Raw genomic sequence first — 144179 nt, 5'->3', positions numbered from 1 at the left:
GGCAACTGCTCGGCCCAAGATCGCAAGAAACTGCAGAGTGTGGTGAACTCAGCCCAACACATCACACAAGCTCGCCACCCTCACATTGATTCTGTCTACACCTCCCGCTGCCTCAGGAAGGCAGACAGCATTATCAGAGCCCCTCCCACCCAGGCATTGCCTTCTTCCAGACCCTTCCATCAGGCAGAAGGTACAGAAGTCTGAAGACTCGCACATCCAGACATAGAAACAGCTTCTTCCCCACAGCTACAAGACTCCTCAACGACTCTCCCCTTAGACTGATCTGTTCCCTGTAAGAACACTATTCACGACGCCCTATGCTGCTCTTGCTCATGTATTTGCTTTGTTTGCCCCTTGTTCCGCACTGTAACCAATCATTGTTTATCAATGTACTCTGTTGATTATTTTTTTTGTCTATTGTGTACGTACTGTGTACATTCCCTCGGCCGCAGAAAAATGCTTTTCATTGTACTTCGGTACATGTGACAATAAATCAATCAATCAATCAGAAGTTGTTAAAGTTTATTAAGATGCTGTTGAGCAGGTAATTGAAGTGTCAGTTGGCTGAACAGATGGTTTGTGCCGCACAGCGAGGCCAGCAGCGCGGGTTCAATTCCCGGACCGGCTGAGGTTATTCATGAAGGCCCCGCCTTCTCAACCTTGCCCCTCGTCTGAGGTGTGGTGACCCTCGGGTTAAACCACCACCGGTCAGCTCTCCCCCTCGAAGGGGGAAGCAGCCTGGGTTGTCCCCTTTACTTTCGTGGTTTGATATGCTTGGAAATATCTTCAAAGATTGTGTGATTGTGGAGTCAGACCTCCAGATCCAATCAGCCTCTGCCAACTCAGCCAGCTCCAGTCTCTGACTAGAGGCACAGTCTTATCTGATTGGATCGCCCTCACATTTACTCTACCGTGATGGCAGGGAATTTATTCTGACAGATTTCCACAGATGCTTTTTTTTCTTTGTGGTTCACTTGCTCAGGTGTGGTAGACTCACACAGTGTGGTACACTCGCTCAGGTGTGGTACACTCGCTCAGGTGCGGTACACTCAATCAGGTGTGGTACACTCACACAGTGTGGTACACTCACTCAGGTGTGGTACACTCAATCAGGTGTGGTACACTCGCTCAGGTGTGGTACACTCAATCAGGTGTGGTACACTCGCTCAGGTGTGGTACACTCAATCAGGTGTGGTACACTCGCTCAGGTGTGGTACACTCGCTCAGGTGTGGTACACTCAATCAGGTGTGGTACACTCACACAGTGTGGTACACTCGCTCAGGTGTGGTATATGCGCTCAGGTGTGGTACACTCGCTCAGGTGTGGTACACTCACTCAGGTGTGGTACACTCACTGAAGTATGGTACACTCGCTCAGGTGTGGTACACTCACTCAGGTGTGGTACACTCCCTCCCTCAGATTAGAACAGTCGCTCAGGTGTGGTACACTCACTCAGGTGTGGTACACTCACTGAAGTATGGTACACTTGCTCAGGTGTGGTACACTCACTCAGGTGTGGTACACTCGCTCAGGTGTGGTACACTCACTCAGGTGTGGTACACTCACAGTGTGGTACACTCACTGAGGTGTGGTACACTCGCTCAGGTATGGTACGCTCACTCAGGTGTGGTACACTCACACAGTGTGGTACACTCACACAGTGTGGTACACTCGCTCAGGTGTGGTACACTCGCTCAGGTGTGGTACACTCAATTAGGTGTGGTACACTCACACAGTGTGGTACACTCACACAGTGTGGTACACTCACTCAGGTGTGGTATATGCACTCAGGTGTGGTACACTCGCTCAGGTGTGGTACACTCACTCAGGTTTGGTAGACTCACACAGTGTGGTACACTCACTCAGGTGTGGTACACTCACTCAGGTGTGGTACACTCGCTCAGGTGTGGTACACTCAATCAGGTGTGGTACACTCGCTCAGGTGTGGTACACTCACTCAGGTGTGGTACACTCGCTCAGGTGTGGTATATGCACTCAGGTGTGGTACACTCGCTCAGGTGTGGTACACTCACTCAGGTGTGGTATATGCACTCAGGTGTGGTACACTCGCTCAGGTGTGGTACACTCACTCAGGTGTGGTACACTCACTGAAGTATGGTACACTCGCTCAGGTGTGGTACACTCACTCAGGTGTGGTACACTCACACAGTGTGGTACACTCACTCAGGTGTGGTATATGCACTCAGGTGTGGTACACTCGCTCAGGTGTGGTACACTCACTCAGGTGTGGTACACTCAATCAGGTGTGGTACACTCACACAGTGTGGTACACTCACTCAGGTGTGGTATATGCACTCAGGTGTGGTACACTCGCTCAGGTGTGGTACACTCACTCAGGTGTGGTACACTCACTGAAGTATGGTACACTCGCTCAGGTGTGGTACACTCACTCAGGTGTGGTACACTCACTGAAGTATGGTACACTCGCTCAGGTGTGGTACACTCACTCAGGTGTGGTACACTCACTCCCTCAGATTAGAACAGTCGCTCAGGTGTGGTACACTCACTCAGGTGTGGTACACTCACTGAAGTATGGTACACTCGCTCAGGTGTGGTACACTCACTCAGGTGTGGTACACTCGCTCAGGTATGGTACGCTCACTCAGGTGTGGTACACTCGCTCAGGTGTGGTACACTCACTGAGGTGTGGTACACTCACTCCCTCAGATTAGAACAGTCACTCAGGTGTGGTACACTCACTCAGGTGTGGTACACTCACTCCCTCAGATTAGAACAGTCGCTCAGGTGTGGTACACTCACTCAGGTGTGGTACACTCACTGAAGTATGGTACACTCGCTCAGGTGTGGTACACTCACTCAGGTGTGGTACACTCGCTCAGGTATGGTACGCTCACTCAGGTGTGGTACACTCACTCAGGTGTGGTACACTCACTGAGGTGTGGTACACTCACTCAGGTGTGGTACACTCACTGAGGTGTGGTGCACCTGCTCAGGTGTGGTACACTCACTCAGGTGTGGTACACTCACTGAGGTGTGGTACACTCACTGAGGTGTGGTACACTCACTCAGGTGTGGGACACTCACTGAGATGTGGTGCACTTGCTCAGGTATGGTAGACTTGCTCAGGTGTGGTGCACTCGCTCAGGTGTGGTTGTGGGGGTGGGACCCACGCAAACACGGGGAGAATGTGCAAACTCCACAGGGACAGTGAACTGGGGCCGGGATCAAACCCGAGTCCTTGGCGCCATGAAGCAGTAGTGCTAACCACTGTGCCACCGTGCTGGCCCTTTAGCGATCTATTTTAATCTGTGTGCTAAATGGGGCTTGTAAAAGAAAAATCAAGATCCTTATATAATGGAGCTCAGAAATGACTTGACAAGGGCATTGGCATTGTAATCTCAGTGAACTATGCACCCATTGCTTGTTGATGGTTGGTGATTTCAATCTACATACTGTTAACTCACCTGCACGTTGATTTAACTGTTGCGATCTGGCAAAAGGACACTCCCAGTCTAATCAGGACTGCATAAAAGTGATGCTAAAATACCCAGTTAAAGTTTGAACGATCCTTTGTTTTTTTGCTAACATTCTTTCACGGAATAATTGCCATTTAAGCACTTTTAGTGCGAGAAGCCCTACTGGGGAGCTTTGTAATTCCTCGCCACTGGCACAGTCCAAAGTCCAGGACTATGGGCTGAAGGACGCACTGTTGCTTGTGGCACTCACTGCACAGGATCAATGGGCAAATAATAGTATCCAACCTCCACCTGCCATTGTACACTGAGAACCTGGAATCCCACAAAGACAAACAATGGGGCTGTATATTTGACATGAAAGATATATTGTAAAGATAACGTGTAATTGGAACTGACTCACTCCACCCACCCAGAGTGCCACATACTGCTGTAAGATGAATTGAACTGTATTCCACTTCATGAAATGTCAAAGTTGGAATTTTCTTGAAATTCTTTTAAAACTCTGACGAACAAAGTATATTTTGGGGAAAAAGAAAGATTTGCTTTCAGGATAGAGAAGGAAGAGAGAATCGCTCCAAGCTCATCCTTTGTAGACCTGGGTGGATGTTATCAGATTGGCAAGGGTTGGGGAGCAAGTTTGCTGCCTTTCCCTCCCTGGTCCAAAGTTGATCATTCCTTTGCCATGTTCCGACAGTGTGGAATTCTCTCCCTGGAACCCTCCCCTTTCCGTCAAAAGGGACTCAGGCACACAATTCAAAAGGGAAACGAAACTGTGTGTCTGTGGGATGACGGAGCAGGAGAGTGGGGTTAAGAGTTGACACAGGCAAAATGGGACAAATGGCTTCCTTCTGAGCTTTATCCTTCGACAAACGCTTCTTTCATAGTATTACAACCCTCACGGGGGTCACGGGGGAGGGACTATAAGGTCCCCCGTGACCTCAACAGGGCTTCACCGTAACGACGACAGCCTGTCTCGTATAAAAACCCCAGCCTGAGTCAAGGTCAGGGCGGGAGAACTCTTCAGGGAGTGGAGTCGATTCATTGTTTGTTTCCTTTGTTTATGCCTCTCCTTCCCTTGTGGTCATTCTGCTCGGATCCAACACTGGCGACGAGAATCGCGTGAAGCTGCCGACGGTGCCAATTTCTAAGAACTCGGGCCACTTTTCAAAGGCCTCAGTAGGCCGTTTCTCAACCAGCGGACATGTCACATATCAGCAAACTGGAACCGTTCGATGCAGGCTCGGATGATTGGGGCCAATATGTGGAGCGTATGCAATACTTTTTTCGACCAAATGCCATAATTGGAGCCAAACAGCAGACGGTCATCCTACTAACGTCTAGTGGAGGTGCCACATTATCAAAAGCCTCACCTACCCCGATACCCCGGATATGCGGGCTTTCGTCGCCCTAGTAGCTTCTGTAGGTGAACCCTTCAACCCCAAGCCTCCCATAATAGTCTATCGTTTTCGATTCCACACTATTACCCAAAGTCAGGGCGAGTCCACAACTGAATTCCTGGCCCGTCTGTGGAAACCCGTGGAATTTTGCAAGTTCGGTGCAACATTGAACAAAGCCTTCTGGGACCGATTGGTTTGCGGGATCCGCAATGCATCAGAACCCCTGGCCGAAATGCATCTGGACCTGCAGAGTGCGCTCAAGATTGTCACATCCCACGAAAGCGCAGAGCAATGGATGCAGGAGCTCCAAGGGATAGCGGTCCTCAATTTGGGACCCCCGACCGCGCGCCACGCACCATTTCCGAGACCCAAGGATGCGGGTCCCCGACCTTTGGGCCACTACCACTGTAGAGCCGGACCACCGTCAGAGGGGCCCAGAGGTCCGACAGACAGTATCCCCAACCCAGATGACCAAGAGCGGGAACACTGGTAACTGTCCGGCTGCCGAGGCTGGGCCGTCAGATGCCCCTGTGAGGGACCACCCCCTGCCGTCCCCTCAGGCACAACTGACCTCCCCGTGACCGGACATATTACTTGGATGAAGAGGTCGATCACTACATCAGTTGAACTGCATTGTGGCTCCAAAAGTGGTTCGGATCCACATCACAATCCGAATAAACGGCCACCCCATCCAGATGGAATTGGATACCGGGGCCGCAGTCTCCGTGGTCAGCCACTGCACCTTTGACTAGGGTAGCTCGGGATTCCGGTGTTGTACCTGTCCAATTCAGATACTTCGACCAGTATGTTTCCCAGATGTCTTTATTAACGAGGAGAACAAAGGACAACACAAATATTTTTTTAAAACGCCTTTATTTAATAACAATAAAGTTAACCCTCCAGGGGGCATGGTAGCACAGTGGTTAGCACTGTTGCTTCACAGTGCCAGGGTCCCAGGTTCGATTCCCGGCTTGGGTCACTGTCTGTGCGGAGTCTGCGCGTTCTCCCCGTGTCTGCGTGGGTTTCCTCCGGGTGCTCCAGTTTCCTCCCACAAGTCCCGAAAGACGTGCTCGTTAGGTGAATTGGACATTCTGAATTTTCCCTGTGTACCTGAACAGGCGCCGGAATGTGGTGACTAGGGGCTTTTCACAGTAACTTCATTGCAGTGTTAATGTAAGCCTACTTGTGACACTAAAAGATTATTATTATTACTAGAGGCTGGCTTCTGTGAAATGGGAGGACAGGGTGGGGGTGGGGGGGGGGTCTCAGGAATGCTGGATGTAGCTTCCCAAAACATAGCGGGTTGGGTTTGAGGCTACTGTCACTGGAGCTGTGAAGCAACTGTGCTAACCACTGTGCTACTGTGCTGCCCCCAGGGAGAGCCAAGGACACTAAAGTCCTGAGGTGTGAGAATTGCCACCTAAGAGCGCCTTGGTTTAATATCTAAAAGACAGCTCCGCCTCCTCCAATGGTGCAGCATTCCTTCAGCACTCGTATCAGCCTCCATTACACCATAAGATGGAGGAGCAGAAGTAGGCCATTCGGCCCATCGACTCTGCTCTCTGCTGTCATTCCAGTGTTCAAGTCTCTTGCGGTGAGGCGAATGGTGCGGGGTTTGAACTCACAACCGTCCGAGATCCCTCATCGCCGATTTTCATCGCTGCATCACTGGTGGCTGAGTGTTCAGCCGACTGGGCCCTTCGATCTGGAATTCCCCCCCCTTGACACCCCCCCCCCCCCCCCCCCTCCGCAACCTCTCTGCCTCTATAAACCTCTAGGTCCTCCATTAAGATCGTTCCTTTTAATGAAAAATGTTCCAATAATATTTACTTTTAACATCTTGAGAAAGGGCAAGGATCGCTCCAAAGAAGAAAGAGACAAACTGCGCTTACTGAATATCATCTCACCCCAAACTGGACTGGAGCTGGGAAACTGCCCCTTTCTTCCTGTTTAAATTGGGATATCTGATTATAATGATGAAGAGGAGTCTGATGGTAAACGTTGGCAAGCTTTTCACAACTCACTCGATTTCCACATCAATACCCGACCACCAAACATAACACATAGCGCAGCCTCTCACTCCCAGTGCTACCCAGCTGGGAGGACGTATCTCCCCAGGCCCCAATCTGGGCCTGCTTTCAACCATTGCCTATAATAAGCCCCACCCAGGTGGTGGGCCTCTGTCCCCTGGGGAGCTCGTATTCCACGGGTCCCACGGGGAGATCAATGAAGGCTTCCCTCTGATCCTTTTGGGGGTTGTGACCCCCTTCCCCCCCCCCCAAGTCCAAAAGCTCCCCTTCAGCTGCCAACAGAGGGGAACCTCTCTGCCACTTCTCCGGCGGCTGCGTCTCCGCCTGCGACGGCTCAGGCTCGGGTGGGGTGTGACGAGTCGCCGAATGCCATTCCTGGCTGACCGCTGAAGCTGGGACCTCGGAGCTGCGCACGCTGTCGCCCGCCAGAGACGACACGTCCGTGTCCATGTTGGGACGCGAGTCATCGTCCTCATGCTGCGTCGGGCGCGGCGTCCCGGACAGCTGGGCTCTCAACTCGACAGGTGGCTCCTGACGCGTCAATGGCAGAACCACCATCGGTTGGGCGTCCTGATTGGCGGACTCATGCCTGGCTTCTTGAGGGTCTTCCCCTGCACCCAGATTTTATAAGAAACCGGCCCCATCATTTCTAGGACTACCCCTGGAATTCACATGGCTCCATCACCATTGTTGCACACGTATATGACGTCCCTGGTGCGAAATGCCCTTCGAACGCCCTCGAACCACGGTGTCGCCTCTGCAGCTCTTGTTGCCACTCGACTTTAGTAACGAGGCAGGAAAGGGCAGACTTAGCCGATCCAGAGCCGTCAAACCATCAAAGCTCTGCAGGTGGGATCCCAGTAATCACACACAGTGTACGATAAGTGAACAGGAAAGCTGTGTCCATGGACTCTGCCCACTGCTTCTTCAAACCCCATTTGAAAGTCTGGACTGCCCTCGCTGCTGGTCCATTGGAGGAAGGATGATAGGGAGCGATCCGAACGTGCTGAATACCGTTCCGCTGCATCAACACGGCAAGCAACTCGCTGGTGAGAGGCACGTCGTTGTCCATCAGCAGGACTTCCGGGATCCCATTGGTACTGAAGATCTCCCGATTCTCAATCGCGGCCCTGGATGTCGCCAAGTACAGCCTGCAGCCTCTTCGAGTGGGCGTCCACGAGCACCAGAAACATGGAGCCCCTGAATGATCTCGCAAAGTCTGCACGGAGGCGAAACCAAGGGTGACCCGGCTATTCCCACAGCCGCGGAAAGGTCGCTGGCGGGAGTCTCAGAAGGCCCCGGCACGCCGGGAAACTTCTCACAACGCTCTCGATGTTCCCGTCGATACCCGACCACCAAACATAATTCCGGGCCAACATTTTCATCTCCGATGCCCCCGGATGGCCACTGTGTCCTGCAACAGAGCCTCCCGACCCTGCAGCGGGCTGACCACCCGAGTGCCCCACAATATAACCCCAGCCTCCAAACTGAGTTCCGAGAATGTCTGCCGCTCAGCAGCATGAGGCAAAGCTTCACCAACTCCACGCACGCGATACAGAGGAGTGTGGGATACAGAAGAGTGTGGGATACGGAGGAGTGTGAGATATGGAGGAGTGTGGGATATGGAGGAGTGTGGGATATGGAGGAGTGTGGGATATGGAGGTGTGTGTGATATGGAGGAGTGTGGGACATGGAGGTGTGTGGGATATGGAGGAGTGTGGGATATGGAGGAGTGTGAGATATGGAGGAGTGTGGGAAATGGAGGTGTGTGGGATATGGAGGAGTGTGGGATATGGAGGAGTGTGGGATATGGAGGTGCGTGGGATATGGAGGAGTGTGGGATATGGAGGAGTGTGAGATATGGAGGAGTGTGGGATATGGAGGTGTGTGGGATATGGAGGAGTGTGGGATACAGAGGAGTGTGGGATACGGAGGAGTGTGGGTTATGGAGGAGTGTAGGATATGGAGGTGTGTGGGATATGGAGGAGTGTGGGTTATGGAGGAGTGTAGGATATGGAGGTGTGTGGGATATGGAGGCGTGTGGGATACAGAGGAGTGTGGGATACAGAGGAGTGTGGGATATGGAGGAGTGTGAGATATGGAGGAGTGTGGGATATGGAGGTGTGTGTGATATGGAGGAGTGTGGGACATGAAGGTGCATGGGATATGGAGGAGTGTGGGATATGGAGGTGTGTGGGATATGGAGGAGTGTGGGATATGGAGGAGTGTGAGATATGGAGGAGTGTGGGATATGGAGGTGTGTGGAATATGGAGGAGTGTGGGATACAGAGGAGCGTGGGATACGGAGGAGTGTGAGATATGAAGGAGTGTGGGATATGGAGGAGTGTGGGATATGGAGGAGTGTGAGATATGGAGGAGTGTGGGATATGGAGGTGTGTGGGATATGGAGGAGTGTGGGATACAGAGGAGTGTGGGATATGGAGGTGTGTGTATGATCTGGAGGTGTGTGGGATATGGAGGTTTGTGGGATATGGAGGAGTGTGGAATATGGAGGTGTCTGGAATATGGCGGAGTGTGGGATATGGAGGTATGTGGGGTATGGAGGTGTGTGGGATATGGAGGTGTGAGGGACATGGAGGTGTGTGGGATATGGAGGTGTGTGGGAATGGAGGTGCGTGGGAATGGAGGTGCATGGGATATGGAGGTGTGTGGGATATGGAGGTGTGAGGGATGTGTAGGTGAGTGGGATATGGAGGTGTGTGGGATATGGAGGATGTGTGGGATATGGAGGTGTGTGGGGTATGGAGGTGTGTGGGATATGGAGGTGTGGAGGATATGGAGTTGTGAGTGATATGGAGGTGTGAGGGATATGGAGGTGTGTGGGATATGGAGGTGTGTGGGATATGGAGGTGTGTGGGATATGGAGGTGTGAGGGATATGGAGTTGTGAGGGATATGGAGGTGTGTGGGATATGGAGTTGTGAGGGATATGGAGGTGTGAGGGCTATGGAGGTGTGTGGGATATGGAGGTGTGGAGGATATGGAGGTGTGAGTGATAGGGAGGTGTGAGGGATATGGAGGTGTGTGGGATATGGAGGTGTGAGGGATATGGAGGTGTGAGGGATATGGAGGTGTGTGGGATATGGAGGTGTGTGGGATATGGAGGTGAGTGCGATATGGAGGTGTGTGGGATATGGAGGTGTGAGGGATATGGAGGTGTGTGGGAAATGGAGGTGTGTGGGATATGGAGGTGTGTGGGATATGGAGGTGTGAGGGATATGGAGGTGTGCGGGATATGGAGGTGTGTGGGATACAGAGGAGTGTGGGATATGGAGGTGAGTGGGATATGGAGGTGTGAGGGATATGGAGGTGTGTGGGATATGGAGGTGTGTGGGATATGGAGGTGTGTGGGATATGGAGGTGTGTGGGATATGGAGGTATGAGGGATATGGAGGTGTGTGGGATATGGAGGTGTGTGGGATATGGAGGTATGAGGGATATGGAGGTGTGTGGGATATGGAGGTGTGTGGGATATGGAGGTGTGTGGGATATGGAGGTGTGAGGGATATGGAGGTGTGTGGGTTATGGAGGTGTGTGGGATATGGAGGTGTGTGGGATATGGAGGTGTGAGGGATATGGAGGTGTGTGGGATATGGAGGTGTGTGGGATATGGAGGTGTGTGGGATATGGAGGTGTGTGGGATATGGAGGTGGGTGGGATATGGAGGTGAGTGGGATATGGAGGTGTGAGGGATATGGAGGTGTGTGGGATATGGAAGTCTGTGGGATATGGAGGTGTGTGGGATATGGAGGTGTGTGGGATATGGAGGTGTGTGGGATATGGAGGTGTGAGGGATATGGAGGTGTGTGGGATATGGAGGTGTGTGGGATATGGAGGTGTGTGGGATATGGAGGTGTGTGGGATATGGAGGTGTGTGGGATATGGAGGTGAGTTGGATATGGAGGTGTGAGGGATATGGAGGTGTGTGGGATATGGAGGTGTGTGGGATATGGAGGTGAGTGGGATATGGAGGTGTGTGGGATATGGAGGTGTGAGGGATATGGAGGTGCGAGGGATATAGAGGTATGTGGGATATGGAGGTGTGAAGGATATGGAGGTGCGAGGGATATGGAGGTGCGAGGGATATGGAGGTGCATGGGATATGGAGGTGTGCGGGATATGGAGGTGTGAGGGATATGGAGGTGTGAGGGATATGGAGGTGTGAGGGATATGGAGGTGTGTGGGATATGGAGGTGTGTGGGATGTGGAGGTGCGTGGGATATGGAGGTGTGTGGGATATGGAGGTGTGTGGGATATGGAGGTGTGTGGGATGTGGAGGTGTGAGGGATATGGAGGTGCGTGGGATATGGAGGTGAGTGGGATATGGAGGTGCATGGGATATGGAGGTGTGAGGGATATGGAGGTGAGTGGGATATGGAGGTGTGCAGGAGTTGGAGATTTCTGGGATGTGGAGGTGCGAGTGATATGGAGGTGTGTGGGATATGGAGGTGTGCAGGAGTTGGAGATTTCTGGGATATGGAGGTGCGTGGGATATGGAGGTGTGTGGGATGTGGAGGTGAGTGGGATATGGAGGTGAGTGGGATGTGGAGGTGTGTGGGATATGGAGGTGCGTGGGATATGGAGGTGTGTGGGATATGGAGGTGTGCAGGAGTTGGAGATTTCTGGGATGTGGAGGCGTGGACATATTCTGACATTTAGATATCAATAATGTTAATATTTCTTTTTTGTATTTTGTATTTTGCTGTATAACGTTGATTATACTAACATAACTGCAAAATTACAGAGTGATTAGTAACATTTTTAAAATAACTTTTGTGGGTAAAAATATTGACGTTAAAAATAGGACTTGAAGAAACTGCACCTTTCTGATCTATCTTTAGCTGCCTACGTCCCTGAGGAACTGTCTTCTGATTCCTTCTGCGTCTCTTGTGTAAACTAACAGCTGTGATGAAGACAGTGTGTGCCTCACAGCTATCCACCTGTGATATAATTTGCCGAGAAATCATCCGACGTTTATCCTGGCTATGTTTTCCATGTCTCAATTTTCTTGTTATCCTTTGATCGAGGACCTGAATTAACCAGTTACCAATCAGCAAGGCTGATACAATTGAGCCGGGTCGATACGGCTGGCTGGCATTATTCAAGCCACTCTGCTGGGGTCCTTCTACTGTGCTAGAAATACAGCCAATGAGGAGATTCAGAGGCTTGGGGACAGCAACTCTCAGAAAGCATTACTAGGAGGCTGAGTATATGAGAACATTCACTCATATATCCAAAGCTCATAGCATCATTGGATTAGAACGTTAATAAATATGAGCGGGGATTGATCATATGGTCTTGTATGCTTTGCCATTCAATAAGATCATGGATGGTCGACGACATAAGCTCCTGTTTCTTGCCTGCTGCCTTGATTACCTCAGTGTCCAAGAATCTATGGACCTCAGTCTGAAATGCACTCAATGACAGAGCATCCGCAGCCCTCTGACGAGAGAATTCCAAAGATTTACAAATCAGGTTTCAGAGGCACCGCAACCCCTCCCCGAAGCTGTGCTCCTCCAGGTCGTTGGGCATATTGCTAAGGTTTTGGTGTGTGTGCTTCTGTCCTCTGGTTGATCAGATGGGGGCCATGATTTCATGTGTTTTATGGCGAGTTATGCTTGTCATCTCCCTGTTTATGAGGATCTCCGAGTACCTGCCCTTGCCAATCATCAGACAAGCAACTCTTGCTGGGGGTCCCTGTGGAATGAATGTACATAGGGGTTGTAGCGCAACAATTACTCACAAGTCGAGAAGTGATGAAGTCAATCGAGGCTTTATTAAGCAAGACTTGTTCCCCAGCAGCTCAGTTACAGAATGCGACTGCTGGGAGAACCCGGGCTCTTATACTCCGCCTTGCTGGGTGGAGCCAGCAGGCGGCAGATCCAACCAGGACCCAGTATCCGTCAGCCAATAGCCTCTCGGCTTCACAGGTACCGTACTACCCCTAATACATACCACCACATTCACCCCTTGTTAAAAAGGAACCCGGCGGGGTGGTGGGTCGCATGGTGGTAGGGGTTTACAAAGCTGGTCCTGGAACTAATTTCATACAGTGGCTATGCATTTAGCTCAACAGTTAACTATTTACAGGTTTTGTCAGAATTATTTACAGATTTTAGTCACGCGCATTCCACGAGTCGAGCGGGTGCCCTGGTCGTCCTTGTCGATCGCCTCAGCCCCGGTGGTGGTGCAGGTGCTGGCTCGGGCACTGTCATCTCTGGGAGTGTTGCGCTGTTCGTCCCTGTTTCTTTACTCCTGGGCGGGCACGGGAGGAGGACTGATCCACCCGGGAAGGGGGCAGCCGTGGGGTGCGCCGGTGGGAGGGAGGGGGTGATTGGTTTTGGGGGTGTGTGTGTGGTTCCGGCGGGCGCCAGGTCCCGCAGGGAGACCGTGTCCTGTCGGCCGTCGGGGTACGCCACGTAGGCGTACTGAGGGTTTGCGTGGAGAAGGTGAACCCTCTCGACCAACGGGTCCGATTTGTGCGCCCGCACATGCTTTCGGAGCAAGATGGGTCCTGGGTCTGCCAGCCAGGTCGGCAGCGACGTTCCGGAGGAGGACTTCCTGGGGAAGACAAGGAGGCGCTCGTGAGGCGTTTGATTAGTGGTGGTACACAGCAGCGATCGGATGGAGTGGAGGGCATCCGGGAGGACTTCCTGCCAATGGGAAACTGGGAGATTTCTGGACCGTAGGGCCAGTAGGACGGTCTTCCAGTCCATACCGTTCTCCCTCTCTACCTGACCGTTCCCCCGGGGGTTGTAACTGGTCCTGCTCGAGGCAATGCCCTTGCTGAGCAGGAACTGATGCAGTTCGTCGCTCATGAAGGAGGACCCCCTGTCGCTATGGATGTACGCGGGGAAACTGAACAGTGTAAAGGTGGTGCCGAGAGCTTTAATAACTGTGGCCGCGGTCATGTCGGGGCAGGGGATGGCGAAAGGGAAACGGGAGTATTCGTCCACCACGTTTAAGAAGTACGCGTTGCGGTCGGTGGAGGGGAGGGGGCCTTTGAAATCCAAACTGAGGCGTTCAAAGGGACGGGAAGCCTTTATCAGGTGCACTCTATCTGGCCTGAAAAAATGCGGTTTGCACTCTGCGCAGATTTGGCAGTTCCTGGTGGCTGTTCGGACTTCCTCAACCGAGTAGGGGAGGTTGCGGGACTTCACAAAATGGTAGAATCGAGTGACCCCCGGGTGGCAGAGGTCCTCGTGCAGGGCTTGGAGGCGGTCTACTTGTGCGTTGGCACATGTGCCGCGGGATAGGGCATCGGACGACTCGTTCAGCTTTCCGGGACGATACAAGATCTCATAGATATAGGTGGAGAGCTCAATCCTTCACCTTAAGATCTTGTCGTTTTTTATCTTGCCCCGCTGTGCATTATCGAACATAAAGGCTACCGACCGTTGGTCAGTGAGGAGAGTGAATCTCCTGCCGGCCAGGTAATGCCTCCAATGTCGCACAGCTTCCACTATGGCTTGGGCTTCCTTTTCCACTGAGGAATGGCGGATTTCTGAGGCGTGGAGGGTCTGGGAGAAAAAGGCCACGGGTCTGCCCGCTTGGTTGAGGGTGGCCGCCAGAGCTACGTCGGATGCGTCGCTCTCGAGTTGGAAGGGGAGGGACTCGTCGATTGCGTGCATCGTGGCCTTTGCGATATCCGCTTTGATGCGGCTGAAGGCCTGGCGGGCCTCTGTCGACAGGGGGAAGGTAGTGGATTGGATTAACGGGCGGGCCTTGTCTGCGTATTGGGGAACCCACTGGGCGTAGTACGAGAAGAAACCCAGGCAGTGTTTCAGGGCTTTGGAGCAGTGGGGGAGGGGACATTCCATAAGGGGGTGCATGCGTTCGGGGTCGGGGCCTATCACTCCATTACGCACCACGTAGCCAAGGATGGCCAGACGGTTAGTGCTAAAAACGCATTTTTCCTCGTTATAGGTGAGGTTCAGGGCGCCAGCGATCTGGAGGAATTTGCGGAGGTTGGCGTTGTGGTCCTGCTGGTCATGGCCGCAGATGGTTACATTGTCGAGGTATGGGAACGTGGCCCGCAAACCGTGCTGGTCAACCATTCGGTCCATCTCCCGTTGGAAGACCGAGACACCGTTCGTGTCGCCAAATGGGACCCTTAAAAAATGGTAGAGCCGCCCGTCTGCCTCGAAGGCTGTGTACTTGCCGTCACTCGGGCGGATGGGGAGCTGGTGGTATGCGGACTTGAGGTCCACGGTGGAAAAGACTTTGTACTGTGCAATCCGATTGACCATGTCGGATATGCAGGGGAGAGGGTACGCATCTAGCTGCGTGTACCTGTTGATGGTCTGACTATAGTCTACGACCATCCTCTGCTTCTCCCCGGTCTTCACAACTACCACCTGGGCTGGGACTTCCGGTGACGGAGGTCGGGAGGCGGCCGCACAATGGAGGGCTCCCGTTCGGGAACGGCATTTCCGGGGCTTTAAGCCCGGTCCCAGGGCCCACGGAGGCGGCAGAAGCAGGGAGAAGGCACGGAGGAAGCACAGTGAAGACACAGGAGGAAAAAAAAAACAAAGAAAAATGTCGAGGGTGAGCAAGAAAAGGCAGAAAAAAAAACAGCTGAAGGTCCGTCGGGGAGTGGAAAGGTCACCGCGGGGTCACCAGGAAAAATGAAGGCTGGAGCACCAGGGGAGGCCGCATTGCTTACGGCTGAAGAAATAACTAAGGTGATGGCTGCGGAATTTGAAAAGCAGTTGGCGCAGATTGCGAAATGCATGGAGACGGTGAGGAAGGAGATGAGGGAGGCTTTTGAGTGTGCTGGTGGAGGAGGCGGTTTCCCCGGTGAGGACGGAGGTGGCGAGCGCAGTGGCGGAGGTGCGAGAGCAAGGGGAGGCGCTGAAGGAAGTGGAGGAGACGTTATTGCAGCACGGTGATCAACTTACCTCGATGGGGAAGGAGATGCGGAAGGTGATGGATACTAACAAGGATCTGCGAGGAAAAATGGAAGACCTGGAAAACAGATCTAGGAGACAGAACTTGAGGATTGTGGGGCTGCCCGAAGGAGTTGAAGGACCGAAGCCGACTGAGTATTTTGCCGCGATGCTGGCAAAACTATTGGGGGAGGGGGGAGGATCCCTCCCGATATGAACTGGATCGGGCTCATCGGTCGTGGAGGCCTGTACCAAAGGCGAGTGAGCCGCCAAGGGCAGTGACTCTGTGCTTCCGTAGGTACAGTGTGAAGGAGAAGGTCCTGAGCTGGGCCAAGCAGAAGCGGGTGGTGCAGTGGGCTGGAGCTGGTATACGTGTATACCAGGACTTTACGGTGGAGCTGGCGAGGAGGCGGGCTGCCTTCAACCGGGTGAAGAGGGCACTGTACATTAGCATGGTGCGGTGCGGCATTGTATATCCAGCGAAGCTAAGGGTGACTTACAAGCTCAGGGACTTTTATTTTGGAACAGCGGAAGCAGCGGAGGAGTTTGTGAAAGCAGGACTGTGGCAGAACTGACAAACTGAGGAATGGCCATGTGCCGATGTAACCTCATGACTGTATTTCCTTCTTTTTTGTATCACTGCGCGCGGGTGTAGAGATTAAAGGAGCCAATGTGGTATATATTTGGACAAGGGAAGGGACGGGACTTTCACTCGAAATGAGGGTTCTTTGGGGTGTAGGTGGATATGCGGGGTTTGTGTGCTAAAAGGGGATCTTTGGGCTTTCCTGGGGCCGGGCAAGTGGGAAAGGGACCCGGGCGGGGGCCTCCACGCTGGCCAGTTTAAGCCGGCCAGTGAACGGGACTGAGGTGGGGGGAGGGGCTGCGGCCATCGGAGCCTGGCAGAACAGGGTCCGAGTGGTCTAGCCGGGGTGGAAAGTTGGGGGGGAAGGAACCGAGGGTAGGGGGAGGAGTTTTACACGAGGCAGTGGACGGGAGGAGCTGGAGACCTGGGGTGGGGTGGGGGGTGGGAGCTGTGTAAGATTAAGGGTGACTACGGGTAATCCCTGATTCCTTTTTGACATTTGTTTATGTAAACATGCGGGCTGAGGTTTGGGGGTTGGCGGGTAGATGGGATCGTTGTTGTTATTATGGGGACTGACAAATCTTGCTGATTATTGTTTATTGTTTTTTCTTTGTTTTTAAATATATTCATTAAAGTTTTTTAACACAATTTTTCTCCCTTACAAACAAACTCCCCCCCGTAACAAAAAAAAACGAGAAATCGCGCAGAGCAAGATATATACATGGTAAAATGATATGTTACATAGCTTTGTACACTGGCCCTCACCCGTACGTGCCAGTTTCCCCAATCCTTCATGTTATCTCTTGCTCATCCACCCTCCCAGGCAGTCCCCCCTCCCCCCCCCCTCCCAGGACGCCCCCCCCCCCCCCAAGGTTGCTGCTGCTGCTGACCGATCTTCCTCTAACGCTCCGCGAGATAGTCTAGGAACGGTTGCCACCGCCTGTAGAACCCCTGCGCAGACCCTCTCAAGGCGAACTTAATCCTCTCCAGCTTTATGAACCCAGCCATATCGTTTATCCAGGCCTCCACGCTGGGGGGGCTTTGCCTCCTTCCACATTAGCAAGATCCTTCGCCGGGCTACTAGGGACGCAAAGGCCAGAATGCCGGCCTCTTTCGCCTCCTGCACTCCCGGTTCGTCCACTACTCCAAATCTTGCTAGCCCCCAGCTTGGCTTGACCCGGACTTTCACCACCTGAGATATTGTTCCCGCCACTCCTCTCCAGAACCCCTCCAGTGCCGGGCATGACCAAAACATATGGACATGGTTCGCCGGGCTCCCTGAGCACCTTCCACATCTGTCCTCCACCCCAAAGAACCTACTCAACCTCGCCCCCGTCAAGTGCACTCTGTGAACCACCTTAAATTGTATCAGGCTGAGCCTGGCACAGGAGGAGGAGGAATTAACCCTACCTAGGGCATCAGCCCACAGACCTTCCTCGATCTCCACCCCCAGCTTCTCCTCCCATTTACCCTTCAACTCTTCTACCAGCGCTTCCCCCTCTTCTTTCAACTCCTGGTGTATTTCCGACACCTTGCCCTCCCCGACCCATACACCCGAGATGATTATTGTTTATTGTTGATGGATGTAAATGTGGGAGAAAATGTGAAAAAGGAGGAGAATAAAAAAATTTATTAAAATAAAAAAACGACCACCTGTGTTCTCCAGGGACTATTGCTGGCCTGGATTATGCCTTCCTTCAGCAGCCGCTGGGCTTCGACCGGATAAACGTTCGATCCTGGGCGCTGTACCGTCTGCTCCTAGTGGCGACGGGTTTGCAATCCGGGGTGAGGTTCGCAAACAAGGAAGGCGGTTCAACCCTGAGGGTCGCGAGGCTGCAGATAGTGAGGGGGTGGTATTGGGCCGCCGAATTGGAACGTTAGGCTCTGGAGGTTACATTGGAAAACTAACCCTAAGAGAGTGGGAGCGCAGAGTTGGGGAAGGACATAAAACCGATAATTCTTAAACTACCTCCCTTGCACCGTTAGGTTCGCGATGCAGAACCCTTTGATCTCTACGGAATGGGATCCCGCTGCCAGGAAAACCTTTTGGGTGCTCGGACGAATGGAAAGAAAACAACGTCTTCCCGTATTCAGGTTGATAAAACGTTCCGTGCTCCCAGAGTCGATCAGGCATGGCGTCTCGTACCTGTTGATCAGTACCGTTGTTGTTGCCGTTTGGAGCGTCCGGGGCCGCGACTGGTCCAGGGTCACCGAAGCCAGTCGTGGTTGTTGCATCGCGGCGTTTTCTTCAGACCCCGTGGAGCCGCCTATGCTGGGGTCCTTGGCTATCAGCCAAGATGGCGGCGTCCATGGATCGCACATGGTCGGGGGGGGGGGTCACAAGATGGCGGCGCCCATCCTCCCCGCGTGTTGTCCGGGACCCAAAATGGCGGTGCCCGCGGGCCGCACATGGATCGTTGGGGGGTTGAGTCTGCTGTCCCCGCTCTCCCCCGGAGATTGCGGCGACCCCCCAGGACTGGCCCACCGCTGAGTAATGCGCCTTTTTGCCGCAGCTCTTACAGATAGCTGAGCGGGCCGGGCAGCGTTGCCGGGGGTGTTTCGCCTGCCGGAAAAAATAGCAGCAGGGCCCACCAGGATGGTCTGGTGCCCTAGCCGTGCAGGCTTGCGGGGGGGTGGGGGGTGCCGGGGATTCGGTCGCAACGGGGGTCCACGGAGCCCAAGGGGCTGCCACGCGGTCGGGGCCGTAGGTGCGGACATTTTGTGAGGCCACATCAAGGGCCTGTGCCTCTGTGAGTCCTAACGAGTCTCTCTCTAACAGTCTCTGGCGAATTTGAAAAGAAGTCATACCTGCCACAAAAGCATCCCTGATTAGGAGCTCCGTGTGCTCGATCGCGCTCACCGACCGGCAGTTGCAGTTCCTTCCCAATATCAACAGTGCGCTGTAGAACTCGTCTAGCGATTCTCCGGGGATTTGCCGTCTCGTCGCGAGTTGGTGGCGTGCGTGGACCTGGTTTATGGGCCGAATGTAGACTCCTTTCAGCATGGTGAGCGCCGTCGGGAAATCCTCCGCGTCTTCGATGAGCGAGTAGATCTCCGGACTCACCCTGGAATGCAGGACCTGCATTTTCTGGTCTTCCGTGGTTCGGCCGGGGGCCGTGCGAAGGTAACCTTCGAAGCATGCTAGCCAATGTTTAAACACGGCCGCCGAGTTTGCTGCATGGGGGCTGATTTGCAGACACTCCGGGGCGATCCGGAGCTCCATAGTCTTTTTAAGTCTGCATAATAAATTGTAGCGCAACAATTACTCACAAGTCGAGAAGTGATGAAGTCAATCGAGGCTTTATTAAGCAAGACTTGTTCCCCAGCAGCTCAGTTACAGAGTGCGGCTGCTGGGAGAACCCGGGCTCTTATACTCCGCCTTGCAGGGTGGAGCCAGCAGGCGGCAGATCCAACCAGGACCCAGTATCCGTCAGCCAATAGCCTCTCGGCTTCACAGGTACCGTACTACCCCTAATACATACCACCACAGGGGTCACCTTGGGTCAAGATGGCTCTAAGATGAGGAAATAGGAACATAAGGAATATGAGCAGGAGTGGGTCATCCAGGTCCACCTTTCATGGCTGATCTATTTGTTGGCCTCAACTCCATTTTCCTGCCTCTCCCCCATACTCCTTTACTCCCTTGACAATCAAAAATCTATCCAACTCATCCTTGAATATATTTAACGACCCAGACTCCACTGCTGTCTGAGGGAGAGAATTCCAAACCCCGACAATCCACTGAGAGAGGAAATTACTCCACATCTCCACCAGAACTGGGAGACTCTAAACTGTTGCCTCTAGATCTAGGTTCCCCCACAAGAGGAAACATCTGCTCAGCGTCCACTCTATCAGGTGCATTCAGAATCTTATGTATTTCAATAAGGTCACCTCTCATTCATCTAAACTCCAATGGGTATAGGCCCAACCGTCTCAACCTTTCCTCATGAAACAACTCCCTCATCAGAAATCAGCCAATGTGCGGGATATGGAGGCATGTGAGATATGAAGGTGTGGGTGATATGGAGGTGTGGGAATATGGAGGTGTGGGAATATGGAGGTGTGGGGATATGGAGGTGTGGGGATATGGCGGTGTGTGCGATATGGAGGAGTGAGGGATATGGGGGGGTGGGATATGGAGGAGTGAGGCATATGGAGGAGTGAGGGATATGGAGGCCTGGGTTTATGAAGATGGGTGGAATATGGAAGTATGCAGGATATGGAGATGTGTGGGATATGGAGGTGTGGGTTACATGAAAGTGTGTAGAATATGGAGGTGTGAGGGATATGGAGGTGTGTGGGATATGGAGGCGTGGGGAATATGGAGGTGTGGGGATATGGAGGTATGTGGGATATGGAGGTGTGTGGGATATGGAGGAGTGATGGATATGGAAGTCTGGGGGATATGGAGGTGTGAGGGATATGGAGGTGTGGGAATATGGAGCTGTGGGGATATGGCGGTGTGTGATATGGAGGAGTGAGGGATATGGGGGGGTGTGGGAGATGGAGGAGTGAGGGATATGGAGGAGTGAGGGATATGGAGGCCTGGGTTTATGAAGATGGGTGGAATATGGAAGTATGCAGGATATGGAGATGTGTGGGATATGGAGGTGTGGGTTACATGAAAGTGTGTAGAATATGGAGGTGTGAGGGATATGGAGGTGTGAGGGATATGGAGGTGTGTGGGATATGGAGGTGTGAGGGATATGGAGGTGTGGGGGATATGGAGGTGTGAGGGATATAGAGGTGTGAGGGATATGGAGGTATGAGGGATATGGAGGTGCCTGGGATGTGGCGGTGAGTGGGATATGGAGGTGTGTGGGATGTGGAGGTGTGTGGGATATGGAGGTGTGAGGGATATGGAGATGTGTGGGATATGGAGGTCTGAGGGATATGGAGGTGTGGAGGATATGGAGGTGTGGGGAATATGGAGTTGTGAGGGATATGGAGGTGTGAGGGATATGGAGGTGTAGGGGATATGGAGGTGTGGGGGATATGGAGGTGTGAGGGACATGGAGCTGTGAGGGATATGGAGGTGTGAGGGATGTGGAGGTGTGGGGGATATGGAGGTGTGAGGGATATGGAGGTGTGAGGGATATGGAGGTGTGTGGGATATGGAGGTGTGAGGGATATGGAGGTGTGGGGGATACGGAGGTGTGAGGGATATGGAGGTGTGAGGGATACTGAGGTGTGAGGGATATGGAGGTGTGAGGGATATAGAGGTGTGAGGGATATGGAGGTGTGAGGGATATGGAGGTGTGAGGGATATGGAGGTGTGAGGGATAAGGAGGTGTGAGGGATATGGAGGTGTGAGGGATATGGAGGTGTGGGGGAAATGGAGATATAGATGATGTGGAGGAGTGGGGTATGGAGCTGTTTGGGGTATGAAATAAAAGTAAGATCATACTTAAGTAAGGTGACTATCTGGAGGCAGTTTCGCCAACACTTAAGGTTGGGGGCAGGGTCAAGGGAAATGCCGATTCGGGGGAACCACAGATTTGAGGCAGGGAGGTGGGATGGAAGTTTTCGGAAATGGGAACAGAAGGGGATTAAGACGCTAAAAGATTTGTTTATTAGAGGCCAGTTTGCAGGATTGAGGGAGCTGGAAGCGAATTATAGTCTGGAGCAGGGACAAATGTTTAGATACATGCAGGAAGGAGATACAGAGCTTCCCGCAGGAACCGGCCTCCACATTACTGGAGAAGGTGCTGACGACAAGGGGACTGGAGAAGGGGGCAGTGTCAGCGGTGTACGGAGCTATTCTGGAAGAGGATAAGACACCACTGGAAGGGATCAAAGCAAAGTGGGAGGAAGAGTTGGGAGAGGTTATAGAGGAGGGGGTCTGGTGTGAGGTGCTCCGGAGAGTAAATGCCTCTACCTCAACTGAAGGTGGTATACAGAGCACACCTCACGAGGGTGAGGATGAGCCGATTCTTTGAAGGAGTAGAAGATGTGTGTGAACGTTGCGGGGGAGGCCCCGCTAATCACGTTCATATGTTTTGGTCCTGTCCAAAGCTAGAGGATTACTGGAAGGAGGTTTTTAGGGTAATTTCGATGGTGGTGCACGTGAAACTGGACCCGGGTCCCCGGGAGGCCATATTTGGGGTGTCGGACCAGCCAGGGTTGGAGGCAGATATCATAGCCTTCGCCTCGCTGATCGCCCGAAGGCGGATCCTGCTGGGATGGAGAGCAGCCTCTCCACCCTGTGCCCTGGCGTGGCGGGGGGACCTGTTGGAATTCTTGACTCTTGAGAAGGTTAAGTTTGAACTGAGGGGAAGGACGGAGGGGTTCTACAATTCATGGGCGTTATTCATTATGCACTTTCAAGAACTGGATAACATCAAACATTAGTTGGGGGGGATGGGTGGGGGTGGGGGGAGGGGGGCTGTGTGTATTAAGGGTGACTACGGGTAATCCCTGATTCCTTTTTGTCATTTGTTTATGTAAACTTGCGGGCTGATGTTTGGGGGTTGGTGGGAGGATGGGATCGTTGTTATTGATATGGGGATTGACATATTTGTTGCTGATTATTGTTTATTGTTGGTGGGTGTAAATTTGGGAGAAAATGTGAAAAGGGAAGAGAATAAAAATATTTTTTTTTAAAAAAAGTAAGTTGACTAAAATTGTACCGAGAACCCGAGATTACGGGGCGTGATTCAGTGACTGTGTGGATCCGCGCACGCCGTGTGACTAGCAGGAGGGGGGAAAATTGAGATTTGCACAGGTGCGAACCATTTTGTAATTCACCCGGTCCACTCCAGGTGGCATGTTCCGCATCTCGCCCAAAAAGGGCAAGAATATAATTAACCCTCATTTGCATTCATTTCTTGGTCGGGGGGACCTGAAGCGTTCCAGGTAGGGCGTCGCCCCTGGGCCGGGGGGCGGGGGGGGGGGGGGGGGGGGTGAGGGACATTGTGGCTGTGAGACCTTCAAACCATCTTTAAATGTTGTGGAGACCAATAACAGGTGAAATTCAATTTCACTCCCTTTGACTGAGAGCAGCCTCCAGCTTCACAGCTGAAGGCCATTTCAAATGAGGGATTTGCCTTATTAGTTGTGATAGCACCTCACGCTCCTCAACTCTCAGGTGCCTCCTCGAGGGCGAACGTGCCGTGTCTCAGAGGATGATTAGTGCACTGCATGTCCAGCAAACGTTGATGCCTGAACAGTGTGCCTGTACTCGAGGAGCATCAGCACCATAGAGGCGGCTGCCAACAATCAAACACTGCAGAGCAAGACTTCAGCACTGAGCATCCTCTCGCGGCCAAAGGGTCAGTGTGTGGATGAGCAGAGGGTAGCTGAGCACGGCCTCCTTAATGTTCCCGGCAGAGGTTTGGGGTCTCGGGACTCCTGATGGGGCTGGGGGTGAGAGTGCAGAGTAAACTTTGCCAGCACAACTGGCTCGCTGGATTGCACGCTGAGAGAAGGTGGGACAGTCATGGTGATGGTGGGGGAGGCTTGGGGGATTTGAGGGTCCCGGGGTGGAAGCCCTAACTGATTGTCAGTCTCTCTCCTATTCCCATTCCTTCCAGGTATGACAATGTTTGCTGGAGTTGATCGCGTGGAGTTGGCCCTCGCGTTGCTTGTGGCAGCCGAGGAGGGCAGACACCGTAGAAGGCAGCAGCGACAACGCAGGCTGGAGGCGGCACCCCATGTGCAGAGGCCCAGCCCCCCCCCATCAGGCTGAGGAGGGACCCAGAAGGCGAGGCCAGCCAGGGCCCAAGGTGCTCAGGCGTCGTTGGCCATTCAATGAGCTGACGGACACCATGTGCTGCAGAAGACTTTGTCTCAACAGGGAGACAGTGCGGTGGCTGTGGCACGTCCTGGCGGATGTGGCACCCCGTGGAGGAGGAGGACACCCACTCCCGGTGGCCATGAAGGGCACTGCAGCCCTAAACCTTTATGCCACCAGGTCATTCCAGGACTCGAGCCGGGAAGTGTGTGGCATATCACAGTCATCCACCCACAGGTGCATGTGGGAGGTGACAGATGCTCTGTGTGCCCGGGTATACTTCGACCGGTACCAGGCTGCAGGGTTTGCTGGGATGCCCCAGGTCCAGGGGCGATCGACAGCACGCCTGTCACCCTGTGAGCGCCAAGACATCAGGGAGTGTCCTGTATAAACAGGAAGGGGTTTTGCACCCTGAATATTCAGATCACCTGCGACCATCACCTCCACACATGCATGTGCGTGCCCGCTACCCTGGGAGTTGTAGTGATCTCTGTATGTGCATGTACACAAGGGGTTAATGTGTAATCAGTAGCACCAGATGATCACTAGAGGGCCGGACCAACAGGGGTATAAAAGCAACCACATTGTGCCTCTCTCTCTCTTTTGGATGTACTGTGACCAGCACAGGAGTGTCAGATTAGCTCAGATGGTTAATGTAGTCAAGCATTGTTACTGTAGTTAGATCTTGTTAACCTTATCACTAATATCAATGTTAAAGTAAAGAACTCAATAAACCTTTTGTTACTACTGGACGAGTTCGAGTCTTCTTCATCGAGATTCAGAAGACCTCATCAGTAACCAAGGTTTGAGTAACACATATTACACTGCATTGTGTATCATAAGGTGCCTCACGGGAGACTGCTGAGTAAAATAAGGGCCCATGGTATTCGAGGCAAGGTACTAACATGGATTGATGATTGGCTGTCAGGCAGAAGGCAAAGAGTTGGGACAAAAGGTTCTTTTTCGGAATGGCAACCGGTGACGAGTGGCGTCCCGCAGGGTTCAGTGTTGGGGCCACAGCTGTTCTCTTTATATATTAACGATCTAGATGACGGGACTGAGGACATTCTGGCTAAGTTTGCCGATGATACAAAGGTAGTTTGAGGGGCAGGTAGTATGGACGAGGTGGGGAGGCTTCAGAAAGATTTAGACAGTTTGGGAGAGTGGTCCAAGAAATGGCTGATGAAATTCAACGTGGGCAAGTGCGAGGTCTTGCACTTTGGAAAAAAGAATAGAGGCATGGACTATTTTCTAAACGGTGACAAAATTCATAATGCTGAAGTGCAAAGGGACTTGGGAGTCCTAGTCCAGGATTCTCTAAAGGTAAACTTGCAGGTTGAGTCCGTAATTAAGAAAGCAAATGCAATGTTGTCATTCATCTCAAGAGGCTTGGAATATAAAAGCAGGGATGTACTTTTGAAGCTTTATAAAGCATTAGTTAGGCCCCATGTAGAATACTGTGAGCAATTTTGGGCCCCACACCTCAGGAAGGACATATTGGCACTGGAGCGGGTCCAGCGGAGATTCACACGGATGATCCCAGGAATGGTAGGCCTAACATACGATGAACGTCTGAGGATCCTGGGATTATATTCATTGGAGTTTAGGAGGTTGAGGGGAGATCTAATAGAAACTTACAAGATAATGAATGGCTTAGATAGGGTGGATGTAGGGAAGTTGTTTCCATTAGCAGGGGAGACTAGGACCCGGGGGCACAGCCTTAGAATAAAAGGGAGTCACTTTAGAACAGAGATGAGGAGACATTTCTTCAGCCAGAGAGTGGTGGGTCTGTGGAATTCATTGCCACAGAGGGCGGTGGAGGCCGGGACGTTGAGTGTCTTTAAGACAGAAGTTGATAAATTCTTGATTTCTTGAGGAATTAAGGGCTATGGAGAGAGAGCGGGTAAATGGAGTTGAAATCAGCCATGATTGAATGGTGGAGTGGACTCGATGGGCCGAATGGCCTTACTTCCGCTCCTATGTCTTATGGTCTAAAACACACAAAGAAGTGTAATAAAAGATGATACAGGAATGTAATAAAAGAGGAGTGGACATGGCAGCTACATCCTGCGGCACTCGGAGATCGCCGGTGTCTTCGAGGACCCAGGATGACAGATTGGCTTGTGGTGGGGCCAAGGATACCACTGAGGTCGTGGCTGATGATTGTAGTGCTGAGGTCTGAGACTGAGGCGGGGACCCAATATAATGAGGCCCGTGTTGCCACGCGTGCTGTTGTTGAGCGGTGCAAGGTCTGCTGAAAATGCGGTTCCCTTGCCTTGATCACACTGGGGGTGCCCTGCAGAAACCCCCCCCAGAGGGCCTCCCGCTTTGTAGGGGTCTGCTGTGCCCTCCGCAATCTGGCGCAGCAGCAGAGAGACATGCTGGAGGAGGAGGAGTAGGGGCAGGAGGAGGTGGAGGGACATGCAGCCTCGTCTGAGGAGGAGGATGAGGAGGAAGAGACGGTCCGGGAGGGGCTGGAGGATGAGCCCGAAGAGGAGCTGGAGCTGGAGGACTGGTGGTGGCAAGGGTCTGAAATGCCAGGGGAACAAGGAAAGCCCTCATCATCTCCAAACTCTCCCAGGATGAGGCTGCGTCCATCCACGCCCCCCCCCCCCCCCAAATTCACTCCCTCGCCCAGCAATCCTCACTCCCCCTATTTCCCTCCCTCTCCCCTAATCCCATGCCCTCCCCTATTTCCCGCTCTTGCCCCAATTCCCCTGCCCTCCCCTAATTCCCCCACCCTCCCACCTTTCCCCACCCTCCCCCCAAACTCCCCTCCCCCTCAGCCCCCCTTTCCCCCCATTCCCAGGCCTCCCCATCACACCAGCCGCTCCCTGACCACCCTGTTTCCCCCTTCAAGGCTCTGCGTAACATCACCCCAGGGAGGTGGGCCTGATGCTACTCTCTGCGGGTCACCATACGAGGCAGGAGAGTGATGATCACTCGCTGTGAGGTTGGCTCTGGTACTCCTCAGTTTCTGCTGCAGTCTGACTCCTGTCTATCCACTAACCGCGCTCACACCTGTCCTCTGAATGGCGTCTGTAACGGGGACCTTTGATCTTGGACCACTGACCACTGTGGCCGGGGGTGGGGGAGGGGGGGGGGGGTGACTGGATGACAACAAGGGTCGGGGGTGCGGGCAGGCCCACTGTGACAATTAACATGACAGAGGCTTCACATGTTTGGGGTGTGACATGTTTTAATGGTGAACATTTTACTGTGACAGACTTCCATTTCTCCTAGCTACAGATAGTGACCTCACCAGAGCCCACTCAGTGATCCACACTCTTTTTAATCTTTCGTGGTCCGCTGCTACGTCTAGGTGTGTCTGCAGGATGCACATCAGAGGTGGAGGCAGCCTGCTGCCTTCCCAGCCCTGTGGCCTTTGGCGGACGTCCTCTAGAGGGTCTGGAGCCGGGGCACCGGCTGACTTATCGATGTCACTGCCATCGCCGTGCCACCCTTTTCTGCCGGTTGCCCTTGAGATGCGCTGGTGTCAGGAGGGGTGATTCGGAAAAGCTCCAGACCACGGTAATCTCCATGGCCGCCGGCCCCAGGGTTGGCCTCCAGCATTTCCTCGTCCCCGATGGTGCCTGCAGGGTTTTGATGGTCTCCACGGGATGGAGGGGCAGCTGGAGTGAGCTCCAGAGGCCTCTGAGTCATTTGGCACTGCCAGTCCTGGAGGCTCACCATTGTCCACCATGGTGTTGAGGCCCTCAGCAGTAGTCCTCAGTGTCTGGGCCACGCTCTGCAGTGACTTGGCAATATCCACCTTCATCTGGGACATGTCCCTCAGTGACTGGGACATGATATTGAGGCCCTCAGCCATGGTCCTCACAGATTGAGCCATGCCTTGGACACCATCACTGAAGACCATGGACATCCTCTGGAATTTCGTGGGGCTCTTTTCTGGCACAAAGTGCTGTTGATTACGGGCCGCAATCTCGCCAACGCGGCCCGAACACCCCGCCAAACACACCCAAAACCGGACTTTGAAATGTTTCTATTGAATTGCGCCTATGGGCTGGGATTCTCTGAGCCCGCGCCGGGTCGGAGAATCGGCGGGTTGGGTGGGGCGGGCGCAAATCCGTTGAAAGCGGCCCCCACGGCGATCCTGCGCGCTCGACGTGCCGTGTTCCCGCCGAGTCCTGCCGGCATCGTTTGCGTGTGGTCCTACCCGGCGGGACCTCGGCGTTCTGGCTGCGGGGGCCGTCCTGGTTGGGTGGGGGTGGGGGGGCCTATGTTCCTCCGCGCCGGGCTCCTGTAGGGCTTCGCCATGTTGCCCGCGGGAGAATCCTGGCCAAGGTCTCACCAATGCCCTGTGCCATTTTAGCAAGGCATCCCTACTTTTACATTCCATCCCTTCTGTAGTAAAGGCCAACATTCCATTTGCCTTCCTCATTACGTGCTGTACCAATATGGTTGTTTTTTGTGATTCATGGACAGTCCCGATCCCTCTGTGCAGCAAAATTCTCCAGTCTCGCTCCATTGAAATTATTTTCTGCTTTTTTATTCTCCCTGCCAGATTGGGCAACCTGACATTTTCCCACATTGTTCTCTATCCACCACGTTTGTGCCCACTCATTTAACCTGTCTAAATCCCGTTGTAGACTCTTCACACCAGTGCTGGGCAGCCTGTAGCCTGGGGACCACATGTGACCCATCTGGGTTCTGAGTGCGGCCCACCAGGCCTTTTGTTGACCGTTGATTCTCAAGAGTATTGAAAGTCAAAGAGATCTAGGAGTACAGGTCCACAGGTCATTGAAAGGGGCAACACAGGTGGAGAAGGTAGTCAAGAAGGCATACGGCATGCTTGCCTTCATTGGCCGGGGCATTGAGTATAAGAATTGGCAATTCATGTTGCAGCTGTATAGAACCTTTGTTTGGCCACACTTGGAGTATAGTGTTCAATTCTGATCGCCACACTACCAGAAGGATGTGGAGGCATTAGAGAGGGTGCAGAAGAGATTTACCAGAATGTTGCCTGGTATGGAGGGCATTAGCTATGAGGAGCGGTTGAATAAACTCGGTTTGTTCTCACTGGAACGAAGGAGGTTGAGGGGAGACCTGATAGAGGTATACAAAATTATGAGGGGCATAGACAGAGTGGATAGTCAGAGGCTTTTCCCCAGGGTAGAGGGGTCAATTACTAGGGGGCATAGGTTTAAGGCGAGAGGCGCAAGGTTTAGAGTAGATGTACGAGGCAAGTTTTTTACGCAGAGGGTAGTGGGTGCCTGGAACTCGCTACCGGAGGAGGTGGTGGAAGCTGGGACGATAGTGACATTTAAGGGGCATCTTGACAAATACATGAATAGGATGGGAATAGAGGGATACGGACCCAGGAAGTGTAGAAGATTGTAGTTTAGTCGGGCAGAATGGTCGGCACGGGCTTGGAGGGCCGAAGGGCCTGTTCCTGTGCTGTACATTTCTTTGTTCTTTGTTCTTTGTTGCCCACGCTCAGGGTCGCCACATTCCGGTGATTTCCGTCCGTGTTGTTTTTTTTCCCACAGCTGTGACTCAAGTGATTCGCACGTAAAGCGAGGGCGAGTGAAGTGAGGAGTGTGCTGATTGCTCACAACATTGACCCGTGCCCGAGCCGTGCCCTCTGGGTCCAAAGTGTAAATATTGCCTTTGTTTTTACCATTTGAAGTTGATGACAGTTCTATTAATATATAAATGATTAAGCATTTTCTATAACTTATGAAATATTCGGTGTGTATTAAATGTATTTAATCTTATTCATCGGGTCGTGGTTAGTGAACAAGCTCGATTTCAATCTTGCGACCCCCTGAGATGAAGGAGGGTCACTCCTACAGCCCACCCACCAGCCGAGGCTGCCCTTCACTGGTTTACATCATCCTCAAAACTTGCTTCCCCACCTATCTTTGTATCACCTAGCTACAATGCAGTTGGTCCCTTCGTCCGAGTCATGAATGGACGTTGTAAATAGTTTTTTTAAAATTTAGAGTACCCAATTATTATTTTTTTCAATTAAGGGGCAATTTAGCGTGGCCAATCCACCTAACCTGCACATCTTTGGGGCTGTGGGGGTGAAACCCACACAGACACGGGGAGAATGTGCAAACTCCACACAGCCAGTGACCCAGGGCCGGGATTCGAACCCGGGTCCTCAGCGCCATAGGCAGCAGTGCTAACCACTGTGCCACGTGCCGCCCTAGGTTGTAAATAGTTAAGACCCCAGCACTAACCCCCATGACAGCCTGTCAGATACAGTTTGCAACCCGAAGCTATCCCATTTATCCTGACTCTCTGCTTCCTGTTAGTTAGCCAATCCTCAATCCATGCTAATGTCTCACTGCCAGAGCTCTTGGCCGGGATTCTCCAAAGTCCCGGCAAACTGTTGACGCCGGCGTAAATACCGGAGCGTTTCACGCCAGCGTAAACGGGCCTCTTGGCCCAGTGATTCAGTGGCCCGCGGGGGGCCAGCACAGTGCTGGTGTGCTGCGTGCAGCCCTGGCACCGATACGCGGCCCTGCACTGCCGGCGCGGGTCGGGGCATGCGCGCGGCAGCCATTTCCGCGCCGGCGCCGCACAACATGGCGGAGCCACACAGCGGGCCTGCGCGGAAGGAGGTAGGCCCCCTCCAGATCACGCGCGCCTGCCGATCAGCAGCCCCTGATCGCGGGCCTGGCCTGCCGGCGGGACAGGCATTTTAGCGGCGGGACTTCGGGCCGGAAAATCGCGGTGGGGGGGGGGGCCCCAACCGGCGCGGCGCGATTCCCGCCTCCGCTGAATATCCGGTGCCAGAGAATTCGGCAACCGGCGGGGGCGGGATTCACGCCAGCCCCCGGCGATTCTCCGACCCGGCGGGGGGTCGGAGAATCTCGCCCCATGTCTCCAGATGTAACATGAACACGTGACTTTATGACCCAAAGGCGGGAGTCTCCACGTCCCTCCATGTTGGACCGACAGAGACCCTCCAAACGGTCTTACATTTCTCAATCGGTTCATTTTCAAGTTCATAAAGCCAGTGATGGTTTCAGCGCATCGCACTCATCTACATGACCAGAAAAGGGAGTCGCGTGTGTGATATTATCTATTCCCTCTGCCGGAAAATGTATTGTAGATATTTATATTTAGACTATTAATATATCTAAACAATGAAATATCATCAAAATAGACCTTTTCACAGATGTTGCCTGATAGCCACGGTTCACTGGGTTACTCTGAGCCACAAAGATAATGAGTTCAAGTCTCACACCTGCTGCTCGAGTATATAATCTCAGCTGGGGACTTCCGGTGACGGCGGGCGGGAGGCAGCCCCACACTGGAGGGCTCCCGCTCGGGAATAGAAATTTCAGGGTTTTAATGCCCGGTCCCAGGGGCAACAGAGGCTGAAAAGGCTGTAAGAAGGCACAGGGAGGAGAAATGTCCAAGTTTGGGAGAAAAACGGCCGTGAAAAAGGGGGTTAACGAAAGTCCGCCGGTGAGGGGAAAAGTTAGCGCAGGAACTGTGAGGAAAGCGGAGGCTGGAGCACCAGGGGAGGCTGCATCGCTCACAGCAGAAGAAATGACCAAGGTGATGGCTGTGGAACTTGAAAAACAGTTCACAAAACACATGGAAGCGATGAAGAAGGAGATGGGGGCGGTATTGGAAGCGCTGGTGGAGGAGGCGATTGCCCCGGTGAGGGCGGCGGTATCAAGCGCAGCGGTGGAGGTGCGGGAGCAAGGTGAGACGCTGAAGGATGTGGAAGAGGCATAATCGCAGCACAGTGATCAACTCACCTCGATGGGGGAGGAGTTTGGAGGGTGATAGAGACCAACAAGGGTCTGCGAGCCAAAATGGAAGACTTGGAAAACAGATCCAGGCGACAGAATCTGAGGATTGTGGGTCTGCCCGAAGAGGTGGAAGGCCAGAGGCCGACGGAGTATTTTGCCACGATGTTGGCAAAGCTATTGGGGGAGGGGGGACGATCCCTCCCGATATGAACTGGATCGAGCTCATCGATCGTGGAGGCCTATACCAAAGGCGAGTGAGCCACCAAGAGTAGTAACTGTGTGTTTCCATAGGTACAGCGTGAAGGAGATGGTCTTGTGCTGGGCAAAGCAGAAGCGGGTGGTGCAGTGGGCTGGAGCTGGTATACGTGTATACCAGGACTTTACGGTGGAGCTGGCAAGGAGACGGGCTGCCTTCAGCCGGGTGAAGAAGGCACTGTACATTAGCAAGGTGCGGTGCAGCATAGTATATCCAGCTAAGTATGGGTGACCTACAAATCCAAGGACTTTTATTTTGGGACTGCGAAGAGTCTTGCGAAGGCAGAAGGACTCTGGCAGAATTGAGAAATGGGACTGAGAGCGGGTCGTGTACCGATGTAGCCTCATGTAACTTTATTTTTTTTCCCTGTGTGTTGGTGTACTAAATGAGTCGACGCTGTATATATTTGGACAAGGGAAGAGTTGGGACTTTCATTTGCAATGATGGTTCCTTGGGGCTTTGGTATGTATGTGGGGGTTGTGGGCTAAAGGGGATTTCTTGGTTTTCCTGGGACCAGATGTGGTGAATGTATTATGCCAATAATCCACCATTGTATTTGTATCTGTGCTAGACTGTTGCCCTTGTGGGCTCCTGCTATGGGCCATTATATGGCATTATCCATAGGGGAACATGTTGGGGCCTGTATGGGCTCCGCCCATGGTTCCTCCCCTTGAAGGGAGGTATAAAGAGCAGTCGACCTGTAGGCGGTTCTCAGTATTGGATCAGTCGCAGGCAGGCACTGTTCTAAGTTGATTAAAGCCACGGTTTACTTCTACTCTTGTCTCGAGTGCATTGATGGTCGCATCAATTTAATCAACTTAAACGCAACTATGGAATCAGCCCTCAAACCTGACCGACTGGAACTCGATCTGCAGGCCGCGGAGGCGAAATAAATATTTTTGGACTGGCACTGTTGCTTCAAGGCTTACCTTGCCGCCTCCTTCACGCCTTCCGTCACCGACGAACAGAAGCTGAGCCTCCTCCACGCACGGGTGAGCCATCGAATCTCTGTTCAACTCGACGAGGCCTCCTCCTCCGCAGACACCCTCGCGATGCTCGAACGCCTCTAAGTACGGCCCATGAATGAGGTTTACGCGCGTCACATCCTCACCACTCGCCGCCAGCGTCCCGGGGTATCACTAGAAGACTACCTACCCGACCTCAAAGCCCTCACACGCAGCTGCAACTACCAGGCCGTTACGGCCGCTCAACATATGGAACTCGCCGTCCGAGACGTCTACGTGGCGGGAGTCCGGTCCAACTACGTGAGACAGCGCCTACTCGAAAAGGGGGCCCTGGACCTGGATCAGACGGTAAAGTTAGCCTCCTCTCTGGATGTAGCATTCCAAAGCCTTAACGCGTTCCCGGCTGACCACGCGACCCCCTCGTGGACCCCCGACCAAAGACTACCCCAGGCCTGTGCCGCGCGGCCGCCCGCCCACCATGGGGGGGCTACCCTGCTATTTCTGCGGCCAGCCTCAACACCCCCGGCAGCACTGCCCGGCCTGTAACGCGAACTGCAGCAGCTGCGGGAGAAAAGGACATTTCGCCAAAGTTTGCCTGGCCAGGTCCAAGAATTCTAACTCACAGGCCCGATCGTCAGACTCACAGGCCCGCAGACCCCGCAGTGTGGCAGCGTGTCTGCCGACTCCGCCCCCTGTAGATGTATCATCAGCCTTGTGCTATCCGTGGGGGCAGCCATCTTCCAGCCCTCACAGCACGTGCGACTCACGGGGGCCGCCATCTTGGCCATCCTCGCCCACGCGGCCACCCACGTGCGATCCATGGGGGCCGGCATCTTGGACGCCATCTTCCTCACCGCCTGCCACGCTTGACCAACGGGGGCCGGCCACGTGCGATCCATGGGGGCCGCCATCTTGGACGCCATCTTCCTCACCGCCCACCCTGCTCGACCACGCTACCATCTGCTACGCCGCTCGGCGCGTACGATCAACAAGGGCAGCCATCGCGGAACCGCCCCAGCACCTCCGACCACACCGGCTACCCGCAACTCAGCGCGGTCACCCTGGACCAGTCGCGACCCAAGCACCTCCGGAGCTCCATGATGACTGTCTGGGTAATTGCGGGAGCACAGAGAGCTTCATTCACCTGGACATCGTAAGACGTTGCTCGCTCCCAATCTTCCCGGCGCACCAAACCATCTCCCTCGCCTCTGGGTCGCACTCGGTGCAAATCCGAGGGTGCACTACCACAACCCTAGCAATACAGGGCGGCGAGTACGGCAATTTTAAATTATATGTGCTCCCAGACCTCTGCGCTCCTCTCCTATTGGGACTAGATTTCCAATGCAACCTCAGGAGCCTAACCCTGAAGTTCGGGGGGGCCCCCACCCCCACTCACCATATGCAGCCTCGCGACCCTAAAAGTCGACCCTCCCCCACTCTTCGCAAACCTCACCGCCGACTGCAAACCAGTCGCCACCAGAAGCAGGCGGTATACCATACAGGACAGGACTTTTATCAGGTCCGAGGTCCAGCGACTCTTGCGGGAGGGAGTCATCGAGGCCGACAATAGCCCCTGGAGAGCTCAGGTGGTGGTCGTCAAGACCGGGGAAAAGAACCGGATGGTTGTAGATTACAGCCAAACCATAAACCGGTACACGCAACTCGATGCGTACCCCCTTCCCCGGATTGCAGACATGGTAAACCAGATCGCACACTACCGGGTGTTCTCCACGGTGGATCTGAAGTCTGCATACCACCAGCTCCCAATCCGCCCGGAGGACCGCCACTACATGGCTTTTGAGGCAGACGGCCGCCTTTTCCACTTCCTCCGGGTCCCCTTTGGCGTCACGAACGGGGTTTCGGTGTTCCAAAGAACAATGGACCGAATGGTAGACCAGTACGGGCTGCGGGCCACATTTCCGTACTTGGACAATGTCACCATCTGCGGCCATGATCAGCAGGACCACGATGCCAACCTCCACCGATTTCTCCAAACCGCCCAAACTCTAAACCTCACCTACAACAAGAAGAAATGCGTTTTCTGCACAACCAGACTAGCCATCCTCGGCTACGTCGTGGAGAATGGGGTTCTAGGACCCGACCCTGACCGTATGCTCCCCCTCCTGCAACTCCCCCTTCCCCACTGCCCCAAGGCCCTGAAGAGGTGCCTCGGGTTCTTTTCCTATTATGCCCAATGGGTCCCCAACTATGCGGACAAAGCCCGCCCACTGATCAAGGCCACCATCTTCCCACTGGTGACCGAGGCCCGCCAGGCCTTCAGCTGCATCAAGGCGGACATCGCCAAAGCCGCGATGCGCGCGGTGGACGAATCCGTCCCCTTCCAGGTGGAGAGCGACGCATCAGAGGTCGCTCTCGCCACTACCCTCAAGCAGGCAGACCGGTAGCGTTTTTTTCGCGCACCCTCACTACCTCTGAAATCCTCCCCGAACTTCAGGGTTAGGCTCCTGAGGTTGCATTGGAAATCTAGTCGAAAAAGAGGCCCAAGCCATCGTGGAAGCCGTATGGCACTGGAGGCACTGCCTCGCTGGTAGGAGATTTACCCTCGTCACCGACCAACGATCGGTAGCCTTCATGTTCGATAATACGCAGCGGGGCAAAATCAAGAACGATAAGATCTTGAGGTGGAGGATCGAACTCTCCACCTTCCTGTACCAGCCTCCCCGAACAGGCGCCGGAATGTGGCGACTAGGAGCTTTTCACAGTAACTTCATTTGAAGCCTACTTGTGACAATAAGCGATTTTCATTTCATATAATTACGATATTGTATATTCTCCTGGGAAGCTCAACGAGCCCCCAGATGCCCTGTCCCGCGGCACATGCGCCAGCGCGCAAGATGACCGACTACTGGCTATCCATGATGACCTCTGCCACCCGGGGGTCACCCGGCTTATCCACTATATCAAGGCCCGCAACCTGCCCTACTCCACCGAGGAGGTCAGAGCTATGACCAGGGACTGCCAGATCTGTGCGGTGTGTAAACCGCACTTCTATCGACCGGATAAGGCCCACCTGGTAAAGGCATCCCGGCCCTTTGAGCGCCTCAGTATCGATTTCAAAGGGCCCCTCCCCTCCAATAACCGCAATACATATTTCCTCAACATTATTGATGAGTTGTCCCGCTTCCCCTTTGCAATCCCCTGCCCCGACATGACCACTTCCACCATCATTAAAGCCCTGCATAGTGTCTTCACCCTGTTTGGTTTCCCCAATTATGTCCACAGTGACCGGGGCTCCTCGTTTATGAGCGACGAATTGCGTCAGTACCTGCTCAGTAAGGGCATCGCCTCGAGCAGGACTACCAGTTATAACCCCAGGGGAAACGGGCAGGTGGAGAGGGAGAACCCGACGGTCTGGAAGACAGTCCTACTGACCCTGCGGTCCAGGAATCTCCCAGTTTCTCACTGGCAGGAGGTCGTCCCCAATGCGCTCCACTCTATCAGGTCCCTACTTTGCACGGCCACAAACGAGACCCCTCATGACCGCCTATTTGTTTTCCCTACGAGATCCACCCCAGGGGCCTCGCTTCCATCCTGGCTGAAGACACCGGGGCCAGTCCTACTCAGAAAACACGTCAGGAGCCATAAGTCCGATCCTCTGGTAGAGAGGGTCCAGCTCCTACACTCCAACCCCCGGTACGCTTATATCGAACACCCCGATGGCCGACAGGATACGGTCTCCCTCCGGGACCTGGCACCCGCCGGTTCCACCACCACCACCACCACTGCCCCTCCGCCATACCCCGCCCAACCCACCATGACCAGAACCTCCGCCCCTATATGGCTCCCGCACGCCCTCCCGCCCGCCATCCCCCCTTCACTGATCCACAGGAATGAAGCTCCAGAAGAGACGCCCCCGGAGTCCACGTCTGTCCCCGCACCGGCGCCCTCACTACCGATGCCAGCACGGACGAGCTCGACACCCGGGCCAGCAACGACGCCAGAGCTTCGGCGATCACAGCGCACAATCCGTGCGCCGGACCGGCTGAACCTATAAACCCGTCACCCCCGCCGGACTTCATTTTCTTAACAGGGGGTGAATGTGGTGAATGTATTATGCCAATAATCCACCATTGTATTTGTATCTGTGCTATGCTGTTGCCCTTGTGGGCTCCTCCTATGGCCATTGTATGGCACTATCCATAGGGGAACATGTTGGGGCCAGTATGGGCTCCGCCCATGGCTCCTCCCCTTGAAGGGAGGTATAAAGAGCAGTCGACCTGTGGGCGGTTCTCAGTATTGGATCAGTTGCAGGCAGGCTCTGTTATAAGTTGATTAAAGCCACGGTTTACTTCTACTCTTGTCTCGAGTGAATTGATGGTCGCATCACTTCTCTTAGGGATTTCGGGGGCAATAGTCACCACTCAGATTGATTGAACATTCCAGGAGTTAGAGATTTGCCCTTTCTATGTTTTATTCCCCCTGTTTTGTTTCTCATTCTGGGTGGATGGACAGACTGAGAGGTCCTGAGTCCAAGAACCTGCTAATGCTCCCAGTTGTCACCGGCTGCTAGGAGATGCTTCATTTGGTCCCCCCCCTTCTGAGCGATGGAACTTACACTTGTCATCTCCTCATGGCTCCTCAGTCGATCCAGTCGAGGGAATATTTTGTGCATAGAGGTTTGTTGGTTGAACAGCAAAGCCTAAGGATCCTGACAACATCCTGGCAATAGTACTGAAGACTTGCTCCCGAATCGCCATGCTCCCAGCCAAGCTGTTCTAGTACAGGTACAACACTGACATCTGAGCGACAATGTAGAGGATTGCCCAGGTGACACCGGTCCACAAAAGCAGGACAAATCCCATCCAGCTAACTAGCGTCTTATCCGTCTACTCTTCATCATGAACAAAGTGATTGAAGACTTTGTTGACAGCGCATTTAGACAGCAATAACCTGCTCACAGGTGTTCAGTTTGGGTTCCACTCGGGTCACTTCCTTCCAGAACCGTTTACAGCCTTGTTCAAACATGGTCAAAGCAGCTGGATTCAGAAGGAGGGGATGAGAGCGACTGTCCTCGACATCAAAAGAGCATATCTAATGGTTGGAGTCATACTTGGCACAAAGGAAGAAGGTTACAGTCGTTGGAGGTCAACCATCTCAGCCCCAGGACATCACAGCAGGAGTTCCTCAATTTGGGGCCTAGCTTAGCCATCTTCAGCTGCTTCATCAATGACCTGCCCTCCATCATAAGGTCAGAAGTGGGGATGCTTTCTGAAGATTGCATAATGTTCAGCACCGTTTGCGACTCCTCAGATACTGAAGCAGTCCATGTCTAAATGCAACCAGATCTGGACAACATTCAGGCTTGGGCTGATAAGTGGCAAGGAACATTTGTGCCATACATGTGCCAGGCAATGACCATCACCCACAAGAGAGAATTTAACCATCACTGAACCCTGGACCATCAACATCTTGAGGGCCATCATTGACCAAAAACTGAATTGGACTAGCCATATAAATACTGCGGTTCAAGAGCAGGTCAGAGGCCAGGAATCCTGTGGTGAGTATCTCACCTCCTGGCTCCCCAAACCCTGCCCACCATCTACAAGGCACAAGTCAGGAGTGTAATGGAATATTCTCCATTTGTCTGGATCGGTGCAGCTCCAACAACACTCAATAAGTTCGACATCATCCAAGGCAAATTACCCGACTTGATTATCATATCATCTACCACCTTAACCATTCACTCCTTCCAGCTACAAGATTCACTGCAACAGCTCGTCAAGTGTCCATCGACAGCATCTTCCCAAACGCGTGATCCTTACAAGGACAAGGGCAGAAGATCCCTGGGAACACCAGCACCTGGTAGATTGCCTCCAAACTATAGATCATTCTGACTCCCCCCTCACACCCCCAAACAGCACTGTGGGTGTGCCTACAGTACATGGACGGCAGCAGTTCAAGAAAGTGGCTACTGCCGCTTCCTCAAGGGAAATTAGAGATGGCCAAGAAATGCTGGGATTTACCAAGCAGTCAGGTTTCGAGGCAGGCCAGCCCGATGGCTCAGTGGTTAGCACTGCTGCCTCACCACGCCGAGGTCCCAGGTTCAATCCCAGCCCCGGGACACTGTCCCTGTGGAGTTTGCACATTCTCACCGTGCCTGCGTGGGTCTCACCCCTACAACCCAAAAAGGTGCCCAGGGTAGATGAACAGCCCACGCTAATTTGTCCCTTAATTGGAGAAAAAGAATTGGGTACTCTAAATTTATTTTTTAAATGTTTCGAGGCAACATAGGGAGTGTGTGAGGGTTGCAGCAACTGACCGACAGGGACACAGATAGGCAATGTTACGGAGGTGGAATCTTGGTGATGGGGTGGTTGGTGGTTAGAAGCTCAACCCGAGGACAAATATAACACCAGGGTTGCCAAGTAGTCTGGCCCCACCTCAGACAGCTGCCAGCAAGGAAGTGATAACACATCTCAGCAGAGCGTGGTCTCCAAATCTGACTTTCAACAGACACAAATTCATCTACATTTCCACACATTTGCCTTCATTATGTATTCATTTATATGAACATGTATACCTCTGTGTGTGTACACACACACAGACAAATACACATACACACAGGCACATGGACAGACACAAACACACACAAGACATATACACATATACACACAGGCGTACACACATGGGCAGACATACACATAAACACACACATAAATACACAGGCAGACACACATAAACACACAGACACACACATGGACAGTCACAGACACACACAGATACAGACACATATACACGCAGGCACAGACACAAATACACATATACACGCAGGCACAGACATAAATACACAGATACACGCAGGCACAGACATAAATACACAGATACATACACACAGGCACATGCATACACAGACACACACATGTCCCACACAGACACACACACGTATGTTACACAATGTTGGGAGAACAAAAAATGTCCTGATCACCAACAGTGACTTAGACTGCCAACACGTTAAATATTTGGGAATGTGTTTTATTTTAAAGTGATGTTTTCTCACACGTTCCCTTTTGTGAAAAGATTACTTGCAGTATTTTCTGTGCCCGCAGCCAGCCTCGGCAGTTGCCGTCTCTTCTTTTTGTTTTGGTCTGACCCATGAAGGGACTTTCCCGAGTCATTGCCTTGTCTGATGAAGAGTCAAAACCAGAGCATCAGCCTGCCTTTCTCTTCAGATGAGAGACACACTCAATGTCTCGTTTCAGTTCCAACTTTCAATTTCCCTTTTTTCCCCTTTCGTTTAAACATGTCGATTGCTGTTTCCATACATCACAATGAGAAATTGTGAGTGTGTGCCTTGGAACCGCAGTGAATGGCAGCTGTCAAACCTTAAACTAAATAACAGGCGGGGCTTGAGAGGCGTTACATTGGCTTACAAAGCAAAAGGATATGGCAGCATTGCAAGGCAGCTATATCAGTAATGATACTCAGAGTGTGACAGGAAGGGACAGTGTTAAACAAGCATTAAAAATAGCAAATAGGGTCAAAGGAGGAACAAATGGTAAAACAGCAAAGTTAACTGTGCTTAAATGCACGTAGTATTCAGCACAAAATAAATGAATTAACGACACAGATTGAAGTTAATGGGTATGTTTTATAATCATTGCAGAGACATGGTTACAAGGAATATTACTTTCTTAATAATGCCTTCTGACAATTTCCCAATGGCAGATCTTAAACTAACTGGTCTATATTTTCCTACTTTCTGCATCCTTCTCTTTTTCAATAAATGGCATTTTTCCAATACACTGGAACCCTTCCCACATCATGAAATTTTGGATTAAAAATTTTTTTTTTAAGAGTACCCAATTTTTTTTTCCCAATTAAGGGGCAATTTAGCGAGGCCAATCCACCTACCCTGCACATCTTTGGATTGTGGGGGTGAAACCCACGCAGACACGGGGAGAATGTGCAAACTCCACACGGACAGTGACCCAGCACCGTAAGCAGCATTGCTAACCACTGCGCCACCGTGCCACCAGAAGTTTGGAATATTATAACCAATGGATCCACTATCTCTGCTCCCACTTCCCTTAAGACCCTAGGGTGTAGGCCATCAGACCCTCGGGATTTGTTCGCCATCCATCCCTATAGTTTGTTTAGTACTTTTTCTCTATTGATGATGACTGTTCTAAGTTCCTCCCTTTCTATTGCGTCTGCATTATCTGTTACCATTGGGATGGTAAGGGTGTCCTCCACTATGAAAACTGAGGCAAAATATTGATTTAGCGTCTCCACCATTTCTGTGTTCCCCACTATTTTATTTAACATAAATTTAGGGTACCCAATTCTACTTTTTTCCAATTAAGGGGCAATTTAGCGTGGCCAATCCACCTACCCTGCGCATCTTTGGGTTGTGGGGATGAGACCCATGAAGACACGGGGAGAATGTGTAAACTCCACATAGACAGTGAGTGTTCCCCACTATTAACTCCTCGGTTTCATCCTCCAAGGAACCAACATTCACTTTAGCTACTCTCTTCCCTTTTATACACTTTAAGAAAATAAATTTAGAGTAGCCAATTCATTTTTCCAATTAAGGGGCAATTTAGCGTGGCCAATCCACCTACCCTGCACATTTTTGGGTTGTGGGGGCGAAACCCACGCAAACACAGGGAGAATGTGCAAACTCCACACGGACAGTGACCCCAGAGCCGGGATCAAACTTGGGACCTTGGTGCCGTGAGGCCGCAATGCTAACCCACTGTGCTGCTCCCTTTTATATGCCTATAACTGCTCTTGCTATTCTTTTTTATATCCTGTGCAAATTTTCTTTCATAATTTACCTTTGCCCTTTTTATCAGTTTTTTTAGTAATCCTTTGTTGATCTTTAAAAGTTTCCTAATCTTCCAGCCTGCCACCGACCTTTAATGTGTGATTCAACAGTCTTCCTAGACACTTTAATCAAAACAGGCTCTATTCTAAGAATTTAGTTAACATTTATATAAACACACAGCAAGAACTTTTATCAATTACAAACATTAATACACCACCAAGCTGCAGTAATATATTATAACATTAAATGAATTCCCCCTTAACTGTTCCAATTCAAAAACAAAATCCCACAAACAAAAACCCCTTTCAACGGCGTGGCCCAGCACTCTGCATTCTCACTTGAATAAGACTGTATTTCCCTGAGATTCTGACCCTGTCTCACCAGCAGGTTTAAACCCTTCCGGAAAGCAAACTATCTTTTAAGTTATCAAAACAGCAGGTAGCTATAATCAATGTGTTTTTTTACTGGAACAGATATTTAAAATGAAAGTAGAGAGAGACAGGCCAAAACACTTATTTTCTCTGTCTGTGACGAATGTGGTATAAAATAGTTACTTTAGAGATATTAGTTACTGTAATGTAGAGATAGGCCAGTCTCATTCTGGAGAGTTCACAGACAAAGGATTTCAGACCGCATGGCAAAGCAAGGAGGAGGTGTGTCCACCAAAGGAGGAGAAAAGGATGCTGGGTAATAGGGGCCAGAGGAAGGGATTGGAAGTGAGCCAATCAGAATGTATGACCAGGTCAGGAGGGGTATAGGATGACCTCTGGGAATCGTGTATGTGAAACTTGATACCATTTGAATTGATTTGCAGAGATCCCTTTGTCTCTTTGTTCATTCGCTTTCCGGGGTGTAGGAGACTGGATGTGTCTTATGCCTCTGTGAAATGAATCAAGCTTGCAAGCCAAATAAAATAACTAATGCTGTACCTGCAAATCCATCTCGACTTTTATTGAGGCCAGACTGACGGGTAAAGAAATTTGTATTTTGTCATTTGGTGCCGAAAACCCAGGATTTCTCAAGACGGTTCTGACCAACCGCGAAATCAGAATTAGACTGATTATGAACAGGGAGAGTGGGAAGAAGGGGCCCACAATGTATAGCTGGAAAATCACCGCGCATTGCTTTTTCCCTTCTTCTTATCGTCTGATTAGTCTGGTCACTCGCGGTTGGTACGGAAAGATCGTCTCGACGAAATCAAAGGTCAGTCTGGGGATTAGCAAATTAAACTGATGGGATATCATAATTGATAGTTCAGTTTTGGGTTAATTGTGTTGTTGACGACTGATGTGACTTCAGCAGATGAGGGTTCAGTTAAATAAGTGTTTTTAAATCAGAAGATGGTTCAACTCCATGTGTGAGTTCTGATTCGGCTTGGGTTAGGTTATGGGTTGATGTGACATCTAAAACAGATGATTCAATTCCATGTGTGAGTGTTTTAAATCTATAGTTGATTAAGCTAAAATTGTACCCTTGGACTGTGGTGGCGAAGGGCGCAGTTCTGAGGACTAGTTGAGATTGTGGGGAATTGCTTGGATAAATTTCAAGACAAAGAACATCCATAGAGCTGGATGCTGCATATTGGTTGAAGCAGAAGTCTCTCAAAGAGTTAACAGCAGCAGCCAAAGTTAAAGACGATAAACAGTGCTTCTCACTCAGGCCTTGAGATAACAGCAGCAGCCTGTAGTGTAATCGGATACCTTTCCTTTGAGTCAGTGAACTCCAGCAAAGTTACGTTTTGAATTAATTAAAGGAAACCAGTGGGTTTCTCCACCTCTTTGATAAAAGTTATTATTTACGAAAGCAATTGATTGAAATTGCCAGAATCTTAAGTTTTACTTACTTGAAATAATGTTTATCTCATTTTATTTGTGAATTAATAGAAACTTAAAGAAGATCACTGACACCATTTTAAAAAGTGTAAATCTGGAGATGACAGTTGACTTTGCTCCGGTATACATCACCTCCCTCATTGATAGCAGCCAACATTTTGAGAATGTAAGAAAAACTTGTTAAAAGAAAAATTGTTAAGATAAAGAATTCATTAAGTTGTAAATGTTATTCAAGTTTGTGTTAAGCAAATCGTAAATTTAGTTCTGAGTTGAGATCAGAGCTAAGCTTGCAAGTTGCAGTAATTCAATTTGAATTTTCAAACATTTTAAGTTTTAAAAGAACACTGTTAGAACCTTTTCAATCATTTTGCCAAGGAGCAAAAAAAAAAAAAAATTGCCATTGGTTATAAATAAGCAAATAAAAAATATATATATATAATTTAAAAAAAAGAAAGAGCCAAAGTATGAAAGCTAAAGCGTTAATTAGATTATGGAGACAATATTGTCAAGAGGAAAGAGATAGGATCATGTTATCAAGTTGGCAGGACAATGCCCTTAAAATGGGAATTCCAATTAGTGAACAGGAAAAAAAAACATTACAGGTCTTGAAAAAGGAATGTGCATTCAAAAAAAAAAAAAAAAAACTGCGCAAGTAAAGACAGGAAAGGCTCGGGTCAAACAAAAGATGGGCTACGTAGTTCAATGGCTGGCCTTGAATTGACAGGAAATGATCAATTCGATGATTTAAAAATGTCAGTAAAAGTTCCGACTGCACCTGTAGCATTATCTGCACTAATTCCAGAACCATCAGAGTATAATAATTTATATCCAGTCACTGCTCCCCAGATTCCAATCATGCCAGTAACTCCAGCCCTTTTGGTTGATAGCGTGGGTCCCGATTTACCATCTTCACGATCAGTAGGGGAAGAGGAGCTCTGTTCCGCAAGCCCAGTTAGCTCTAGGACCCGATCTTGGACAGCGAGAGAAGGGCTTGATCCTAACCAGAAACAATTAAGCATACCACCTAAATCCCTTCAGACCAAGGGGAAACCGCAAATTTCGAGAACAAAGGGAGATGCCAGGATTGAAAGAGAAAGAACTCCCTCTAGTGACAGGGAGGGACGTCGAAGTCTTGGAAGAACCAGAGGAAATAGCTAGAGTGCCCCCTGGTGAGACTCGGAGACAGTTGCCGATTAGGAAGATACCAATCACCTGAATTATGCTAGCCACGCCGCACTTCAGCAAGCCCATGCGTTAGACTACGATAGAGGGACACAAATCCTGAATGTGTTGAATAGCACATTTCAAAAGCCCATAAATATTTCTGCTATCTTAGACCTAAAACCTAAGAAGATTGAAGAGCCAGAGGAATTTCTGGAACGTTTTAATGAAATCTACCATGGGCAGTCAGGCGACTTGCCATATCACAATGGTCAGAATTCCCCTCAATATTGTGCTATGTTAATGCATTGCCTACCACCTTCCGTGGCTACTGCTGTCAAATGTAATAACATGAATTGGACAGAGAACGACCCTTCCCAGATGGCAAGGGCAGTCAGATTTTATTGGAAGGAGGGTGTAGGCCAGGAAGGAGGCTCAGTTACAAAGATTAAGACTGAGTATGTAATGAAAAAGGATGATCCGCGACCCCAACAAGCGGCAGAAACGGTAGCTTATCAGCTGGAGCCCCAATATTGTGACTTTGGGTGAGTGGATCAGCGAGGGGGAGGATATCAAACCCACCCAAAGGGACCCTCAGCTCCTTTTTATGGCCCACCATATGCACCAACAGCTTTACAACCGCCGCCCACTCTGAGGGGCCATTGGTCTACTGGGAGAAGAGGACGGGGCAGATATAGAGGGAGCAATGCATGTTTTAATTGCGGCCGTGCAGATCACTGGCAACAGGAATGCCCCTTTAAAAGACAGGCAGCAGAAGGAGGGGGTACCCACCAAGGGGAGGACAGACGAGATCCACTGACTTTTCCTAGGCAAACCCTTTCCCAACACAGGATTGACTAGCTAATTTAGTCGTAAGGACTCTCCAATCGGACAGGGAACCTATTATCTCTCTGCAGGTAGGAGATGAACATCACCCATTTGTAATCGACACTGGAGCAGCCATGTCTTCTGTGCAATCAGAACTTCACCTACCACTATCTGACCACACCCAGCATTTGTCGGGGTTCCAAGGACAGGTGTGTGAGTATCCTATTTCTGAACCTGTGACAGTCACTTACGAGAATAAGTCTGCAGATCATCAGTTTGTAGTGACTACTGGATTGGACTGTAATTTGTTGGCCTGAGATTTACTGTGTATCTTCCAGCTACAGCTAGAGTACGGAGACGAAGGGGTAACGGTCCAATCATGGAGGATGAGACAACAGTGCTATATTTCTATCACCCCCCCAGTGGTGGACGTTAGACATTGAACATTCACTGCATCACGTTACCCTGGCCTATGACAGAACCAAACAAAACAGGGAGTTGGAGGACAAATACCGGCCATTAATTGGGACCGAATGGCCAGTCAAAGTTACAGCCACAGTCACGGGAAATGAAGGTACAGCCGATTTTGTTACAATACCACCACAATACCCTCATATTACACGTCAGGTCCACGACCAGTACCACGCCAGGGATTTGGGGCCTATGGTAAGGAGGGCAGTGGATCATTCAGATCCAACAGAGTACGCACTTCAAGTCACGCCAGACGGAACTGCCATAAAATATTTTGAGGTCCCTGAAACGATTAACACTCGACTGCAGCCCCGTCTATGGACAAATTAATCCGAGAGCTGTTGCAACAGGGTATTTTGGTCCCTTGCCAATCAGAATGTAACACTCACATACTTGCTGTGCCTAAACCAGCCAAGCCAGACCAGTACTGATTAGTACAGGATTTAGGTTCAATCAATGCCATCGCATAGCCGTTACATGCTCTCACTCTCCAACAGGATATTACGGTGTATAGCTTCCACTCGGTCATCGCACTACTGAGGCAACTGCAGACTCAGCATCTTACCGCAGCTCGTCAGAATAGGTATGAGATATACCTTTTGAACAATCCACGTCTGACATTTAAACACTGTACCACTATCAATCCAGCCTGTTTTCTTAGTGGTCCCCCTGTCCATGAAGACGCACCTGGCCACGACTGTTTAGCCTTGATTCAGGAAACTATCACAATAAGGGACGATTTGAGTGATATTTCGTCAGAACAACCTGACATGATTATGTGTGGTCAAATATCCCACCGGGGTTTAGTTAATGACTTACTGCAGGCCCTCCTTATGCCCGCGCAGATTTTCGTCACCTGTAGTCCACAGCAGTCAAACTCAAAAGTTAAGGCAAAGGTAAATCAAAAGCTCTCAGCCACAGCTCAGCTCCACCCACAAAAGAACATCACTGAAGCCATGTGATAAGCCAAAAACCTTTCTTAAAGGGACACTCACATGGCAGTATATCTTATTGTCTTTATGTTATCGTTAACTTTCTTGCTTAGCCCTGGATGTTTTTCCCCCTCTTACAATTTATCTTCCTCTCTGGAATATATTTTAGTTGGGAGGAATTGAATATCTCCTTAAACAACTGCCGCTGCTCATCAACTGTCCTACCTTTTAGTTTTCCTGGCCAGTCCACTAGAGCCAAATCTGCCCTCATGCCAATGTAATTACCTTTGTTTAACTCCAGAACACGAGTGCGGTGCACCAATTTCTCGCGCTCAAACTGAATTTGAAATTCTATCATACTATGAAAACTCTTTCCCAGAGGATCCTTAACCATGAGGTCAGTAATCAGTCCCTCCTCAGTACACAATGAGAAATCTGGAATAGCCTGCTCCCTGATTGGTTTGATAACATGTTCCTTGAAGAAACAATCTCCAATACATTCGATGAACTCTCCCTCGAGGTTATCCTTGTCAATTTGATTAATCCTGTCCATATGCGTATTACAATTACCAATGATTATTGTCATACCTTTCTTTTATTTTTGAAAGATATTTTATTCCAAACAAACACAACATCAGCAAATTGCACAGTCCATCAAAGCATAGTTAACATTTATACAGTTTTTCCCCTTTTAATCTCCCCCCGCCCACAATGACCAGCGCCTCAAATAAAGCCATGAACGGGTTCCACCGCACCTCAAAACCCTCTACTGACCCCCTCAACTCGAACTTAATCGTCTCCATCCAGAGAAAGTCACACAAGTCCCCCAGACAGGCCCCAACCCCGGCGGCGTATCCGACCTCCAATTCTACAGGATGAATGGCCCCGGACCGCGCCACCACAGTGCCCCCAGCCCCAAATAATGCCCCCACTGCCCGTGGATCAGCCTCCCCAGACTGTGGCAGCGCTGGACTGAGTCCGCAGCTGCCACACTAAGTTCCGGACGGGTGAGGCCACACGTGTCCCACGGCGTCGGGAACTCGGCCGGTTGGGGACGGAGCATCGCGGGGCGGGTCTCAGCCAATGTTCGGAGGTCGTGGATACGGCGCGTGGCATACCCCTAGAGTACACCGCTTTTCAGGGGATGGAGCATCGTGAACGCGGCGTCGCCCCGATTTCGTCGTCACCAGGGATTCGCCGCCCAGTCGCCGAACGCGAATTCGGCGTCGGGTATCGGAGAATCCAGCCTCACATTTCTATCCCTCCTCCCACATGAATGGCTCCCTGTACCACGGTGCTGTGGTCAGTTTGCTCATCCTCCTCACAGTCCCCACTCTCGTCCATGCAGGGAGCAAGAATCTCAAACCTGTTGGACAAGGACAAGGGCTCCCTATCCTGCAACCCTACCTCCTGGGTCCCTTTACGTACCTCACTCATAGTCACAGAGATGAGGAGGATTTTCGTCTTACAGAGGGTAGTGTATCTGTAGACCTCTTTACCGCAGAGAGCTGTAGAGGCTGGGTCGTTAAGTATGTTCAAGACTGAAATAGGCAGATTTTTAATTAGTAAGTGAATCAAGGGTTATGGGGATAAGGCGGGAAAGTGGAGTTGAGGATTATCGTGCCAGATCAGTCATGATCTCATTGAATGCAGAGCAGCCTCGAAGGGCTGAATAGCCTATTCCTGCTCTTATATCTCATACTTTTGTGTGTGTAATGTTCCCTCTAATGGGTGTGAGTTTATAGGCGAAGCACAATTTTTTTTGTTGTATTCCCTTAAGGGATGTGGACAGTATCTGCTAGATCAACATTTATCGCCCATCCCAATTGCCCTTGAGAAGGTGGTGGTAAGCTGCCTGCTTTAGCATTACAATCCATGTGGCAATGGTGCACCCACAGTGCTGTAAGATGGGAGTTCCAGGATTTTGACAGTGAAGGAACAGCAATATATTTCCAAATCAGGATGGTGTGTGGCTTGGAGGCAAACCTCTGGATGGTGGTGTTCCCCACGATATGTGACAGCTGGGATGGTAACGGACCTGCCAGATAAAAGTCTCTCCATCAAGGAAGGGGGTAATCCTGACAATGTTGCAGTATTTGAATATCTCTACAGGGCAAGGAGTCAGACTGACAGGCCTGGTATAGGAGAGTCTGTATAGAAGAAGAAGAGCAAAGAAAAGTACAGCACAGGAACAGGCCCTTCAGCCCTCCAAGCCTGTGCTGACCATGGTACCCGTCTAAACTAAAATCTTCTACACTTCCGGGGTCCGTATCCCTCTATTCCCATCCTATTCATGTATTTGTCAAAATGCCCCTTAAATGTTACTATCGTCCCTGCTTCCACCACCTCCTCCGGCAGCGAGTTCCAGGCACCCACTACCCTGTGTAAAAAACTTGCCTCGTACATCTCCTCTAAACCTTGCCCCTCAAACCTATGCCCCCTAGTAATTGACCCCTCTACCCTGGGAAAAAGTCTCTGACTATCCACTCTGTCTATTCCCCTCATAATTTTGTAGACCTCTATCAGGTTGCCCCTCAACCTCCTTCGTTCCAGAATGAAGACGAAAGGAACGGCAGAAGTGGTGGTGAGCACGAGACGGCAGCGAGATCCGTCCGGGACAAGCGACAACAACACGAAACCCATTCGAGTATTGCCCACTGTAATTGTCTCTCCGGCACCCAAATGTATATTTACCTCCCCGGTTCCCCCCCTCCCACAAACAGTCGCCTACTTATGTGTTGTAAATAATTTTGCCAGTTGTACAGAGTTGCTGCTGTTGAGCTGGTGCACAATACCCTACCAGTTATCCTATTTTTTTTTAAATTGTATTTTCTTTTTACTATTTTCTTTTCTTTGGTATGTTTGGGTGTGCTCTTCTCTTCTATATATATATGTTTCTAATCCTGTGTACATAACGGTAAATATACTTTGTTCAAAAAACCAATAAAAATCATTGATTTAAAAAACCCTCCTTCGATCCAGTGAGAACAAATCAAGTTTATTCAATCTTTCCTCATAGCTAATGTCCTCCACACCAGGCAACATCCTGGTAAATCTCTTCTGCACCCTCTCTAAAGCCTCCACATCCTTCTGGTTAGCTCCAGTCTCTTCTCACACTCTCTCTCTTTGCTTCTCTTATTTGCTTTGTCACTGCTACGCTCAACCGGGTTCTCCGCTCTGTTTGCCACCCGATGTGTCAGAAGCACACATTTTTGCCTTCCCGTAATCGCTATTTGTTTTGTCACCAAGGGAATATCCAGCTAGTGTAATTAAGATTAAAGGAACACGAGTGGGTTAGAATGGAGGATGAATCTTGGAAGGGGTCTAGTTTGCGGGCTATGGTAAAGGCAGCATTGCCAATGGCGCCGAGTAGCTATTCAGGGACCCCGATGGGGCAGTCCACGGTGACGATATGGAATCAGAGCAATGGGTTTGATGTGAGGGTGTGTCTCTCCCTCCCTGGGCTAGATTGGGTGTGGGAGAGTCTCTCTCTTGCTATCGGGCAGGTTTGTAGGGGGGAGTCCCTCTCTGTCTATGGGGCTGTGTGTGGGGGTGTCTCTCTACGGAGTGGGTTGTGTGTGGCAGAGTCTCTCTGACGGATCTCGCTGCCGTCCCGTGCTCACCACCACTTCTGCCGTTCTTCCAGTCTTTCGTCTTCATTCTCCTGAAACGAAGGAGGTTGAGGGGCGACCTGATAGAGGTCTACAAAATTATGAGGGGAATAGACAGAGTGGATAGTCAGAGACTTTTTCCCAGGGTAGAAGGGTCAATTACTAGGGGGCATAGGTTTGAGGGGCAAGGTTTAGAGGAGATGTACGAGGCAAGTTTTTTTACACAGGGTAGTGGGTGCCTGGAACTCGCTGCCGGAGGAGGTGGTGGAAGCAGGGACGATAGTAACATTTAAGGAGCATTTTGACGAATACATGAATAGGATGGGAATATAGGGATACGGACCCCGGAAGTGTAGATTTTAGTTTAGATGGGTACCATGGTCAGCACAGGCTTGGAGGGCCGAAGGGCCTGTTCCTGTTTTGTGAGGTAAAGTCGCTCCCTCTTTCTGTGGGGATGTGTGTAGGGGAGTCTCTCTCTCTGTTGGTGTAAGTGTGGCGAGGTCTCTCTGTGGGTGGATCTCTCTGTATGTGGGTGTGTCAGGGGGAGTCTCTGTGTTTGCGTGGAAATCTCCCTGTGTGGGTGTGAGAGGAGGGGAAGTCTCTGCCTGGGGGTCTGTGTTGGGGTCTCTCTCTCTCTGGGCGCCACCATGATTGATCCTGGAAGGGGAAAGGGGAGTCTGACCTCTCACCCGGAAGCCACCGCTCTGTTCCACTTCCGGTGGGGAGGCCGGCCAATCAGGTGCCTCCACGAGCCGCTAAGCGGGGATTTAAGCGCGTGCGCAGTGTCACCTCCCCCTCTCCCGCTGCCACGTTCCCGGTGAAGCTGAGGCCGAGAGTCCGGGCCCGGAGTCAGCGCCCAGCCAGGCCCGCCCGCCCGCAGCCCCCCGCCCGCCCGCCCGCCCGCCAGCCAGCCAGCCAGCCCAGCTCCCCGCCCGGCATGTGGCCTCTCCGCCTGCTCTGCCTGGCCGCCCTGGCCGCGGCCGCCGACATTCCGGAGGAGGAGGAGGTGTTGGTGCTGAAGAAGGACAACTTCGAGGAGGCGCTTGAGAAATACCAGCACCTCCTGGTGGAGTTCTGTAAGTGAGGGGGGCTTTACCTGCCACTAACCATTACTCCTGTGACTAAATGCCTCCGTCTAACTAGCAACTCCTTCCTTTCCGCAGCAAGTCCTGTCTAACTAGCAACTCCTTCCTTTCTGCAGCAAGTCCTGTCTCTAACTAGCAACTCCTTCCTTTCCGCAGCAAGTCCTGTCTCTAACTAGCAACTCCTTCCTTTCTGCAGCAAGTCCTGTCTCTAACTAGCATCTCCTTCCTTTCCGCAGCAAGTCCTCTCTCTAACTAGCAACTTATTCCTTTCTGGACGTACACACAGCAAGTCCTGTCTCTAACTAGCATCTCCTTCCTTTCCGCAGCAAGTCCTCTCTCTAACTAGCAACTTATTCCTTTCTGGACGTGCACACAGCAAGTCCTGTCTCTAACTAGCAACTCCTTTTCTGGACTAACAAGGAGCAAGTCCTGTCCTATAACTAGCAACTCATTCCTTTCTGCAGCAAGTCCTGTCTTTAATGAGTCTTTAACTCACCTGAGGAAGAAGCAGTGCTCCGAAAGCTAGTGTTTGAAACAAACCTGTTGGACTTTAACCTGGTGTTGTGAGACTTCTTACTGTGCTCACCCCAGTCCAACGCCGGCATCTCCACATCATTTAACTAGCAACTCATTCTGTTCTGCAGCATGTCCTGTCTTTAACTAGCAACTCATTCCTTTCTAGACTAACAGGCAGCAAGTCCTGTCTATAACTAGCAACTCATTCCTTACTGGACTAACAGGCAGCAAGTCCTGTCTATAGCTAGCAACTCATTCCTTTCTTGACTAACTGGCAGCAAGTCCTGTCTCTAACTAGCAACTCATTCCTTTCTTGACTAACTGGCAGCAAGTCCTGTCTCTAACTATCAACTTATTATTTTCTGCAGCAAGTCCTGTCTATAACTAGCAACTCATTCCATTCTGGACTAATGACATGTCCTGCCCATAACTCAACTCATTCCTTTCTGGACTAACAGTCCTGTCTATGACTAGCAACAAACTAGTTGTACTTTGGAATTCTCATTTGCAATAATTCTTGTTCAACTTGCAGTAAACCTGGTGTAGTTAGCAATGTGGGGAAGGGATTAGTTTTCTGAGTTTATTGCTGATTGGAGGGATTGGTCGCCATGAACTTTGTGTAACTATTGGATGTGGGGGAAGTCTGTGTATCTAGTATTGAACCATCAGATGGTCAGCAGTTAACCCAAAGTGTTCTCTCTTGGGGTGGTCTGTGCTCACTGCCCCGACAATGTGTCCTCTCTTTACTCTGTTCCTGTCCTCTGGTTACCTGACACTGGGCAAGTTTTGCCTCTTATTTGTGTGGGACTCACTTTAAAATGCCAGCTGCAGATTTGTGTTCAGTCTTTTCAAACTTTCACTGGCTCAGGAAATCTGACCAGCCTCCAGTGAAATGATTTTTGTTGCTTCGCTGGCTGATGACTTTGCAGCGTTACTTTGTATTTTGGTTGTTGCTGGCGCTGTCTGTCTGATAGGATCTTTGTGGCTTTCCCTTTTGAACTGAAATAAGTGGCTGCTCCATGTGAGACCTGGCTGATTTGTCTCTGCTTTGTACAGGAGAAACGACAACTAAAAAAACTGCCCGAAATCTGTACTGAGCAGAAAATGCACCGAGCAGTTGGAGTTGGTGATCCAGGAAGCTGAACTTAAGCCAGGGCAGCACTTGGAAGGGTGACAGGGCCCTATTTTTTTCTGAAATAAATGGTACGTGTATAAACTGCACGTAAACGGCCGGAATGGGATGAATTGACAGCTGCTGTCGGCCACTAGCGACCAGCAAAATAAGTGAAGGAGGCGGGTGTTCCGCAATTTGGGTAAAGTTGACGTGTACGAGGGAGGGTGGCTGCGCTTTCCAGACCCCAGATTGCATGGTGGACTGGCCAGGGAGTGTTCTGTCTCTGCAGTGCTAAACCATGGCTTAATTGCAAGCTGGGCTAATATCGCCCCTTTTTCATAACCAGAAAAAGCAGAACACGAAATTGACGCGTGATTTCCAAGCAGAGGCCTTTGCTTTTAGCGAGTGCCTGTTCATCCCATTACTCCTCGCCGTTGCTGAGGCCTGACGTTTTTGAAATAGTATGTAAGGAATGACGTGAATTGGAAAGTCCTTTCCTGTAGTCCCTGCTTAAGGGGCAAGGGGGTGTCTCTAGGGCATTAAATCCTATAACTGGCTTCATGCATGTCATTGGGATGAATGGATTTTTTAACAGCATATTGCAGCTGCAAAGTCTTTCGGGGCAGCTGTTTCCAGTAAATCATGCAGTGGACTTATTTTGGCTCAAAAGTATAGAAACTGGAATTGCAAGTCCTCTTGTTACAAAGAAGTAACAGTTTTTAGTAATGCAGCAAAAGCCATTTTTTTAAAACATTGCTGGAATAAAAGTGCCCTGCTCCTGTCCATGGGTGGTGTCTGACTTCATTTTTTGTTTTTTATTTCCTACTTGTCTGTCCTGTTTTAATAAGAATTATTTGGCCATAATGACTTTGTTAAACACTTGGGTCAAAAGCTGCCCGGCTTGCACACCTAATGCAAATGTTTGTTTAGCACAAATGTTTAAATGAGATGGTGAAGGTTTTATATAGAAAGCCCAGAGGTGCTGCAATCAAGTTGGCTTGAAAAGTTTCTAATTTGACTTCATTGGGACGTCCTGGCAAAAATTGAAGCCCATTTAATTTTAGCAAAATGATCAACTTGAAATTGTCTCGCTTATAAAAGCTTGAATTCAATCAAATCTGCATATTGAAGCGTCCACTTTTCTTGACATTTGCATTGTTTTTTTGTAACTTGTCAAGATTGTGACTACTGCGTGATGAAAGCTAGCCATTTAACATTTGTACAATGTACAGATAGGAGGAATGTGGGGTTAGGAAATCATTCATCAAACCTTGAAGGATTATGTCCATCGACTGCAATCATATCACCTGGTTTTAAAAGTCAGTAAATAAAATATTTTGAAGTGCTGGAGGAGGCACATAAAATATTTGGATGGGTGATACTGGTTATGTCGATTAGGAACTCTTCCTGGTAAAGAAGGTGGAGAGGTGACCTGAAAAATGGACGCTACAGGTTGATGTAGAAAATATATTTCCACATGTGCAGGGAGGTCGAAGCCAAATCTATCAGTAGTCACTAAATAAATCCAATAGGGAATTCAAGAGACCTTGTTACCCAGATTGAGTGGATAAGGCCAGTAGTTTAGATGCCTTTTTAATGGGGGGGTGGGGGGGGGGGGCGTGTGAGGGTTAGAGGAACATGAGGCAGAGACTCATCAGCAGTGTAAACTCTGGCACAGGTGAGATGCAGTCTGACATCTTGGCAGCTGAATGGGGGTGAGGAAAATGGCACCAGTGTAATATTGGCTGGACAGTATTGACTCTAGTATTCATTGTTCTGGTTATTTTCAATAGATGCAATCGTTCAACTTATCTCTGGTTTATTTGGGTTGAGACAACATTTCCTGGTGATGGTGTAACTGTTTTGTGATGGACTTGCTATTGCAAAGATTAATTGATTTCCTTCCTAGTTGGTGGCCGCCATGTTGTCTGTTGTCTCTTGCCTGTTGACATTGCAGAATAAATGGAGTCCGGGAATTAAATCTGGACTCCATTAGATGTTGCCTCTATTTTTTTCCCCTAAAGGTGCGCACATGCTGAGCTCGGGAGCATGGTTGGTGTTATGGACCCTGGTTGTTCTTTCCCTCCAGCTATTTGGGGAGCATCAGTGGTATTGGTATTGACATCTGTAAGGGTCCTTTTTTGTTCCCTTATTTCCCCCTTTTAATTTTGCCATGACATTTTTGATTCATAGATGTTTTATGGACATGACTTTAATTCAAGTGCAGTATTTCATAACATGAGACCACTTTGTTCAAACTGGAGCAGTGGACAGTCCAGCACCAATGACTGGCTGGGACTGTGATTGGTCCAAAAGACTGTACTCTGCCCGGTAACAGTTGGTGATTGGATCTGATCCATGATCCACTGCAACGAGGGTTCCAGTTTGTTTTCTGTTTTGATTCTGAGGCTGGCTGAAGAGATTTTCGATTTAAATTGAGTACCCAATTCATTTATTTCCCAATTAAGGGATAGTTTAGCGTGGCCAATCCACCGACCCTGCACATCTGTTTGGATTGTGGGGGCGAGACCCACGCAGACATGGGGAGAATGTGCAAACGCCACACGGACAGTGACCTGGGGCTGGTAGCGAACCCGGATCCTCAACACCCTGTGGTAGCAATGCTGCCCTTGGATGAAGAGATCTAATTAACTCTCTTCAGGAGGCCACTTGAGGGCTGACTCCCTCCCTCACTCCAGCAAGTCTGGATTTCATACATTTCACAGAATTTACAGTGCAGAAGGGTGCACCGGCTCCTGGAAAGAGCAGCCAACCCAAGCCCACAGTCCGATCTCCCTGCACCCAGTAACCCCACCCAACCTTTTTGGACACAAGGGCAATTTAGCGTGGCCAATCCACCTAACCTGCACATCTTTGGACTGTGGGAGGAAACCGGAGTACCCGGCAAAAACCCACGCACACACTGGGAGAACGTGCAGACTCCACACTGTCAGTGACCCAAGAAGGTTTTAAACCTGGAACCCTGGAGCAACTGTGCTAACCACTATGCTAACCGCAGACTCGATGGGCTGAGGGGCCTAATTCTGCTCCTATGTCTTATGGTCTTACACAGGGTGGGCGCCATCATTGTGATACATCGGGTCCCAATGTCCCTGACGGTCTCGCACATGCGCAGGGCCAGTGCCGGAGTAGCGCACGTGCATTTCCAGCCGCGGTGCCGGCAAGCGACCCCCCCCCCCCCCCGCGTGCGCGGAATCCTCCCCTGTCCCCTCGTGAGCCACCAGCCCCCCCTCCGGGAGCTCGCTTTGTGCCCACCTCCAGAGCCCTCCGCTTGGGGAAGACGGCGGTGGGGATGACGGAGCGGCTGTCGAGCTGGTAGAGGTGTTCGTGGCCGCAGAGGTAGCGCACGTAGCGGCTGTGCATGGACTGCCAGCTGTGGCTGGTCAGCTGCTCCATCTGCTGCCACGTGGCGTTGCCGCCATCTTTCTCACTCAACGTAAGCCCGCAGCTACATCACGATGGTGACGCCGTCCAGCTTGGTGTAGAACATCCTACCTGTGCTTGGCTTGGCCTCCTGTGACCCGGGCAGTGAGGTGGCAGCCGGGTGGTGGCCCGCGAGACCTCCAGCAGCAGCTGCTGGTTCCCCTCCCCGCAGTCCAGCACGGGTGTAGCCGCTGGGCAGCGGGCCAGTCTCCTCCCGGTGTCGATCTCTTGAGACTGCAGAGGCCTGGAGTCCAGCTACGAGCTGCAAACAAGGTTTGATGTGAATACAGAAAGGTATAGGCCTGAATGTAAACCTCGAGCTGAAGGCCCAGTTTGTTGAGAAATGGTATCTCCAGAAAGCCTGCTGCCTGTGAGTACAGCAGTTTTTTTCTAAACTCAAGAACTCGTAACTGCGAAGAAGACGATTGCTGGCTGCAAACCAGAGATTAATATTTTTATTCACATTTTTCACTTTTTATATAAAAGACAAAATAACAGTAAACACTTGCATATATATTTTTTAAAAACCATAAAATAACCCCTCTCAATCCGCACCCCTGTCACACTTCCCCCTTAACAACTAACTGACCAATTCCTTAAAATAGATAATAAGCGGCTGCCATCTCGAATAGAATCCCTCAACTGCTCTCATGGTGCACTTTACTTTCTTGAGGTGTAGGAACTCCCATTGGGGGTCTCGGCCACACCAAGGCACTGGGTGGAGATGACCTGGGCAGAACAGCCAGGACATCAGCCTCTGTGCCCATCTGCAGCTCTGGCAAGTTTGACACCTCAAATATGGCCACTAAAGGACAGGACTCCAGCTCAATGATCAAGAATCATTCACATAGTGCCAGAACCCTCTAGCTTGGGACAAGAACATGTGTGTGATTAGTGCTCACACCTGTCTTCCACCCATGGACATTTGAACCTGGTCAGGTGCACATTAAAATTAGCTTAAGCTGTATCAAGCTAAGCTTTGTACATGAGGACGTGGTGTTCATCCTGTGAAGGGCCTCACTCCACACCGCATCTAATGTGGGTCCCAACCCTTCCCACCTAGTTCCTGCTCGGTGATTCTGCGTCTACCTCATACACTGCAGGGAAGGATGTCTTGAAGCGTGGTACATTGGTGAGACCATGCAGACGCTGCGACAACGGATGAATGGACATTGCGCGATAATCACCAGGCAGGAATGTTCCCTTCCAGTCGGGGAACACTTCAGCCTCTGATCTTACACACACACACACACACACACACACACACACACACACGTTTCTGGAACCTACCTCTTCATTCACCTGAGGAAGGAGCAGTACTCCGAAAGCTAGTGATTTGAAATAATGTTGTACTTTAACCTGGTGTTGTAAGACTTCTTACTGTGCCCACCCTAGTCCAATGCCAGCATCTCCACATGTATAGTTGCAGGTTAGAGGTGTGAATTGTCTCAAGCCAGGACAGTTGGTAGGATTTTGCAAGCCCAGGCCAGATGGTGGGGGGGTGAATGTAATGCGACATGAATCCCAGGTCCCGGTTGAGGCCGCACTCGTGTGCGGAACTTGGCTATAAGTTTCTGCTCGGCGATTCTGCATTATCACGCGTCCTGAAGGCCGCCTTGGAGAACGCTTACCCAATTATCTCTCTCTCTCTCTCTCCAGTCACTCCGCCTGGACCTGTAAAGACTTAATTACCTGCAAAGACTCTCATTCAAAGCATTGTCTTGCATCATTGACTTTGTTTCTGGAACCCACCTCTTCATTCACCTGAGGAAGGAGCTGCGCTCCGAAAGCTAGTGATCCAAAACAAACCTGTTGGACTTTAACCTGATGTTGTAAGACTTCTTACTGTGCTCACCCCAGTCCAACACCGGCATCTCCACATCGTATATAGTTACAATACTTCCTTACTTTATACTCTATTCCTTTAGCTGTAAATGCCAACATTACATTTCCTTTCTTTACTATGGCATGCAGTTTTCTGTGAACGAGGACCCCCAGGTCCCCCTGCAGTGGAGCACCCCAAAGTCTTTCCCTATTTAGATAATGCGGTTAATAATTGGTTAATTCACTTGTGTTGTGTCTCCGGGACGAGTAGCTGGTGAGAAGGGCCCTTGCACCCTTCTACCACTCTGTGGGGGGGGGGGGGGGGGGGGGCGGACGGACGACACAGCTCTTCCCCTGTCCTTCAGGAATGCACATTGAAACTCGCTCAGTTGCTGCTGGAGGACCATCAACTCTTGAGCGATTCTTTTGGTCTGCTTCCAGTAAGGAGCCTGGCCATGTCATGTTGCAGACTGGCACATTCCTAGGTCCAGGGACATGGGCTGAGTAATGTACTGAATACTTAGGCAGCCATTACAAAGGCTCATGGCTAAGGCCACTGTTTAGGGATTTTAACCATGGGAATCGGCACAATGGTTTCACGGTTGCAATTACTGCCGCTAGCTTTTCACATCAAGATTTTTATTAAGTGAATTTAAATTCCATGGTGGGATTTGAACCCATGTCGCTACTCTCGCTCTCTCTGCCCCCCCCCCCCCCCCGCCCCTGTGTGTAAATGCCATGTAAATGTAGATGCACTTTGCATTGTAAATGGTGAGGCAATTGCCATGTGATTGCACTTTGCATTGTGAATGGAGTGATGATCTGTAATAACCACATTATGTATTGCCACACTTGTAGCTTCGTCAGTTTTCTGAATGAAGTAAGTATATTTGGGGTGGGGGTGTGGTGACTAACAGATGGGGATGGTTATGTTGAACTAATTGTTTTTGCCAACTGTTTCTGCCGCATTAATAATTAATATTCAAAATGCTCTGTTTAAATGTTCAGCCTTTGTAATGGAGCTGTGGACTGTAATCGGTCCAGATGACCCGGTTGGGAGCTATCGTGAATTGTGCTAGTTTAAAGACTCGTGCTAGCTGTCCTCTACATGCTGTTTGTGTCTGGTTTCTGAAGAGGGGTGAAGTAGTCTCTTGGTGTATTTAATTGACCAGCAGACTACCTTGAACCAAAATTCTATGTATTTGCTTTATTGATCTGTCACACTGCAGTGATTCACAAAGCTAGTGATTCGAAACAAACCTGTTGGACTTTAACCTGGTGTTGTAAAACTTTTTACTGTGTCACACTGCAGACCTTGGAATCGGAATTAAAAGTATTTGGAATGGAGTGATATTTATTTCAACTTCCAATCTGAAATTGATGCTGTAGTGCCCCCAATAGACCTGCCTATTATCTGGGTTGTTTATCACGGACTAATATTAACAAAGGTATAATTTTGAAATCGCCAAAGACCGCTTTCCCAATGTGTGTGCTAGCTGCATTCAAAATTCCCCCCCCCCCCCCCCCCCCCCCACCCCCACTCACACACACACAATGGTGAAAAGCTGTTTAAATGCAGACCCCTGTTTAGAGAATGGCAACAATAAGTTGAAATGTTTGTCCCAGCAACCTAACTAGTGAAGGTGCCATCCCAATATAAATTGACCATGCATTATTTTTACTCCAGGAGTAAACCTTATTGGAGCATGCCTTGCTGTGTTGTGGCATCATTAGGTTGGTGACAGGCTTGTTTGAGTCCTGCACTGCGTTACCCACGAGGTGGTGTGTAGGCCCCGAGTGAGGAAGTTTGTTTCACCTGGGGACTGGTTTGATGGCACTGATGGAGTTAACAAGGGACAAGAACAGGGGTGCAGAGCATTAACATGCTTGAATGGGGAAACACTGGCTGCTTATCGTGCTGACCTTTTAAAAATATAATTGTTTCTAATTGCCTGTAGTTGAGAAATTCTAGGTCATTTGTTGCAGATTTTTAAAGTTTGTTTCTATTGCTGTGTAGGGAAGAATGTTGTACCTAGACCTCTGCTCTTTCCTTCCACTGTCCCCATTGCCCTCTCTGACCTGTGCTTTGCACTTTCACTGGGAGAATGCTGTCGATCAGAAGCTTGCCTCTTGAACAGCATTTTTTAATGTTGCCACTTGTGATGTTGGGCTAACTGTTGATTAAATTAATTTAACGAATTTACAAAGTAGCTAGTATATCAAAGCAGTTGCATGGTGGGGTTGAATATATTCACTGGATGGATGGATTTGTTTATTGTCGCGTGTACCAAGGTACAGTGCATAGTATTTTTCTGTGAGCAGCTCAACAGATATTAAGTACATCAAAAGGAAATAAAAGAAAAATGCACCATTAATTTATGGTAGGGTGCAACAGACTAACTGTTCTATCAGTGGTCTCTGCTGATTTGGCTGGGCTATCAAACTGTTACCAGGTGTTTTGGCTCCTAGTGCCAGATGCCCCCCTGATGGGGAAGTACTTGTTAAGTAAGGGCAGAAATGACCTCTACTTTGTACCGTCCTCTCATTTCCCTACTTGCTTTCTTTCAGAAGAATTGAGAGCTGTGTTCATTGTGGAATAATCTAATGTCTGTTGAGGGGTAGGATTGGGGATATTACACTCCAGCTGTTGTAGTGATGAGAAGGCATTGCTGGTACTGTACTGTAAAACCAGCCCATCAACTGCCTGATGTTCATAGCAGTTAGACTAGCAATCCGCTGCAATCACTTCCTCCTTGTAAAGATCGCTGAGCTAAGGACCTTTCTTCCTGTGTGCTGGTTAATATATTGACTGGTGAGCTCCCTCATTAATTCCTTGGCCTCTTGTTGATATTTTTAAAGCTAATATTGGGAGTGTTCTGAAGGTTATTTACCAGGAGCAGCCCATGAAGAGTTAATTTCCTACTGCGTTGGTGTGGAGATGGGTGGCATGGTGGAGCAGTGGTTAGCACTGCTGCCTCATGGCACTGAGGACCTGGGTTCAAGCCCGGCTCTGATCACTGTCCGTGTGGAGTTTGCACATTCTCCCCGTGTCTGCGTGGGTCTCGCCCCCACAATCCAAAGATGTGCAGGTTAGGTGGATTGGCCACGTTAAATTGCCCCTCAATTGGGAAAAAATAATTGGGTAATAAGAAGTTAAGTTGGTGCTGAGATTACCAGTCAGGGCTACGTGATTCACAATGTGAAGGACTGGTAGATGTTTGGCTGTTGGGTTACTGTTTCATGGGAGCTTTCATCTGTCTGAAGCCCACCAGTTTTAATACTATCCTGCTTGCTGGATGTTGGTGAGCTGAACTTGGTGGTTATGCTGTACCAGTCGTCAGTACTGTCTTGGGAAGATGTGTACAATACCAGCAATGTTGTCATGTGGTTTCCAGTACTGTTGTGCGCTCTGCGGTGAGCTGCTTATTGGGGAGCTTGTGGGGTGATGGCATTGATTGAAGGTGCTGCTCCGCCTTAATCTATTACATCTCGTTTAAAATATCACAATTGCCTCATTTGATAAGGGTTTACGTAGAAATTTGAACTTTTCTATATTTCAGTGGTAAACCACAATTTTGTTTCTCTGCCACTTCCTGACTTTTGCTTGTTTTCTTCCCCTCAGTGAGTTGACTAGCTGGTCCCAACCCTCTGCAGTATGGCGTGAAGGAGTGAAAAGACTTGGTGACCTACTGGAGGGGCAGCACCACGTTTTGTGGAGTCCTTCTGTTTTGTGTTCTATGGGGCAAGCCCTTCTCCAGGAGCTTGCTGCATTCTGAGGGTTTTAAGATGCAGGTGCTTTTGCTGTTGGGGTATTCCTGTGCAACTGTGGGTGCCCACTTGCCCTGCATTGTGTCCCAACACTAGAGACACTCCAGTTAGTTTACTGTGTTACCCGAGTACATCCATCTCCCTCCCATTACCATTAAATCATTCCAGTACCTGCCGTGGTTTTAATCTTTCAACATGCATCTTAATAAATGGTCATTGTGATATTAATCATATTATTTTCTTGAAGTGGGGGGAAAAAGGCTGTTTTGAAATTCCAAAGTTCCCATTTGCCCTGAAAGAAATGTTGTAGGAAATTTGTCACTCATGAACCCTGTTGCATGTTTGCTGGTTTTGATCTAATGTGACTTGTTTCCCCCACCCACAGATGCTCCCTGGTGTGGACACTGCAAGGCACTTGCCCCTGAATATGCCAAAGCTGCTGCAAAGCTGAAAGAAGCAGGCTCTCAGATCAGACTTGCGAAAGTAGATGCCACTGAGGAATCTGACCTCGCGCAGATGTTTGCAGTACGAGGATACCCAACCATTAAGTTTTTTAAAAATGGCGATAAGAGCAGCCCGAAGGATTATTCAGGTAATGAAGATTCCAACAAGAGTGAATGCATGATGCCTAACTTTTTCAATTATTTCCACTCTTTGAAAACTTGAGAACTATTATTAGTTGCAACTAATCATTTACTGGTGCAGAAGGAGGCCATTTGGCCCATAATGTCTGCACCAGCTCTCCAAATGAACATCATGGCTTAGTGCGTTTACCCCATACCCTTGCACATCAGACTTAAATCGAAACAATGCTGCCTGGAGTTGCTCGAATTGAACCTGACTCCACCACGCTTCCAGACAGTGCATTCCAGTCCTGAACTATTTATTGTACAAGTTTTTTTCCCCCCTCATCATATTTGCTTCTTTTATTATAATAATAATTGCTTATTGTCACAAGTAAGCTTCAGTGGAGTTACTGTGAAAAGCCGCTAGTCGCCACATTCCGGCGCCTGTTCGGGGAGGCTGCTACGGGAATTGAACCCGCGCTGCTGCCTTGTTCTGCATTACAAGCCAGCTGTTTAGCCTATTGTGCTAAACCAGTCCAAATAACTTTAAATCTGTGCCCTCTCGTTCTTGATTCTTTTACCAGAGGGAACAGTTTCTCCCTGTCTACCCTCTCCAGAGCTCTAATGATTTTGAACATCTCTTATCAAATCTCGTCTCCGCTGCTTTCTCTCTGAGGAGAACAATCCCAGCCCCCTCCAATCTCGCAACTGAAGTTTCTCATCTCGTAAACCTCTTCTGCATTCTTCTCTCCAATATGTTCCCATTCTTCCTGTGGTGTGGCACCCTGAACTGTGCAGTTTTGGGCTGCACTGTGGGCAATGTAGCCCAGTGTTGTAGCTGGAATTGCTTGTGGATGGTACAAAACAACTGAATTTGCTTTGAAATTAATTCATTGCTTGTGGTATTACTGCTATTCATGCCAATTCATTAGTTACTTGTACTTTGTGATCAGCTCTTTGCTTGGAATGCCAGCTGTACTGTGGCGATGTACCTAGTCTTTGTTTAACAGTAGCTCCAATCCTTCCATTTCCCACTGCATCGTGTACTGGGCCAAAATCCTAGAGCGGCGTATTCATTTCTCTGAGTGCCCCTGCCACACTGGAATGCAGCAGGTCAAGGAAACTGCTTGACAACATCTTGGGCACCTAAGATGGGCAATAAATGTTAGCAACATCCATCAAACATTTTTAATGAAAGTCTGTTCTGAAATATGACTTATAGTTCATCTCTCCTGTTAGTTCTTGCTAGTGCAAATATTTCAAAATAGTCCATTTTTTTTCTGAGCATATCATTTTTATGGTGCTGCTTCAGACTGTCTGCATGGATAGGTTGAATTTTCAGCATAAATTTTCACTTGTGAAACCATATAGTTTGGTGCAATATAAATGAGTTTCATTTTGTGACAGACTTTTTAAAATTGATCTTTGCTGGGGAAATCCCATTATTGTAGAATTAGTGTCCCTGGCAGAAAGTGAAATTCTCATTTTCAGACCGTGAGAATCTTAGTATCACTTCTGTATTGGATAGCATTCATTGTTTTTTTGTCCCATAAATATATGGTTACCTTATTGGTCTTTGAGTATTTGCAACATCTCTAGTCTCCTCTTTTCCTGACTCATTATAATCTCCTTTTGTCTTGTGCTATCGCCCCTTTGTCATCTAATCTGCCACAGATTTTCCCTTTTTTGTACTTTCTCCCTGTTCCCTTGCTTTGAAGCCTCTATTGTTGCAACCCATTGCATCATCAACCTGAAATGTTCACTGTTTCTCTCTCCACAGATGCTGCCCAGACCTGCTGAGTATTTATTATAATAATCTTTTATTGTCACAAGTAGGCTTCAATGAAGTTACTGTGAAAAGCCCCTAGTTACCGCATTCTGGCGCCTGTTTGGGGAGGCTGGTACGGGAATTGAACCCGCGCTGCTGGCATTGTTCTGCATTACAAGCCAGCTGTTTAGCCCACTGGTATTTGCAGCACTTCTGTGTATTTTGTATTTGGGGTGGATGCTAATTGTTATTCGGGGATATGGTGTACGGGCCGGAGAGTGGAGCTGAGTCCACAAAGATTAGCCATGATCTCATTGAATGGCGGAGCAGGCTCGAGGGGCCAGATGGCCTGCTCCTGTTCCTAGTTCTTATGTTCTTAAGCTTCTGTGCACTATAAACCGTAGAAACTTTCTTCCCAGCTCTCCTCTGAAGGAATTGACTCCACACTTCCCACAGCTCCTTTTGACATTAATGCTTACTGGGCAAGGCATCCATTCTGGTATAAGCCGCGGCAGTGGATGGGGTGGGGAGAAAGAGATGGAGCTAATTGCTTGATGGTGAATTTCAGCAATTTTGACCACTTGACCAGTATCTCTGACTGTGATTTATATCTTGGTCCTGATTGGTGTGGAACATGTGACCTGCTTGCTTAGTTACCAGTATATTGATGGGTTCCGATTGTTAAGTTGTCACCTGGATTAACTTTTGTTTCTCACTATGATTGGGCAGCACTAATGCCATTGCAACTTTCAGGAATGGGATAACCCCTATTGGTTCAGTGAGCAGCTATTCTCCAAAACCAGGCTGCTATTTGCAAAGCGGTGCTGTGCCTGGGGCCTGCATTCAAAATGAGACCTTGCTCGGGTTTAACAGCAAACCATGCCATTGCGTAATTTAAATCATGGTGAACGCCTCATTGTGCCGTGGGAATTATCCAGCCTCCCATCAGCCAATCACTATGGGGAACACTCAGCCAGTATTTCCAATTCACCTGTAATAGTTTCAAGTTAATGAAAAGGGCCTTTCAGCCGGGTGTTGGCTATTTAATGTTTGAATTCACCATTACGTTGTGTACAGTGCAATAACGGGCTGTTCTGTTCACCTGAGCATAACGCTAGTGTTTTACATTCCACATAAGCTGCCTTGTCTCTGAGATGAAGCGGGCACGTGGCTACTGTTACATTCTTTTTAATAAAAATATTTTTATTCTCCATTTTCACATTTTCTTCAGAATTTACCCCTCCCACCAGCAAACAGTACATGGTAATATGTCAATCCCCTTATCAACAGCAACAATCCCATCCTCCCACCAATCCCCAAACAACGGCCTACCTGACAATATAAGCATCAAATAAAACTAAACCTCCCAAGGAGGGGAAAAAAGGAATCCGGAATAGCCCCTGGTCACCGTTGACATATATAGTCCACCCCCCTAATATTCCATGCCATCCAATCCCTGAAAGAGTACTGTGAATGGCACACATGAATTGTAGACCCCCCCCAGACTCCTCCCCTCCACTTCCTCTTGTAAACTCCTCCCCACAAACCTCTGTTCCTTCCCCCAACTTGTCACCCCGCTAAACTCACCAAAACTTGTTGTACCAGGATCCGATGGCCGCAGCCCCTCCCCCACCTCACTCCCGTTCACTGGCCAGCGTGGAGGCCCTCTCCCGGGTCTCCTTCTCCCTTGCCCGGTCCCAGGAAAACCAAGAAATCTCCTTTAACCCACAACCCCCACATACACACCCAAGCCCCAAAGAACCATCATTGCAAATGAAAGTCCCAACTCTTCCCTTGTCCAAATATATACAGCGTCGACTCATTTAGTACACCAACACACAGTGAAAAAAATAAAGTTACGTGAGGCTGCATTGGTACACGCCTGCTCTCGGTCCCATTTCTCAATTCTGCCTTTGCAAACTCCTCTGCCGCCCCAAAATAAAACTCCTTGGATTTGTAGGTCACCCTCAACTTAAGCTGGATATACTATGCCGCACTGCACCTTGCTGATGTACAGTGCCTTCTTCACCCGGCTAAAGGCAGCCCGCCTTTTCACCAGCTCCACTGTAAAAGTCCTGGTATATGTGTGCTCCAGCCGACTGCACCACCCACTTCTGTTTTGCCCAGCACAGCACCTTCTCCTTCATGCAGTACCTACGGAAACACAGTTACTACTCTTGGCGGCTCACTCACCTTTGGTATAGGCCTCCACGATCGATGAGCCCGATCCAGTTCGTATCGAGAGGGATCGTCCCCCTCCCCCCAATAGCTTCACCGACATCGTGGCAAAATACTCCGTCGGCCTCTGGCCTTCCACCCCTTCGGGCAGACCCACGATCCTCAGATTTTGCCACCTGGATCTGTTTTCCAGGTCTTCCATTTTGGCTCGCAGACCCTTGTTGGTCTCTGTCACCTTCAGCAACTCCTTCCCCATCAAGGTGAGTTGATCACTGTGCTGCGATAATGCCTCTTCCACTTCCTTCAGTGTCTCACCTTCCGCACCTCTGCCACTGTGTTTGTTACCCCTGCCCTCACCAGGGCAATCGCCTACTCCACCAGCACTTTCAATACAGCCCCCATCTCCTTCATCGCTTCCATGTGCTTTGTGAACTGTTTTTCAAGTTCCACAGCCATCACCTTGGTCATTTCTGCTGTGAGTGATGCGGCCTCCCCTGGTGCTCCAGCCTCCGCTTTCCTCACAGTTCCTGTATTGACTTTTCCACTCACTGGTGGACTTTCATTAACATCGTTTTTCACCACCCGCTTTGTCTGCAAGTTTGGACATTTCTCCTCCCTGTGCCTTCTTACAGCCTTTTCAGTCTCCTTTGCCCCTGGGACCGGGTGTTAAAACCCTGAAATTTCTATTCCCGAGCGGGAGCACTAGTGTGCGGCTGCCTCCTGCCCGCCATCACTGGAAGTCCGGCTACTGTTACGTTCTTGCTGGTTTGCACGTAATGAAATGAATGAATGAAAATCGCTTATTGTCACAAGTAGGCTTTAAATGAAGTTACTGTGAAAAGCCCCTAGTCGCCACATTCCAGCGCCTGTTCGGGGAGGCTGGTACGGGAATTGAACCGTGATGCTGGCCTGCTTTCAAAGCCAGTGATTTAGCCCTGTGCTAAACCAGCCCCTGATGACATGATTGGCTCTTAAGGAGCAGAGTTCACCATGTAGGGTCCAGTCACTTGGCTAATCTAAAGTGGCATCTCCTCTCGTTATTTTGTGAGGCGGCTGCATAAGAGTTAAGTATTCCTTTTAACGTGCTTTAACCTTCCTCTTAGCTGGAAGACAGCATGAAGATATTGTGAACTGGCTGAATAAACGCATGGGACCCGCAGCAGACACCATCACTGAAGCAGATGCTGCTGAGAAACTCGTAGAGTCCTCTGAAGTGGTTATCATCGGGTTTTTCAAGGTACTGATATCTCTTAAAAAGCTTGTGTCACAACCTGTGCAAATGTGTACACGTGCAGACTGTATAATGTGAATAAGGGCAGTGTAGTTTAATTGGCTGCTTATTTTGTATAGTGAAGTAATAAGTCGTGTTCACTGCATGTGACGGTCTCTACTATGTGTCCTGCTTGGCAACCACTGACTACAGGCGATGTTTCGCACAAGCAATGGACAAATTGTCCATTCCCTTTCCTTGAAAGAAGAATCGTTTCTGCTGTCAAAAGGTGGATTGAAAACTGGCATTGAGTTGTCCAGCCCTGGCCTGCTGTAACATGAAGCTGAAATGTCAGACATGTTGCTAACCAAGTTTAATTTGAGTGGCCATGTAGGAGCCGTCACTTGTGTGCAATTGCACTTGGGCATTACTTTGCTCTAATGGTTGCTTGTTGCTTAAAACCCAGTAGCGAGTGAAGATGTTAAATCACTTGGAAATTCTTCAAATAACGATGAAAAACAACCGCAGGGTCATTTGCTGGCAAAAGAATACAAAAGTGTGGATTGTCTCAAAAAATGACACTGGGTTTTACATCTACAGAGCCTTTAAAAGGAAGTGGAAAATGTAGATTGTCAATTTTGGTAAATTTAGTTCCCAATTCAAGCTATGGCATAGGCCAATAACTGCACTCCAGTGTATTGCCAGTTGATGATTCTAATCTATAGTCGCTAAAGTTCATGGTTTAGTGCCTTTTCATGGTTTAGTGCCTTGACAATGCAAGTGTGAAAGACAGGGCTGCCTGTGCTAATGTTAAAATGCAGCAAGTGGGTGTGGAAACTGATAGAAAGGGTATCAAGTGACGAATCTTGGGTCTGGTGTGAAACCAGTGATGACCAACAGAAGTTGTGCCCCTGTGTTCATTCTGCAATTAGATGTAGGGTTAGAAATGGAACCCCCGAGGTTTTAATTGTGGGATTGTGTCACTGCAGGATACAAGGGCAGCCAAGTGTGGCTAGAGATGTGCTGTTGGGAACATTGTTTGTATAACACATGGGCTCCAGAATAAAAATGCATCATTCTGTAAACACAAGTCTGGCATCATTCAGGGAGGGTACAGATAATATTTTGGGTTAAGGACCTTTCGTCAAGTGTTGAGGCTTTGCTTCTTTCTCAGTCTCCAATTTGTTGGAGTCTAGGGAATGCTGGTTGACTCCGAAGCCTACGTGATCTACTGTCCAAGACTATTTTCTTCCCTCTACATCCTGTACGTATGTGGCTGCATAAAATCATGCCTTCTGTCATCTGGTGTCTTGACACCTCCCAAAATAACTGCATCAATGCTGCTAAAATGGTAAACTAATCATAAGCCATATTCTCGGCATCACCTAGCACTGTCTTCGCTCACTTCCACTCAAAGACTCCCTTGTCAATTTTAATTTGGTCTAAATGTATTTAATAACTTGCCTCTCCTGTTGACCCCAACTGGTCTCCATCCTAGATGGGAACCACCCTTCCATCCGCTCTGCCATGATCAGAAGCAACGCTTTCTTTAACTAACTGAATTTCTAAAAGTCACTACGTACAAATGTTGCCATATCCCTGGACAGGACAAATGAGAAACCAAGTTTTCATTGGTGTAAGCAATGTTTTATTTGGGCTGTTAATTTTCCATTGCTGGTTAGCCTTAATCCTAGAGTATATCACTGCTTTGGCTGACCCAATGCAAGTTTGTGAACCCTCCATTTGGAGTCTTTTTTTAGTTTCCTTAATTTGCAGAAGCCTGTATTTTCATTATCACAAAATGATCATGGTATCCCCACAGTGCAGAATGAGGCCAATCAGCCCATCACTGACCCTCCAAGCACGTTACCTCAGCTCATTTCCCTGCCCTATCCCCAACTCGTGTTTTGATCCTGGCCAATGCACCTAACCTGCACAACTTTGGACTGTGGGAGGAAACCGGAGCACCCGGAGGAAACCCGTGGGGAGAAGCTGCAGACTCCGCACAGACATCCAAGGTCCGAATTGAACCTGGGTCCCCAGTGCTGAAGCAGCAGTGCTAACCACTTGCTACCTGTATTTGACTTTTGGTGTCAGCACTTTGAACACCATGCTAAAGAAACCAATATTTTTGGGGAGGAGGGAGACCCTTGTCTCTCAAATCTGTTGCCTCAGTGCAGGAATTCTGCCATTGTAGCCTGTGTGGTCACCTGGATGTTGGTTGTTTCTGCCATCTGGAATAGAGAAATCTGATTTTATTTGATCAGCTTGAAGCTCAAGTGTCTGATTTTATGGGGTTACGAAGAGAGGGTATTCCTGCCATTCACTTCAATTGGAGTAAAGTAAAATTTGCTGCTGGGTAAATGTTGATGATAAATGTCTGAATAAAGCTGTGTCTCTCTTTCAGGATGTGGAAGGGAGCGATGCCAAAATATTCCTGCAGGCTGCAGAGGCCTTTGACGAGGTGCCTTTTGGAATCACTTCACAAGCAGATCTCTTTACCAAGTATGATGTGAAGAAGGACGGAGTTGTCCTTTTCAAGAAGGTAATTGGTCTCGTTTGTAGCTGCAGAGCAAAATGTTTTGACTTCTAACCCAGCATTTGTCGACAGCCTGGGCTCTGGAGTACTGTTTTTTTAATAAATAAGTACCTAATTCATTTTTTTCCAATTAAAGGGCAATTTAGCGTGGCCAATTCACCTACCCTGCACATCTTTGGCATGTTCACATAAACAAATGACAAGAAGGAATCAGGAACCACCCATAGCCGCCATTAACCCCCGCCCAAACTAATGTTCGATGTTATCCAGTTCTTGAAAGTGAATAATGCCCATGAATTGTAGAACCCCTCCATCCTTCCCCTCAGTTGAAACTTAACCTTCTCAAGAGTCAAGAATTCCAGCAGGTCCCTCCCTGTAACGCTCTCACACACCTTCTCCTCCTTCAAAGAATCGGCTCATCCTCTCCCTCGTGAGGTGCGCTCTTATACCACCTTCAGCTGTATCAGCCCCAACCTTGCGCAAGAGGTGGAGGCATTCACTCTCTGGAGCACCTCACACCAGAATCCCTCCTCCATATCCTCTCCCAACTTTTCCTCCCACTTTGCTTTCATCTGTGATATTTTGCTGTAGATACATTGTTCTCATAGGATCTGTGCAGCTTATGAGCGACCCAAGTCTTTATTTTCCCTGTGGTCCAGAGCAAGGCTGTTAGATACAGGGAGAACAAATAGAAATCTGGGGTGAACTGGTCAATACAGGGAGCACAGATGTGTTTGTGACACTCCAGACACTTCAACCAGTTTATTAATCAAATGTTTTATCCAGATGCCTATTGGCAGGGTGAACAAATGATAATCTGTTCGGGTACACTGAGGGAGAATTCAGAATGTCCAAATTACCTAACAGCGCATCTTTCGGGACTGTGGGAGGAAACCGGAGCACCCGGAGGAAACCCGCGCAGACATGGGGAGAATGTGCAAACTCTACACAGACAGTGACCCAAGCTGGGAATCGAACCTGGGACACTGGCGCTGTGAAGCAGCAATGCTAACCACTGTGCTACCGTGCTGCCCAAAGGACAAAAGTGTAAAATAAAATCAAATTTATTTAACGCAGTAAACCTCTTGAATTATCCCAAGATATTTCATAATTGACCTGAGGATGGGAAACTGTTTAAAATTCAGCAAAGGCAGATCAAGGGATTGATGGGGAAAATACAATATGGAAGTAAGTTCGCGGGGAACATGAACTCACAATAGGTATATACCAGAGAAGAATTGATTTTAAAAACTAATGTAGGCTCCTCACAGTCAGAAACTGATTCATAACGGGGACAAAGAAATGGCTGAGGAACTAAATTCTTAATTTGTTTTGTCGTCAGAAAGGAAGACATAATGTACTGTAAGTTCTGAGAAACATTGGTTTCAGTGAGGAGCTGAAGTAAATTAGTTTTTTAAAAAAAAAAAAATGGTTTTGAGGGAATTAATGGGGTTGATGGTAGATAAATATCCAGGGCCTGATAATTTTCATCCCAGAGTAACTAAGGAAGTGGCCCGAGAAATAGTAGATTCTTTGGTCATTTTAAAATTCTTTGAACTCTGGAATGGGTCTTACAGATAATAATAATCATTTTTGGAACTTTTTTGTCGCAAGTATGATACTGTGAAACGCCCCTAGTCACCACATTCCGGCGCCTGTTCAGGTAAACTGGTACGGGAATTGAACCTGCGCTGCTGGCCTTGTTCTGCATCACAAACCAGCTGTCTAGCCCACTGAGCCCTCCAGATAGGATAGCTAATGTAAGCCCACTATTTTAAAAAAAACGGAGGTAAGGGGAAAACAGGGAACTATAGAGCAGTGAATCCAATGTTGGTGATAGCGAAGTTGCTAGAGTCCATTATCAAGGATTTCATAGCATAGGTTTTGGAATGCAATGGTCTAATCAAAGTCAGCAAGGATTTAAGAAATGGAAATCCTGCTTGACACGATTTGAAGATGTAACTAGTAGAGTTGACCAGGGAGAACTAGTGGATGTGATTTATTTGGACTTAGACAAGGTCTCCCAGCAGATTTCTACGAAGGTGTTGCATGCTGCTTCCTTCCACTTCTGGTCTGTCTCAAATCTTGGGAGAGCGCGAGTGCAAAGTGCGTTTACCAGGATGTTGCCTGGTCTGGGGGGTGTTGGCTATCAGGAGAGGTCGAATAGACTCGAGATTTGTTTTCGTTGGAAAGACCGAGGCTGAGGGGAGACCTGATTGAGAGGTCTACAAAATTACACAAGATATAGACAGCCAGAAGCTTTTTCCCAGGGTGGAAGACTCCATTAAAACGGGACGCTGATACAAGGTGAGTGGGAACGTTTAGGGGAGATGTGCAGGGAAAGCTTTTCACGCAGTGGATGGTTGGTGCCTGGAACACGTTGTCAGTGGATGTGGTGGAGGCGGGCACGATAGTGATGTTTAACATTGTATCGTGATAGACACACGAATGGGTGGGGAATGAAGGGGTACCGATTGGGCAATAAATAGGTCTAAATAAGGAATCAGGATGGGTGCAGGCTTGGTGGGTCGAAGGGCCTGTTCTACTGTAATGTTCTTTGTTCTTTTGTAAAGTTCACGCACATGGGATTGCAGATAGTGTCTGGAGATGGATAGAAAGCTGGTTAGCAGATGGGAAGCAAACTGTTGGAATAAATGGGTATTTTCTGGTTGGCGGGCAGTGTCTAGTGGGGTACTGCAGGGATGTGTGCTAGGACCCCCAACTTCATGTATGTTAATGATTTGGACAAGGGAACTAGATGTATTATCTCCATATTTGCAGGTGATGTGTGGTGGGAGGGTGAGCTGTGGTGAGGATGCAGAGCTGCTTCAGTAGGCTTTGGGTCAGGCTGGGTGAGTGGGCAGATGCAGTATAATGTAGATAAATGAGGTTATCTAGCAAAAATAGCAAGGCAGATTATTGTTTAGGTGTAAATTGAGTGAGGTGGATACTCAGTGAGACCTTGGTGTCCTTGTGCATCAGTCGCTCAAAGTAAGCACGCAGGTACAAAGACAAATGGCATGTTGGCCTTCATAGCGAGCGGATTTGAGTATAGGAATAGGGATGTTTTACTGCAGTTGTATAGGGCATTGGTAAGGCCACACCTAGAGTAGTGTGCAGTCTTGGCATCCTTAATCTGAGGAAGAATGTTCTTGCTGCGGAGGGAGTGCAGCGTAGTTTTACCAGGCTGATTCATGGAAATGGAAATGAAATGAAATGAAAATCGCTTATTGTCACAAGTAGGCTTCAATGAAGTTACTGTGAAAAGCCCCTAGTCGCCACATTCCGGCGCCTGTTTGGAGAGGCCGGTACGGGAATTGAACAGTGCTGCTGGCCTGTCTTGGTCTGCTTTAAAAGCCAGCGATTCAGCCCTGTGCTAAACCAGCCCTTATGCAGTACTAAGGACTTGATTTTTCCAATTAAGGGGCAATTTAGCAGAGCACGGTGCACATTAGGCACTCTGTAGCGGGGTGCAGGGCTCACTCGTGCCTGACACTGTCCCCTCACCCTCTCTGGGGGACTCCCGAAGTCCTTGGGCAGGACGAAGTCAGTTCGAATTATGTTAATTGAAATTTGGAATGAGGGAATCTCATCGAAACTTCTAACAAGATTAGACTGGGTAGATTCCGAAAGAATGTTCCCATGTTCCCGATGGTGGGAGTGTCCAGAGCTAGGGTGGTCGTAGTTTGAGGATAAGGGGTAAACCTTTTGGGGCTGAAGTGACGAGGAATTTCTTCATCCAGAGCGAAGAATCTGTAGTTTTTGCTGCGCCGTCCCCCGGCCCCGTGCGTCTTTCCAGAAAATTCTCTGGCCCTCGGCCAATGTGGCCTTGGAAGAGGGGCGGGGTGGGGGGGGGGGGGGGGGGGGGGTCACAATACCCAATGGAATTGTTGATGGCCACTCAGCAGTTCGCCAGAGACTCTCCCCTAGGTGTAGTATTGTCTGCATGTTCCTGGCACCATAGCGGATGCTCTGGGTGCCAGAAAGTCTGGTTTGTTCTGGGTAACCCAAAACACATTGATCCGTATGAATGGAGCCGATTGTCTCCTGATGGGTGATTGACAACATGTCCTGGCAGTTTGTCGTGCTTCATGTATTTGTTTGGCCAAGTTAGAATTCCCATCAGGCTGTCCGGGGTTGGCTGTGCTTAGTGCCTGATTTTATCGGGCCTAAAACCCAGGCTTTTCTTCTCCACCCACCGTCTCCAATTTGGAACGTGGTTGGTTTTTGTTACACACTTCCATATTGAATATGGAACTAAGATGCAGATCATTCATTATCGAGGTAGAATTGAATGGCCTTCTGTATTTCACAAAGGGCTAGTGAATTGATACTTTCACCAGGAGATGAAGCACTTGCCTTGCTGGAAGTACACATCTGTCCCTTTCCCAACTGTTACTGACGAGCTCAATGCAGTGACTGCAATTAAGTTCCAAATTCAAGTCCAATGATTTCAATGATGGGCGATTAATAGATTATAAAAGTAACCAAGAACCCTACGTTAATTGTTTTTAAAATAAATTTGAGTGCCCAATTATTTTTTCCAAATAAGGGGCAATTTAGCAGAGCACGGTGCACATTAGGCGCTCTGTAGGGGGATGCAGGGCTCACTCGTGCCTGACACTGTCCCCTCACCCCCTCTGGGGGACTCCTGAAATCTGCATAATTGAAGGTTCTTTTATTTTTCTGCCTCTGTAGATAGTTCAGGCAGTGCCCTATTTGCGCCCCCCCCCTCCACCAACACTCTGACTCCCTCCCTCCCCACCACCCTCCTTTCCGCTCTCTCCCCATCACCTCTCTTCCTTTCCCTTCTGTTGGGACAGAGGCGAGGGTATCTGGTCTCTCCAGTGCAAAGTTTAGTGCTTGTACCATTTGTTTTTTGTAGATTTTTTTTACTGTTTTAATAAAAGACATGGCCAATCCACCTATCCTGCACATCCTTTTTGGGGTTGTGGGGTGAGACCCATGCAGACGCAGGGAGAATATGCAAACTCCACACGGACAGTGACCTGGGGCCGGAATCGAACCCAACATTAATTGTGGTGCAACAGCTTTCTGTTGGTGACTAGTGGTAGGTCCTGAATCAGTATGCATACTGTGGGTTACTTAACCTGCTTAGTACTTGACTGAATTTGCAGCTATTCTCTATTAATTAAACAATCAGTTTGTTAATTAACGATGATCGCACCATAACCTCCACCCAGTGCAGCTGATGATGCAGGTTTCCTTGGTTAGATTGGGCCTAGAATCTGTTACCAGTGGCTGGCAGTATTTGTAGACAGTACTCCACTATTTTCCCTTGATCAATGGTTTAAATCCATTTTGCTTCTGAGGCCCCCATGTTAAGAGGGATAGGTGGATATTTTCTGTATAACACAATTGAAACATTAATAAGTTTGCCCTGAGCAGCAAATCTGCTGAAGACATGGGCGAGAGATCCCCTGGATCTATGGGGAAAGGATTCCCTTTGCTCAGTTTACCAGATCCACAGAACAGTGATTTTCACCCCTTGACTTGACCTGCTGTGTTTTGCAGTGGGGCCCACTCTTGGGGGTTTAACATCGAGCAATGCAATAAATGGATGAACTTGAGCAACAATTCACCAGACATCATACAGGCCACAAATGGAAGGGGAATTCCTCCGGGAGCTCCGGTTTCCTCCCACAAGTCACGAAAGACTAGCTTGTTGGGTGAATTGGAAATTCTGAATTCTCGCTCTGGTGTTGGAGTGTGGCAACGAGAAGATTTTCACAGTAACTTCATTGCAGTGTTAATGTGAGTCTACTTGTGACACTAATAAAAGATTATTATTTTTATAATTGCCTGTTTCCTACCCCTTCAATTGAGGAAACTCTTGGGACTCTGTTTCAGTCTCTAGCTTATTCTTTTTGACACTGGATCTTCATAGCTGCAGTCTCCAGGAAAGCCAGTGGGTGGCAGCATCATTCTGGGTACAATCACTAGCCTTGTGGCTGACCCAGGAAATTGCCCTGAGCCTACCAAATGTGTAAAGACATGGGCAGACGTTTAGCCCTGGCTAGTATAGTGCTGTCCGTAAAGAAGGCTTGCCGCCTAGTCTGAGTTGGCTTATTTTGGTCAGGCAGCACTTTTGAATGTTCCGACTACCCCCTGGGCTTGGAGAGGCACCGAGAAGCTACCTGGAGCCCCCGTTTTGGTCTGCAGCTTCTTTACTGCTGAGAAATATTTGGGGAAGCTCAAGGCTGGTGTTTCATACAAACTTTTTTTAAAAAATGATTACTGTAACACACCACAGCACTATTCACTTTTAAAAAATAAATTGAAAGTACCCAATTCATTTTTCCCCCCAATTAAAGGGCAATTCCACGTGGCCAATCCACCGACAGTCGGAGGTTTGCAACATAGAAACAGGCCCTTCGGCCCATGCTGCCCAGTTTCTATCACTAAGCTAGTCCCATTGCCTGCATTTGGCCCATATAACTCTCAATGCCTTTATAAAAAAAAAAATAATAATAATAATTGTCCCTGTCTCTACTACCTATTTCGGCTTGTTCCAGACACTCGCCACCCTCTGGGGGAAAAAATTACCACTCTGGGCACTTTCGTATCTCTCCCCTCTCACCTTAAAAACCTGTGCCCTCTAGTTTTACACACACCTACCTTTGGGAAAAGATGTTGACCGTCAACCTTATTGATGCCCCTCATTATTTTACAGACCTCGATCACCCCCTGAGCCTCCGACGCTCCAGGGGAAAGGTTCCAGCTTCTCCTTTTTAACTCGAGCTATCAAGTCCCGGTGACAGCCAAGTCTTTCTAGTTTAATAATATCCTAGTTTAATAATATCCTTTCTAGAATGGGATGACCAGAACTAGACAGGTGTGGCCCTACTAATTTCTTGTACAACTTCAGCAAGACGCCCCAACTCCTGTATTCAATGTTCTGACCAATGAAGCCAAACATGCTGCCTTCACCACCTTGTCCACCTGTGACTCCACTTTTTTTTTAAAATATGTTTTATTGAAATTTTTTCCCAAACAACAATTTTTCCCCTCTTGCAAAGCAAACGCAACAATAACAATACAGAAATTTTTAACAATACACAAGTAACAAAACCTCTATCTTTGACCTAAACTAAACTAAACCCCCCCCCCCCCCCCCCTTCCCCCTGGGTTGCTGCTGCTGGTCATCTGTCTTCCCTCTAACGTTCCCCTAGGTAGTCGAGAAATGGCTGCCACCACCTGGTGAACCCTTGGGCCGATCCTCTCAGGGCAAACTTTATCTGCTCCGGTTTAATGAACCCCGCCATATCATTTACCCAGGCCTCCGGTCCGGGGGGTTTCGCCTCCTTCCACATGAGTAGGATCCTGCGCCGGGCTACTAGGGACGCAAAGGCCACAACGTCGGCCTCTTTCGCCTCCTGCACTCCCGGCTCTTCCGCAACTCCAAATAGAGCTGACCCTGGCCTTCACCACCCGCGAAATCACTCCTGTCACTCCCTTCCAATACCCTTCCAGTGCCGGGCACGCCCAAAACATATGTGCGTGGTTTGCCGTGCTCCCGCCACACCTCCCACATTTGTCCTCCACTCCAAAGAACCTGCTCAATCTTGCTCCCGTTATGTGTGCTCTATGTAGCACCTTAAATTGAATCAGGCTAAGCCTGGCGCATGAGGAAGAGGAATTTACCCTGCTGAGGGCATCAGCCCACATACCCTCCTCTATCTCCTCCCCTAGTTCTTCCCACTTTCCTTTTAGTTCGCCCACCGACTCCTCCCCCTCTTCCCTCAGCTCTCGGTAAATCTCTGACACCTTGCCCTCTCTGACCCACACCCCTGAAAGCACCCTGTCCTGTATCCCCTGTGTCGGGAGCAATGGAAATTCCCTCACCTGCATATATCTCAAGAAATTTCCCCGGGGCAACTTATACTTTTCCTCCAATGCTCCCAAGCTCGCAAAAGTCCCATCTATAAATAAATCACCCACCCTCCTAATTCCCAACTGGTACCAGCTCTGAAATCCTCCATCCATTCTTCCTGGGGCGAACCTATGGTTGTTCCTGATTGGGGACCCCACCAGGGCTCCTTGCACCCCTCTCTGTCGCCTTCACTGTCCCCAGATATTCAATGTTGCCGCCACCACCGGGTTCGTGGTAAACTTTTTAGGTGAGATCGGTAGCGGCGCCGTCACCAGCGCCTCTAAACTCGTCCCTTTACAGGACTTTCTCTCCAGTCTTTCCCACGCCGCTCCCTCACCCTCCATCATCCATTTACGTATCATTGCCACATTGGCGGCCCAATAGTAATCGCCCAAGTTCGGTAGTGCCAATCCTCCTCTGTCCCTACTACGCTGAAGGAACCCCCTCCTTACTCTCGGAACTTTCCCTGCCCACACGAAGCTCGTGATGCTCCTGTCTATTTTATTAAAAAAGGTCTTCGTGATTAGTATAGGGAGACATTGAAATACAAATAAGAACCTCGGGAGGACCATCATCTTAATTGCTTGCACCCTGCCCGCCAGCGATAGAGGCTGCATGTCCCACCTCCTTGAAGTCCTCCATTTGTTCTACCAACCATGTCAGATTAAGTCTGTGCAAGGTTCCCCAGCTCCTAGCGATCTGAATCCCCAGGTATCGTAAGTTTCTTTCCACTTTCCTTAGAGGCAAGCCTTCTATCTCTCTACTCTGGTCCCCTGGATGTATCACAAATAATTCACTCTTCCCCATGTTTAGCCTATACCCCGAGAAATCCCCGAACCCCCTCAAAATTCGCATAACCTCTATCATCCCCCCCGCTGGGTCCGACACGTATAACAATAGGTCATCCGCGTATAACGAGACTGTGTTCTTCTCCCCTTCTAATCACCCCTCTCCATTTCCTGGAGTCTCTCAACGCCATGGCCAGAGGTTCAATTGCCAACGCGAACAACAATGGAGACAGCGGGCATCCCTGTCTTGTTCCCCTATATAGTCGGAAATACTCCGATCTATGTCGACCTGTAACTACGCTTGCCGTTGGAGCCCCATAAAGCAGTCTAACCCAGCTAATAAACCCGTTCCCAAACCTCCTTAACACTTCCCATAAATACTCCCACTCCACCCTATCAAATGCCTTCTCTGCGTCCATTGCCGCCACTATCTCTGCCTCCCCCTACACTGGGGGCATCATTATCACCCCTAATAGTCGTCGCACATTAACATTCAGTTGTCTCCCTTTTACGAACCCTGTCTGGTCTTCGTGCACCACCCCCGGGACACAGTCCTCTGTCCTCGATGCCAGTACCTTTGCCAACAATTTGGCGTCCACGTTCAATAATGAAATGGGTCTATAGGACCCGCACTGCCACGGATCTTTATCCCTCTTCAAAATTAACGATATCATCGCCTCCGACATCGTCGGGGGTAGAGTCCCCCCTTTCCTGGCCTCATTGAACGTCCTCACCATCAACGGGGCCAACAAGTCCACATATTTTCTGTAATACTCCACCGGGAACCCGTCTGGTCCCGGGGCCTTCCCTGCTTGCATGCTATCCAGTCTCCTTAATAACCTTGTCCACCCCAATCGGTGCCCCCAGGCCTACCACCCCCCGCTCCTCCACTTTCGGGAACCTCAATTGGTCCAGGAACTGCCGCATCCCCTCCTCTCCCTCTGGGGGTTGAGACCTATACAGTTCCTCATAGAAGGTCTTGAACACCTCTTATCTTTCCTGCCCTTCGCACCGTGTCTCCCCTTTCGTCTCTAATTCCTCCTATCTCCCTCGCTGCTGCCCTCTTTCACAATTGATGAGCCAACAGGCGACTAGCCTTTTCCCCATATTCATACCTCCTCCCCTGTGCCTTCCTCCACAGTACCTCCGCCTTTCTGGTGGTCAGAAGGTCAAATACCGTCTGGAGTCGTCTCCTCTCCCTGTACAATTCCTCCTCCGGGGTCTCTGCAAATTCCCTATCCACCCTTAAAATCTCCCCCAGTAATCTTTCCCTTTCCTTGGCCTCTGTTTTCCTTTTGTGGGCCCCAATGGAGATCAGCTCTCCTCTGACCACCGCTTTTAGTGCTTCCCATACCACTCCCACAGGGACCTTGCCGTCGTCATTGACCTCCAGGTATCTCTCAATACACCCCCTCACTCTTGCACACTCCCTCATCCGCCATCAGTCCCACATCTAATCGCCAGAGTGTTCTCTGCTCCCTTTCCTCTCCTAATTCCAGGTCCACCCAATGTGGGGCATGATCCGAAACCGCTATGGCTGAGTATTCAGCTTCTTGCACCCTAGAGATCAACGACCTTCCCAAAACAAAAAAATCTATCCGGGAGTACACTTTATGGACATGGGAGAAGAAGGAAAACTCCCTAGCCCTAGGTCTAAGAAATCGCCATGGATCCACTCCCCCCATTTGGTCCATAAACCCCTTAAGTACCTTGGCCGCTGCCGGCCTTCTTCCGGTCCTTGAGCTGGATCTATCTAGCCCCGGGTCCAGCACCGTATTAAAGTCCCCTCCTAAAATCAAGTTTCCTATCTCCAGGTCCGGTATACACCCCAGCATCCGTCTCGTAAATCCCGCATTGTCCCAGTTTGGGGCATACACATTAACCAACACGACCTCCATTCCCTCCAGCCTGCCACTCACCATTACATATCTACCTCCGCTATCTGCTGCGATGTTCTTTGCTTTAAATGCTACCCGTTTCCCCACCAAAATGGCCACCCCTCTATTCTTTGCGTCCAGTCCTGAGTGGAACACCTGTCCCACCCATCCTTTCCTTAGCCTAACTTGGTCCGCCACCTTTAGATGAGTCTCTTTGAGCATAACCACGTCTGCCCTTAGTCCTTTCAAATGCGCGAGCACTCGGGCCTTTTTTATCGGTCCGTTCAGGCCTCTCGCGTTCCACGTGATCAGCCTCACTAGGGGGCTACCTGCCCCCCTCCCGTGTCGACTAGCCATTGCCTTCTCCAGGCCAGTCCCATATCCCGCCTCCGCGCTCCTGCTCGCTCCCCCAGCGTCGCACACCATCCCCGCCCGCCCACTCATTAGCCATTTCCTTTTGGATTTCCGCAGCAGCAACCCAGTTGCCCCCCCTCCCCGCTAGATCTCTCTCTCTAGCATGATTGCTCCCCCCATATTACTTCCGTATGTCAGCTGACTTCAACTGACCCCGGCTACTCACTCCTCGACACCCCCCCCCCCCCCCGTGGGGAACTCCCATCATCCGCCTTGCGCCTGTCTTCCCGCCTTATTCTTTCTGGCGCGGGAACATCCCTTTACCTGACCCGCCTCTTTATGGCGCAGCTCCCTTTCCCCTCCCTCCTCCAACTATGTCCCGTCTTTCCCCCCTCACCGGCGCCCACATTTCCCCAATGTCTCCCCCCTTCCCAATTTACTTCTCAATTAACTTCAACCATAACATTAACAATAACATTTCCTGCAGCATCAGTCCCTCAGTTCCGATCCAATTTCTCTTCTTTGATGAAGGTCCATGCTTCCGCCGCCGCCTCAAAATAATGGTGTCTCTCCTGATACGTGACCCATAGTCTTGCCGGCTGCAGCATCCTGAACTTCACCTTCCTTTTATGCAACACCTCTTTGGCTCGGTTGAAGCTCGCCCTCCTTCTCGCCACCTCCGCACTCCAATCCTGGTATACCCGTACCACTGCATTCTCCCATCTGCTACTCAGCACCTTTTTAGCCCATCTCAGGACCTCTTCTCTATCCTTAAGGCGGTAAAATCGCACGATTATCGCCCTGGGTGGTTCTCCCGCTTTTGGTCTTCTCGCCGGAATCCGATTTGCCCACTCCACCTCCAAGGGGCCCGTAGGGGCCTCAGCACCCATCAGTGAGCTCAGCATCATACTTGCGTACGCTCCACAGTCCACTCCTTCCACACCCTCAGGGAGACCCAGTATCCGACGGTTCTTCCTTCGCGCTCCATTTTCTAGGGCCTCGATCCTTTCAGTACACTTTTTATGAAGTGCCTCGTGCGTCTGTGTCTTAACCGCCAGGCCCAGGATCTCGTCCTCCATATCTGTCACCTTCTGCTCCACCACGCGGAGCTCTGTCTCCTGGGTCTCTAGTGTCTCCTTGAGCCCCTCAATTGCCTGTAGCAACGGGGTCAGCACCTCTCTCTTCAGCAGCTCCACGCACCGTCTCTCAATTTCATCCTGCTCAGGCCCCCATGTCGCCTGCGCTTTCTCTGCCGCCATCTTGTACTTCTCTCTTTCTGACCCTTTGGTCGACGATTCCTCGCGCTGCAGCCGCCGCCGCCGGTTTTTTCCTCCTTCGTTTGGGGGGGACTCCCTTCTCACACACCCCACACCGGGTTGCGTCGTCGAAAAATTCCCCGTTGGGGCTCTTAAAAGAGCCCGAAGGTCCGTCTGAGCTGGAGCCGCCGAAGCGTGCGGCTAGCTAGGCATCACCGCAACCGGAAGTCCCTTCAGTGGCCTTGATGAGATCTTTTCACAGTTGTTCCCTCTGCTGCTAGAATTCACCTTTGATACAGGCCCTCGGGTCAGCTTGCAGCTTTAAGCTTGCCCTTCCCCCGCCTGCATGCTGGAAGAGGCCCTGTTTATCCTGCAGTTGCAGCCAAATCTTTTACTGTTTCTGCCGTGTCTGGCACCCAAGAGACATGCCCTTCCTGGGGGACACTGTCGGGGGAATATTGCAGCCTTCTTCCCACACCGGGAAATGTCAAACAAATGCCGTGGGGGCCCTGTAAAAGAGCCCAAAAGTCCGTTCCAAGCAGGAGCTGCCGAATATGCGACCTAGCTCTGCACAGCCGCACCCGGAAGTCTGTGACTCCACTTTCAAGCGGCTATGAACCTGTACTCCCAGATCTTTGTTCTAGAACTCTCCCCAACTCCCTACCATTAACTGAGTAGGTCTTGCCACGATTCGATCTACCAAAATGCATCTCCTCACATTTATCTAAATTAAACTCCACATTTATCTAAATTAAATTCCATCGGCCCACTGGCCTAATTGATCAAGATCCTGTTGCGGTCCTATCTTGGTGTCATCTGCAAACTTACTGACCATACCTCCAAATCATTAATATAAATAACAGTGGACCCAGCACTGATCCCTGAGGCACACCACTGGTCACAGGCCTCCAGTTTGAAAAACCACCCTCCACAACCACCCTTTGTCTTCTGTCGTCAAGCCAATTTTGTATCCAATTGGCTACCTTGCCCTGGGTCCTGTGAGATTTAACCTTGTGCAACAACCTACCATGCGGTACCTTGTCAAAGGCCTTGCTAAAGTCGACTGCACTGCCCTCATCTACCTTCTTGGTTACCTCTTCAAAAAACTCGAATCAAATTTGAGTCATGATTTTTCACACTCAAAGGGACAGTACATGTCCCTAATCAGTCGCTTGTTATATGTAGCATACAGTGAGGAAGATTAAATGTAAGCTGTTGCGTCTGGGCTGCAGAGTGAAGATGCTATAGCCTTGTTGTTGCCTGGCCACCAGAATTGTGTTCTTGTGAAGGGGAAAGTGGAGCAGTGGGATTGGTTTTAAATGGCTTTCGTGAAGAGTACAGCTGGTGGGTCAAATTCTGCCTTTTGAACAACAAGGTGCAGGTGACTTTTACATGTCAAACAACTAGACATACAGATTGCCCTTGTTTGGAGCTCTTTCGCTGCAGGCCCCAAGCAGCTCCGGCCATCAGTGGTTTTAGCACCTTTGTTGGCAGCAGGCAAGTATGTTTATAAAAACTGAATTCCAGCGGTCCACCCGCTAGTAAGTTTATGACCCATTATCCCTCCTATCCATGGCGGGGAGCAGATTATTTTGGTAGGCGATCCTGATTCTTGTTTAAGGTGCCAAGTGTAGAAAATGATGAAACTAGCAATCTGTTCTGGCAAACTCTGTGGGGAGTTATGTTTAAGTCGTTCATCAGACCCACCGTCCACTCCAGCATCGCACCCTTTCAGTGACCCGTTTTCTGAAAGCAAAAGGCTGCTGATGATGTCCTGTGTATGAATGGCTCACAGCAGCCTGTACTTCGCTGTGACTGTGACATCTGTCTCCGAATGTTGTAGGGATGCATTTTGTAGAAATAAGTGACACTCTGAATTGTAAGTTTGCTGCAGTAAATGGAACCAGGAGGTTGTGCTTTCAATGGGTTACGGTGAAGACTTTTGAGTAGCGATATTCTAACTTGAAGCAAGTGGGGTGAAGCCCTGACTTGGTTATTCTCATCCCAGCGGTGGGGGGGTTTATTTTAAATTGCATGTTGGCATCTCTACATTTTAAGCTTGCTGTCTGAAAAGTGAGCCTTTTCCTGGGCTATCTCCAGACACTGGTCGTTCCCTGTCGAGTTGAGATGCTCATTTCTGCTGTAGCTGATGTATGGAGAACGGATTTGAATGTAACACCTGATTTCATTCTTTTAATAGTAACCTTTTTATGTCTTGGTGTTAAGTGAGCATCCATGGGTCATTTGACTGAGTGCATCACAGCTGAACTCTGGTTCTGTTCTCTGCTTGTGCTGGCTGCTGACGGTCAGGCTGGGATATGCCTCGTTCTGACGAGCAGTGCGTGTGGCCAGTGAGTTTTGGCAATGCTCCCAGTTACTCAGTCACCATTTCCAGTTATGGCGAGAGCCGCATGAGTGGGAACATGAGATCACGTTCCCATGGCCTAGGAACTAGTTTGCTCTGGTCGTCACTGCTTCATCTCATGCACAGATTTAGAATGTGGCCATAAAACTGATAGCTGAGTCAAACTGGGTGATCTTCTCCAACAAAAGCACATTGAGTGGACCACAGTGAAATTAAACCGTTTGCTTGTTGCCAATTTTAACCATGGGTTGTGCTCCATCACGGTCAGCCAGTGGGGATGTTTCTAATGTTTGAAATTTTTACTAAGTAGGACATGATTTACCTAAAGTGGTAATGTCATTCATCTCATGTAGCACAGAATTTAATTCTGGATTCTACAGCAGTATGGGAAAGGTAATTGGGAATCAGAACGCTGGAGCTGTTTCTGGCGTTTTAAAGTTGATTTCGAGGCTTGTTCCTGTCACCTTGTCGTCATGAGCTGGGTGTTGGGCTGGAGTGTGTCATGTGAGAGTACCTTTAAGAAATGGGTGTTTGTCAGATGGCTGCAGTGATGTAGAGTGGGTGGAGCTGGGCTGTCTCTGCTTTTACTTTCGCTTTGGGCTGTCTGCTACAGGGTGTGTTTTAGTTTTGTTTTGAGAGCTGGATAGCTGCAGGAAAAGCAAACAGCTGTATAAGGATCTCTCTGCAATCTAAAGACTGTCTCCAGATCCTTTGGGTGATTTCAAAGTGGTAACTGTTCTCCGTAGTGAATCTAAACCGGATCTGTGTTTAAAAAGGGTCTTTTGTCTTATGGATGTTGCAAGGAAATATTACGGGTTACTTATAGAATATTGTATCTGTGGGGATTGTTGGTGTTGATGGTTAAGATATTTACTTGGGTTTATAAAGTGTTAACTGGTTTCCTAAATAAACATTGTTTTTGTTTTAATTTGAAAGTACTTTAGCTCGCTGAAGCACCACACCTGCAAAGAGAGCCTGGGTGCTCCCCATAACCACAATCTACTCAAAGGTTGTGGGTCAGGTGAACTCAATGATACACTTTGGGGTTCTCTAAACCCTGGCCCATAATAAGAGTATTAGGAGACCTGATTAAGAATCTGACCCACTTGATGTGAAGTGATGCACTTGTACTACCCCAACATTACTCAGCGTGCCAATTGGCAGAGGTGGTGAGTGTCTGGGCACCACTGCTCCAGCGAGTGTTGATCTGTGTTGCTCTTGAGCTAGTGGTAGAGAGATGCAAGCTGGTGAATGTGCTAGTTACATCATTCAGATGCAGGGTGTGTGGGAGCTATTCCTTTTTAAATGAAGCTTGTGCCATCTTGAGTGCTCAGCCTGATCAGAAATGTCACACTTGGCTGATGTGTTATCTTTTGAACGTGACCTAATACACTGGCAGGGTGTTGAGGTGCAAAGTCTTGCTTGGCTGCTATATCAAGGCCTGTTTTTGGTTTGTGATGTAGAGCAAGTGTTCCTGCTGGTTGCAGCCGAGTTGGGACAGGTGCTCTCATGGGACCAACATTATACAGAAAGCACCGGTTTACCCAATGCAGGAATAGGCCGTTGAGCCCCACTTGCTGTTTATGCTGCACACCAGCTGCTCTCAGTGTATCCTTTTATTCCCTTTTTTTCCTTTCTCTCTCGTTCGCTTATCTAGTTTCTCAAATGCATAGAGGGCATTCACTTGAAATGCTCCCTGGGTGGCAAGTTCTGAGTAAAGAAGTTTCTCCTGAATTCTGACGTCTCAGTTTGGGTTTAATTGCGTGAATTCTGCTTGAAGTGTGTAAAATTATTTGTGACACTCCCGTGGCTGTGGAGCAGGTTATATCCAAAATGGCGATTGCGGAGCGTCAACATGACGCAGTTTATTGGTTTTAAAGAATGGGAATGTTGCCAGGAAGAGGAATCACCGAATCCCTAGAGGGCAGAAGGAGGCCATTCAGCCCATCGAGTCTGCACCGACACTTCAAATGACCACATTAGCCAGGCCCAATCCCCACTCTAAGGGGCAATTTAGCATGGCCAATCCACCTAACGTTGACATCTTTGGACTGTGGGAGGAAACCCATGGAGCGAATGTCACCATGAGCCTGGGTCCCTGATGCTGAGAGGCAGCAGTGTAAGGAGGGCAAGACCATTCCATTGTGCAACATGGGGGGGGGAATGATTCTGGACACGTGGGCTGAAATTTCTTCCAAGCAATTTTGATCAGATCCACCAGAATTGTTTCAAACCTTGGTCCCCAAGATGTATTCACTGGATAACCTGCAACATCTAATCAATAAGGTTTGGGCAGCATGTTGGCAGAGTGGTTAGCACTGCTGCCTCACAGCACCAAGGTCCCAGGATCGATCCTGGCTCTGGGTCACCTGTCGGTGTGGAGTTTGCACATTCTCCCCGTGTTTGTGTGGGTTTCGCCCCCACGACCCAAAGATGTGCAGGGTAGGTGGATTGGCCACGCTAAATTGCCCCTTAAAACATTAATTGGGTACTCTAAATTAATTTTACAAAAAATCTAATCAATAAGGTTTGTGTTTCATGATGGTGTTTGTAGGAACTTAAAAAAAAAAATTTAGAGTACCCAATTCAATTTTTTCCAATTAAGGGGCAATTTAGCGTGGCCAATCCACCTACCAGGCACATCTTTGGGTTGTGGGGGTGAAACCCACGCAAACACGGGGGGAATGTGCAAACTCCATACGGACAGTGACCCAGAGCCGGGATCGAACCTGGGACCTCGGCGCCGTGAGGCAGCTGTGCTAACCACTGCGCCACCGTGCTGCCGTGTTTGTAGGAACTTGTCGACTGGGTATTTGGGTAAGAGTTTTGAAATGTTTATTTTTATCTGACCATATTGTTTCTCTTTCAGTTTGATGAAGGTCGCAACACCTATGATGGGGACGTTACAAAGGACAATATAATTGAATTTATTAAGAGCAACCAGCTCCCTCTTGTTATCGAATTCACAGAGCAGGTACAAAACCTTTTCATACTTTCGGGAGCTTGTCTCCCCCCAGTGTTTGCTTCCTGAGGCTCAACTTCAGAATTGGCAATGGAGCTGGTGTTGCCCTTGATCTCTTGTGCTTTGACTGAGGCACCGTCTGAGACATCGAATTGTCAGCAGCTCAGTGGTGCATGTAACAGCACCATTGCTTTAAGGTGGCTGCGCTATTGTATTTGCTTTTGCCTGGCAACCATTGTTCTTTGGTTGTCCGTTTAAATGGCCCTGTAATTTTGGTAACAAACCGGTTCATCCTTGAATAATCATTCTTTTGCAGTCTGCTCCAAAGATCTTTGGTGGCGAAATCAAGACCCACGTGCTGATGTTCCTCCCCAAGAGCTCAACGACCTTTGAGAACAACTTGACCAACTTCAAGAAAGCAGCAGAGAGCTTCAAGGGCAAAGTAAGTGGCCAGTAACTTGGGTCTTGGATCTAGGAAAAATAATTGTGGCATTTTATCTGTGGCGTAAATACCAAAACTTAACGAATAACTATGTACATCTCTGTAATCCAGTCTGCATAGTCTCCAGAATTCTTTCCTAAATCATCTACTTCGATCAGAGTGTTGGGAGGACCATGTGGGCCCAAACGTAACATTGGCTGCTTCTCGTAACTAACTATGTATTGGGCATTAAAGAGTAGGTGTATTGGGAGCTGGTTACACTGGTTTGTATTTGTGTTTGGATCTAATTGAGGTATTTAAAATGGTCAGTGGGATTCAGGCGGGTAGATGCAGTGAATCTGTTGTGGGGCTATTAAAGGTTACAATCTTGGGCCAGTCGAGGGGTGAAATCAGGAAGTATTTTAGACAGCAGATGTTGGAAATATGGAATGCAATCTCGAGGCTGTGGGTCAACAAATGTTTTCCTCTACTCTTGTCTGGTCGGCTCTTGAGGTACAGAACAGCGATGATCTTTTGGGAGTGGCGGAATAAGCTTGAGGAGCTGAATGATCCATAACTGCTGGCAGCTCTGTCAAAACATTGCCCACAGTCCATATGGTGTAGGTACGCCCATGGTGCTAGAGTTCCGCGGACCCAGCGACAGTGAAGGAATGATGGTGTGGCTTGGAGGGGAGCTTCAGATGGTGCTTCCTGGGTGCCTCCAAATTGCCCGATTTAGTGACTATAGTTAGACTGCAAGAGCTCAATTCCGCCCTTTGGTGGCCGTGCTTTTCAGCAGAAGTCACCGGCTTGGTGACCAGGAACATGGGAGTGCTTCTCCTGTCCTGTTATCCTAACCTGGGCTACTGAGCACCCAGGTGCTGCCCGCACTTTGCCGTGAACTAGCTTTGATAGTTATGGGTTTGCGGGAGATGACTGTTTCTTTTAACTTTCCTCCCAACTCATTGACTTATTGAATGTTTCTCCTTTTGTAACTCTGCCAACAGATCCTGTTCATCTACATTGACAGCGAAGTGGAGGACAACCAGAGAGTTCTGGAGTTTTTTGGTTTGAAGAAAGAGGAATGCCCAGCCATTCGCCTAATCACCCTTGAGGAGGAGATGACCAAGTACAAACCAGAGAGTGAGGACATCACTGTGGAGAATGTGAAAGTATTCTGCAACCAGTTCTTGGAAGGGAAGTTAAAGGTGAGATGTTTTCTCAGTACCCAGATGCTAAACTACCATTAGCCCGCTCAGTATTTCAAGATTACTTGGACCATGGTGTATTGAGTAGAAAGAAACTGAAGAATCTGTGTAGTGTGTAGCTTGTCATGAGATGTAGGTGTCCCAGGTCAGCATTTGTTGCCCGTTCCAAATTGCCTTTGAGCCGAGTGGCTTGCTGGGCTATTTGTCAACCACTGCACTAGGTCTGCATTTGTACGCTAAGTCAGACTGGGTAAAGACGGCATCTAAAGGATGCTAGTGAACCAGGTGGGCTTTAACGGCCATCAACGCGTTTCACAGTCACCATTACTGAGACTAGCTTTCAATTCCAGATTTATTAACTGTGGGATTTGAACCCCTATCCCCACTGCCTTAGTCTGGGTGTCTGGATTGCTGGTCCAGTGACATTGCCATGTCGCTGTCTCCTCTTTTGGGCCAGATGGCCAATGCCGCCAATGTAAATTGGTTAAATCTGAAGGCCACTGCATTCCTTGACCGGCGTCACAATGTCGGCTAATGGTGACCATGTTCTTAAAAACCCATCCGGTTCACTAATTGTCCCTGGGGAAGGAAATCTGTCCTTGCTCTGGGCTACACATGATTCCAGAGCCACAGTACATGTGGTACACTCTTAACTGCTCTCTGAAAGGGCCTAGCCACCTAGGAGTGGGCTTTGCTTGTGATGCCTGCATTCTGGGAAAGAATAAAGGGGCTGGGGGCGGCAGTATGACGGGCCCCAGTGTAAATTGAACAGTTGTGACTGGACAGCAGCAAACCAGGTGACGTGTCCAGCGACAGATGGGTATAGAGCAATATTTGAGGGCAATTGGTATGATACGCCACTGAAATGGAGCAAATTGAAACAAACTAGGAGGGATTTAATTAGCAGGGGTTTGAATTGTAATTCGTCTGGATTGATTATGAAAGTGGAAACATCTTCCGTAATGATGAACTAAAACTATACAAATGGCAGATCACCGCCAGTTTGCGCATTGAAGTATTAAATTCTTAAAACATTTGCCCTGTGCTTGCGTAGGCCTGTCAGTTTTCATAAGGGGGAAAGGCTAACTCTCTGCTGGAATCAATGCATTTTTCTATCTTGAACCCTGAAGTTGAAAATAAACCCCATTAAGTAGAATCCTGGGAAGTTGTGTTATAACAGGTGATGCCTCACACGCTCCTTAGATCCACCTTTGGGATGTGTCTGTTAGGCCTCGCTGGTAGATCTCTCTCACCCCAGTGTTGGGGGGTTCTCCAGTGGGGCTGGCAGGTGACATTCATCAACTTTAGTGGTTGTACAGTCAAAGGTGCTTGAGTCATTGGCGTGTCAAAGTATTATACCTGCACGGTAGCCCCTCTGTTCTGATGGGAATAACCTGTTTCAGGCTGTTTCTGCCATCAGGACTTTGCTGCTGTGTGGACATGTTTATCAAAATCCATCTGGTTTAAATCTTGCAATGAGATGCTTATAAACTACTCTGGCTGCTTAATGACCCCATGACAATTACCAGTTGTGTTAAATCACCATTTGATATAGAAATGCTGGCATAGGATCTTGATTGAATAAATGACAGTAACACCTGTAATGTTTTTGAGGGAGTTTGGGTTATTGGGTTCAGAAGCATTAAAGAATATTTGCAACAATCAAAAAAAATAACAGTGGTGCCTTCTGAGCATCTATCCATTGCAACCACAGTATAAACTATTAACTTGCACCAGTGTTTCATTAATGTGTACTAACGTTTGAATCCAAATTTGAACACTGGGATAAATGTTTAACCTTATTGCTGTAATAGTTCTGAAGCTAAAGGTGTTTGTGCTGTCTGCACTGACATTTCAGCCTCACCTCATGAGTCAAGATATTCCTGAAGACTGGGACAAGACTGTTGTCAAAGTGCTTGTTGGCAAAAATTTTGAAGAAGTTGCCTTTGATGAAACAAAGGACGTTTTTATTGAATTCTGTAAGTATGATGCGTGTTTAAATGGAATGCTTTTTTTTTTTGTTCCTTTCATTCTGTTCGGACTGCACCTCAATCTGGGATTTTCTGTTCGGACTGCACCTCAATCTGGGATTAATTTCCGAGATATGTTTTGATCATTGAATGTTGAAGGAGCAGCACGGTACCACAAGGCTCATTGAAGAGGCAGCACAAGTGGATAGCACCGTGGCTTTACAGCTCCAGGGTCCCAGGTTCGATTCCCCGCTGGGTCACTGTCTGTGCGGAGTCTGCACGTTCTCCCCGTGTCTGCGTGGGTTTCCTCCAGGTACTCCGGTTTCCCCCCACAGTCCAAAGATTAGGTGGATTGGCCATGATAAATTGCCCTTCGTGACCAAAAAGGTTAGGAGGGGTTATTGGGTTATGGGGATAGGGTGGAAGTGAGGGCTTAAGTGGGTTGGTGCAGACTCGATGAGCCGAATGGCCTCCTTCTGCACTGTATGTTCTATGTTGACTAGGACCTGTGTCCAGTCCAACTTGTTTGGTTTGAAAGTGAAATTGGCATGAAATGGTCCAATTGAATCAATGAGCAGCTAGGGGCATGTAACCGATGTCGGGTTTATACCTTGGTCGTGTCACCTGTGTAAAATATTCTCTTGCTACAGATGCTCCATGGTGTGGTCACTGCAAACAGCTTGCTCCTATCTGGGAATCTCTGGGAGAAAAGTACAAAGATAATGATAAAATAGTTATTGGGAAGATGGATGCCACGGCCAATGAAATAGAGTCTGTGAAGATCCACAGTTTCCCCACTCTCAAGTACTTCCCTGCCAGCACTGAGCGATCGGTAAGTAATAGCCCATGTGATCTTTGCCTGTTTTGTTGATGCACCATGTAAATATTGATTGTGGTGACCTTGGGCATGGTTACATCACTGGACTAATATTTTGGAGCTACAGCTCCGGAGACATGGGTTCAGATCCATCACAGCAGCTGGTGGGATTTAAATTCAATTAATTTGAAGCTAGTCTCTGGAATGTCATCGATTGTTGGGAAAAACCCATCTCGTTGGCTGAGGAAATCATCTGTCTTATCTGGTCTGTGACACTCCAGAGCCACAGCAATGTGGACTCTTAACTGCCCTCTGGATTTGCCAGGCAAACCACAAAGGCTGACCTTGTCGGTAACTGCCACTTCCCATAAAAGAACCATCCTCTGTTATTTATATTTATCGGGTGGCACGGTAGCACAGTGGTTAGCACTGTTGCTTCACAGCTCCGGGGTCCCCGGTTCGAGTCCGGCTTGGGTCACTGTGGAATCTGCACGTGTCTGCGTGGGTTTCCTCCGGGTGCTCCGGCTTCCTCCCACAAGTCCCGAAAGACGTGCTGTTAGGTAATTTGGACATTCTGAATTCTTCCTGTGTAGTGTACCCGAACAGGTGCCGGAATGTGGCGACTCGGGGCTTTTCACAGTAACATCGTTTGCAGTGTTATTGTCACAAGTAGGCTTCAATGAAGTTACTGTGAAAAGCCCCTAGTTGGCAAATTCTGGTGCCTGTTCGGGGAGGTTAGAACGGGAATTGAACCTGCACTGCTGGCCTTGTTCTGCATTACAAGCCAGCTGTTTAGCCTACTGCGCTAAACCAGTCCCTAGTGGGCTATGTAAGCCTACTTGTGACAATAAAGATTATTATTAAGAAAGTGAATATATTTTCATGAAAAGCATTTCAGTTCTTCAGATGCTAAACAGCATTTTGCGGTACTGTGATTCTTCTAAAAATTGGTCAAATTCTTGGCTCTGCAAAAAACGAAAGAGGGGGTTTTGTGTTGGGAGGGGCAGGTCAGTATACAATTGGAAATATTGATGAGGTTTAAGGAATTTGATATGTTTTGCTCCAGTTACCAGTTCAAATGTTAGACCATTTTCCTCTAACATGAATAAGTGTCAGTGGTTTAACTTTTCTCTTTGCAGATTGTAGATTTCAATGGTGAGAGGACACTGGAGTCTTTTGTCAAATTCCTGGATAGTGGAGGAAAGGATGGAGGTGCTGTTGATGAGGTGAGTACAGCTTGAGGACTGACTGGCAAAGAATCTGGTCTGCTTGGTTACTGTACCAGCTTGGGTTCAAGCTAGGTGGCAAAAAGCTGAACTCTAATGTGCTGCCCGGGGTGGTGGTGATATCCAGGAATCTTCTGGCCAACCCTAATGATATTTTAAGAGTAACGTTGGCTGCAATGTGACATTGCTGATCAAATCATGCGACTTGTCATAAATGTGAGGTAGTTCTGTCCATATTTCCCAAAGCAATAAAACCCCAAATGTGGTCAGCCATGTTGTAATACTATATCTGCTTCGCTTATTTGAAATATTATTCAGTGACTAATGACTCCTCGGTTGCTATTGGAGGAAGGTAAAGGGATTACGAAGAGAAAATAAAGATGCGTAAATATATTTATCGGGACTATTTTAAAGCAAGTGTATTTACGGCCTTGATTTGAACAAATGCAACCCGCATTCCTTGATGCTTAGACAATTTATCTTCCCAGAATAGCTAAAAGCTTTCTTATGGCCAAATCTAATCGAGTTGGTAAAACGGCAGTACGTGTCTGCTTCTAGAGTTTTAAAGTTAACTAAGGCTGAGACATTGGCCAATTGCCCTTCAGAACTAGTCTCCACAAATGGGAACCAAACGGAACGACACTCGTGGGACTCTCCCAGGGGATCAGAGGCTCCCAGGTGCAAGCCCTTTAGGCAGGATGGTTCCCTAGCACTGCTGGTGACACCAGGGCACCCTGGCACTCAGTCTGGCACCCTGGCACTGGTAGCAGTGGTTGGCACAGTTGCTTCACGGCTCCAGGGTTCTGGGTTCTCAGTGTCTGCCTGGGTTTCCTCCTGTTTCCTCCCACAGTCCAGGGGTGTGTGGGTTAGGTGGATTGGCCATGATAAATTGCCCGTAGTATATTATAAAAAGAAAAGTTTTATAAAAAAAAAAAAAAAAAAAAAATGTTTTAAAAATTAACTTGAGGCCGACGTTGTCCACACTGGTCTGGTCAAGTGTGCTGCTCTCACATCCCTGCAGACGTGCGTCCCATCTGTTAGATGATTTGGAGCTGTTTGGATGAAACTCCCTGGATCAGGAATTCTCCCGTCTCTCGATTTGTTAATCGGGAGAGAAGTTGTGCTGGAGAGCTCCATGGGTGCTGACTATTCCCAATGTGCAACTGGCTTGATGAAGGGGGGAAAGTGCACTTGCTGCAAAGGACATTAGCTGTCTCGTTAAACTCCAGGTGCCTGACCAGGACTAGGTTTATTGATCAGGAACACAATTCCAACATTTCTGTTTTTAGTTCACCTCCTGTTGGTTACTTGTGCTAGTAGCAAATCTGCATTTGAGTGAGGGAAGCATTGAGACATCAATATTTCCAGATGGGTATGGGCGGGGGGGTACATTTCCCACCATCTGTGTACTTGACCAAAGAAACAAAGAACAAAGAAAGAACAAAGAAATGTACAGCACAGGAACAGGCCCTTCGGCCCTCCAAGCCCGTGCCGACCATACTGCCCGACTAAACTACAATCTTCTACACTTCCTGGGTCCGTATCCTTCTATTCCCATCCTATTCATATATTTGTCAAGATGCCCCTTAAATGTCCCTATCGTCCCTGCCTCCACTACCTCCTCCGGTAGTGAGTTCCAGGCACCCACTACCCTCTGCGTAAAAAACTTGCCTCGTACATCTACTCTAAACTTTGCCCCTCTCACCTTAAACCTATGCCCCCTAGTAATTGACCCCTCTACCCTGGGGAAAAGCCTCTGACTATCCACTCTGTCTATGCCCCTCATAATTTTGTATACCTCTATCAGGTCGCCCCTCAACCTCCTTCGTTCCAGTGAGAAAATTGCAGTATTACAGTGGATATCGGCTTAACTTGAACCTTCTAGTCTTTCCTGACTCTCTCATAGGCACTGCCCTTCACCATTAATGAATGGCAGGATGGGAATGAAGCAATCCGATTCTACTGTGTTGGTATAATGGTGGCATTGACTGCTTGTTTGGGCTGTAGTGCAGCTCGGCTATCGGTCCTATTTTAAGCATGTACCCAAATGCCTTTCCCATTCTACAATGCCAGTAACAGCTGGCAATATGTTGTGTGCATTGGCAGGTGTGGGACTGTTCCTGGAAATGGAATGGCAGGGGAGGTGAAGTGATACTGTCAACAGCTTGTAGACCAGGAATTGGCATTGCATTTACACCTCCTGTCTGTTTACTCAGGACATTGAAGATGCTGAAGATACTGATGAGGAAGGGGAAGGGGAGGAAGTGGAGTCGGATGATGAAGAAGAAACTGATCATCATAAAGATGAATTGTAAAAAGAAATTGCAGCCAAAAACACTACACTTGTACAATTCAAAATGCAGTAAACATGAAATATTTAACATCAAAGTCGTGAGTTGATAAAAACCAGGGAATATCAAACAATTCCGTGCATACTGTGCGATTGCCATCAATTAATTTATTAGGGATCTTCATCCTTAATCGTTCAAGAAGCAAACTGATATCTACATTTGGGAACTTGTTTTTTGTTACTGATTCATGTAATGTACTTTTGTACAGGGTTTTTAACTTGTTTGTATTAGCATTACGTATTTGGTGATGGAAGGTTATCTCACACTTTGTGTCTGAGTGCCTCGATGGAGACGAGTGTGGAACTAGGGGCCACTGATGGGGAGAAGGTCAAACCTATGGGTCATTGAAATTCCTTCAACCACCGTATTGTTAAAAGGAAAGAGGCTTCTGGTTTAGCATTTCAGGGACTCTCCTGGTTCAAAGTAAACTTGTCTGATTGTTGAATCTGGACCCAAGGTGATTAACTTTTATTTTCTCCTTTTTTTTTTTTTGTGTGTGTTTTTGGTTAAAAGGGTGGGTGTCACCCTTTTGGTTAAAAGAGGGGGTCACCGTGCAACAGATGAAGGTTGGGGGGGGGGGTGATGAAGCTTCGTAAGTGAACTGTGCAATTCTTTAAGCATTCCAACCTGTTTAAACCGTGGCAGAGGTTTGGTGGTCAAGATGAAATTAAAGAAAAATTAAACTTTTTTTTTCTCCATTCTGTGACTTTGTGTACTGTCTTGTGCCTGTGTATTGAGGTTAGATGGTTGATCCTGCTCGCCATTACCTAATTGAATGGAACAACAATTTGGAGGAACTGAGGTCCTACACTTGGGGGTGAGAGTTGGGCTGTGCCTGGTGATAAATGTGGGCTTTCTGAGCTCTGTCATACGTTCCAGGTGAAGATTAGATTCATGACCTGTTGGGGGTGTTCTTCAAAATATTAGCTGTTGTGTTCCAGATTACAATGACCAGTATTGGACAACCGTGGCAACTGCTGGTGCTTTGCCCTGGTAAGAGGTTGGACAACATGGCTAAGCCCAGTCTTGTCCAGCAGAAGGAGTTGGGTGGATTATGGAAACAGAACCAGGATGCTACCTGTCCACGAGACACACTGTACTTTGGGCAAGAGCTTACTTACAATGTCACCTGGAGCAAATGAATCACACTGGGAGTGATTCAGCTCCCATTTTGAGCCAGATGGACACTGTTGTGGAAGTTTAATTCTATTGTGAAATATTTTGAGGAAATTAACTTTTGTTTGTAGCTCACTTCTTGGAGTTCTTCAAGAACCTGCAAGTTCTCACACCATTGAAAGAGTGATTGAGAAAGTCCTTGTGTGGCCAAGACATCCAGGGACGAATCATCACACTGAATTAGCCAAGGCATGAAAATGAATAAGCAGACCCCAAACAATTCTTCACATGATTTGACACTGGTTGTCTTGTGCTGAGATCAGCTATCACATCCTTGCCCATCATTCACACAGGGTCACTGAATAACCCTAGCTGATTTCCTTATTTGAAGTACTGGGATCAATTGCATCCTTGTAGGTATTCAGAGGGATGAGTCAGATCTTGGATTTTATTGCAGTTTAAATGGCTCAACTCGTATTTGAATCTCATTGTCAGCTGATCCCAATGCGTTGTGACAACCATGGTGTCAGATCATGTGAAGAATTGTTTGGGGGTAGCAAACTGTTTTGTCAGGGCCTGCAAAGCACTGCTTATTCAGCATATTTTTGGACATTCACATGTCTTGGTTAATCCATAGTGTGACGATTTGATGTCTCTGGCTGTGCTGGCCATGCAGGGACTTGCTCATTCATTGTAACTTCACACCAAATTAAAGAGTACAGGGTCTGGTTTGAGGAACACTAAGGAAGGGATCTATAAACGGTTGTAATTTGAGGTTTTAATTTCATCAATGCTCATTATTTCTGATTTCATGCCAGAAGTGTACAGTCACTGGATTAACATTGGGGTACTTTGAGTAAATACTGGGTGAGATATTTCTGGCTGGTCTCCCTGTCCCAAGTGACTGGGGATATGCAAAGTTGGGATATTTCACTATTTGGAGAGGTATTGCCAAGTCTCAACCCAAAGTCATCTCATTTTTTAGCCTCCAGTGGAAACTGCTCACTCATTGGGCTGAATGGTGTGAACAGAGAAACATTGTACCTGGGCTGGCTCTAGTCCAAACTAAATTTCAATTCCCAATGGCCAACTTCAATTGAGACTTCTGGAACAAAGACTAAAAGCTCTATTCACTGAACACTATTGTAGGCCGCTCCTACTGAACAAATTGTTTGCAACAAAGTCCCACTCCATGGTTTTGTAGACAAACTAGTTTAAAATGATTTGTAACTTTGAGGATTTACTTGTGGAACTCGGCCTCATGGTAATGCTTTCTTGGCAGTTCTCCCTCTACCTTAAGTTAGGCAAATCTTCCAGTCTCCCTCAATATTTAGATCTGGTCTCTAATCCAAATGTGAGCTCCCACCTGTATGTCTGCATGGTGAACCACTTGCCTCTACGCTCCCTTCCCAGTCCTAGCAGACTGATCTGTCCATTTAAGTTCCTCCAATGGTGCCATGTTTGCCTCTGTGCCACCAACCCATCTACATGGCAACATTAATTACATGGGCCTGTATCCAGGTAGGTTTGCTGCATTATATTAAAAATTAACTTTACAGTTTATGTCTGGCAGTGGTTAGCAGTTACAGTATGGTGGCGCAGTGGTTAGCACTGCTGCCTCAACACCAGGGACTCCGTTTTAATTCTGGCCTCTGGTGAGTTTGCACTTTCTCCCCCTGACTGCGTGAGTTTGCTCAGTTTCCTCCCACAGTCCAAAGATGTGCAGGTTAGGTGGATTGGCCATGCTAAATTGTTCAAAGGTTTAGGTGGGTTATGGGGATACGGTAGGCTTGTGGGCCTAGATAGGGTGCTATTTCCAAGGGTTGGTACAGACTCAATGGGCCAAATGGCCTGCACTGTAGGGATTCTATGACCTGATTCTTGACACCTTCATGAGACTATCCACTGTCAAAATGCTTCTGCCGTTATCTGCAAATGTACTATTGTTGCCTCCTTTGGGGTGAACCACAAGCTGTTTATCGACCAAATGACTGCACAACCAATGTTGGCTCAAAAACAGTTTATTAATAGCACAAGATTTTTATCTCTATGCAATAACACACGTGGCTCTGTACTAAACTACATCTAACGACGAAGGTGACCTTTACTTAACTTCGAGTGACCAGCACTGAGATAAGGCCTTTATCTGGGTCCACATGGTCGGTTTGGAAGTTGTTGGGTTCGTCTCAGCTGGGCTCGTCCTTCAGGAATGGTTGCGGGTTCTTGAACTTGGTGGTTCTGCTGCAGGCCGGTCCAAAAGAGGCAACTCTAGTGCGCAGGTTTTTTTTTATCCTTTGTCTCTTTCATACCCTTTTGGGCGGCCCTTACTCCGGGTCCAATGGATCGATAGAGTTTTCGATCATCCTCCTCGATCTCAGCCAATTAGTGGCCGGATACCTTGATGGACCGTCCTAGCTATCATTGTCTCAGGCGCATAGGCCTTTCCAAATAGGGGGGTGGTGCCGGTTAGTCTGCTACTGTTGTAACTCCTTGATTTAAACTCTTATTGTCCTGGGGGAAATGGTGATCGACTCAAATGGATACAAGTTTCAGTCAAGTCTGGTTTCTTTGCACAATACACAGCGGCTGTGTACCTGTCTGTGTCCCAAATTGACCACAATTCCCATGGTCCTTTGCAGGTGGCCATTTTACATAGCTACGCTATCTTCCCTGGGAAATTCTTCCTGCCTGCCTTTTCGCTCTCCTCTTTTCTCCCCCCCCCCCCCCCCCCCCCCCCCCCCCCACCCGGGTCATGTTCTTCCGCTTTGTTTGGGATTGCCATTTTTAATAGTCACACTTGTAACATTCGCTGGGCGTTCCTTTATAGCGGTGCATTTATTATCTTTGCATTAAGCATTTCCAATATTTGATGCTACTGCTTATAAGGATATAGTGACATGACCTTTGTTTAAATTCTGTCTGCCATTAGCCTTAAAGTCGGACCTGGTGGTCGGCACCCCACATTTCCAATAACACAGCATTCCTGATTCTTTGTACAAGTGATAAAGTTAGACCTGATCTGCAACATAATCACATGCACTTCAGGTCACATGTCCTAGACCTGTGGGGAAGAGAACCGTCTAAATTTAACCTCGTACACGTGAGCAGAAGGGAAAACGTCCAGTATTGGCTAGGATAGACCACAGACCAACATGTACATGTTGCTAACGCCCACCTCTCATCCCTAACTCTATTAACCTCCTCGAGTTTATCTAGCATTTTGTTATTTGTCTCGACCATACCCTCTGGTTAGCAGGTTTCACAATCTAACCATGCTCTGGGTGAAGCGATTCCTCTTTTTAAAGTTATTGGTTTTGTTACCGATCCTCTCATAGTTCTGGTCTCCCATGCAACTGGCAATATATCCACGAGAACCCTTTTCTGAAACTTGAAGACGGGGCGGATCTGCGATGAAACTAATTAAGCTTAAGCTTCAGGGCCCCTAATCCCGGAGGGGCCCCAGAAACGACTTTAGTCCACATTGCTTAAACATTTTGGGTCTACTGTGAGAAGGGTTTAAAAAAAAAAAAAAAATAATAATAATAATAATAGTGTAATTCAATACAAAATAATAGTTAAAATTAAAAGGTTATTAAAGTATCATGTAGGCTAGCCGTAAACTAAAAAACATTCAAATTAAGGATATTTAATTCTAAATATATTTAATATAAAATAATTTAAAACTAACATTTATGACAAATACAAACAGTAGATGACGTATTTGTAACAAAAGGGAGCCGTTGAAAAGGCAATCGCAATGCTAACGTGAATTTTCAACGTGATAGCACGCATGATAGCGATCTAGACAAGGATTTTTTTCAATAAAGTGTTCATAAGGATACAATATTTTAATTACCCCTACTCAAAAATAAATGTTATAAAGTAAGGTAAGTAATAAAGGTGAAAGTGTTAGATTAGCCTAAGCCTATTGTTTTTATGAAAAGGTGAACGGAAGGTAGGCTACGACTGCATAGCCTAGGCTAATACTATTTACAAGTATTTATGAAAAAGTAATAAAAGGGTGAATTTGTGTTAAATTACAGGTGTTTATTATGAAAAGTGTTCAAATGGTAAAATTGTGTTACATTACCTTAGCCTATGAGTTTTGGTGGCCTGGGCTTGCCTAACTTAGTCTAGCCTAGCGTAGGCTAGCTTGAACATAGCCTAGTTTAGCCTATTTAGCTTATTATAAACCTTCAAAAATGGCGCTTTACTTTCTGGGAAGGTGTTTTTTAAAAAAACCTTTCTCAAAGTAGATCTAAATTTGTTTTCCTTTCAAAGCATGTGACAATAGTCGCACAACTCAAATTGATTAATTTTTGTTGTATATATTTCAACAATCCCAAAGTTTTATTGCAGAGTTCGACCCATTTTTACATGGACATCTCGATAAATGTAAAAATGAAAAAGTAAATGCTACTTACCTATCCAAACCAGTGTATGAAGAATTGATAGAAATCATGGGAAAACATGTGCACGATGAAATTGTGAATCAAATCAACAACCTAGACACCAAATACTACTCTATTATTGTTGACTCTACGCCTGACCTGACACATGTTGACCAGCTGGTAATTCTGGTTCGATACTGCTATAATGGAAAACCCTGTGAGATTTTTAACATTTTTACCGATAGAAACCACTCATCCACGACCGTGTTCAACAAAATACAACAAGTCCTGGGTGAACATAAGCTTTCACTTGAAAATATCCGTGGTCAGTCCTACGATAAGGCATCTAACCTGAAGGGCTCGGAGAAAGGGCTGCAAGCACTCTTTAACATTAGCAGGTACTCAGACGATGTACCATGTGCAGCCCATTCACTTAACCTTGGAGAAAAGGCAGTGTCTACTGTACCTGAAATTGTTGACTATTTTGGCATTTTGCAGGAGCTGTATGTTTTTTCTGGATCTCCACTAAGATGGGGGATTTTAAACACACAGGGCAATCTACAGTTTTCTCGAAAGAGCTTAAGTGTAACTAGATGGTCTGTACACTGTGGTCTTTTCTATGGATTATTTCATCATTCTATGATGCATCATGCATGTATATAACATTTCCCTAATTTTCATCCCCCATAACTCAAACTATAAGGCATAGGAAAGTTTTATTCACACCAGTGACTTTGACATGTGAGATAATCCAGTACAGCAATTTAAATCAAAATCTGAGATGTAGTAAAAAGTTTGTGGTGATCTGTCGTGGAACAACCCCATTGAAGAAGATAGTACGAAGTCTTACAACACCAGGTTAAAGTCCAACAGGTTTGTTTCGATGTCACTAGCTTTCAGAGCGCTGCTCCTTCCTCAGGACTTTAACCTGGTGTTGTAAGACTTCGTACTGTGCTCACCCCAGTCCAACGCCGGCATCTCCACATCATTGAAGAAGATAACAGTGGTTACCCAGACCTCATTGCTGGTTGCGAAGGGGCCCCCATTACAGTTCAAGCTTCAGGGCCCCAAAAATGTAGGTCCGCCACTGCTTGAAGACAATAATTCGGCCAATCTTTCATGTAAATAAGGCCCTCCGGCGGTATCCTAGCAAACCTTTTATGGTGTCTCAACAGCTCTCCCATCGTGGCTCCACACAAGCTTCATGCCAGGAACTGGATCCCATCCCCTCCATTCGCAACCTCTCAGCACCAGGCACATTTTGGTACTTCAGACTTCCAATAGCTTTCTTTATTAATCTTAGGTGATAAAAATAAACAATCTTTCCATCTACAAAGATTCACAACAATAATTTGGTGGGATGAAAAAAAACCCACATAATCCCAAAGACGAAAATACAGAACTCGAGAGGTTACGATAGTCCCCATCTCACAAAATATGACAGTGTATGGAAAGGCTCAGTAAACCAAGGTCCACCACACTAAGAAAACAAAAAGGGACGGTCAATAGAGAATTAAAGGTGCTATATTTAAATGTGCGCAGTGTACGGAACAAGGTCGATGAGCTTGTGGCCGAGATTGTGACTGGCAGGTATGATGTCGTAGGCATCAGTGGTTGCAGGGGGTTCAGGATTGGCATTTAAACATCCAGGGATTCACAACATTTTGAAAAGACAGAGAGGTGGGCAGAGGGGGCGGGGTTGCCTTGTTAATTAGAAATGAAATTATATCAATTGCACTAAACGGCATAGGGTCAGATGATGTGGAGTCTGTGTGGGTAGAGTTGAGGAACCAGAAAGGCAAAAAAACAATAATGTACAGGCTTCCTAACAGTGGTCAGGACCAGGGGCACAAAATGCACCACAAAATAGAAAGGGCATGTCAGAAAGGCAAGGTCACAGTGATCATGGGGGACTTCAATATGCAGGTGGACTGGGTAAATAATGTTGCCAGTGGACCCAAAGAAAGGGAATTCATTGAATGTTTGCAGGAGGGCTTTTTGGAACAGCTTGTGATGGAGCCCACGAGGGAACAGGCCATTCTGGACTTCGTGTTATGTAATGAGCCAGACTTGATAAAAGATCTTAAAGTAAAGGAACACTGAGGAGGCAGTGATCATAATATGGTAACATTCAGTCTGCAATTTGAAAGAAAGAAGGTAGAATCAGATGTAAAGGTGTTACAGTTAAATAAAGGTAACTACAGGGGCATGAGGGAGGAACTGACGAAAATCGACTGGGAGCAGAGCCTAGTGGGAAAGACAGTAAAACAGCAATGGCAGGTGTTTCTGGGAGTAATTGAGGACACAGTACAGAGGTTCATCCCAAAGAATAGAAAGATTATCAGAGGGGGGATTAGGCAGCCATGGCTGACAAAGGAAGTCAGGGAATGCATCAAAGCAAAAGAGAAAGCCTATAATGTGGCAAAGAGTAGTGGGAAGTCAGAAGATTGGGAAGGCTACAAAAACAAACAGAGGATAACAAAGAGAGAAATAAGGAAAGAGAGGATCAAATATGAAGGTAGGCTAGCCAGTAACATTAGGAATGATAGTAAAAGTTTCTTTAAATACATTAAAAACAAATGGGAGGCAAATGTAGACATTGGGCCGCTCCAAAATGACGCTGGTAATCTAGTGATGGGAGACGAGGAAATAGCTGAGGAACTAAATAAGTACTTTGCGTCAGTCTTCACAGTAGAAGACATGAGTAATATCCCAACAATTCAGGAGAGTCAGGGGGCAGAGTTGAATATAGTAGCCATCACAAAGGAGAATGTGCTAGAGAAACTAAGAGGTCTAAAAATTGATAAATCTCCGGGCCCAGATGGGCTACATCCTAGAGTTCTAAAGGAGATAGCTGGCGAAATAGTGGAGGCGTTAGTTATGATCTTTCAAAAGTCACTGGAGTCAGGGAAAGTCCCAGAGGATTGGAAAATCCAGTTCCTGGTTGTGGCCATCTTGCAATGGAGTCACTACAGATTTTTCTGGGGGTAAAATGAGCTCCCGTTTCCAGATTGCCATCCAGTGACCCTGCTGTAGAGTGTGGGCATTGGACTGAAGACTCGATCAGGCCCTGCTCGGCTACCTTCACCCTGACCAGCAGATGGGTACTCGGGAACAACCACAAAGAACAAACTTGCCTTGACTCCATCAGTGGTTGGCACTGTTGCTTCACAGCTCCAGGGTCCCAGGTTCCATTCCCTTGGGTCACTGCCTGTGCGGCGTCTGCACGTTCTCCCTGTGTCTGCGTTGGTTTCCTCCGGGTGCTCCGTTTCCTCCCACAAGTCCCGAAAGACGTGCTTGTTAGGTAATTTGGACATTCTGAATTCTCCCTTGGTGTACCCGAACAGGCGCCGGAGTGTGGCGACTAGGAGCTTTTCACAGTAACTTAATTGCGGTGTTAATGTAAGCCTACTTGTGACGATTAAAGATCTCGGTGTCCATGTACATAGATCCCTGAAAGTTGCCACCCAGGTTGAGAGGGTTGTTAAGAAGGCGTATGGTGTGTTAACTTTTATTGGTAGAGCGATTGAGTTTCGGAGCCATGAGGTCATGTTGCAGCTGTACAAAACTCTGGTGCGGCCGCATTTGGAGTATTGCGTGCAATTCTGGTCGCCGCATTATAGGAAGGATGTGGAAGCATTGGAAAGGGTGCAGAGGAGATTTACCAGAATGTTGCCTGGTCTGGAGGGAAGATCTTATGAGGAAAGGCTGAGGGATTTGAGGCTGTTTTCGTTAGAGAGAAGAAGGTTAAGAGGTGACTTAATTGAGGCATACAAGATGATCAGAGGATTGGATAGGGTGGACAGGTTGTTCCTCGGATGGTGATGTCTAGCACAAGGGGGCATACCTTTAAATTGAGGGGAGATAGATATAAGACAGATGTCAGAGGCAGGTTCTTTACTCAGTGTGTAGTAAGGGCATGGAATGCCCTGCCTGCAACAGTAGTGGACTCGCCAACACTAAGGGTATTCAAATGGTCATTGGATAGACATATGGACGATAAGGGAATAGTGTAGATGGGCTTTAGAGTGGTTTCACAGGTCGGCGCAACATCGAGGGCTGAAGGGCCTGTACTGCGCTGTAATGTTATATGTTCTATGTTCTATTATTATTATTCCGTGTCCCCTACCACTTGAACCATTGAACTGTTTTGAAGTGTTTTACATAAGAAATAGGAACAGACGTAGGTCATTCTGGCCTTCCAGCCTGCTCCACCACGTGGCTGACTCGATTGTGGCCTCAACTCCACTCTTCCGCTTATGGCCTGTAACTCTCAACTCTGTAGTTGATCAAAAATCTAATTCCAGCCTTGAATATCTTGTTCTCTGGGGGAGAGAATTCCATGGACTTAGTTCCCCTTATCTCAGTTTTACATGGGAAACTTCTACTTTTTAAAGTGTGTCCCCCAATTCTAGACCCCGCCCCCAACTACGGGGGGGGGGGGGGGGGTGAGAGTCGGAGAGCACAGAAAAGGCCCTTCTGCCCATCTTGTGCTGCTAAAAACAACCACCTATTCTAACCCCATTTCCCAGCACTGTCATTTTAAAAAAAAAACAATTTAGAGTACCCAATTTCTTTTTTCCAATTAAGGGGTAATTTAGCATGGCCAATACACCTAACCTGCACATCTTTGGGTTATGGGGGTGAAACCCAGACAGACACGGGGGGGGCGGGGGGGGATGTACAAACTCCACACAGACAATGACCTAGGGCCGGGATTCTGACCCAGGCAAGGGCTCGAACCCGGGTCCTCAGCGCTGTAGGCAGCAGTGCTAACCACTGTGCCACGTGCCGCCCTTGCCCAGCACTGTCATAATCGTGTGTCGCGAAGGTCGGCCGGTTGGCAAAAGTGGATCCCGGGAAAAGAAATGTTGAAAAACACTGTGATGAAGGTGGACACGAGGAACTGGGAGTGGCTGAAACTCTTGCGATGGATCAAAGAGCTAGATCAGTGATCAAACGATCATTGAATATCCCAGAGATATCAGTGATCACAGGGGAAGCTGGAAATTCATCAGAAATGGGCTGGACCCCCATTGTTGAAAGACAGAAATGTTGGAGGCTCTCAGAAGGTCAGGCAGCATCTGTGAAATGAGGGAATGTTCCGGCTGTGGACATTCTTTAGAACCGAGGATGGAAAAGTAGCAGTGAATAAGAATCATTTGTTTTTAAAGTGAGCATGAGGGACAGCATTGGGGTCAGGGTTGGAGCTTCTTTACAATTCCACACATCAAACAGGAGAGAAAATAGGAAACTGGAAATGCCCAGAAACCTGCAAGATACAGCAGGTTGACCTCAGGAAGATTTGTTCGCATCAAAAGAACATTTCTGATCAAGTATTTCATTCTAAATGTGTTTATCTCCCATTTTCTGCACATTTCAAGAATTCCCCTTTTAAAAATAAATTTAGAGGACCCAATTAGTTTTTTTTTTCATAAAGGGGCAATTTAGCATGGCCAATCCACCTAATTTTCACATCTTTGGGTTGTGGGGTTAAAACCCACGCAGACACGGGGAGAATGTGCAAACTCCACACGGACAGTGACCTAGAGCTGGGATTCGAACCCGGATCCTCAGCGCCGTAGGCAGCAGTGCTAACCACTGTGCCGCATGCCGCCCTAAGAATTCCCTTTTTAAATGTTGAAAACACAGGCATTTATTTTCCAGTGTAATGATTGACGGCAGGCTGGTACGGAAAACCTCTGCTTCATTTTAACGCAGCAGACGCTAATTCCAGCCGGCAGGAAACTGAGGGATCTGGTGCGAGAACGAGGAAAGATTTGCATTTATATAGCGCCTTTTGTGATCTCAGGATGTTCGAAGGCACACGGCAGCCACTGAAGTTATTCTGAAGCGGAGTCAGCCAGTGTGTGGGGCAAGTGCAGCTGATGTGTGCCCAGCAAAATCCCAGAAACAGCCATAAAAGAAATGACCGGATTTTCTGGTTCGTTACATGTTGACCAGGACACTGGGGCGGAGGGGGTGTGTGGTGGAGGTGGTGGTGGGGGGAGGGAGGCTGGTTTTCTTTCAGTAGCGCTGTGGGATTGCATCTGTCTGCCAGTGGCTTCGGTTTAACGTCTGGGGCTTCGGTTTAACGTCTCGCGGCAGCGCTAAGGACTGTAAACGAGGGCTTAACGCCGCCACTCCTCTGATTCAGAGGCGCGAGGGGAACCCGCTGATTGAGTGTGTTCAACATTCCCTGCTGACCCCCACTGTTTCTGCAACTTAAACGAGTTGCCCAGTTATCCCCAAATAAGTGGCAGTCCTTCCCAATGAGAGAGTGACCGCAGATACCAGAAGCGGTGCTCAAAGCAGATACACGGGGTGGGACTGGGTCAGAGTGTCTGTGACCGGATCCCGGCCGGGGAAGGACGTTCATGGCGGGTTACACCTTCTGTGCAACTTTTAAAGCAAATCCCAACTCTCCCCCCTCCTCCGCTGACACCCCGACAACACCACAAACAATTTATTTTGGGCAGGGCACAGCCTGTCCGCGCACCGGCAGCAAAAACACTCCTTGTAAACAGGAGAGTTGCAACACTGTAATGACCTGTGATGTAAACATGACGAGTTTAAGGCATGGGACCTAAACTGCGACAATCTAATAATGATGCATCTTTTTGGGGGAAACTAGGAGTTAATTGGAGGGAGGTGAACAAGTCGGGTGACGAGCAATATTGGTGAGATCGGCCCCTCTCCATTGTCTCCATATATTGTGGGCTTGTTCGCTCTCCCAAAGTCTGCCAAACAGCAAGGGAAGACCAACAGGTCCTTTTTTATTCATTCCCTTTCATGGTGCAGATTTGCAGCGGAAGCCCAGGAGAGAGGACACATGTGAGAGAGGGTGGGGAGAGACATCAATATCCCGCCTCCTCCCCGGATCAATGAGAACAGATCCCAGAAATAGAGCTGGGAGCAGAATATAGGCGAGTGGAGAGAGAGGGCGAACAGCAATCCTGCAGCAGCGCTACCCAGGGAGGGAGGACAAGGCCCCTTGTTATTTTCTCCAGTTGTAACCTCAGCCGTGGCTATGAAGTACTATTCAGCAGCTGTCTCCAGGTACCCTGCGGTCAGCCTTCCATCCGCCCGCACCGTGCGTTTCCCCAATGACATTGTCTTCCAGGATCACATCCGCCAGGGTGACCTTGAGCAAGTGGGGCGCTTCATCAGAGCGAGAAAGGTGAAGCTGGACACTGTGTACCTGTCTGGTGAGTGCAGCCCAATCACTGCTCCTGTTTAACATGAGGGCGAGCAGCTCTTGCTGGCAGTGGGAGGGATTTAAAAAACAATCATTTGCCCTTTGAGTTAAAACAAAAGAAAACGTCAAATTATTCCTGTATCCGTTACACCCGTCGTTAAATACATTGTTACATTAGAGAAGCAAATGTTGTGACACATCCTGTATTTTAATATGGAAGCAGCAGTATCATTGTTACACTATCATGTTACACTCCAGTGTCACACTTGATACTCACATGTACCGTCACAGGTTCCTCACTACATACCCCACCTGTCACATTTCCACCACTTTCCATCCCATATCTCCACTGTTTTAATCTCAATGTGTTCGTCCATTTGCTGTAATTTATATTGGGGACTATTTGCAGCCAGAAAGTTGAGGTTTTCCCACTTTCCACACCACCAATCCACTCCAACTATAAACTCTTGTGCAGATGATCAGCCCCTTTGCTTGTGGTGTGTTACCAGCCTGGTGCTCTGTGAACTGCAGATTACAATATAATCTGGCGGTGGTCAAATGTCAGATTTATTCCTGTGAAATTATGGCATTGTTTTTACCGTGGATTTTGGAAGCTTTTCATTTGTTGTTAACTGAACGGTTTGGTTTACATTTTCATTTCAGGAATGGCAGCATTACACGAGGCAGTCCTGTCAGGGAACTTGGAGTGTGTCAAACTGCTGATCAAATACGGAGCTGATATTCACCAGAAGGACGAGAATGGTTGGACTGCTCTACACATAAGCTGCAGTGATGGGCACATAGAGGTTGCAAAGTAAGAATAAAATTTACATTCAATCGGTCGTTCTTGTGAAGTAGATTAAAAGCTTGAAAATACCAAACTGCTTCCTACTCATACCGTTGCCTGTGTTTATACCACACCTAACTCAAATGTGTATAAACCTCTTAAGGAGCGTGGCAGGCTCGGTGTTGACATGATTCCCTTGCCAGGCGGGGCTGCATTGGCGGCACAGGAAGATCCCACTGGTGTGAACGGGAGGAAGATCTCATCCATAGAGTTTCATAGCACAGAAAGAGGCCCTTCGGCCCATAGTATCTGTGCTGGCCACCAAACAACTATGCATTCCAGTTCAGTTTTTCAGTACCTGGACCATAGCTCACCTATAAATGCTTCTTAAATGTTGTGATGGTTACTGCCCCGACCAGGCAGCGAGTTCCAGATTCCAACTCTCCTCTGGGTGTAAACGTTTTTTTCCCTCAAATCCCCTCTGAACCTCCTGCCCCTTATCTTAAATCCATGCCCCCTGGTTATTGACCCCTCTACCAAGGGGAAAGGCTTCTTCCTATCTACCCTGTCCATGCCCCTCACCATGTTGATGGTTCAATCAAGAACCCACCTGCTCTCGGGGCAACACGGCGGCGCAGTGGTTAGCACTGCTGCCTCACGACACCGAGGTCCCAGGTTCGAATCCCGGCCCTGGGTCACTGTCCGTGTAGAGTTTGTACGTTATCCCCGTGTCTGCGTAGGTTTCACCCCCACAACCCAAAGATGTGCAGGTTAGGTGGACTGGCCACGCTAAATTGCCCCTTAATTGGAAAAAATAATTGGGTACTCTAAATTTATATAATAAAAAGAACCCATCTGCTCTCTTAGCACGAACAGACTCAAAAACAGCTTCTTCCCCGCTGTTACCAGACTCCTAAATGACCCTCTTATGGACTGACCTCATTCACACTACACCCTGTATGCTTCATCCGATACCGGTGTCAATTGTGTACCTTGTGTTGTCCTATTATGTATTATCTTTTTTATCTTATTTTCCTTTCATGTACTAAATGATCTGTGCGAGCTGCTCACAGAAAAATACTTTTCACTGTACTTCGGTACACGTGACAATAAACAAATCCAATTCAAAGATGGGTGTAAAGTTAGCGGAGGCCGGGGTGTGGGGGGGGGGGGGGTGTGGGGGGGGTTTCTCTTTCTCCCCAGTCTGTTAGACGACATTTATTCCTCAACCAATAGCTGAAAGCAGATTACTGTACCCCTTACTGATTACATTGCTGTTTGTGGGAGCTTGTTGTGCACAAATTGCATTTCCTATATTAGGGCCTTTTTTCCCCCTTTGATATAATGTTCTCCAATCTGTTTGATACCAATTGGCAGTTTATGACCTTCAATCCCTTCTTCAATCCCTGCTTCAATCCCTTCTTCAATCCCTTCTTCAATACTGCTGCCTTCTCCTTCAGTAACTATGCTCATCCGTTCCAAAACTCTGTCCCACAGGTTGTCGAAAGGTGCAGGACTTTATTGGGCCACAAATTTTCCAGGTGTACTGTCCCACAGAGTGTCCGCCTCAGTCTTTACCTAAACAAATACCCAGATTCATAGAAGCATAGAATTTACAGTGCAGAAGGAGGCCATTTGGCCCATCGAGCCTGCACCGGACCTTACAAAGAGCACCCTACTGAAGCCCACATATCTGCCCTATCCCCGTAACCCAGTAACCCCCACTTAACATTTTTTGGACACTAAGGGTAATTTATCATGGCCAATCCACCTAACCTGCACATCTTTGGACTGTGGGAGGAAACCGGAGCACCCGGAGGAAATCCACGCAGACACGGGGAGGATGTGCAAACTCCGTACAGACAGTGACCCAGCCGGGAATGGAACCTGGGACCCTGGAGCTATGAAGCAACTGTGCTAACCACTATGCTACCGTGCTGCCCTAGATTATCTGGTCGTGATCACATTGTTGTTTGTGGGAGATTTTAAAAGTATTTAATTAGCTATAAACATGGAATGTCCTAACATTGTGAAAGGTACTAGATAAATGCAAGTCTTTCTTTAAACACAATGAACCCCAGATCGTTTAGTGTAGAAGTCATGTGGTAGATATTTTTTGCATCTGTGTTTCATTTGTCTCCCACCTTTGCAGATACCTGCTGTCCCAGGGAGCTCGGGTGGATATAGTGAATGATAATGGTGAGGTCCCCATGGACCTGATTGACCCTGAAGATGTCAAGCTGCGGGCACTATTCGAGCTCAGGGATGGCTGAGAACGCCAAACAGGATTCCTTGATTAAGGCGTGTTTCACCACCAGACCCTGACTGGATCTGAGAGTGGAACCAATCTTCAGATCTGCCCTGTCTCTGGAGAGGAAGTGACAGCATTTCCCCATTAACCAGGAGAGGTTTGTGAGCTGCCAGTGCAGGAGGGGAACCTGCAGGACCTGGTCAAGCATCTACATTGTGACTCTGAGCTTATTTCCTTCAGAGCCATAGCTTTGTGCAGAGCTTAGTTCCTGTATTTTTAAACGATGCCATCAAGAGGTTAGCTAATGATTTTAAAGAACTCAATTTTTCTGTCGCCAGGTGTAGTGGTGTCAGAATTTCAGACCCCCAACGGTAACATTTAGCACTGCCAGCTTCTGCCAACTCCTTGTTATGAGCTGAAAAATAACAGATCTTACACACATTAACGTCTTAATTTGCTGTGATTTTCCGCCCTGCTTTCTACATAGCCAGAGTCACCATTGACTCGCTTATAAATATTGTAATGAGTGTCATTTTGTTAGAAAAATGCTCACTACATTATGTTAGAGCGTGACATTTTGAAACTGCGGTGAACAATCTTTAAAAAAAATAAATTTCGAGTACCCAATTAATTTTTTCCAATTAAGGGGCAATTTAGCGTGGCCAATCCACCTAGCCTGCACATCTTTTGGGTTTGTGGGGGCGAAACCCACGCAAACACGGGGAGAATGTGCAAACTCCACACGGACAGTGACCCAGAGCTGGGATCGAACCTGGGACCTCGGCGCCGAGAGGCAGCAGTGCTAACCACTGCGCCACCATGTTGCCCAAGCAGTGCGTAATCTTTGCAGAATTTTAGTTACAGAACTTACCAATTCGACCTGGAATGCTCACCCTCCAGCTTCTCCTACTTTAGGATCTGCTTTGAAACCTACCTCTTTAATGAAGCATTTCAATTGTCTCTCCTTATACGTCCTTGTTTGACTTGATGTCAACTTTTGTTCTGGTTATGCCCCTAGTGAAATGCTTTGGGATGGTTCGTTGTGTTAAAAATGTTTTATAAATGCAGGTTGTTGTTATAATATGCGCTGGACCATATTTTGTATATTTATAAATGAATAAAGTTCTACGTTTTGTTACTAACAGTTGTGCAATTTGATGTCTGGTTATTTTTTTTTGTTTCCTTTTCTTATATCTGAAATCTCAACATTCCAATTATCTCTCTATTGATCAAAGTGCATTTCACTGCATATTTCTTACACCCCGTTTAATAGATAATCCGATTCAAAAATAGGCTTCATTTTTACCATCCTTTATTCCTTCCTGAAAAACATCTTAAGGTAATACTTTTTGTGCTGTGAAACAATCCTTTAAAATAGCGATGAGGAGGAATTTCTTCAGCCAGAGGGTGGTGAATCTGTGGAACTCTTTGCCGCAGAAGGCTGTGGAGGCCAATTCACTGAGTGTGTTTAAGACAGAGATTGATAGGTTCTTGATTAATAAGGGGATCAGGGGTTATGGGGAGAAGGCAGGAGAATGGGAATGTGAAAAATATCAGCCATGATTGAATGGTGGAACAGACTCGATGGGCCGAGTGGCCTAATTCTGCTCCTATGTCTTATGAAGTGAAGTAGATTCCACCTTTTTTTGCATAACATCAAGTGCCAGCATCAAACAAATCCTGTAAGCAAAGGAAATGAATTAACTTTCTTTTTATGCTCCTGCAAAAACATGACTTAACCACGGAAGAGTGTCCTGCAATTCCAATCGGACAAAATCACTTCCCAACATACATCATCTTTGCAGTTTCTGAACGGGATTGTAACGTCGAAGCCAGCTGGAACTAATGCTGGACTGTGGGCAGTTTACAGGATCACAGATTATTTTAAATCTGTTCCCTCTCATTCTTGATCCTTTCATGGGTGGGAGCAGTTTTTCCCCATCGACTCCGGCCAGACCCCTTATGATTTTGAACACCTCTATCAAATTTCCTCTGAGCCTTCTTTTCAAGGAGAACAGTCCCAACCTCTCCGATCTATCTTATTGGTCATTGTGGTTGGCACTGGACTCTGGGCAGTTTTAAGTCATTTGGTTTGGCACAGGAATGTTTTGGCACTTTTTCACGGTAGTCGCTGGTCCAGTGTAGGAAACACGGCAGCCAATTTGTACCCAGCAAGACCCCACATAGGACAACTCGGTAAGATTCAGATGATCTGTTTGGGTTATGGTGGCTGATGGTTAAATATTGGCCAGGACACCAGGGAGTGGTCCCCTGCTCCGCTGTGTGATGGAATCTTTTAGGCCATCTGAGATGATTCAGTTTAATGACCCATCTAAAAGATGGCCCCTGCTAACAGTACAACAACCCCCTCAGTGATGGACAGCAGTGTCGGCCTGGATTACATGCTCAGGGGTGTGTGACTTGAACCCACAAACCTCAAAAGGCAACTAAGTCTGCATGAGAGAATGATTCAGATGACATTAATCTGACTGGGAGCGTTAACTGGAGTGGTTAGAGATTGCAACTAGTTGGAGATGGATTTGACTGAATTAATCTAATAGCAGACAGAACTGCATACTGGAATTAAACAGATATGGAAGTGCAGTTTTTGGGAATATCCAGCTGGCAGCTAGATAATGACTATCCTCTTCAGCTCAGCACGCCTGGCACCTTAATGTGTAAAGGCACCACCTGTTGTGAGTGGCACAGAGCATAAACCTCCAGGTTAGGGCTGAGTACACTAATGCAGCAGTCAGGGCACAAAGGTGGCATGCTGGTACAGTGGTTAACGCTGCTGCCTCACAGCTCCAGGGACCCGGGTTCAATTCCGACCTCTGGTGACTATGGAGTTTGCAGATTCTCCCCGTGTCTGCGTGGGTTTCCTTCGGGTGCTCCGGTTTCCTCCCACAGTCCAAAGATGTGCAGGTAGGTGGATTGGCCGTGCTAAACTCGTGCCCAAAAAGGTTAGGTGGGGTGGAGGTGTGGGCTTAAGTAGGGTGCTCTTTCCAAGCACCAGTGCAGACTCAAATGGCTTCCTTCTGCACTATAAATTTTATGATTCTATGTCTGCAAAGTACATGTGTGTCAATGTTGGATGAGAACAGGGTAATAACTTCCTCAATAGCCTCTTCACACAACTCCTGTCAGCCTCGAGCTTTGGTAATTAACCAATGGATGTTTTTACGCAGTTTATTCAATTTCCTTTTCAGAGTTAGTTATTTATAAAATATCTCGTGCTCAAGCCAGCTCCAGTATTTAGAAGAAAAGAAAACAAGTTCTCCCCAGTGTCCTTGATTAATAAGGGGATCAGGGGTTATGGGGAGAAGGCAGGAGAATGGGGATGAGAAAATATCAGCCATGATTGAATGGTGGAGCAGACTCGATGGGCCGAGTGGCCTAATTCTGCTCCTATGTCTTATGGTCTTATGGTCCTCAATAATATTCATGGCTCAATGAACAGATGATCTGGTCAGGATCACATTGCTAATTATGGGAGCTTGCTGTGCACACATTTGGCTGCTGCATTTTTTACATTACAATGGAGGCTAATGTCAAAAAGTACTTTAAAAAATTCATTCACAGCAGGATATCGCTGGCTAGGCCAGCATTTATTGTCCCAACACCTGAGAAGGTTTTGGTTAGCTGCCTTCTTGAACCACTGCAGTCCATATGGTGTAGGTACACCCACAGTGCTGTTAGGGAGGGAGTTCCAGGATTTTGACCCAGTGAGAGTGAAGGAATGATGATTGTAGTTGCAAGTCAGGATGGTGTGTGTGGAAGGTATAAATCCACAAATCTCCCATTGGAGTGAACACAGCGCCTTCCTCTCTCACCTGCGCAAGACACAATGTCACATCTTCTGCTGCCCGGGACTATTGCCGAGTTTGGTGTGAAACGTATGCTCACTTTGCCCAGTTTTCTGCCATCCTAGCTACCCTGAAGGTTTGGGAATGGGCAGGAGAGTGAGATTTAGAATAGGTATCTCCAGTCAGAGAGCTGACACAGACAGGATGGACTGAATGAGCTTTCCCTGTGTTGTAATGAGGGTGTCCGTTTTAGTTTAGGGGTTCTTCAGGAAAAGGTCATAAAACAACATTTTTGATGTAAAACCCACAGTCCCCAGCCTCTGATACAAAGATCCAGCAACATTGTCCGATATGGGTTGTTAAGAGCATGTTTCTGTCTTACTTACTCAACCTGGCATCAAACATGGACACCAAGCAAAGAAAGATCTGCCAACATGCTAACTGTATCATTATAAATGTTACTTGGCTCTGTGACTGTTGTGGACAATATAGTCAAGATTGATTCTCACCCAATATCCACACACGTCCACCAGCACAAGACAGAATGGGAACCTTGGCTGATTATTCCCTTTCCAACCCAACCATGCAAACTATTGTTGCTGTCCTACCATAGCTCTGGCAGTAACCAACCAAATCCCGAGCTGGGATTGTATGTAGGATCTGCGTGCTCTGAGCAGTAACCAACTGAGCCACTGGGGGGAAACTTAGACTTTTACTAATTCTGAACTCGGCACCTCTGGGTTCGGGTACACAGAGGGAGAATTCAGAATGTCCAAATTACCTAACAGCACGTCTATTGGGGCTTGTGGGAGGAAACCCACGCAGACACGGGGAGAACGTGCAGACTCCGCACAGACAGTGACCCAAGCTGGGAATCAAACCTGGGACCCTGGCGCTGTGAAGCAACTGTGCTAACCACTGTGCTACCGCGCCGCCCATTGTCTTTTTCTAAAAAATATTTTTTTATTCTCCTCCTTTTTCACACTTTCTCCCAAATTTACACCCAACAATAAACAATAATCAGTAACGAATGTAATGTCAATCCCCATATCAATAACAACGACCCCATCCTCCCACCAAACCCCCAAATATTAGTCTGCATGTTGACATAAACAAATGACATAAAGGAATCAGGAATCACCCATAGTCGCCATTAACACACACAGCCCCCCCCCCCTTCCCCCAACCCTCCCAGCCCCCAACACCCCCAATGTTCGATGTGATCCAATTCTCAAAATGCATAATGAATAACGCCCATGAATTGTCGAACCCCTCCATCCTTCCCTTCAGTTCAAATTTGACCTTTTCAAGCGTCAAGAATTCCAGCAGGTCCCCCCGCCACACCAGGGCACAGGGTGGAGAGGTTGATCTCCACCATGACAGGATCCACCTTCGGGCGGTCAATGAGGCGAAGGCTACAACATCTGCCTCCGCGCCCGTTTCCACCCCCGGCTGGTCCGACCCCTGAATATGGCCTCCCGGGGGCCCGGGTCCAGTTTCACGTGCACCACTTTAGAGATTCCCCTCTAAACACCTCCTTCCAATAATCCTCCAGCTTTGGATAGGACCAAAGCATATGAATGTGGTTTTCGGCCCCCCCCCCCCCCCCCCCGCCCCCGGCAACGTTCACACACACCTTCTATCCCCTCAAAGAGCCAGCTCATCCTCGCCCTTGTAAGGTGCGCACGAGGTGGAGGGGTTCACCCTCCGGAGCACCTCACGCCAGAACCCCTCCTCCATACCCTCTCCCAACCCTCCCACTTTCCCTGCCGCCCATTGTTGGTTAGCTGTAGCACGGTGACTGAGGGCAGTGGTGGGAAGGGGTCTGAAGTTCGCCGAGAAAGTGACTGAACAATAGATTCTTGAAGACGGGAGAGGAGGGAAATGCCGAGGAGTGAACATTCCGAGAGGCATCACCATCGCACAGCAGCACTTGTGAAAAAGCTTGTGGAATTTATAGAGAGCGAGGCAGCTGTCAGGAGGGCGGAGCAGAGAATATTCTGGAATGTGGTCCCACCGTCCTGTCCACTCCCATGGTTAAAATGGTTTACGACAGTTACCAGGCAACGAGATATTTGTTTTGATAACATTGCATCACTGAAGCATGTGGTGCAGCTGTTGTTTCCACGCACCATTGTACCTGTAACTAGAATCCCTATTTCTGTGAGGGATCAGGAACTGCGCTGAGTAACATTCCCTCACTCACCATTTTTAACCGTCGTCTGTAAAGCGATTGAGATTGTTCAGCTAGCGCCTCCTTTCTGAACAATCTCAATCGCTTTACAGACAACGGTTAAAAATGTTTTTTCGGGTGGGAGAAACCAGACAAGTTCCTTTAATTGGGTGACGTGTTAATCAGAATAAGTTTCCAGCAGCTATTCAAATGAGTTATGGAAGCTGAGGCAGTCACTACAATATATTAACAAATGTGTGATGTAGATACTGTTGCCATCTCTTCTGTCCTGCTCTGAAGCTGTTGCTCTGCCCGCAGTTTTCAATTCTTCTTTTGTTTAATAAATTTAGAGTACCCAATTACTTTTTTCTAACTAAGGGGCAATTTAGCGTGGCCAATCCACCTACCCTGCACATCTTTGGGTTGTGGGGGCAAAACCCACGCAGAGACGGGGAGAATGTGCAAACTCCTCACGGACAGTGACCCAGAGCCGGGATCGAACCTGGGCCCTCAGCTCCGTGAGGCAGCCGTGCGAACCACTGTGCCACCGTGCTGCCCTTGCAGTTTACAATTCAATGGTACACAGCCCTCTGTTACCATTAGCAAGTGGTGCAAGCTTCAGCGTTTCAGCGCAGTCAGTGAGGGCCGATTGATTTCTTCCTGGAAGGCTGGGGGTGGGGCCTCTCATAGCCCAAGCCTGCTTCTGTCTTTACCCGATATTTATAGACATACTTTCCAGTTGCATTCACAGTTCTTTTTTTTGTGGTCCCCATCAATCTGCAAAGTCGAGGGTCATTGCATCCTCAAGGACCGCTGCCCCTCGCTGAGGTCGGCAAACACAGCATAGACCAGAATTTATAATCTCGCGATGCAGGGTGATTCCTCTGCGCTCAGTTAGGCTGGGTGTAAGAGCAAATATCAGCTGGGCTCCTGCCTCTGGTCATTATTCAGTAACTATTCTTGCAGAGTCGGATAATGAAACAGTTTGTGCTTGTACATAACAAGGACTTGAGAATATTCCTGCTGAGATTGTTTTTTTTTAAATTAAATATTTTATTGAAAATTTTTGGTCAACCAACACAGTACATTGTGCATCCTTTACACAATATTATAACAACACAAATAACAATGACCTATTTTATAAACAAAAAATGAATAAATAATAAATAACAAAAATGAAAACTAGCCCTAATTGGCAACTGCCTTGTCACAAGTAACACTCTCCAAAAATATAATTTAACAGTCCAATATATAATTATCTGTAGCAACGACCTATACATATTATACAGTATATATTAACAACCCTGAGAGTCCTTCTGGTTCCTCCTCCCCCCCCCCCCCCCCCACCTCGCACACCTATCCTCCACCCCAAAAAATTTACTGAGCCGTGCTCCAGTCATATGTGCCCTGTGTAATACCTTAAACTGAATCAGGCTTAGCCTGGCACACGAGGACGACGAGTTTACCCTGCTTAGGGCATCTGCCCACAGCCCCTCCTCGATCTCCTCCCCCAGCTCTTCTTCCCATTTCCCTTTTAGTTCATCTACCATAGTCTCCCCTTCGTCCCTCATTTCCCTATATATATCTGACACCTTACCATCCCCCACCCATGTCTTTGAGATCACTCTGTCCTGCACCTCTTGTGTCGGGAGCTGCGGGAATTCCCTCACCTGTTGCCTCGCAAAAGCCCTCAGTTGCATATACCTGAATGCATTTCCTTGGGGCAACCCATATTTCTCGGTCAGCGCTCCCAGACTCGCGAACTTCCCATCCACAAACAGATCTTTCAGTTGCGTTATTCCTGCTCTTTGCCACATTCCATATCCCCCATCCATTCCCCCCGGGGCAAACCTATGGTTGTTTCTTATCGGGGACCCCCCCAAGGCTCCAGTCTTTCCCCTATGCCGTCTCCACTGTCCCCAAATCTTCAGTGTAGCCACCACCACCGGGCTTGTGGTGTAGTTCCTCGGTGAGAACGGCAATGGGGCTGTCACCATAGCCTGTAGGCTAGTCCCCCTACAGGACGCCCTCTCTAATCTCTTCCACGCCGCTCCCTCCTCCTCTCCCATCCACTTACTCACCATTGAAATATTAGCGGCCCAATAATACTCACTTAGGTTCGGTAGTGCCAGCCCCCCCCTATCCCTGCTACGCTGTAAGAATCCCTTCCTCACTCTCGGGGTCTTCCCGGCCCACACAAAACCCATGATGCTCTTTTCAATCCTTTTAAAAAAAGCCTTCGTAATCACCACCGGGAGGCACTGAAACACAAAGAGGAATCTCGGGAGGACCACCATCTTAACCGCCTGTTGACAGGGATACCATATCCCATCTCTTGAAATCCTCCTCCATCTGTTCCACCAACCGCGTTAAATTTAACCTATGCAATGTGCCCCAATTCTTAGCTATCTGGATCCCCAGGTAACGAAAGTCCCTTGTTACCTTCCTCAACGGTAGGTCCTCTATTTCTCTACTCTGCTCCCCTGGATGCACCACAAACAACTCACTTTTCCCCATGTTCAATTTATACCCTGAAAAATCCCCAAACTCCCCAAGTATCCGCATTATTTCTGGCATCCCCTCCGCCGGGTCCGCCACGTATAGTAGCAAATCGTCCGCATACAAAGATACCCGGTGCTCTTCTCCTCCCCTAAGTACTCCCCTCCACTTCTTGGAACCCCTCAACGCTATCGCCAGGGGCTCAATCGCCAGTGCAAACAATAATGGGGACAGAGGGCATCCCTGCCTTGTCCCTCTATGGAGCCGAAAATATGCAGATCCCCGTCCATTCGTGACCACGCTCGCCACTGGGGCCCTATACAACAGCTGCACCCATCTAACATACCCCTCTCCAAAACCAAATCTCCTCAACACCTCCCACAAATAATCCCACTCCACTCTATCAAATGCTTTCTCGGCATCCATCGCCACTACTATCTCCGTTTCTCCCTCTGGTGGGGCCATCATCATTACCCCTAACAACCTCCGTATATTCGTGTTCAGCTGTCTCCCCTTCACAAACCCAGTTTGGTCCTCGTGGACCACCCCCGGGACACATTCCTCTATTCTCATTGCCATTACCTTGGCCAGGACCTTGGCATCTACATTTAGGAGGGAAATAGGTCGATAGGACCCGCATTGTAGCGGGTCCTTTTCCTTCTTTAAGAGAAGCGATATCGTTGCTTCAGACATAGTCGGGGGCAATTGTCCCCTTTCCTTTGCCTCATTAAAGGTCCTCGTCAGTACCGGGGCGAGCAAGTCCACATATTTTCTATAGAATTCGACTGGGAATCCATCCGGTCCCGGGGCCTTTCCCGCCTGCATGCTCCTAATTCCTTTCACCACTTCTTCTACCTCGATCTGTGCTCCCAGTCCCACCCTTTCCTGCTCTTCCACCTTGGGAAATTCCAGCCGATCCAAGAAGCCCATCATTCTCTCCCTCCCATCCGGGGGTTGAGCTTCATATAATTTTTTATAAAATGTCTTGAACACTCCATTCACTCTCTCCGCTCCCCGCTCCATCTCTCCTTCCTCGTCCCTCACTCCCCCTATTTCCCTCGCTGCTCCCCTTTTCCTCAATTGGTGTGCCAGCAACCTGCTCGCCTTCTCCCCATATTCGTACTGTACACCCTGTGCCTTCCTCCATTGTGCCTCTGCAGTGCCTGTAGTCAGCAAGTCAAATTCTACATGTAGCCTTTGCCTTTCCCTGTACAGTCCCTCCTCCGGTGCTTCCGCATATTGTCTGTCTATCCTCAAATGTTCTTGCAGCAACCGCTCCCGTTCCTTACTCTCCTGCTTCCCTTTATGTGCCCTTATTGATATCAGCTCCCCTCTAACCACCGCCTTCAACGCCTCCCAGACCACTCCCACCTGGACCTCCCCATTATCATTGAGTTCCAAGTACTTTTCAATGCACCCCCTCACCCTTAGACACACCCCCTCATCTGCCATTAGTCCCATGTCCATTCTCCAGGGTGGGCGCCCTCCTGTTTCCTCCCCTATCTCCAAGTCCACCCAGTGTGGAGCGTGATCCGAAATGGCTATAGCCGTATACTCCGTTCCCCTCACCTTCGGGATCAATGCCCTACCCAGCACAAAAAAGTCTATTCGCGAGTAGACTTTATGGACATAGGAGAAAAACGAGAACTCCTTACTCCTAGGTCTGCTAAATCTCCACGGGTCTACACCTCCCATCTGCTCCATAGAATCTTTAAGTACCTTGGCTGCTGCCGGCCTCCTTCCAGTCCTGGACTTCGACCTATCCAGCCCTGGTTCCAACACCGTATTAAAATCTCCCCCCATTATCAGCTTTCCCATCTCTAGGTCCGGAATGCGTCCTAGCATCCGCCTCATAAAATTGGCATCATCCCAGTTCGGGGCATATACGTTTACCAAAACCACCGTCTCCCCCTGTAGTTTGCCACTCACCATCACGTATCTGCCCCCGTTATCCGCCACTATAGTCTTTGCCTCGAACATTACCCGCTTCCCCACTAATATAGCCGCCCCCCTGTTTTTCGCATCTAGCCCCGAATGGAGCACCTGCCCCACCGATCCTTTGCGTAGGCTAACCTGGTCTATCAGTTTCAGGTGCGTTTCCTGTAGCATAACCACATCTGCCTTAAGTTTCTTAAGGTGTGCGAGTACCCGTGCCCTCTTTATCGGCCCGTTCAGCCCTCTCACGTTCCACGTGATCAGCCGGGTTGGGGGGCTTCCTACCCCCCCCCCCCCCTTGTCGATTTGCCATCACCTTTTTCCAGCTCCTCACCCGGTTCCCACGCAGCTGTATCTCCCCCAGGCGGTGCCCCCCCGCCCATCCTCTCCCATATCAGCTCCCCCCTCTCCCCAGCAGCAGCAACCCAGTAATTCCCCCCTCCCACCCCCCCCGCTAGATCCCCCGCTAGCGTAATTACTCCCCCCATGTTGCTCCCAGAAGTCAGCAAACTCTGGCTGACCTCGGCTTCCCCCCGTGACCTCGGCTCGCACCGTGCGACGCCCCCTCCTTCCTGCTTCTCTATTCCCGCCATGATTATCATAGCGCGGGAACCAAGCCCGCGCTTCTCCCTTGGCCCCGCCCCCAATGGCCAACGCCCCATCTCCTCCACCTCCCCTCCTCCCCCCATCACCACCTGTGGGAGAGAGAAAAGTTACCACATCGCAGGATTAGTACATAAACCCCCTCTTTGCCCCCCACATTCGCCCTACCACTTTGTTCGAACGTTCTTTTTAATAACCCGCTCATTCCAGTTTTTCTTCCACAATAAAAGTCCACGCTTCATCCGCCGTCTCAAAGTAGTGGTGCCTCTCTCGATATGTGACCCACAGTCTTGCCGGTTGCAGCATTCCAAATTTTATCTTCTTTTTATGAAGCACCGCCTTGGCCCGATTAAAGCTCGCCCTCCTTCTCGCCACCTCCGCACTCCAGTCTTGATAAACGCGGATCACCGCGTTCTCCCATTTACTACTCCGAGTTTTCTTTGCCCATCTAAGGACCATTTCTCTATCCTTAAAACGGAGGAATCTCACCACTATGGCTCTGGGAATTTCTCCTGCTCTCGGTCCTCGCGCCATCACTCGGTATGCTCCCTCCACCTCCAACGGACCTGCCGGGGCCTCCGCTCCCATTAACGAGTGCAGCATCGTGCTCACATATGCCCCGACGTCCGCTCCCTCCACACCTTCAGGAAGACCAAGAATCCTCAGGTTGTTCCTCCTTGCGTTGTTTTCCAGTGCCTCCAACCTTTCCACACATCGTTTCTGATGTGCCTCCTGCGTCTCCGTCTTCACCACCAGGCCCTGTATATCGTCCTCATTCTCGGCTGCCTTTGCCTTCACGACCCGAAGCTCCCGCTCCTGGGTCTTTTGTTCCTCCTTTAGCCCTTCGATCGCCTGTAGTATCGGGGCCAACAGCTCTTTCTTCATTTCCTTTTTGATCTCTTCCACACAGCATTTCAAGAACTCTTGTTGTTCAGGGCCCCATGTTAAACTGCCACCTTCCGACGCCATCTTGGTTTTTGCTTGCCTTCCTTGCCGCTGTTCTAAAGGATCCACTGCAATCTGGCCACTTCCCTCTCCTTTTTCCATCCGTATCCAGGGGGGATTCCCTTCTGGTTTACCGCACAGTGTTTTTAGCCATCAAAATTGCCGTTGGGGCTCCTATCAAGAGCCCAAAAGTCCGTTTCACAGGGAGCTGCCGAAATGTGCGACTCAGCTGGTCATCGCCGCACCCGGAAGTCCCCTGCTGAGATTGTTAAGTGGCAAGTAGCATTCGCACCACACCAGCGTCAGGCAGTGACAATCTCCCACATAAGAGAAATTAACCATCTCACTTGACATTCAATGGCATTACCTTTGTTTAATCCCTCACTATCCTGGAGGTGACATTGATCGGAAACTGAACTGGAGCAGCTATGTAAACACTGTAGCTACAATAGCAACTCAGAGGCTGGGATTTCTGCAGTGGGTAACTCACGTTCTAACTCCCTGACAACCATCTACGAGGCACGAGTCAAGTGTGTGATGGAATACTCTCCACTTACCCGAATGAATTTAGCTCCAACAATACTCAAGAAGCTCAACACCATCCAGAACAAAGCAGCCTGTTTGATTGGTCCCACTTCCACCTCCTTCAACATTCACTCCCTCCACCACCGATGCACCGTGGCAGCCGTGTGTACCATCTACAGGATTCACTGCAACAACTCACCTCGGCTCCTTTGACAGAATCTTTCAAACCCATGACCTCTACCACCTAAAAGGGCAGGATAGTGAACACTCAGGAACACCACCACCATAAGGTTCCCCTACAAATCATTCACCATCTTGAAGTGGAACTATATTGCCTTTCCCTCACTGTCACCGAGTCAAAATCCTGGCACGCCTTCCCTAACAGCACGGTGGGTGTACCTGCACCGCATGGACTGCAGCGGATCATAGAAGGCAGCTCACCACCACCTTCTCAAGGGTAATTAGGGATGGATAATAAATGCGGGCTTAGACAGTGGTATCCACACCCCCAGAATGAATTTTTAAAACTCAAGAGAAGAAATTAAGAAAGATGGGGTGCATTCTCCATGGCTACGCCTCTACCAATCAAAGCCTACTGGCCAGCCAATCAACACTCTCTTCCCATGTAGTACAAATTGTTGTTCTTTTACATTTGGTATTCTTGTGAATTGTTCCAATGACAATATGTGCCTTTGTCAGCAATACTCAAGTTCTGTATGACCAAACCACCAAACTATGGGCATGAAGTAAGGGCAATCTTTGGACTGTGATGCCATCCTTGGTTGAGAAGCCTGTTTGACATCACTTTAAAGGTGAAGAATGAACAATTGGTTGAGGGCCAGAAGGGTGCTATAACAGCTCAGGAGGCCTGAGAAGGTAAATTAAACAGCACTTAATTAGTTGGGACGGCAGGGTGGCACAGTGGTTAGCACTGCTGCCTCACGACGCCGAGGACCCAGGTTAGATCCCGGCCCTGGGTCACTGTCCGTGTGGTGTTTGCACATTCTCCCCGTGACTGCGTGGGTCTCACCCCCACAACCCAAAGATGTGCAGGGTAGGTGGATTGACCATGCTAAATTGCTTCTTAATTGGGTATTATTAAAGCACTTAATTAGTCAACAAAACGTATGGGCCGCCAATGCAGCTCCCAGCTCAAATGTCCCAACTGGGTCTACCAATCACGCCGGTCCAAGCCCAGTCCGGTGAATTTAGGAACCCCAGCTTTGCAGGCCTCCGCCCACTAGAGGGGGAGCTCTCATTCCACCAGTCCCATGGAGAGATCAATTGAGGTGTCCCCATGGGTCTCGTGAGGGTTACTATAGGTACCAGACCCCTATTGTCACGAATCAATCATCTGACAAAATCTACGGGAGGAAAGATTTCTGGGATTTGGCAATAATTTTGTTTCTCCGTAAGGAAATAGAAGCTGCTGGAGAAATTCTAAATTTATTTATTAACTGGCGTTCCAAAGTAATCACAATTTGATTCATTTTCGGGCGATTTTCTGCTTCAAAGAGAATGAATTGGAGGGAACCACAGCTGCAGAATCTGTCGGGTTTGTATTGGCAGAGGTAAAGGTTCCATTATGGCAATGGTGATGATGTGTCAGCTGGGACACTTTGGCAGGGCATGTGCCTCTGACTTAGAAGGTCGTGGGTTCAAGTCCTATTCCAGAGATTCAGCCATGCAATCTGGGTTGAAGCTTCAGTGCTAGATCAATGCAAGCCTTTCTGTGATCAGTGGGTCCTATATAATCAGAAATCTTCTCCTGATCTTTAAGAAAGGCTGGAACATTAATACGCTCTCCGATTGAGATGCAGCAAGGCACGAGTGTCAGGGCACAGAGTCCTCTTTATACAATCATTCACCATGGCTGGAGCAAGATCTTAGCTACTATAATGTGGAGATGCCGGCGTTGGACTGGGGTGGGCCAAGTAAGAAGTCTTACAACACCGGTTAAAGTCCCAACAGGTTTGTTTTGAATCACTAGCTTTCGGAGCACAGCTCCTCCCTCAGGTGGATCGTGATGAAGGAGCAGCGCTCCGAAAGCTCGTGATTCGAAACAAATCTGTTGCACTTTAACCTGGTGTTTTAAGACTTCTTTCTTAGCTACTATAAACTATATTTTATTTAACCAATTGATTTCCTGAGTCATAGCTCACAATTAATCAAAGGTTACTCGGCTTGTCAGCGTCAGGAATGTTATACCATGTCACACACGATTCAATGTAGTTGATCCTGCCCCCAAAAAATGCATTTCCTTCCTGCAACTATCCCACTAATCGTCCCCACCTTTTCAATTCCTTCTGTCTCATTCTCTTCATTTTAATCAACAGAAGACCAATGAGGAAAGACTTGCCTGAGGATAACCTGATGCACCTTGCAGTCAATAAAACACATTGGTGATTTGGGAGACACAGGTGTTTGAAGTGTGATGATCACTGTTGTAATGTAGCAAATACGGCAGCCAAAATGTGCACAGCAGGATCCCACAAATGGCAATGTAATAAATGAACCAATGACTTATTTTTGTGTGATATTGGCTAAGGGGTAAATATTGGCCAGGATACCAGGGATGGCTCCCTTGCCCTGCTTCAAAGGCATCGTGGGGTCTTCTACATCTAGCATCAGGTTTCACACTGCATCCAAAAGATGCATCTCCATCAGTGCATCATAAAGCTATGGGGACATGACTTTGCAAAATGCACTCCCAACAACTACTTCTTTTAAATTTAGAGTACCCAATTCATTTTTTCCAATTAAGGGGCAATTTAGCGTGGCCAATCCACCTACCCTGCACACCTTTGGATTGTGGGGGCGAAGCCCACACAAACACGGGGAGAATGTGCAAACTCCACACGGACAGTGACCCAGAGCCGGGATCGAACCTGGGACCTCAGCGGTGTGCGGTCACAGTGCTAACCCACTGCGCCACCGTTCTGCCCTGGCAACCACATATTTCTATCATTTATTACATCAACTGGCTTGGGTGATATGTTGCACGGCAACCTCCACGTTATACTGGGATAACATGATAAAGTGATTGAACGTGACGTGGAATAAAAGGTTCTTAACACAACACATCAGACCTAATTAACCCTCTCATTTGTACATATTTACACATAGCTTGGATATAGATTTCCCAGTGGGCTGATCTCATCTGAAACATACTATGTGTTATAATTAACCTTCATAGCCACAGGCTAAGGAATGTAAAAAAAAAAGGTTTTGAACACCCGACGGTTGTATAGTGATGTCTGCAGGGAAATGTGTACATATACAGGAACAGGAACAAGGCCATTCAGCCCCTCGAGCCTGCTCCACCATTAACAGGAACAGGAGTAAGGCCATTCAGCCCCTCGAGCCTGCTCCACCATTAGTCAGACCATGGTTGAACATAGAACAGAGAACAGTACAGCACAGAACAAGCCCTTCGGCCCTCGATTTTGTGCCGAGCATTGTCCGGAACCAAGATCAAGCTATCCCACTCCCTGTCATTCTGGTGTGCTCCATGTGCCTATCCAATAACCGCTGAAAGTTCCTAAAGTGTCCGACTCCACTATCACAGCAGGTAGTCCATTCCACACTCTAACCACTCTCTGAGTAAAGAACCTACCTCGGACATCCCTCCTATATCTCCCACCCTGAACCTTATAGTTATGCCCCCTTGTAACAGCTACATCCACCCGAGGAAATAGTCTCTGAACGTCCACTCTATCTATCCCCCTCATTAACTTATAAACCTCTATTAAGTCGCCTCTTATCCTCCTCGGCTCCAAAGAGAAAAGCCCTAGCTCCCTCAACCTTTCCTCATAAGACCTATCCTGCAAACCAGGCAGCATCCTGGTAAATCTCCTTTGCACCCTTTCCAATGCTTCCACATCCTTCCTATAATGAGGTGGCCAGAACTGCACACAATACTCCAAATGTGGTCTCACCAGGGTCATGTATAGTTGTAGCCTAACCCCGCGGCTCTTAAACTGAAGCCCCCTATTAATAAACGCTAACACACTATAGGCCTTCACGGCTCTATCCACTTGAGTGGCAACCTTCCGAGATCTGTGGACATGACCCCAAGATCTCTCTGTTCCTCCACATTCCTCAGAACCCTGCCGTTGACCCTGTAATCCGCATTCAAATTTTTTCTACCAAAATGAATCACCTCGCACTTATCAGGGTTAAACTCCATCTGCCATTTTTCAGCCCAGCTCTGCATCCTATCAATGTCTCTTTGCAACCTACAACAGCCCTCCGCCTCATCCACTACTCCACCAATCTTGGTGTCATCAGAAAATTTACTGACCCACCCTTCAGCCCCCTCCTCCAAGTCATTGATAAAAATCACAAATAGCAGAGGACCCGGCGCTGATCCCTCTGGTACACCGCTGGTAACTGGTCTCCAGTCTGAAAATGTTCCATTCACCACCACCCTCTGTCTTCTATGTGATAGCCAGTTACTTATCCAATTGGCCAAATTTCCCTCTATCCCACACCTCCTTACTTTCTTCATAAGCCGACCATGGGGAACCTTATCAAATGCCTTACTAAAATCCATGTATACGACATCAACTGCTCTACCTTCATCTACACACTTAGTTACCACCTCAAAGAATTCAATCAAATTTGTGAGGCAAGACTTACCCTTCATGAATCCGTGTTGACTATCCGGATTAAGCTGCATCTTTCCAAATGGTCATAAGTCCTATCCTTCAGGACCTTTTCCATTAACTTACCGACCACCGAAGTAAGACTAACAGGCCTATAATTACCAGGGTCATTTCTATTCCCTTTCTTGAACAGAGGAACAACATTCACCACTCTCCAGTCCTCTGGCACTATCCCTGTGGACAGTGAGGACCCAAAGATCAAAGCCAAAGGCTCTGCAATCTCATCCCTTGCCTCCCAAAGAATCCTTGGATATATCCCATCTGGCCCAGGGGACTTGTCGACCCTAAGGTTTTTCAAAATTGCTAATACACCTTCCGTCAGAACATCTACCTCCTCCAGCCTACCCACCTGAATCTCACACACATCCTCAAAAACATGGCCCCTCTCCTTGGTGAACACTGAAGAAAAGTATTCATTCAACGCCTCTCAAATTTCCCTCCCAGGATATTGGTGCCCCTCGGGTTCAGGGGCAAACCGCCCTGGCTGTACAGGTCCCACTTTCCCCACAATGTGCTCCAATTATCCACGTACCTAAAATCCTCCCTCCTACACCATCCCTGCAACCACGTGTTTATCTGCACTCTCTCCCTGTTCCTTACCTCGCTAGCACGTGGCACCGGCAACAAACCAGAGATGACAACATGGTTTGTCCTGGCTCTCAGCCTCCACCCTAGCTCCTTAAATTCCTGTTTTAAATCCCCGTCCCTTCTCTTACCTATGTCGTTGGTACCGATGTGTACCACGACTTGTGACTGTTCCCCCTCCCCCTTAAGGATTCTGAAAACACGGTCCGAGACGTCACGGACCCTGGCACCCGGGAGGCAACATACCATCCGTGAGTCTCTTTTGTTGCCACAGAACGTCTATCTGTCCCTCTAACTATCGAGTCCCTAATAACTATTGCCCTCCTGCTCTCCCTCCTTCCCTTCTGAGCCACAGGGATGGACTCAGTGCTGGAGATCCGTTCACCGTGGCTTACCCCTGGTAGGTCGCCCCCCTCAACAGTATCCAAAGCGGTATACCTGTTATTGAGGGGAATGACCACAGAGGAACCCTGCACTGACTGCTTCCTCCCAGCCCCTCTCACCATCACCCATCTACCTTGATTCTTCGGAGTAACTACATCCCTGAAGCTACTATCTATGACCACCTCTGCCTCCCGAATGATCCAACGTTCATCCAGCTCCAGCTCCAGTTCCCAAATGCGGTTTCTGAGGAGCTGGAGATGTGTGCACTACCCACAGGTGAAATCAGCTGGGACACTGATGGTGTCCCTCACCTCAAACATCCTGCAGGAGGAACATTGCACTGCCTTCCCTGCCATCTCCTCTAGATAAAACAAGAAAAAGAAAGAAAGAGCTTACCTGTTATTCATTTTACCCCTTAGGTTAGAGGAGGTGGAAGGGTGGGGGACACTACAAGTGTAGTGTCTAGGGTTTAGGAACTGCCTAACTTAAATACAGGTCAAATAAAACACTTAACCAGCAACCACTGCGCCCCGCACGAGAACAGCAATCAGCTGTTATGGGCCCACGGAAACAATTTATATCTTTACTACTTACCCAGCAGTCACTCTGTCCTCATTCCGGCCGGATTCAGCTGGAAACTCCCAACAGTAAGTTTTTTAAAAATTTACTCCCCTTCTCAGCAAGCACTCACTCAGCAACCACTGCGCCCCGCACAAGAACACCTCGGGGAAAAGAAAAACTACTTACCAGTCACCAGCCAATCACCTACCTGCAGGCTGTGACTGGTAAGTAGTTTTTCTTTTCCTTGAGGTGTTCTCACTTGACAACAGCTCCTCCACAAGCCACCTTCTCGATACAGTGACCGCAATGCACTGATGCAAATTTTCCCCACAACAGCCAATCAGCAGCTCCGCTCTGCTGCCCTCTGCTGGATGCTTGCCTTCCCTTGAACACGGAGGGTGTCTTGCTCAGGTACACATTCTGGATACAGTGACCGTAATGCCCTGATGCAAATTTTCCCCACAACAGCCAATCAGCAGCTCCGCTCTGCTGCCCTCAGCAGTTGTCACTAGATCGAGGTTGGGAGAGGAACCGGGCATGATTTCACCCCTTCCTATGTTTGAGGCACTGAGGCTAATTCATAAAGACACTTTGACTACCAACTAACTGAGCATGGACTGAGGACCGTGTGTGGGATACTTCCTAGTCTGCATAGATTAGCCACTCACTGGATAGATTTGCTGATACCTTTCGCCAGAGCCAATGGTACTGTTATTCAGCGGGGAAAGTCACTATTCTGGGGACACATTTGTTGGTGCTTTGTGCCCCCTAGTGATGCCTTTGATATAACATGAGGTGGCTAAGTGCTGATCAACATGAAACATCCCATGTTCGCATTTTGTAAAAAGGACCTACCACTGCCATCCATGATCTGCCTCCCTATTAACCCCTTCTCACACTTTCACTTGTTCCTTCACTCCTGTAGATTGAAGCCGAGCAGAGTGGGTGGAGGAGGAACCAGTTATTGTGGTTCACAGAGGTACCAACAACACAGGTGGAACGAGAAATGATGGTGCTGAGAGAATCTGAGGAGGTCAGGTGGAAATTAAATCGTAGAACCTCCAGTGTAACAAACTCCGGATTGCTACCCGAGCCATGAGCCAATTGGCAGAGGGTTAAGTAGATTAGAGTATTAAATATGTGGCTGAAAGAGTAGTGTGGGAAGAAGGGGCTTCAATTTAGCTCAAGTACTGGGGATCAAGGGAGCTGTTCCGTTGGGAAGGACTCCACTTAAACTGGGCTGGCATCGGTGACCTGGCAAATCATATACCTGCATTAGACTTTAAAATTGTAAAAGGGGTGGGGAGGGATTAATAGGATCCAAACCGGTTGTAACGTTGAAACCAAGACACAGAGCTTTTCTTTACTGAGAGAATTTATTGACTTGTTCAGTCTCACAACTCTCCTCCTACTTAGCCCAGTGTCCAAGCCGCCCCCTATTGATAAGCTCTTTTGAAAACAAATGAAGTAAACAAATTAACTAAGAAACCAATTGAAAACCAAAACGGCAAAACCTTACGGAAAACTTATCAAATTTAATGAAAATAATGTTCCCAGGGCTGACAATACATTCCAGCCCCTGCTGTGCCCATGGTTCCCAGAAGGCCTCAAGTGCACCAGCATACATGGCATACTCCATCTCCAGTAACAGCTGGGCCTAAAGGTAGCTTTGGACTAGGAGCAGACACTAAGGTCTAATGATCCTGTCTGCGGCTCTTGCCTGGACCTGTTAACGACCACCTTGGTCAGGACCCAGGTGTCGATCCACAAGGAGGTCCCCTGACGGCCACCTTGGTCAGGACCCAGGTGTAGATCCACAAGAAGGTCCCTGATTTGCCTGCTACATCTAGGAGTGGTGCCCAAAACTGCTCACCGTGACTCCAACTGGGATCTAACCAGGGTGTTGTACAGCTGAATCATAACCTCTGTGCCTTTATGTTCCAATTCTCTAGACATAAAGACCAGCATTCCTCCAGCCTTTTTGGTTATTTTTTGCACTTGTGCGTGACATTTTAAAGGATCTCAGCAATTGAACCCCTAAGTCTCATTGGACATCCACTGCACCTAATCTCTATCCTTTTATGGTCCAAAATGGATAATCTCACACTTGCTCATATTAAATTCCATCTGCCACAACTTTGCCCATTCACCTAGTCTGGCAATATCTCCTTGCAATTTTATCCTATCATCCAGGCTGTCTACAATGCCACCTAACTTTGTATCATCCGCAAATTTGGATATATGACATTCCATATCATCATCCGAGCCATTGACGAATATGTGAATAATTGAGACTCCAAAATAGATCCCTGTGGTGCACCACTAGTCACCTCCTGCCGATTAGAGTAATTACCCATTATCCCCACTCTGTTATCCGCCGCTCAACCTATTTCCAAACCATGTCAATAATTTGCCCTCGATTCCTTGAGCTTCCACTTTAGTCAACAGTCTCTTATGTCGGGCATTACCAAATGCCTTCTGGAAGTCCACATAAATAACATTCATCGACATTCCATTGTCCAGTACCTTAGTCACCTCTTCAAAAAATTAAATAAGATTAGTCAGGCATGACCTTCCCTTCACGAATACATGCTGCCCCCCACCCCCCTGATCGACCAAACTTTTTTGAAGTGTTCAGTTACCCCCTCCCTGATTAGAGACTCTAATTTCCCCACCACAGATGTTAGGCTAACTGATCTGTAGTTCCCTGGTTAGTGTGGCGACTAGGGGATTTTCACAGTAACTTATCATAGATTATCATAGAATTTACAGTGCAGAAGGAGGCCATTCGGCCCATCGAGTCTGCACCAGCTCTTGGAAAGAGCATCCTACCCAAGGTCAACACCTCCACTCTATCCCCATAACCCAGTAATCCCACCCAACACTAAGGGCAATTTTGGACACTCAGGGCAATTTACCGTGGCCAATTCACCTAACCTGCACATCGTTGGACCGTGGGATGAAATCGGAGCACCCGGAGGAAACCAACGCAGACACGGGGAGAAAGTGCAAACTCCACACAGTCACCCAAGCCGGGAATCAAACCCGGATCCCTGGAGCTGTGAGGCAGCATTGCTGACCACTGTGCCACTGTGCTGCCCTGCCCCCCTGTGTTGTTATTGTTGGATGGCCTAATTTATTACAAGAACATTTGTAGTTAAAGCTATAAATGATTTATTAACATTAACTGTGGGTAAACTATTTATAAAACAATGGATTGATAACAGTTAAATTATGCAGACTTCCGGTGGCGGCTATGAAGGAGTAGGGCACACATTCGGTGGCTCCCGTTCGGGTCGGAACTTTGGATCATTTCCCCCCCGATTCTTTGTCGGATCTGAAGTTTTTGTCGGAAAATCGACGTTGGATACAATTGTGATGAGGAATCCTGCATCAGTGCATGGAGAAGCGGACCAGGAATTTTCGCAAAGGAAGAAATAGCCGAACAGAGAAGGCTTGGGCTGAGGCTGCAAAGGGAGACAGCATGGCGGAGGACCAGAGTTCTGGCTCGACGACCCAGCGGTCAACGGAGCAGCTGATGCAGTTCATACAGGAGGGCTTCACCAAGCAGGAAGAGGAATGCTTGGACCCGATTAAGGAGTCGATTGCGCGGCTTGAACTCAGACTGGATGCTCAAGATCGGGCGATCCAGAAAGTGGAGAAGGCACTGACTGAGCAGGAGGAACACCAAGCTGCAGTGGAGTTGGAGGTGGGGATGCTGAGAGACCAATAGGAAAGGCTCCAGGAGAAGGTGGAGGACCTAGAGAACAGGTCCCGCCGGCAGAACCTGAGAATCGTGGGTCTCCCGGAGAGATCCGGAGGAAGGGACGCAGGGGCATACATAGCGGGTATGTTTGAGAAGCTACTGGGGGAGGGGACGTTTACCTGACCCTCGGAGATGGACAGGGCGCACAGAGCGCTAGCAAGGAAGCCGCGTGCACGTGACCCCCCGAGAGCAATGGTGGTGAGGTACCTGGACAAGGAGTGCATTCAACGGTGGGCCAGGCAGACACGGAGCTGTAAGTGGGAGAACAGTGTCCTGCAGATATATCAGGATTTGAACGCAGACGTGGCCTGGAGAAGAGCAGGGTTCGACCAGAAAAAAATCAACCCTTTTTAAGAAGAAGGTAAAGTTTGGGCTACTGTACCCGGCCCGTCTTTGGGTTACGCACGAAGAGCAACATTTCTACTTCGAGTCGCCCAAGGAAGCGATGGACTTCGCGAGAAGGAAAGGGCTGGTAGCGAACTGAGGTGTTGGGACTGAACTTTGCTGCATTGCTCATGTGGGGGTTTTTTTCTCCTCTTTTTAGTAATTTAAAAAAAAAAAAAGATTTTTTTTTGTCTTTGGACGTTACTTGCAATGCCTTTTGTATTGATTTGGAGTCTGTGGATGAGCTGATTGAGTTAAAATTAGCATTTACACTGATGGGGGATGGAGGTTGTGAATGTTAGATGTTGGATTTTCATTCTTGTTTCTTTGTGTTTTTCTTTTGGGCAATTGGGTTGGGATTGTTTTTGTTTGCATATGTGTGTCCGAGCGGGTGGAGGGAACAATAGGTGGGAAAATGTCTGGCGCCATGGGCGGGGGCCACTAAGCTAGCTGGGCGGGCTAGCTCACAGAAGCGCAGTGGTGGGTGAGCAGATGCTATGCTTGTTGGAGGGGGCTGTGTGTATAGTGCTGCTACTAGGGGGAGAATGTTCTGCTGACGGGGGAGGGACTTTTGCTGTGGGACAATAGGGAGGTGGGGGATGGAGGCTGCCTGGGGGCGGGAGCTGCCTGGGGATGGGCCTGCGGATGCCTGGGGCGCGGGCTGGAGACTGGCCCAAGAAAGGTGATGGCTGATCGGAGGAGTGGGGGGAGGGCGAGAAGCCCCCCAACCAGGCTGATCACATGGAATGTAAGAGGGCTAAATGGGCCGGTTAAGAGGGCACGCATGTTCGTGCATTTGAGGGGACTGAAGGCGGACGTGGCAATCTTGCAGGAGACGTACCTTAGAGTAGCTGACCAGATTAGATTAAGGAAGGGATGGGTCGGACAGGTTTTCCTCTCGAGGCTGGACTCGAAGACTAGAGGGGTCGCGATCCTGATTAATAAGCGAGTGTCATTCGAAGCGGGAAGAATAGTTGCGGACGTGGGGAGTCGGTACATTATGGTCAGTGGGAAGCTGGAGGGGCTGCCTGTGGTATTCGTGAATGTGTACGCGCCAAATTGGGATGATGTGGAGTTCATAAGGAGGATGTTGGGGAAAATCCCGGACCTCGATTCGCATAAGCTGGGCATTGGGGGTGGGGGGGGGGGGTGGGGGGCAAAGGAACTAAAGGGGTTTATGGAGCGGGGGTGGGGGGGTGGGGGGTGGGGGGGGGGTGGGGGTGGGGGGGTGGTGGGCCCGTGGAGATTTGGCCGGCTGAGAGTGAAGGAATTTTCCTTCTACTCACACGTGCATGAAGTGTACTCCCAGATTGAATTTTTTCTCCTGAACAGAGCTTTACTGACGGGGGTAGTGGACACTGAGTACTCAGCGATCACGATCTCGGATCAGGCCCCGCACTGGATTGACCTACAGGTCGGCAGGAGGTATGCGGAGACCCCAGAGGCAGGGCTTCTAAGGGAGCGGCGGAGGCTACAGGTGGAGTTCGGCTTGTTAACTACAGGGGAGGCGGAATATGGGGAGAAGGCCAGTAGAATGCTTGCACAGCAGCTTAGAAAGCGGGAGGTGGCCAGGGAGATTGGGAAAGTAAGGGACAGGGATGGGTACCTGGTCAGAGACTCAGCTGGGGTCAATAAGGCATTCGAGGAATTCTACAGCAGGCTGTATGAGTCGAACCCCCAGCTGGGCCGGAGGGGATGAGGCAATTCTTAGGGAGGCTGAAGTTCCCGAAGGTTGACGAAGACTTGGTAGAAGGGCTGGGGGCCCCGATTGGGTTGGAGAGATAGCAGATGGACTGAAGGCCATGCAGTCGGGTAAAGCCCCAGGACCAGATGGGTACCCCGTGGAGTTTTACAAAAAGTTCTCTGGGATGCTGGGGTCACTGCTGATGAGGACATTTAATGAGGCAAAGGCGAGAGGAGGGCTTCCCTTGACGATTCACAAGCCACTATCTCATTGATCCTGAAGCTAGATACGGACCCGGAGCTATGCGGGTCCTACAGACCGATCTCCCTACTAAATGTAGACGCCAAATTGTTGGCTAAGATCTTGTCCTCAAGGATGGAAGACTGCGTTCCGGATGTGATTGGGTAGAACCAGACGGGATTCGTTAAGGGGAGGCAGTTGACGGCCAACGTAAGAAGGCTGTTGAATGATGCCCCCAGAGGGTAGGGACGTAGAGGTAGTGGTCGCAATGCTCCAGAGAAGGCATTTCACTGGGTGGAATGGGATTATCAGTGGGAGGTATTGGGTTTGGATTTGGGCGGGGCTTCATTGACTGGGTCAGGCTGCTGTATCAGGCGCCCGCGTCAAGTGTTCGGATGAATAGGTTGACATTGGGCTATTTTAGGCTGCACCGGGGGACGGGGTAGGGATGCCCCCTCTCCCCGCTGTTGTTTCGCACTGGCATTAGAACCATTGCCAATTGTGTTGAGAGCCTCAAAGGGCTGGAAGGGGCTGGTCCGGGGGGTGGGGGGGGGGGGTGGGGGGGGTGGGGGGGGGGGTGGGGGTGGGGGCGGTGGGGGGTTGTGGGTTGTGGGTGGAACACAGAGTCTCGCCTTATGCGGATGATCTGCTCTTATATGTGTCGGACCCATTGGAAGGGATGGAAGAAATTATGGGGATTCTGGGGGATTTTGGCCGGTTTTCGGGTATAAATTGAACATGGGGAAAAGTGAGATGTTCGCGATCCAGGCAAGGGGGCAGGAGAGGCGATTGGGGGAGCTGCTGTTTAGAGTGGTAGGGGGAAGCTTTCGGTACCTAGGCATCCAGGTGGCACGGGAATGGGAACGGCTGCACAAGCTTAATCTGGCACGACTAGTAGACCAAATGAAGGAGGATTTTCGGAGGTGGGACGTGCTCCCGCTGTCACTGGCTGGGAGGGTCCAGACAGTGAAAATAACGGTTCTCCCGAAATTCCTGTTTGTGTTTCAGTGTGTCCCCATCTTTGTTCTTCGGTCCTTTTTTAAACGGGTCAACAAGGTGATCTCGGGCTTTGATTGGGCGGTACGACCCCGCGAGTAGATGGAGGGTTCTGGAGGTGGCAGAGAGCAGGGATCGAGAGGATGGGCGATATGTTTATAGAGGTGGCAGAGAGCAGGGATCGAGAGGATTGGCGATATGTGTATAGAGGGGAGCTTTCCCAGCTTGAGGGAACTGGAGGTGAAATTTGAACTGACGGGAGGGAATTAATTTAGCAGGCGCGGGAATTCCTACGCAGGCAGGTCTCAACCTTCCCGCTCCTACCACCCAAAAAAATATAGGACAGAGTAGTTTCCAGAGTGTGGGTGGGAGAAGCGAGGGTTTTGGACATTTATAAGGAGCTTATGGGGTCAGAGGAAACACAGACTGAGGAGCTGAATCACAAATGGGAAGAGGAGTTAGGAGAAGAGATAGAGGATGGTCTCTGGGTGGATGCGTTGAGTAGAGTCAACGCATCCACAACATGTGCCAGGCTCAGCCTGATACAATTTAAGGTTGTTCACCGGACTCACATGACAGTGGCCCGGATGAGCAGGTTCTTTGGGGTAGAAGACAGGTGCGCAAGGTGTGAGGGAGGACCAGTGAACTATATTCATATGTTCTGGGCAGTCCGAAGCTCAGGGTATTCTGGCAGGGGTTTGTGGATGGCATGTCCAAGGTGTTGAAAACAAGGGTGGCATCGAGTCCGGAGGTGGCGATTTTCGGGGTGTCGGACACAGACAGTGACCCAAGCCGGGAATCGAACCTGGGACCCTGGAGCTGTGAAGCAACTGTGCTAACCACTATGCTACCGTGCTGCACATCTTTGGGTTGTGGGGGCGAAACCCACGCAGACACGGGGAGAATGTGCAAACTCCACTTGGACAGTGACCCGGGGCCAGGATCGAACCTGGGACCTCGGCGCCATGAGGCAGCAGTGTTTTTTTTTTAATAAATATTTTATTGAAAATTTTTGGTCAACCAACACAGTACATTGTGCATCCTTTACACAACATTATAACAATACAGATAATAATGACCTTTTTTATATAAACAAAAAACAACAAATAAATAAATATTAAATAACAAAAATGAAAACTAGCCCTAATTGGCAACTGCCTTGTCACAGGCTATACCCCCCCCCACCCCCCCCCCCCCCCACCCCCCATCCCTCCCCCCCCCCCCCCAAGTCCTGGGCTGCTGCTGCTGCCTTCTTTTTTCCCCCCATCTATCTTTCCGCAAGATATTCGACGAACGGTTGCCACCGCCTGGTGAACCCTTGAGCCGACCCCCTTAGGACGAACTTAATCCGCTCTAGCTTTATGAACCCCGCCATATCATTTATCCAGGTCTCCACCCCCGGGGGCTTGGCTTCTTTCCACATTAGCAATATCCTGCGCCGGGCTACTAGGGACGCAAAGGCCAAAACATCGGCCTCTCTCGCCTCCTGCACTCCCGGCTCTTGTGCAACCCCAAATATAGCCAACCCCCAGCTTGGTTCGACCCGGACTCCTACTACTTTTGAAAGCGCCTTTGTCACCCCCACCCAAAACCCCTGTAGTGCCGGGCATGACCAAAACATATGGGTATGATTCGCTGGGCTTCTCGAGCACCTCGCACACCTATCCTCCACCCCAAAAAATTTACTGAGCCGTGTTCCAGTCATATGTGCCCTGTGTAATACCTTAAACTGAATCAGGGTTAGCCTGGCGCACAAGGACGACGAGTTTACCCTGTTTAGGGCATCTGCCCACAGCCCCTCCTCGATCTCCTCCCCTAGCTCTTCTTCCCATTTCCCTTTTAGTTCGTCCACCATAGTCTCCCCTTCGTCCCTCATTTCCCTATATATATCCGACACCTTACCATCCCCCACCCATTTCTTTGAGATGACTCTGTCCTGCACCTCTTGTGTCGGGAGCTGCGGGAATTCCCTCACCTGTTGCCTCGCAAAAGCCCTCAATTGCATATACCTGAATGCATTCCCTTGGGGCAACCCATATTTCTCGGTCAGCGCTCCCAGACTTGCGAACTTCCCGTCCACAAATAGATCTTTCAGTTGCGTTATTCCTGCTCTTTGCCACATTCCATATCCCCCATCCATTCCCCCCGGGGCAAACCTATGGTTGTTTCTTATCGGGGACCCCCCCAATGCTCCGGTCTTTCCCCTATGTCTTCTCCACTGTCCCCAAATCTTCAGTGTAGCTACCACCACCGGGCTCGTGGTGTAGTTCCTCGGTGAGAACGGCAATGGGGCTGTCACCATAGCCTGCAGGCTGGTCCCCCTACAGGACGCCCTCTCTAATCTCTTCCACGCCGCTCCCTCCTCCTCTCCCATCCACTTACTCACCATTGAAATATTAGCGGCCCAATAATACTCACTTAGGCTCGGTAATGCCAGCCCCCCCCTATCCCTACTACGCTGTAAGAATCCCTTCCTCACTCTCGGAGTCTTCCCGGCCCAAACAAAACCCATGATGCTCTTTTCTATCCTTTTAAACAAAGCCTTCGTGATCACCACCGGGAGGCACTGAAACACAAAGAGGAATCTCGGGAGGACCACCATCTTAACCGCCTGCACCCTCCCTGCCATTGACAGTGCTACCATATCCCATCTCTTGAAATCTTCCTCCATCTGTTCCACCAACCGCGTTAAATTTAGCCTGTGCAATGTGCCCCAATTCTTAGCTATCTGGATCCCCAGGTAACGAAAGTCTCTTGTTACCTTCCTCAACGGTAGGTCTTCTATTTCTCTACTCTGCTCCCCTGGATGCACCACAAACAGCTCACTCTTCCCCATGTTCAATTTATACCCTGAAAAATCCCCAAACTCCCCAAGTATCCGCATTATTTCTGGCATCCCCTCCGCCGGATCCGCCACATATAGTAGCAGATCATCCGCATATAAAGATACCCGGTGTTCTTCTCCTCCCCTAAGTATTCCCCTCCATCTCTTGGAACCTCTCAGCGCTATCGCCAGGGGCTCAATCGCCAGTGCAAACAGTAATGGGGACAGAGGACATCCCTGCCTTGTCCCTCTATGGAGCCGAAAATATGCCGATCCCGGTCCATTCGTGACCACACTCGCCACTGGGGCCCTATACAACAGCTGCACCCATCTAACATACCCCTCTCCAAAACCAAATCTCCTCAACACCTCCCACAGATAATCCCATTCCACTCTATCAAATGCTTTCTCGGCATCCATCGCCACTACTATCTCCGTTTCACCCTCTGGTGGGGCCATCATCATTACCCCTAACAGCCTCCGTATATTCGTGTTCAGCTGTCTCCCCTTCACAAACCCAGTTTGGTCCTCGTGAACCACCCCCGGGACACATTCCTCTATTCTCATTGCCATTACCTTGGCCAGGACCTTGGCATCCACATTTAGGAGGGAAATTGGTCTGTAGGACCCGCATTGTAGCGGATCCTTTTCCTTCTTTAAGAGAAGCGATATCGTTGCTTCAGACATAGTCGGGGGCAGTTGTCCCCTTTCCTTTGCCTCGTTAAAGGTCCTCGTCAGTACCGGGGCGAGCAAGTCCAAATACTTTCTGTAAAATTCAACTGGGAATCCGTCCGGTCCCGGGGCCTTTCCCGTCTGCATGTTCCTAATTCCTTTCACCACTTCTTCTACCGTGATCTGTGCTCCCAGTCCCACCCTTTCCTGCTCTTCCACCTTGGGAATTTCCAGCCGATCCAAAAAATCCATCATTCTCTCCCTCCCATCCGGGGGTTGAGCTTCATACAATTTTTTATAAAATGTCTTGAACACTTCATTCACTCTCTCCGCCCCCCGCTCCATCTCTCCTTCCTCATCCCTCACTCCCCCTATTTCCCTCGCTGCTCCCCTTTTCCTCAATTGGTGTGCCAGCAATCTGCTCGCCTTCTCCCCATATTCATACTGTACACCCTGCGCCTTCCTCCATTGTGCCTCTGCAGTGCCTGTAGTCAGCAAGTCAAATTCCACATGCAGCCTTTGCCTTTCCCTGTACAGTCCCTCCTCCGGTGCTTCCGCATATTGTCTGTCCACCCTCAAAAGTTCTTGCAGCAACCGCTCCCGTTCCTTACTCTCCTGCTTCCCTTTATGTGCCCTTATTGATATCAGCTCCCCCCTAACCACCGCCTTCAACGCCTCCCAGACCACTCCCACCTGAACCTCCCCATTGTCATTGAGTTCCAAGTACTTTTCAATACATCCCCTCACCCTTAGGCACACCCCCTCATCCGCCATTAGTCCCATGTCCATTCTCCAGGGTGGGCGCCCTCCTGTTTCCTCCCCTATCTCCAAGTCTACCCAGTGTGGGGCATGATCCGAAATGGCTATAGCCGTATATTCCGTTCCCCTCACCTTCGGGATCAATGCCCTACCCAACACAAAAAAGTCTATGCGCGAATAGACTTTATGGACATAGGAGAAAAACGAGAACTCCTTACTCCTAGGTCTACTGAATCTCCACGGGTCCACACCTCCCATCTGCTCCATAAAATCCTTAAGCACCTTGGCTGCTGCCGGCCTCCTACCAGTCCTGGACTTCGACCTATCCAGCCTTGGTTCCAACACCGTGTTAAAGTCTCCCCCCATTATCAGCTTTCCCGTCTCTAGGTCCGGGATGCGTCCTAGCATTCGCCTCATAAAGTTGGCATCATCCCAGTTCGGGGCATACACGTTTACCAAAACCACCATCTCTCCCTGTAATTTGCCACTCACCATCACGTATCTGCCCCCGTTATCCACCACTATAGTCTTTGCCTCGAACATTACCCGCTTCCCCACTAATATAGCCACCCCCCTGTTTTTCGCATCCAGCCCCGAATGGAACACCTGCCCCACCCATCCTTTACGCAGCCTAACCTGGTCTATCAGTTTCAGGTGCGTTTCCTGTAACATAACCACATCTGCTTTAAGTTTCTTAAGGTGTGCGAGTACTCGTGCCCTCTTTATCGGCCCGTTGAGCCCTCTCACGTTCCACGTGATCAGCCGAGTTGGGGGGCTTCCCACCCCCCCCCCTTGCCGGTTAGCCATCATCTTTTTCCAGCTTCTCACCCAGTTCCCACGCAGCTGTATCTCCCCCAGGCGGTGCCCCCCCGCCCATCCTCTCCCGTACCCACTCCCCCCTTTCCCCAGCAGCAGCAACCCAGTAATTCCCCCCTCCCACCCCCCCCGCTAGACCCCCCGCTAGCGTAATTACTCCCCCCATGTTGCTCCCAGAAGTCAGCAAACTCTGGCTGACCTCGGCTTCCCCCCGTGACCACGGCTCGCACCGTGCGACGCCCCCTCCTTCCTGCTTCTCTATTCCCGCCATAATTATCATAGCGCGGGAGCCAAGCCCGCGCCTCTCCCTCGGCCCCGCCTCCCATGGCCAACGCCCCATCTCCTCTCCCTCCCCACCTCCCCCCATCACCACCTGTGGGAGAAAGAAAAGTTACCATACCGCAGGATTAGAACATAAAACCCCTCTTCGCCCCCCCCATTCGCCCCACCACTTTGTCCCAACGTTCTTTTTCATAATCCACTCATTCCAGTTTTTCTTCTACAATAAAAGTCCACGCTTCATCCGCCGTCTCAAAGTAGTGGTGCCTCCCTTGATATGTGACCCACAGTCTTGCCGGTTGCAGCATTCCAAATTTTATCTTCCTTTTGTGAAGTACCGCCTTGGCCCGATTAAAGCTCGCCCTCCTTCTCGCCACCTCCGCACTCCAGTCTTGATAAACGCGGATCACCGCGTTCTCCCATTTACTGCACCGAGTTTTCTTCGCCCATCTAAGGACCATTTCTCTATCCTTAAAACGGAGGAATCTCACCACTATGGCTCTGGGAGTTTCTCCTACTCTCGGTCCTCGCGCCATCACTCGGTATGCTCCCTCCACCTCCAACGGACCCATCGGGGCCTCCGCTCCCATTAACGAATGCAGCATCGTGCTCACATATGCCCCGACGTCCGCCCCCTCCACACCTTCAGGAAGGCCAAGAATCCTCAGGTTGTTCCTCCTTGCGTTGTTTTCCAGTGCCTCCAACCTCTCCACACATCGTTTCTGGTGTGCCTCCTGTATCTCCGACTTCACCACCAGGCCCTGTATATCGTTCTCATTCTCGGCTGCTTTCGCCTTCACGACCCGAAGCTCCTGCTCCTGGGTCTTTTGTTCCTCCTTTAGCCCTTCGATCGCCTGTAGTATCGGGGCCAACAACTCTTTCTTCATTTCCTTTTTTATCTCCTCCACGCAGCATTTCAAGAACTCTTGTTGTTCAGGGCCCCATATGAAACTGCCACCTTCCGACGCCATCTTGGTTTTTGCTTGCCTTCCTTGCCGTTGTTCCAAAGGATCCGCTGCAATCCGGCCACTTTCCTCTCCTTTTTCCATCCGTGTCCAGGGGGAACACCCTCCTGGTTTACCGCACGGTGTTTTTAGCCGTTAAAATTGCCGTTGGGGCTCCTATCAAGAGCCCAAA

At 48.8% G+C, this 144179-nt stretch overlaps 2 protein-coding genes and 1 non-coding gene across 3 annotated transcripts; all 3 read left to right on the top strand.

The window, feature by feature from the left end:
• The first annotated feature begins 51578 nt into the window (after positions 1 to 51578).
• p4hb (prolyl 4-hydroxylase, beta polypeptide) lies at positions 51579 to 96894 on the top strand. Its single transcript, XM_072483677.1, has 11 exons — positions 51579 to 51771; positions 62832 to 63038; positions 68062 to 68195; positions 70576 to 70713; positions 88111 to 88215; positions 88520 to 88645; positions 89632 to 89832; positions 91691 to 91811; positions 92453 to 92634; positions 93759 to 93845; positions 96062 to 96894. The coding sequence occupies exons 1-11, from the start codon at positions 51633 to 51635 to the stop codon at positions 96158 to 96160; spliced, it is 1539 nt and encodes a 512-aa protein (XP_072339778.1). The 5' UTR covers positions 51579 to 51632; the 3' UTR covers positions 96161 to 96894.
• LOC140395816 (small nucleolar RNA SNORA53) lies at positions 91022 to 91275 on the top strand. Its single transcript, XR_011936327.1, has one exon. It is a non-coding gene; the product is annotated as a small nucleolar RNA SNORA53 (small nucleolar RNA).
• An 11629-nt stretch (positions 96895 to 108523) lies between the features above and the next one.
• LOC140395651 (protein phosphatase 1 regulatory subunit 27-like) lies at positions 108524 to 113081 on the top strand. Its single transcript, XM_072483675.1, has 3 exons — positions 108524 to 108911; positions 109565 to 109715; positions 111841 to 113081. The coding sequence occupies exons 1-3, from the start codon at positions 108734 to 108736 to the stop codon at positions 111959 to 111961; spliced, it is 450 nt and encodes a 149-aa protein (XP_072339776.1). The 5' UTR covers positions 108524 to 108733; the 3' UTR covers positions 111962 to 113081.
• Positions 113082 to 144179: the final 31098 nt, after the last annotated feature.

Source organism: Scyliorhinus torazame, chromosome 18 (genome assembly GCF_047496885.1).
Source record: "Scyliorhinus torazame isolate Kashiwa2021f chromosome 18, sScyTor2.1, whole genome shotgun sequence".
NCBI classification, from domain to species: Eukaryota; Metazoa; Chordata; class Chondrichthyes; order Carcharhiniformes; family Scyliorhinidae; genus Scyliorhinus; species Scyliorhinus torazame.
This window is presented reverse-complemented; position numbering and strand designations above follow the sequence as displayed.

What these genes read in the sequence shown, in the direction of transcription:
- p4hb (XM_072483677.1), top strand. Translation starts at nt 51,633, where the DNA reads ATGTGGCCTCTCCGCCTGCTCTGCCTGGCCGCCCTGGCCGCGGCCGCC. An exon ending in GCACCTCCTGGTGGAGTTCT is followed by an intron (nt 51,772 to 62,831) that starts GTAAGTGAGGGG and finishes CCCCACCCACAG; the next exon opens with ATGCTCCCTGGTGTGGACAC. An exon ending in TTATCGAATTCACAGAGCAG is followed by an intron (nt 88,216 to 88,519) that starts GTACAAAACCTT and finishes ATTCTTTTGCAG; the next exon opens with TCTGCTCCAAAGATCTTTGG.
- LOC140395651 (XM_072483675.1), top strand. Translation starts at nt 108,734, where the DNA reads ATGAAGTACTATTCAGCAGCTGTCTCCAGGTACCCTGCGGTCAGCCTT. An exon ending in GGACACTGTGTACCTGTCTG is followed by an intron (nt 108,912 to 109,564) that starts GTGAGTGCAGCC and finishes TTTTCATTTCAG; the next exon opens with GAATGGCAGCATTACACGAG. An exon ending in GGGCACATAGAGGTTGCAAA is followed by an intron (nt 109,716 to 111,840) that starts GTAAGAATAAAA and finishes CCACCTTTGCAG; the next exon opens with ATACCTGCTGTCCCAGGGAG.